Genomic DNA, 122,231 nt, shown 5'->3' with positions numbered 1-122,231 from the left:
ACAAGAATCGCAACTGCGCTCTGTTTGTTTACTAACAAAGATGTCAAATGCTTGCTTCATGCTTGGGAATTTTCATATTCCATTCAGGGATGTGGCTGCACTACGTCTTATGGTTGAGGACCTTCCTGAGGGCTTAGGGGTGCAGGTTTTCCTTTTCTCTTTTTCCTTTTTTATTTTGCCTTCAATTTTGCTGACTTTATGTCTAGAACCAGAAGTCTAGAACCCACAAAATTATTCTTGAAAACGGCAGAATAATCTTTCAAAGTAGCCCGAGAGACTTCTCCTGAGAGCTACACACAACCTTTGCATGTTTCTGATGGCAACAGGGAATCCAAGCCTGCCCAAGACAGGCAGTGGTGCTGGGGATATCATCCTTCCTCTCCACTGCAAGGAGTGAACTGGAAGTGAAGGAGTTCAATATTCCTGCTGAGGCACACATTTAGGGAAAGGGTTGTAAAGCTATTGGGTGATAAGGGGAGGTGGAGAACAACAGTAGCAAGATAATCAACTCTCAGCAGTTAACCTAACTTGGAAAATCTCCATCCAAATCTTTCTTCAGATTCATGTGTCCTTTCTTATCTTTTTTTTCCATCCAGGTACCACTTACTACACAGAAACTCTGAATGGAAAAAGGAGTCCCTTTCGGAAAAAGGAGCTGCTTTGGAGTCAGTACTGCAAATATCCTGACAACTGTTTTCCTTTTATTTTCCTTAGTGCTTGCATCAGAGTAAGCTCTAAAAGGCTGCAGGGATTTCTAGAGCTTCTGCATTTACTTCCTACATCCCCATGGATGTTTGGTCTTTAATTCAAATGCTGCATGTGTTTATGCAGCATTGCTGTGTAGGCTACTTCTCTTTAGCAGTATCATTAGAATTAATATGGAATATACTTCCACATTTTCTATTCAACTGGGAATTCTCTTTTATGCAAATTACTCTTTAAAAAAAGGATATTAACTAGTGAGAGCTATGATACTAACAAGGTTTCGCTGTTTTGTTAGTAATTATAGATAGTGGAAATAAATGCAGGATGCAGGAATTAACACTACTGAAGTTGTAATAAACAAAGCATAAATGTCATAATAACTTCTGAGGCTGATTTTTGTTAATGACTATTTGACTCAGTGGTAACTCACCAGATCACTTTGATCTTATAGCACACTTAGATGGTTTCACCAGGCATCATCTTGATCACTGAGGAGGCAAAGAACATTATTTACTACCAGACCACTTATATATATGTATAAAAGTCTCCCCACTACACATCTCACAATGAAAATAAAACACGTTATGTTTTCAGGATTTAGAAGAGAAATAACAAGAGTTTCTTGATTCCTACAGGTTTACTGATCCTTTGAAGAGAAACCCAAAACAAATCAGAGAAACAAAAGTTTTCTTCCTACCAGCCCTTTTTAAAGGCCAACTTTATTTTTTTGCCAGAGATGCTTTTTGCTCCTACTTCAGACAGGTTTTGTTCTTCTAATTTTTTTTCAGTGTTTATTTTTTAAGCTTGTGTCTGAAACACCACCACTGTCCCTCACTGTTATCATGGTCACTTGTGGATCAAAACAGCAGCAAGGAGGGATCAGCCCTGACCACCAGAGCCTCAACTCCTCTTGATGCTACGATCATACATTGATGCTCTTTTGACTGATTTGTGCCATCATGTGGCCACAGGCAGCAACAAACCACTCTTGGTTCTGTTCTGCAATTTTGGACAATTTTAAAGGAGGTGAAAGTGAGACAGGAAGAGCAGTGACTGCAGGAATGCATCACTCAGCCCTCCCTCTCCAGCAGGAGCTCAGGGCTCCTCAGGTGACGCTGCCCTGCCTTTCCCTGCACGGCTGCTACCAGGCCGAATGAGGGGCTATAATCTTTGTGCCCCTGGTAAATGTGTTGCTGCCACAAAAATCAAACCCTAATGCATCTTCAGAGAGTTCTGCATCTCTAGTAGGTGCCTTTATATCCCGGCATATCAGAGATGAGCTCCATCCTGCTCGGCTGCTGCTGAGGAGGTGCTGACTGAGTACCCCGCCAAATGAATCACGCTGATGAGCTGTCTGCAGCAAACTGCCCGGGGCCCAGCACACAGGGGTCACCTTTACACACAGCAGCACAGGAAAATTACAATTTCAAAAAACATGGAGGCACTCAGACTAAAATAGCAGATCCAGTCATTTTCACAAGCAGCGCTTAACACAATTTCACGGCCTTGCGGCATGGCTGAGAGGCACTTTCGGCTCCTTCGTCTGGTCAAGGCTAAGGAGAGTGATTAAAATCTGGAAAAGCTGATGCTCCAAACACAGGGGGTTGGGCTGCATGGGACTGTGTGTTACAAAATCTGATGGGCACAAGGCAATCCCTGAGTGCTCCCAGGCCAGGCTGGCCAGACCACAAACACAGGGCACAAACACAAACCACAAAATCAAACCCTGGTTCAGGGATGCCCAAGTGCAGAGCCACCTCTCCTCAATCCATGCATACATTGGATGCTGAAAGTAAGTCTTGTACCAGAGAATAAAATGAAATACGAACAGCCTGTTGGACTACACAAAATGAAGGAGCTGGGCTTTACTTAAACATTTATTCATAGAGCTTAAATGTAGACAAGACCCTTACAATCATCTTGAATGACCTCCTGTGTGCCACACTACTACATTTCACCCAGTTACCAAAGAAAAAAGCCCAGTAACTTCTGTACAGCTAAAGGATGCCATTCATAGAGGGACTCAGTCTCGATTTCAAAAAAACCCAGCAACTCAGAGACCAAACATTTCTTTTGGGAGCTTGTGCTCTGCATAGTTAAAACTGTGTCTCATTTGAGTTTGTCTGGCATCAACTTCCAGTGACTGACCTGTTGTGTCTTCCTGTGCTCATTTGAAGGGCTCACTACTACCCATTGATTTCTCTTGTCAAAGGCACCCACATTTTGCAATCAAATCACCACATTGCCATCTTTTTGAGACCTACACAGACTGAACTGGTTTTGCACTTCTTATTGCTAAGTCCTCTCCAGTCTCTGGATAATTTTGGAGCCTGTTTTCTACACTGGCTGTAGTTTTTAACACTGGATCACAAAACAGTTTTTCAAGAACAGAGGAAAAAAGACCAGAGTCTTTGCCAATGCACTAGACAGATAAAATTCCTTTTTTTATCACCTCCTACTCCTTCATTCCTTACCAAAAGCCCACACCTCAGTAGGCCTCTGACTACTACAAGGCCTCAAGCCTTGCATTGAAGGCTTGAGATTGTCTGATGCCAAAAAATTCACCTTTTTTGATTTGGGAGTATACAATTCCCTAATCCAAGGCTATTACTGCTGTTCATTGTTTCTAAATCAGTGATGATTTGAAATCCATATTGTTTGAATGGGACTTTTATGGCAGTGGAGCCCAGCTCCTCTTAGTGACCTTGATCTGCAAGATTGTCCTTTTCCCTCACCATTCAACATTTTGATGCCCTTCGTGTCACAAGTTTTATGAACCTTAAGAGTACTTTTACTCCCAGGTGTTGAATGCCATGGACCATACTGAAATGCGCCAAAAAGCCACTCTGGTTTGGGGTAGTGGCTTCCCACTGACAACTACTTCTACATTAGGCAAGATCCCAATAAATTAAAGTCACACTGACAAATCCAAAGACCGTTCCGTCTTCAAGCAACCATGATATTACATCAAATCCTAGATCACTGCAAAAGTCTATTACATCTTTGTGGATATCAAAGCAGTCTTTAATCAAAAAGACATAAATCTGACTGACATTCTCCAAAAACTCCCCTCTACTTGCATTTACTTTTATCTAAAGCTATTGATTCTGTATAAATCAACTCTGTCATTAGCCCAACACTGGGCCTGAGAGAGACATCATGCTAACATGGATTTCACTGTCCATATCACCAAAGTCAATTTGAAATAGGAATTCTGTGATTTCCCCAGTAACCCAGAATTAACAGATACCAGAAAAATACAGTTTAATGTCACTGTTTTCATCCTTGACAAAAGGCACCTTAAATCAGCCAGCTTGGCTGTTCACCTCTCAAAGACACTATTCAACATCATAATTAGTAATTCCTATGTATTTGCCGTCTAACAGGCTAAAGTTTATTATTTCCTAACCTGCCATCCTAAAGTAGAAAAGCGAATCCCTCAGGTCCTGAGTGCAACATGTATGAGACAGAAAATAATTAAGTTCTGGCATGTCAGAAATTCTGACAAAATCTCACTCCTGGCTGCATGTCACACTCAGTAAATGTCTCTATCTCTAGAGTCAGTACATGGACCCCAATGCCTGAAGATTTTTCCACCTGAAAGGACCTTGAGTTGGATGACCACTGGAGGATGAAGTCCACATCAACACAGCAGAGAATTCATCTCCCCTAGCACACAAACTCCTCACATACAGAAATTAAAATTTACACAAACTACTGACCAACAGAGCTCTGAGTCATACAGCACTGGCCACCAGATACAGGCCTGGTCAAAAGAAACTGGGATTCAGAGAACATTCATTCCAGAACTGAAGATCTATATCTTCCTGTTGAAAATCCATGCAAACCACAGCTGAGCTTAGCTGTTGAGGCAAGGAAAACCATTTCTGCTCAGTGACAACCCAAGCTGTTTTGCAAAATATTGACTTGATCTGTTGAATTTCTTGTAAAAGCAATTTTTAATTTGATGTTGTTTTCAGAGACAAGATGGTCCTTGGGATTAGCATTAACAAGCTGCTAAAATTTGGCAGAAAGTGCACATCTTACATTATCTTCAAGAAATGTACTTCAACTACTACAAGATAATAACAATTAATTCTGCAGATCAAATTTTAAAAAATAAAAATAAGCAATAGTCACTGAGTTATCAGATACAGAATTAAAAACCAACAGCCAAATCAATTAATAAGAATTTCATGGACCAGGTCATGTTTCAAGGAGCAGCTGAAGAACAAAACACCTTTGAGTCACAAGTTCATAGACAAGATGAGTGAAATTGACTCACCTTTATCTGTGAACTATCTTATCCTTTCATTTGGCTGTCATTAACTTCAAACAAATCACTCACCTGTCCTCAAATTTAAACATTATTTAAATGAATTGATTAGAAGAGGGCAGAACTGAACTGAAGGCATTGTTGTTCCAGCCACCTTTAATGAAATAAGCTCTATCACAGCATCAGAGAGACCACTCCCAGAGCCAGATGGGATATCAGCCATAGAATTAATGCTGGATTTACATGGAGAGAACAGCATCAGTTTAAGGAAAAAAATCTGCCTAACCCACAATGAGTTTGGAAGGAGCACATAAAAATAAGAACTCACTAACCAAGGAATATGCCTTGCCTAGTATTCACTATAAATTACACTTCAACTATACAGAAAGGGTTACAAAACTCAGGGACTGTAACTCATGGGTACTACTTTTGTTTCATCCTAGTGCTCCTGAAAAATGGCAGGTTGCCACCAGATGAACGTCCTGCAAAGGAATAAAAGGTGGCTGCACAGGGGAGGACTTGTTCTCTGTTCTGTGAGGGAGCAAAATGTGTATCTTACATGGAGATAAAAAACCTGGAAGCTAACTTAATATCAGTGCCCAGCTCTGAAGGTGGAACATGTTTATAGAATATATATAGCTGGAAGGGGCCTTAAAAGTATTGACTTCCTCCTGCCCCAGTCCCAACACCAGGACCATTATATTGGTTTAAATTCAGTCCAAAAAAAGATGCTGCTGTAACCTGGGCTTAAGAGAGGCAAGCATCCAACTTCCACACCAAAAATCAAAACTGGAAATATCTCCAAAACCCTCAGGGAACGAAGCATGAATGCCAGAAGTATTATACTATGTTTATTGCAGCATTGAGTCTGATTTGCCATCACATATTTGACCAGGATGTTCCCACTGCTCTTATCTTCCATACAAAGTCACAGAAGCCAATCTTTCAATCAGAAAAGTGTAACACAATGAAGTCTCATCCAGCATTTCATTTAATCAACTACCTGGAAATTTGTTCCAGACTGAATAAAATAAATTATTTTGCATTTCTGTTAAGCTTCAGCATAGCAGGTTGCAATACTCTCACAATATATCCAATACTGAGTGTGATATTTGCCCATGAACTATACTGCATTTCTCATCTGTCACAGGTCATTTAGCTCAGACAGGATGATAATAATAGAAGAAAGATGCAGGAAAAAGAACACTCACAAGTTATCATGTTGACAGTGAAGGGCATAATACATGTGGGTTTGTTTTGTCTTTTACCATAAAATATTTGTCCAGACTTTGTGCTTTGTGAGGTTTAGGATATTTCATTGCACCTTTCTTATGGATAGGGAAGATGGCACCATAGCCATTCCCACAACATATTCCCCTCAGGTTTATTTCATATATAAATTATATATAAGTATATATATATAAAAATCATATATGCCTGACCACTGCACCTATGTTAAACTTATTAATAAATATAATGGACAGCCTTCTCCACGTTCTACTATGCTTTTAATCTTATAAAGATATACATTTCAGGTTGTTACATACAAATATTAAGTGTTTAATATGATTTATCATGAAGCATTAAAACTTAAAGCAGTGAACTATAAAGGAAAAGTGTCCAAGAACAGAACTCTGCAGCATTTGTGCTTTCTGTTTTCCTTTCCTGTAGCTAGTTTTTAATCTCTAGATCCCCTTCCTGGACAATCAATAAAAGGCTTTCACTTATGTTTTAATATCTCCCTCCAAACTTTATAGAGTGTAATATATAACAGCGGGCTGTTGTCTGCATTACTGTCATTACTTACTCTGGTTTAGTAGATGCAAATTATCCTTCAGTGCCTTCTGTGAAGCGTTGAAAGAACTGATCAACCACCAAGGAGCAGCCCTCCTGTGCCAGGGGAGGAATTCCCTGCAAGTGGGAAGGAACAAGCAGCTTATGCTGGGAGCCGACCTATTGCAGAGCAGCTTGGCAGAAAATGACCTGGGGGTCCTGGTGCACAACACATAGAACATGAGCCAGAGCATGTCCTTGCAGCAAGGAAGGCTGACAAGGTCCTGGGCTGCAGAGGGCTCAGGGGAGAGCTGATCAGTGTATATAAATACCTGAATCATAGAATCATTTGGGTTAAAAAATACCTTTAAGATCTTAGAGTCCAACCCTTAACATAACACTGCTGAGTACACCACTAAACCATATCCTTTAAATACTTCCAGAGAAGTCAGCTCAACCACTTCCCTGGGCAGCCTGTTCCAGTGCTTGATAAACCTTTTGGTGAAGAAATTTTTCCTAATATCCAGTCTAAACTCCTCTGGGGCACCTTGAGGCCATTTCTTCTCAGCCTATTACTCGTAGTTTCCACCACCCTGAAGGGAGGGTGCAGAGAAGACTGAGCCAGGCTCTTCTCAGTGGTGCCCAGTGACAGAACAAGAGGAAAAGGGCACAAGCTGAAACACAGGAGGTGCTGCCTGAACATCAGGAAGCACTTTTTCCCTGTGAGGGTGACGAAACACTGGCACAGGTTGATCAGAGAGGCTGTAGAGGCATTCACGGGCCTTGGAGACATTCAGAAGACACCTGGACACAGTCCTGGGCAGCAAATATACTCTCACAATCCTATAAACCTGTGGGAAAATCTCTTCCTAAACACAGGCTGTTGTTAATTGGCCTATGATCTAAAGCATGAGGGTTTATACCCTTCGTGGTCCCACCTCACTGCCAGCTGTTGCCCTTTCCATCAGGGATGAGGCCAGTGTAAAGTGAATTAGCAGAGTCCTTCAGTCTGGTTGTTATATTCAGCATGGAATAGTTCTGGAAAATACAAAGATTAAGATCTTCCTCGGCTTTGCACATCTGGGGAAATTCTCCTTTTCTGATACAGGTCTAAGCAAAGAGAAGTAAAGCATTAGTTTATAATGTTTTAAAACTGCCAAGAGTCTCCTTTGTTTTATGTACTACAGACACAGGACCGGGATCAACCCCCATGCATATTTCTATGCACATATTTTACTACTTTTTCTCACTCAAAGATCAATAATGTTTTAAGAACTGCTTCAGTTAAGAGTGCAGCTACTTTGCCTGTTGTAAAGCCACTGAGATACCTGGTTTGGTCATTAAAATTGGCCAGATTTACAGGCTGCCTCATACAGAGCATCTAGAGCTAAGGGTAAAAGCTACCCTCTATGAATCCCATAAGGTCTTACAGTAAGTCATATCTGACATCCCATTTGTCATCCTGAAATCCTGAGAACCGAAGACAAATAGCCCTCAAAGTTGAAGGGAATCCTTCAGACAGAACTCACTTAAAAAGTAATAGTTAATAAAGTCATCAGGCTCATGGGCTGGGGTTTTGCTCAGACTTCTTTAAATAACTTCCCAGATAACGAAGAGGATTTAATTTTCCTGATAAAATTAGACCAATTAATCAGGCTGCACAGCAAAGGATATATTTCCCTTCTACAAAGGGACAACCAGCTATGTTATGATAAAGAATTTATTAGCAGGAAGAGTTCTCCTTAGACTTCCTTGGGAGATGAAGGGCAAGCCAATAGTAAAATATTTTAAAGCTCATTGTGGGCTTTTGGAGCACTGGTGAAATGTGTACCATCTATCAAGATTATTAAGATGAAACTATTAACCCTCTGACAGTTTAATAACCATTCTTTATGTTATAATAACATAGGGCCCCTTTGGGATCAAAGTTCCAATTTTGGAGGCACTGTCCATCATTTGTCAAGGAAACTGAACCTTTGTGTTGAGCAAAACAGCAACAGGATCAGCCTACCCTACCTTTTCCTCCCCAAACTATAGAACCTTGCAGTTCAGGCCCAGGCTTCTCTCTTTTTATAGGCCTTTTAGGGGAAATAGAGCCACTGGGTCTGCACACTTCTTGGGGGATCACGAATCACTGGACTAAAGGAACAAATCTGAAAAGAGGATTAATGAAGTGTGGTCTCACAGAACTAAGCACCCCTGCAGCTCATGAGGATTTAGACCATTTCTAGAATTGACATGTTGGGTTTCCAGACTAACATCCAATCCAACTTCAGAGTAACATGCCAGTACTGCCCAAAACACTGCTACCATAACAAAGATGAGAACCATTCCTCCAGACAGGAAGTAATTAGTTCTGACAATGTGAAGATTCCACAGAAATCTCTCTTACAACCTCATTCAAGTCCTTATAGATATTCCACACTCACAGTATATTCTATATTTTTTGCATTATCCTTGTGAATATTAAGGTTTGCAATGCAACCAAGAATTCTGCTTCCCTAAGAAGTGGCAATGCATGATTGCCTAGCAAAGGAGTCTTCGGTAGCAATGTCACAGGAGCCATGTTAAAGTTTCAGCCAGATTGACTTCCAAGCTGTTTCTGTATTAAAGCAAAGTGCTCTGTTGTCAGCTTGGGTTCCTCATCCAATTCATCCTCACCTGCCAAAGCTCAGCGTTTGAAATATAACCCTTTGAGGGGACAATGTTCTGGCTTTGGATGGGAGAGAGTTAACTTTCTTCCTTGTAGCTGCTGCAGTGCTGTGTTTTGGATTTAGCATGGGAATGATGTAGATAACACTGCTTTGATTGTTGCTGCGTAGCGCGGGCTCCCCGCCCCGCTGGGGACAGTGAGCAGGGAGCTGCATGGTACTTTGCTGTCAGGGTTAAACCACACAGACAACGCTCAAGATTCTCCTTGAATTTGGATCTGAGGCTTACCTGAGCTCACAAGAAAGGCAGGATTCAGTTCTGGAGGCTGGGCCATATACTTTGCTTGCCCAAAACACACAAATGCTTGAACCTCACTTTTGGGTCAGGACCATCTCCAGTGCAGACACTTCTACAGTGAAGAATTTCAGTGCTGTAAACAACTAACTACATCATTGGGCTAAGGTTAATTAGTCTGGAGGAACAATTCAGATCATGCTGATTTAGTTTTAATCTCTATTTCAGAGACTCAGGACGAGCAGAAAGAGAGAAAAAGAAATAACAAGAACACATACAATTTGGCTCAACGATACCCCAGTATTTAGATCTTAGCCTTTTCTTCTACCTCCTCAGATTTAATTTTCTGCCTATGTTGTATCAGGAGGCAGGTTGGTTGGTTGGTTTGCCCCTTCAGTGTTTCATAAATGTCTGTTCTTGAAACACTTCCGGCCCCATTTTGCAAACCAGCTGTTCCTGGACAGGCCAGTCTTCAGCTGGTGTAAGAAAATACTGCCAGGCACTGAAGTCAGTACTGAAATGAACAAAGCGAGAATACCCCTGTGTTTTTAAAACACTAGCAACTAGCAACTTCCAAGTATTTTCCCAACATCAATCACCAGCAAGCTGTCAGCAAAGCCTGTGTTAGCAGTCAGGAAAAGAGGTGACAACAAATAGTGGGAAGTAAAAGAAATCATACCTGAATACTCCTGAACACAGAAAATGCCAGGGTGGGGAGAGAGAGGGAAGGAAATGGGGACACACACAGGGCAGGAAGAATGAAATTAGAAAGTATCCTAAAAACAGAGGCCCAAATAAGCAGAGGTGATTATATTCATGGTCTGCTAGAGACACGTAATCAACTGTCCTCAAAAGGTACCTTTTTTTCTCCTGTAATTTTTGCTGACTTGGTTTTTGTTTAAATTCAGAGATTACTCCAACTTTCATAAACATTTGTGCATACCAGCATTTTTAATGTGCACGTTTGGCCCTGTGCCTAATTTGTTGTAGTTCATATCCATAACCTTGCTACTTTTTGAGAATTCAACCCTGACCTTCATCTATTCCTTCTCCAATGCAGCTCAGTTTTCTATCCTACCCTACACTTGGCAAAATTGCACTGTGTTCCTGACTGACAGTCCTACCAGATGTCTTTGGGTGACCTCAGTGCCCTTCTGCAACTGTCAACTCTTCCCAAGTTTCTAATTTAAAACACCTCCCCCAAACCTCATCAGTGCTTTGTGTCAGCAGTCTAGGAAAAAAAAAGGATACTCATTTGCATAACCTCTCCTTTCTACAAGGATCTGAGTGCCTAATAAGACACTGAGGATCTTCCTCATGTCATCTTCTGTCCTCATGTTTAGACAAGGTCAAGCTGGGCTTTCCCACTGAACTGGAACCATTTCAGAGGAAGATGCTGATGTTTCCTCCTGTCCCTTCCACCCCTGGGAATTAAGTGCTGCTTCCCAAATCCCTCTCCCCAGCTCATCACACTAATTATAATCGGAGTTCCTTAGAATCCTTGCAAATATATGGATTTCCTTTTTGCTGTAGTTATTGAAATCACTCCCAGAAAAACCACTGTGCCCCAAACTTGATGTCACGTGGGAATTCACCTACATCATCTTACTGGTTTATCAATGTTTTCAAATTTAATGTGAATATTCATTTTGTTCATCAGGGCTCTTGAGGACTGCTCTCTTTTGATCTGAATCTTTAGGCTTCAGTCAAAAAAACACCAACAGAAAACTTACGCCATTGCATCCCATGTTGGATGATGATGCTAAAAAACTCCCTCCCTGTGCAGTCCACTCTCCCTACATCAGAAGCAAAGAAATCTGATGCAGTCACTGCCTCTTTCTCCCACTAACCTTTTCTCCTCTTCCAGTCCCTGAGAATGTCTGGAGTCTTGCCCCTAGGATTGGAGTGAGGAAGGAGAGGAAGTTTTCTGGTATTTATAGTTTTGACCCTGTTAATTGTTTTTGTAATTCTTTTCTTCAGCATGGTCTCTAAGAGTCTGTACTTTGTGCTACTCTAATTAACAAACTTCCTCTTAATTAAGCTGCATGAGAGCTTTGGCTGTGAGGAACATGGGCACTTAAGTTTCCTTTTATTCCAAGCTTTTAAGAAGGTGTTTAACTTCAGGCAGGCATTTAAGTCACATGAAGCTCAATGGCTTTTAAGAACATGTTTTTTTTTCTTGAATACAAAAGGATTTGGAGGCATCTTTAATTAGTCTGATGAAACTGGAGCTGGAAAGAACAGATTATGCTACTTTAACATGCCTTTCTCTAAGTGTGTACATTTTCCATGGGAGGCACATGAAAAGCTGCAGAACCCCTCAACATTTGCTGTCCTGGTGCCTTTTAAACTGCCATGATTTATAAAGTATCCTTGGAATAAATAACTAGACTAGATTAGAATTCCCATTAGAATGGGAATAATTGCTTTGCAAACTACGGAGCATTAGAGCACCAAGTAGCACACAGTAAAGACCCCAGGGGTCAGAGACCAAACAATTCACATTGCTGAATCAATTTCACTGGTAAAAGAAAGAAAAGAAAAACAAAACAAAGCAACTGAGAAATTTACTGTATATAGTTCATTAAAACAAAGAATAAAAGAGGCAAATTGGATAGAAGAGGCAGAGAACTGAAATTAGCAGTCTAAAAAGAGCACTATCAAAATTACCCTGGTTTTGTAAAGTGATGTTTTGCAGCAAACTCCAAAGCACTTAATTTCCTGTGAAAACTTTCAGACAGCCTGAAGGCATTGTTTGACCAGCTGTACAATATATCAGCTAAATGTGCTCTGAGTGAATAGATTCTCCTAGCAGAGGCACCTGCAGGATGTGTAACTTCTATTTCACACATTCGTTCAAGGCAGCCGTGTAGCTCCACTGGCTCATCGTTTGCATTCACAATGGACAGCTGGCATCACCCAAATGAAACATTACATTTGCTTTTGCTGGCAAATAAATAAAAAAGCCACCAAATAAACCCCCAAGAACAATAAAAACAACAACAACAACAAAAAAGGAGGGGAATGTCTTCAAAGGTTCTTCCGGATTCTGAAATGTTTAATTGGACTTTCAAATGAAAACAAATCAAAACGTGAAGGTTTTCATGGATAATGAGGACTGAGGAAATGAAAAATAAACCCCTGCAATGCCCCAGAATTCCCAATAGATGAGCTTGCCAAATCAGGAAGTTTGAAGAGGGAAGTATAATTATCTTACATGTCTGCTTCATTAACAGACCATGATGCAACCATGATGGGAAGTTAACCATATGTTGCACTTTGCTGAGGGAATGGAGACAACAAAACAGAAAGCCTGGTAAAGCCTCCTAAGCATCTGCTGAGTTCTGCAGGGTAAAAATCCTCTCCTCTCTTGTGTGAGTGGAAACATTCCTACTGATTTTTAGGTGTGGTCATGGATTTGACACAAGCCAGGTCCCAGTCTCCTCTCTAAGCTCACCTGATTATGATGGCGCAGACACCACAGATCCTTGTTCTTTTAAAATCCTGTTAACCTGCAAGGCTGAAATTTGTTAGTAATACATGCACATTGCAAATTGTTAATTTGGAGATTTATACACAAACAGGATGTGGGACGTCCCACCAGTTCCAGTGTCATCATTTCCAGGGCTCACTTTACAATAAAAAACCTTGCAGCGAGAGAGATCTCAGCTAGAAATTCTGACTTACCTCGAGTCCTTCCTGCTTTGACAAAAGCTGCCTGGCAAATTTCAACTCCAAACCTTCTGGAATCAGTTTGGTATTGCAGAAGAGTTCTCAAATTCCTTCTTTACCTTTTGGCTATAACACTTCAAATGCAAAAGTGTATCTGCAACCCTATTCCAACAAATATTTGTGAACATTTCCTGCTGTACTCCCTTGCTCTGCTCTTTATTATTTGACAGCTCCACCAGGCCACTTTGAGTGATCTCATCTTGAATCTAGAACTTGGAGTTACACACTGTTTTCCTCTCCAGTCCTGATTCCTTGAACCTCATATTTACCCCTCTGACCTCAACCACATCAAAAACAATGGAGTGGGGAGATGAGGGAAACTAGAATGAAGCTAGACTGAGTCTAGCACTCAAGAATAAATGCTGCAGGCAAGCTTAGCAATGTGATGCTCTCAGACAAAGAAAAGAAAAGAAAAGAAAAGAAAAGAAAAGAAAAGAAAAGAAAAGAAAAGAAAAGAAAAGAAAAGAAAAGAAAAGAAAAGAAAAGAGAAAAGAGAAAAGAAAAGAAACCACCTTTTTTTTTTTTTTTTTTTTTTTTTTTTGAATGTCTGACAAATTTACTTTTAAGCAGCACCTGTAAAATTAATGAGAAGCACATACTGGAGGTATTTAACAGCCTAGTGAGAATTATACTTCTTTCCTCTGGATTTTCAATGGAGCATGGAATCCAAACCCATTTTGTGCCTTGAATAAAACCCTCTTCAGTATTTTCCAAAATGCTGAGATCTGTGGAAATCTTGGTGCCTTCTTTCTCTCACTTCTGATGGCCACATTTGTCAGTGGGTAAAGAGACTTGTGGCTGCATGGATCCAGCAGTTCTCAGTTAATGCAGATGTAATTTCCTGATATTGTCAAGAACTGCTAATTGTTATTATCTCTCCCTTTGGTGCTATTAAGAAAAGGTTTAAACTGCTTCAAACTTCTGGACTGGTGAATCTCTTTTAAAAGCCACTTATTTAATCCAGGAAACATCAGAGAAATGCTACCAATGATAAAGTCCTGCTGTTAAAATAAATATTGAATTTCGGTTTGCATCTGTATTTATTTTTAATGCAAAGTGCTAAGGACTTGTTCAGCAGTGGGAGTCTATTTATCTGCATAATGCATGCTCTTGTTTACACATTATCTCTTGTTAAGTGTTATGTCTGCATATAAACAGACAAAAGAAAAAGCTGGACTGAAACCACATGAATCTCACAGGGGAACACTCTGGACAAAATAGACAAGGTCATGGGTTTTTAGTACAGCATTTTATGAATTGCCAAGTGATGACAATAGCCAGAATTTTATTAAGGCTTATGAAAGGCTCTGCTGCACTCTGCTCTTAATCAATGTGGTGCAAATGTTTGCATAAATATCACAGAATCCTACGCAGGCTGATTCTCAGAACAACTCAGTTAGGCCAGAAGAGAGGGAGAAGAAATGAAGTTTCCACCCAGTAAGATGTGAACCACTGCATTTTAGCAGGAATTGCTAAGCCCATGTCAACCCTCTCTTGCCATCACATTTTTGGGATGGGATTTTCTAGCATGTTTACTATTGACATGACACTTTTGAAATCCACGTCTGCCTTGACTCAGTCAATATTTCACCCATATTTCAAAAATATTTCTGAATTTTCCAGGAGGCAGCTTATACCTAGATGCAGCCACAACATCATGCCTTTCATCCATGTGATACTAATTCATTCAACAGGCATCTTTCACTGGCTCTGATGGCTTCCAGTAACATGTAATTCCTCATTTCATACAAATTTTACAGGTAAAATTATTAATTAGGATTAAAGATCTGCTCTTATTCTCAAAGGAAGAGATTTAATTGATGATACTACTTCTCTAACTGGAAAACAGACATTTTAATTTATATATATAATCATCACTTTTCATCATGTATTCTGCTCAATTTATTGCTGTTATTTTATTATTGTGTTATTTATAGACAAACTATAAAGCACAGCACTGAATACTCTGATAAGCTTTGCTGAGAAACCATTTTCCTGCAGAATTTTTTCCACTGCCACTACAACCCAACCCAAGTCTGAAACAAGCAGTAGTGAAATTTTCCTTTGAATTACCTAACACTATTTCAAATTTTACATCAAGTACAGGCTTCTTTTCCTTTTATGTGTAGCTCCTCTGTTTATATTGCACTAAGTCTGAGAACCAGTCTTCTGTTTACCAGGGAAAAATAAAGATAATCTTCTAATCTTGCTCCAAGGCAGAAACACATGGCCCAGTTTCGTGGAATACAGTAAATATATCTTGAAAGAAGCATCTCAATGAGTTTGTATAAATGGCTGCCTCACCATGAACTGCAGTGTGACAGGGTTATGATCTCCAAATCTTGCACTTCCCTTCCTTCAAGCGCTGCCAGCTTGAACTCCTTGTCCTGGCTGAAGCAACAGAACTGGAAAACAGGATCAGTGTAATTTCTGTATCAGCTATCCCAGTTAACATGGAAAGAGACTCTCTTAAATGCCAAGGAAAGAAATGTGCATCAAATTCATGTCCCTCAGGTACTAGTTCAGTCAATAACTTCCAGTGGACTCTTTTTGTCTGTTCAAGGAGGGCGTTTACTATTTTTAGTCTGCTAAACAGGAGATTTCTTGTTTTCTGTCTTCAAAAAACCACTACTATGCTTTGTTGAAAATCATCAACATTTCTTTTTTGGTTGGTTCCCACAGAAGCTTTATTAATAAGTGGATTTATTACTGTGTAGCAATCCTATGTTAACAATTACATCATATTAAGCACGTAAGTGCCTATTAAATACAGCTACCAGCATCCTGCAGACATGGGCACATCCATTACAGCCTTCAGCTGTGTGAATACAGAACATTAACTGCAAAGCAGAACATTTCTGTGTAAGGCAGCAGATGGGAGCTCAGTGCCGTGTGCTTTCCGTTCTCAAATGGAGTTTTTAAATCCACCACCTCTCTGGAGGAAATCCACAAATGACCTGTAGGAATGCAAAGCCTGTAGCCAACAAGCCTCTGTGCCTGGAGGGGCTGATCTACCCCCCCCTCAACTTTCCAGCTCCCTGCAAATGGGATGGATCCTTCCAGTTTTCCCACATGGATGATGGAGCCTTGGTGGGTGCTCTCCAGACTCCTGGGCCAGCACTCACCTCCTCAGGAGCTGAACCTCAGACACTGCTGCTCTTCTTTCTCCTCTGTGGGGTGCATTAGCCTTGGTTATCAGGGGAGAGAAATTATGAAGATCTTCGTGTTGCTACGTTCCCAGACTGCCTTAGGATTTTTTTACCATTTTCATTCTCTTCCCTCATAAACCAATCTAATCCTAACCTCTTTTAATGCTGAGCTCTCCACAGAACAAAGGGCAGGGACAGATGTCATAGACTCCATCTCACTTAATAACCACTTTCTCCCTAACATTAGGAAAGGGTGAAGCTGAGGTTGGAAAACCTGTCACTCTTCTGGATTCATCCCACATTCCTAGATTCTTTGCCAGTTTTATTAATTGAACAGATTTTTTGATATAGATTAATTTGAAGAGGTGTTTGCTTTACTGTTTCTTCCGGCTTCATTAGCATTTGAGAGACATTTGATGATAAAGTCTTATTATACCCATCACAGACATTTCAAAATCTGACATTTCCTGGATGATCAGATGGGAATTAACTTTGGAGTACATTGTAATAGGCAACATATTGTGATTTCTAAAGTTAACACGCTGCGGCTGCATGTACAGGAATCCTTTCTGGCACACATTTGCACACCTCTGGTGTCACCAGAGGAGTTACCTGAATTTAACCAGACCAAAATTTGGCCTTTACCTGGTACCTGGTTAAGGAGGCAAAAGGCTGCCATTTTGAGCATGGAAAGCAGAGCTCAGACCAGCCCCTCACAGCTCCCTGCTTCTTGTGTCCCATGGGGCACCTTGAGATCCCTGCCTTCCATGGTGCCCTGCAGGGAGAAGCCCCAGGCCCCAAAGAAGAGCCCAGATGTGCAGAAAGGCTCTGCCAGAGCAGAGGTCTGAGGACCTTTCATGGCCTGGGAATCCACACCATCCCCTTACCTTCTTGAAGAATGCATCTGTGGACATTTCAAACACTGATGCCATCTGCAAGATCCTTGAACAACCTCCCAGGCTAGAAGTGAAACCCATCTGCTCTGTGTTCCTTTCTCTGCCCAAAGAATTGCCAGTGGACTTCACACCTGCTTCTTCTCTATCAAAATTTTATTCCCAGGAAAGCCAAGTTGTTTGTTTTCCTTGACTATAACAGGGCTGCTCTAGCATGCTTTTGAACAAAAACACACAGTTACAAAACCTGTTTTAGATTATTACAGCAACGTAAATATGGCTGATTCAGGAAAGCTATGCAAGGAATCCTAGTGCATCACTGTGCTGGATGATCCAAGTGCTTGCAGCTTTTATAATTTTCTAAGTTTGTATCAGCTGTTTGTAGATTTTATAATTTAAAAGAAAACCATTACAGATAAGAATGAGTCAGTGCAAACACATGAAAGCAGTTACAATAGCAGAATACAATGGAAAAGCAAAAAGGCAATTACTGGGTTGCTGGTTTTGGCCCGTGTTTGAGAAATGTCTAATGCCATCACATATCAAAATTACACGTAGCAAACCCCTACACTGAATGAAAACTCCAGAAATATCTAGCATCAGTTTCAATAACTGCTGCTGCTGCTGTGCAAACATATATATACAGAAGCACACAAATTATTTAAGCAACATTACCTTAGAGTTTAATGTGTTTGCATTTCTTGCTGCAGGCACACCACAAGGCTGCTATCATAAAACATCCCACACCTACCAATTCCTTCTCACCAGCCAAGTAGTCCCTTGAATTCAAATTATGTAGGCAGCCTTCATGCTGAAGGTGCTACTCATTTTTGCCTTATGATTCCATATTTCTGCTTGTGACATGAGCAGCAAAAAAATCTCCCACCATAAACTGTAGCTACTCCAGGCTAAATCAACACAGTACTTCCCTCTACTCCAGGTCAAAATTTGCTTTGTTTTATTATTTCATCTATATGCGGGGCTTAGTTTAAGGTAGTTTCAGTCCTAAAGTCGCTCCTACAGTTGAAAATTATTACGTCAGTACTAAAAATTCATGAAACATCAGTTACAGAATTGACTACAATAAATGTGGAAGCCAGTGGCACTTTAAAATTATCTTGGTGAATTATCTAAATCTGTCACGCTACACACATTTGACGTATTTTCACATATTTATCTCATTTATTACAGATCAATCATTCTGAAGTAAAAGCAGCAGGAAAGACAGAGACCCAAACATGAATGGTCACCTTGAAAATCATCATGGGAAATCCCACAAAATTATCACGTGTGTACAAATTTCTGTTAAAAATACGTCCACGAACAAGTCAGAGCAGGCCACTCTTTGGTGGTCACTGTATTTATAGATGATGTAGGGGATTCTTCAAGCTTCTCATTTACCAGTGAGAAAAAAGTAAATTTACCACATGAAATGCCAGCATAAATGAATATCATGCTCCTTTCATCACTCTTTTTCCTGAGCCTTAATCAGAAAAGAAGCAGACCATCTCCCCTCTGTATATTGGGGGAAAAGTGGAAAAGGAATATCTGAGGAAAAGTGCTCCCAAAAGAGGGAAAGTAATGGGAGCAGATTTGCGCATTTGGGGTGTGCCTGGGGATGGTACTGTAGGCTTGGGGGAATGTTTGAACACATAGGTAGTGAAAAATATTGCAACTTTTGAGGCTCTGATCAGTGATACTTTTAAAGTACTTAAAATTCACCAGTTTATACACTCACAACCTTCACCAGCTAAACTAGAGTTGCCTAGGACCCACAATTTTCCTGTGCATTGGTTTGAGAAGTGTTTTCCAAACACTGCAGACCTTTTTGGATTCCCCTGCTTTGATCCCAAAACCAAATACCCAAAACATTCTGAAAGATCCACTTCTATATATAATTAGGAAATGGATGATAGATACAGCTCAAGGCCTTGCAGCTCAAACACAAACCTTGGCCAAATCACTTCACTCCTTTCTTCCTCGATTTGTTTAAGCAGGAAATGAGAATAAAGCCTCTCCCTTCACAACAGCTCAGCCAAAAGGTTTGCAAAGTGTTTGGAGATCCCAGGGGATAAGTCAGCACATAAAAGCATAATATTTTGATTGCAAGGGGTAGGTGTATTTTATCACCTGTTGGATAAGTCAGAGTGCAGAAGATTAAAGAAAGTGCATCAAAGGAAAAGTCTCCATGTCAGTGAGCTGCAGTCCATGCAAATGTAGCCAGCCACAGTCTCCTCACGCTTCAGCTGCTTTCTAAAAGGCACACAACCAAGCCACCACTCTCAGCTGAATGGCTTCAACTTATTAATTCCTCACGGACAAGATAAGGAGATAGGAAACCTCTGAAGCATGTAAATTCCATTGTTTGAAAGTGTAAGCTGTTTTAAAGTGCAGGGCCGCCTAACCCTGCAGAATCATGCCAGATGTTTGGAGCGCTCTGTCAGCACCTGAATGTCACACAGACATCTCCGAATTTTTTTTGTTTGGCTTCAGTTTGCCTCGAAACAAGGAAGAAGTCCTCTCCAAGACGCAGCTAAACAGCTTGGTGGTGAAAAAAGCGGAGCACAAAAACCTGGTAAGAATCCACACTTACAGCAGTGGTAGAAACTAAAAAGAACAGTGGTCAGCTTTGGAAATCAGCTGTGAACAGCAGATGAGGGATTTAGAATAGTATTTTAACATTTGCCAGAACTGAGCATGGAAAATCACACTGTTTTCAGAATTAACCAGGAATTGAGGGGATCTGTGATCCTGCTATCAGCAACCTGTTTTCTAAGGTAAACTGGAGTCCTTTCCAAAGCAGGAGAAACAGCCTCTCTCCCCTCAGTCCCTTCACACAGCATCTTCAGAGACACTGCAATAGTTTGGGGTAATCTTTACCCTTCCTCAACAAAACTTGTTCAACACAAAAGCTGTTGAATGACTTTCTTACACAAGCTGAAGCTTGATTCTGATGACTTTAGGACAGAATTCCAGAAATCACAGAAGATTTGTTGGCCTGAGCAATTTTATCCGGGCTTTACCTAAAGCAGCATCCAACTTTCAGAATGGTTCCTTAGGCTTCCCTATTTCTCAGCAGCAGCTGCTTTAGCAGTTCAGCCACCACTGCTAAGACAAAGTGGTTATTGAGGAGAGCCTGAGGAAGAAAGAGGTGCGCTGCTTCCTGAAATGCAATCAGTTCTGGGGAATCAATACTACCAAAACAAAACAGTGACTTATTAATAGACAGTCTTGATTCAGAATGGCAGATCAAGTGATGATTGCACTTTTTAGGTTCATTCTTTGGATAAGCAGGCCATTTTAACTTGTGCCAGAGGTGAGTCTATAAAGGCACTCACCTGCTAGAATTAACTCAAACCATATTGAAATCCCCTCATTATAAACAGCTAAACACGTAAGTGCATTACAGTCCCCAAAAAGGAAGGAAAAGGGGTGGAAAGAGAAAACAATACATGTTTCTGGGTACACCATGAGCTGTTGAAAACATAATAACACTTCTCTGACACCACTGCACACTGGAAGGATTTGGGATTTCTTTCATTCAGTCAAGTAGGAATCACTCAACTCATTTTGATTGAAAACACAGTTCAGTGCTTCGATACACAAAAATTCAATGTGTAAAAAATGCAGTAAAACCACAGATGAATGAAGAGAAAGAAGCATCTCGTTCACAATGTAAGTAAAGGGTGACAAAACAGACAAAGACTCGTGGACAGAGTAACTGGGGCATACACTGAGAAAGCTCTTCAGTGGATTTATGTCAGCATAACTTTACCAGTGTTAGTCCCACCCACCCAGCTCACCAGATCATCAATTTCTTTTAATTGTGAGGGGCAGAAGTGACAGATTCACCATATCGTCAGAACAGAAACCAGAAACTGTATGAGCCTCAGCACTATTGTCCCTACCAAACAGTCACTTCCACAGGTGACAGAAGCCACAGAGCCTGCTTTTGCTGCTTAGTAAAGAAGTCCAAGAGGTCAAAGAGCACCCCAAGAGAGACTGCTGCTCCCAAAATATGCTCAGTGACCTCCCTGGATGCTCCTGCTGCTAAGGCCCAAGTGCTCAGTGAGAACACAGTGCCTTTAAATCTTTTTTTGCTGGCATAGTATAAATGTCTGAACCCTCTGCTTTGCTTGTGTCCTAAAGATGAACCTGGCCGGGATAATTGACTCTCAATCTTCCTGATATAGTTACTGAAAATAACTTCATCTAATGTAATCTCTTTATTACTACTGTAAAACACTTTACTCCTTCTGCAGGTCACAGGCAGAAGGGTGAGCTCTTTGAATGCCTAACGTGGTCTCAGGAACACAAAACTCCAGCAAGCACTAATAGAGCTTCATATATAATCAGCACTGTTCTCAGCTGCAAGGAAATCTGATTTACATCAGGCTACCACTGCAGCAAAGCCAAGAAAGGTCCTGCAGAGATGCAGAGCTCCAATAAATTCCGAAGCCATTTCAGAAATTAAACTGAGGGTCACATCCTGCTCCTGGTAAAGCTGGAGTAATGGCCCTGCATTCAGTGGAGTTATTCTTGATTTATATCATACCTGGTAGCACAATCTGGCCATCAGTCTCCTGAACCAGGCTTCATTCTCTAGAGAACTTTGAAATATTTCTAAGGTTGTTATTTTTAAGCTTGCAGTAACAAACAACAGAATATGGGCTTTTGGAAGCAAAATATCTCCTTCTCCTTAATGAGGGTGTTAAAAGCAGGTCTCCCTGGTGTGGCTCTCAGAAACATCCAAAGCCATGCTGAAAGCAGGAAACAAAAGCAAAATCTGCAGAAGTCTGATCAGCCATAAACCATCACATCTTAGATAATTAGTCAACTTCTACCACTGAAGTTAGGAAGAAGACCAAAAAACCGCCCCCCACAAACAAAACCCCATCCATTTTCTACATCCATTTACCACCAACAGAGACTCTTGGGAGTGGCTGTGAAGCGTGCAGGGTCAAAGGAGCGTGAAAATGGAAAACTTCAGTACCTGAAAGGCTGATCTAACCATGAATGTTAATCCATACACACATTTTATAGTCTGAAGTAAAAAAAGCAGCAACAGCAGCAGTTGGTTGCCTTCTGTCGACTGATTACAGTAGCTGGCACCTTATAAATGCATCAATTAGATTCAGGTGAACCACCAAGCATGGCTATTTAAAAAAAAGCCAAACACACACAAAAAGGAAAAGAAAAATCCTTTCTATGCTCTACATCCTTGTGGAATATGAAAACTAAGGAAGAAAAGCAGATTGTTGTCTGGAGAGCAGAAGTTTTTATGCCACCATCGCAGCCTGAGCCCTTGTTTTGCAGAAGTGGGAGAGGTCTGTGTCCTCTGCAGGTGCTGAGAGCTGAAACAACCTCAGAGGGTCAGCCTGCAGCAAAACAAGGTCAAAGCTGCATTAGGATCGATCCAGACCATTGTGGCTGTTAAACTGACACGGCCACTTTTCATTTCCTTGCCAGAGCCAAACTCAAAGAGCCATTACAGGTTGCTCTGGTGACATCCAACCTTTCCTTGGAAAGCCAAACCTCCTTGCCTCCAGTCACTTCCATCTGTAAAACTCTGCCCTCAGGACTCAGCCATCTTTTGACGCTTAGGGCTTGTGACTGGGAGTTCTATCCTCTAATCAGAGATGAAACAATTGGGAAGCCAAACAAACAAGCAAACGAACACCATCACCTCTTCAGGGGTCAGAGCTTATCCAACATGCAGGGGGAAGAAAGCCACAGAAAGCGTGACTCATTTCATGTTTACTTTCCTAGTGCAGTGCCTATCTACAGGTGGTGCTGGGCTGTATCTAATATTGATTTGTGCTGGATATTTTGATCTTACCCCATTACTCAGAGGAAGGAAAGCCTACGTTCATATCAGACACAGCAGAGCAAGAGAACTCCACTTGCTGTGTTACAAACCACAGTGCAATTAAAATGATTCATCATAAGTGATCACCAGGATTTCATTGTAGAAGAGTCAAAGGAAAAAATAGAAGTATTCTCACAGAGGCACTAGAAAACTGCTGTGCCAGGACACATATGCTCTATGTTTTAATTGACATTTTGTATTAATATTTTTATGGTAAATCTGAACAGAGAGATATGAAACCCACTCGATCCTACAGCAGGAGTTCAATCAGAAGGGGACAAAGCTCAAACTCAACTTTGTTCCTATCATAACACATTAATAGATGCCATAAAAAAAATTTAATGTATTCAAAATACACACTGCATGCAGACTGAAAAAGCAAAGATTTAGGTCTAATCTAAAATGGATGAAAAGAATTTTTCCTAAAGACAAAAAAGCTGTAAATCAAGATCAGTTATAACAGTGTAGCCTGAAATAACTGTCTAAGAAAGATCATCCAGAAGAATCCTGTCCTTACAATGACACTTTGGAAAGGAACAATTACACCTTAAGAGAACAGTGCAAAGGCAGGGGTGGGAGCCTAAAGGATGCCTCGTCTTTAGGGTGGAAGGAGTAGGAAAAGCATTCAACCCCAGACTAATTTTAATGAGGAAACGTATTTTTTCACATTCACAAACCAGATATGAGAACGGGGAGAGATGGATGCTTTACCTGACCTTCAGTAAAATATGTCTTCTCAGTTTTCTGAGCCCAGTTTCAAGGAAATTACCACAAAAATATGGGTAACCCTGAGCATGGCCAGGTGTGCTGGCTGGTAAAAGCAAAAATGTTGTAGAACCAGGATACCATGCTAGCAATTGTTCATTAACAAAACATAAAGATGGAAAGTGGATTGAGACTGAAAATGAAAACAATACAAAAGAAGAAGAAAGATAGATAAAAAACAGGAGAAGAGAACACCCAAAGAAAACCTCACAGGAGAACCCTGTTCAGGTACAAATCTTCCCTCATTTCAGTGACTGGGTTTCAAGAACCACCTGGCATCTACAAATGGGAACCTCTCCAGCCACAGAATTTCAAGGACAAAGTACCACCATTATGATGCCAATCCCGTCTTTTATTATCTTAATAATATCCAACATCTTAATCCATCTGAGGTGATCGGATATGAACACACAACCTTATATTGATCCGCACAAGGCTAAATTTATGTTTACTATATACCTGGCTGACAAGCAATTTTTTTCTGACCTTTTTGTTCATGGAAAAGTACAACTGTCTCTCACATTCAGTATTTCCCTCATCCTGTAAATTACAGAGAGCCTACAGATAAATTGATTTAAGATGCCTAAAAGAGCTGCTGGTGGCCCTCAAACCACTACTTGTAATCTTCTGCTTCCCCACTGAAAGAGTTAGGATTAAACGTGGGGTGTCATTGATGCTAAATAAGTTTCTTTTTACTAGGTTGGAGGTAATAAACTGCATGGAACCCTTTCAAACCAATCTGTCAGAGTGCAATAGGCACAGGTTCTATTTCCTTCCACCAAGTAAGTGCTTGCTGTACTTGCAGCCATCTGTCTTGCGTCCCTTGCAGAAGCAATTTCCCCCTTCTACCTCTGAAAATAGCACAGAGAGCTCCTGTCAGCATCGGGGTGACATTGGCCTGTGGGCCTGAGACAGGCAGCTTTCCTGCAGTTCTGCTTTAAGTAGCAGTGTGCAGGTTGTATGGAAAAGTGAGGCACCATGGAAAACCAGTGGATGTCAGTGGGAAGAGTTAAATAGAAGAGGTAGGGAACATGAGATTTGGTAAAGGGACAGTGAGTAATTTCGGAGCGACCATCCTAAGTGGTGTGAGGGATGTAACCACGAGCTCAGAGAAGTTTTCCACAGGTAGCCATAAGAGAAGGTGAGGTCCCAGGCAGGCAGGATGCAGCCAGGAGGAGGAAAAGCACTGCCTGTGTGGGGCAAAAAGCCCATGGTAAATTCTCTATTTTGACTCCTGCCCTCAGGCATCTCGCTCAGAGGACAGCTGTAGCAAGCAGGGGAAGAGAGAAGGGCAGTGCTGCTCCCTCCTCACAGGCTCTGTGAGGCAATTTCAGGTACTTGGAATTACAATTGGTATTAAAGTGAACCCAGCTCGGTGCAGGTGAGGCTCTCACCTCCCAGTCTGGATTCAGTCCAATATTTTTAAGACAGAAGGCAGATGGTTTTTAGCTTAATTCTCTGACAAAAGCAGAGCCGTTAAAAATGACGCTGTGTAAGAACCCTGGAAGACATTTGTTTATAAGCACTTTCCTAAATAGCACTGCTTCCTATTTGAAGAAAACAGCATTTGTGAACTATTCTCACCTTTCAAAGACAGGGCACGTGCTGCAGTCAAGATTCTTCTTATTGTTGTTTCATTATTTCTGCAGACAGAGGACAGAACATTGAATAGTAAACGATGAAGCATCCTAAATAAAGATGAGCTAACACTGACAAAAAAGAGCAACAGAATACATTTGCTGAAGCAGTAGCCATGCATCCTTTGTGCTAGTGCACAAAATTCATTAAGAGACAAGTTTTTCATTCATCACTGCAATTAGCAAAGACTTCTTGTTCTGATGACGGGCAAGAAAGTCATAGAGTACCAAAAGAGAAAGGTTTTTCTTTTCTGAAGTGCCAAACCCTCACATTTACACATCAAAGTTGATGCCTAAAGTCAGTGTAGTTGTTACCTTGATTCAGCCATTTCTGGATCACACATCATGTGTTTGATTTTCTGAAAGGCAAAGCACATATGTTTAATCAGAGATGGATATGAAGCATATACATATGTATATTAAGATAAACAAAGTAAAGAGCTCCAGCTCAGATGGAAATCACATCTCAAGCTGAGATCTGTGTATCTGATTCTACACATTCCAAATACAGTTAATTATACAGAATAAATAGTTATAAAGATTGGTGAAATAAGCTTCTTTACTTTGTACTGCAAATTCCTGTTTGTAGGGTGATTCCTACAGTGAGGGACTTCGGTTCCATTTACAAAGTTTCATTCAATGTTTATGCTCCTGAGTTTTAAAAGCAGGACATGCACACTTAGCTTTTGTTAGACATAAATGACTGCTTTCACTGTCTTTTGACTTCTTGACTTCAATTTACAAATTTTCTGACAAGATGTTCTAGTAATAAAATCTTATTCCAGTTTAGCAAATTAATTACCCATTATCACACTTGAGTAGAGCAGACTGAGATCAAAAATACCTAAAAGCCTGTAGGCAACCATACCTCAAAGCTGTTTATCGTCTTTCCTAATTTTATTTATCATGGTTAGTTCAGAATCCAGAAAAGAATTACATGAAAACAGATCCTGATGTGGGGAGCAGCTGTGGATATCCACGTTCTCCTAAAAAAACCCAACCAACCAACCAAAACCAGATCCAAAACAACAAACCAAACCCAAAAGATCAACAGCTGAAGGAGTAAAACAGCCTCTCAGGCTTTGTGTTTGTGTCAATTACCACACAGGTCACCTGTCCTTTATTGATAACCTGCCTAAGCATTGCTTTCCTAGAGCATGTGAAATAAGGTGCAAAACTAAAGTGTATTTGTCACACTGCTGTTCAACTTTAATTTGTCACCTATGTGAAATCAATTGTTCAAATCTTTAGGAGGTGTGTGTGGAGGCAAAAAAGGTTAATTCTCTCTATGACCTTACTTAGAAGGTTTCTCTATATTTAGAGAACAACCATTTAGCTAATTACTTTCATAATTCTAAGCTTGAAGGATCAGAGACCCATAGAAAATACTGGGGAACAGCAAACTCAGTGACAACTGTCAGACATCATACAACAGGTCTGGATTGACAGCTGGAAAAGGACAAGGGTGTTTAATCAACAGGAATGTGATCAGGAATCAGGAAAAAAACCGATCAGGAATGTGCAGAACTGGCTATGGCACAGTGGTTACACTTTAAAGATAAATATTTCTTTGGCATGGCAAATGAAACATTTTTAGCCTGTATTTTTCTAATTTTGGAATCATAATCTGAATCAGGTCATTCTCTCAAGATTAAAATTCTGCTTGGTCTCTGCTCTCTTAAATGTGAATTCTCATCTCATTGGTAATCAGCATTTGATATGCTGCATTCTTAACTACGGGCAGAAAGATTTTTTTTTCCATGAAATGTGATCATCTGGAGTCAGATCCATGAAAAAAAAAAAAAGGCAGTTTATTCCAGCAGTGCTCACCTAGTTCCACATTAACAGGAATGTGTTTGTGTGTTTCACCAGGTGTGTATTTCCCAATAAATATTCAGATGTGGAGCTGTGGATCAGAACCCAATAATGTCAGACCTTGCAGAAACACCAGAAAAGGAGGACAAGGTGGTAATTGCCCCAGAAAGCCCCACACAGTGAATGCTTTGACCTCAAAACTTTGACCTTTTTTCTGGCTCCAGATTTATTAGCAGCCCCTTTGCTGCAAAATTCCTGGATGAAGGGAAATAAAGCCATAACTCAAAATATTCTGCCCAGCAATGTGCTAGGAAAAAAAAAAAAAAAATTATGTGGATTTCTGGTAGTAAAGAGTGAATGTACCAATAATGATTTTTGTTATTCATACCCAGAATGCACAAGAATTTTAATGACTTTAGTGAACAGAAGCCAAACCCAGGACCAGATGGAAAACAGAATGAAGAAACTCAGCACCAATAGCAATTTTGTACTAAAATGAAGACTGTTATACCTTAAACACCAAAAAACCCAGTACACACATCTCAGCCTAGTCAAAAGAAATAAACACCAACAATAAACAGCATATCTCTGACCCTAGAGATGTTTCAGATTTCTCCAATTAATGCCATTTTGTACCAATCAATATATTTGTATTATAAGAAAAGCCGATCTACTACAATTACAATAAAAAAATACCAAACACCACCAAAATGAATATGTCTGAATATCCACATCTGAATGCAAATACCAGTTCAACCACTGCTTATTTTACATTGGTCTTGTTATTTCTGGGGGAATCTTTTAGAAGTCCCCTCTCAGTCACAGAGATTTGGTTTGTCCACACGAACCAGAATCACACAAAATTTCACCTGCTTGAAATAAAAAAAGCCCCAAACAATGAATAATGAAAAGAAAAATAATGAAAAGAAATTGACCTAGTAAACATACCATAACCAACAGAAGAGATTCTTCAATTAATAGGCACAAATGAGCTTTTCAAGTATTCAGCAATGCTCAGTAAACACAGACCCATCCTTGTCAAAAGTATATTTCTTTTTGCATTTTATACCATGGGTCATTCCAGGATTTCAGCACAACACACGAAGAAGATTCTGTACTTCTTTATGGAAGGTTTTGTCAACCTATAAAAAGGGGTAATTGGGACAATAAAATGCCATAGAAATGCCATGGATTTATACTGAAATTATTGTGAAAAATCTGTGGAATTTTTTAGATAGAATCTTGCTTTAAAATTGTCTTAAAGGATCCTACAGGAATGAATATCACAGATAATATTTCTGTTAAACACTACAGCATGGCCCAATTTAAGATTGGAGCTTTTCCATTAATAACAAGGACTTAAATCCAGTTGTCCTTGACCCTATGTGGGCCATATGCAATACTTCATATGTTTTTAACTTAAATATTTCACATATAAAATAGATAATGTTATTTTTTTATTATTTATATATGTACTAAAAAATATCTATATTTCTAGTCCCATATTTTGGGCTGTTTTATAACACTATGTCCAACAGCAACTACCAGTGTGCAAACAGTTCTACATCAGAAGACAAGGGGGAGTCAAAACTATTACCTACAGTAGCTGAAACTGTATTGAACAATCATAAATTTTGGCTGATTCAAAGCATGCTTTAAAAAAAGAAAAAAAGAAAAAAGAGGTCAGATGAGCATCATCAGAGAACAAACAGCAATAGTAAAGCACTCAATTTTATCTGAAGCAATGAATCAAAACCTTCTAAATAGTAATGAAAAAAAACCAGCCAGAAATACAATACCAGAACTTAAAGAAAGTAATTTATAGGAGAATATGTGTGGCATATTTCCAACCCACTGCAGTAGGAAAATTCATGAATAATATTAGGGGCATTTATGTGATCCACTTTCCTCCTGTACAGTGTTTGTCCAACGTAATGAGATCTGGATTGGCTGAATAAAATACAAATTTGAGAGTGTTATACTTGAAACTGATCATGCATGTTAGGAGGGGAAAAAAAAGGCAAATGGAGCCTTTTTAATGCATATAATCCCACGTGTTAATATTGACACTCAGCTGCACTAATACAGGTTATTGCTACTGAATTAACAATGCTCACAAATTAACAACCAGAGAAGTCTCATGGATTACACTTGCATCTTCTGTATAAACATTTTTTTTAATATTTGTTTCTATTCAGGCCAAGGCCATGACTTTTTAATTTCATTGGAAAAATTCAAATCCCATTCTCTGAGGCAGGCGATGTGGGAGAACTATGACCGACAGAAGATGGATTTGCTTTATTCTCTGAAATTGAAGTGAAAATTACATTTGTGTCATTACATTCTAATACAGTCATGAATATACATACCAAAATACATCTCTCTATATATGTGTATTTATATATCTATATTCAACTTATTACTCTTCTAGACACCAGAAGTTGAGGTTTACAGCTGCAGGAATTCAAATAGGATTAGAGAGAAAACTTTTACTTGTTTGCAAGCCTGGCATAAACTTTGAACAGCTGTTTTCACCAGGCAAAGAGCACAAAAGTCTCTTCCATTCTGAGAAGAAAGCCAGAAAATATTAGATAGGATAGGATGGGTAGATAGGACTGCAAAATTTCACCCCCATTCATGCCTAATCCTGCTTTATTCGTTATAACAATAATCTCTTAAGTAGTCTATACCAGTTGCAGGTATTCCAACACAACTGTACCTTTGCTTTTCCCACACAAATCTACACAATATTTTTATTAAAATAGCCCTGTGGCAGATCAAAGAGACTTTCCTCCACCAGCAGTTGTGTACCTGAAGAGCTGTCTCATGGAACTGAAACTTTGTCCCCTTTAAACATTAAGTTTAACGTTTTCAAAGTGCTGAAACGATTTTGGAAGCCCGAGGCTCCAAGGAAGTGATAAGGACTTTGACAGGGTCACTTAGCCACCTTGAACCCTGCAGACAGACTAAAGGGATCATGGAAAGAGGGAGAGAGAGTTCCCATTTCCCTTTTAATTCAACGGAGGAGGTGCTTTCTTGGGAAGTTTTTATATTATCCTTCTTTTACAGCCTATTTCAGAAACAGCAATTTTCCTGCTTTCTTTTCCTCAACAGAAAGAAAAAGGGAAAAGAAGTAACTTTAGGAGATTTAAGATTTTTAAGACACTTCTCCCTAGCATAGGTTTGTTTCTTTCCAAATGTTCAATTTATTCAAAGTATATGAAAAATAATCAATAATCAAACAGGTTCAATCAAACAGACTAAACAAAACATACCAAGTTCTAATGATAAGGAATGTGCTGCTCGCATGTTATCAGAAGCTCCACAGCTACAAATTTATGCAACTCAGACCACTGAAAAGGGACAAACCTGGAAGTTCAGAGTTGTTTTGTTCCCAATATTCTTAAGACTCTTTTTTCAAAGTTTTCTGCCACTCGAAAACACCTGCAAGTAACTGAGAAATTGGTGTTCCAGCCATTACTATAATTACCTTAAATTTCTTTTTACTAGATCTTCTAGACAGCTGTTGCACTCTACAGTATTTTGTTTCCAGCATGGGAAATCTGGGCTCAAAGTCCATCTTATACATCATTTTCTATTTCATGGGTCAAGCATCATTAATTTTAAAAAGCAGCTTATATCTTAGACTAAAAAGAAGCTGAGTTCAGAAGCTAAAGCATTTTGTATTCTGCGAAAAATAATTTTAAAAAAGGGAGGCAGGCTTTTGCCAGGCCAGGCATCTATGCTTTGGGGTTGGTGGGGTTTTTTTTTGTTTGTTTATTTGTTTGTGTTGGATTTTTTTTCCTAAGAAACAACATTTTATACCACTTTTGTTTAACAACATCCACATATTCTAATCTTTTTCACCTCTGGACATCACAGTGTATTGTCAACAGCCACTGTGACATCTGCTAGGGAGGCCAGAAATAATTTGCAGGTTACTGACAGCTGCTGTGGGTTGCCAAACTGTCATTTGAGAGAGTACACTGGAAAAAAAAAAGTGTGGTAAAAAGCTTTCTTCATGCCCACCCTCTGCTATTAAAGTATTGTACATTCTCAGCAAAAGCAGTGCACAAAAGAGCCTCACAACTTAGAAGATACATTCTCACATTAGTGGTCTTCTGAAAATGGTGGAGTCAAGACAGACCTTTACAAAGGTGTGAATTGCAGCAGGGGAGGCTCAGGGTGGACATCAGGAAGAATTTCTTCACTGTGAGGGTTGTCAAGCACTGGAACAGATTGTTCAGGGAAGTGGTGGAGTCACCCTCCCTGAAAGTGTCCAAGAAAAGACTGGATGTGGCACTCAGTGCTATGGTTTAGTCAATATTCAGTCAAAGTTTGGAATCCATGACCTTGGAGCTCTTTTCCACCTTCAATGATTCCACGATTCTGTGGAAGTTAGCAAATGCTACTGGGCCAAGTGTGGCTTTTGCTGCTCCAAGATCTGTATGACTCACAGGTGTGCATAATTATCAGAAGACAGATGAAGTCCTGGAGACTTTGAGGGCAAACAGCAAATGTGCTTCAGTAAGTCTGAACTCTGTTTTCAGAGTCAATGGGAATATTGGATTTTTGATAGCACTTAGGCCTACACTAAGTGCTCTTAAAAATCACAGTAGAGGCAGATTGCCAAAGAAAATCAACAGAAGAAGGAACCAGGAACTGACCTCTGACCCCCCTGAGCCCCTCCACAAAGCCCCAGTGCTGGTTTACAGGTGCTGTACCAGGAATGGTGCTGTGGTGCACAGCTGAGCACTTGGGACACGGCTCCACCTGAAACTGCTTTCAGCACTTGGATTCAAGGTCCGCATCCTCCTGAGAACCACAGAATATAAATCCCAGCCTGGCAGTTCAGGTCAGTTTTGGATCTGTAATTAAAAACAAACAAACAAGCCCTCCCAAGCAATATAAAAACAAACAAACAAACAAACAAAAAAGGCAAAACCCCTGCTACTTACATATTTAAAAAAACAACACAAACAAACCTGAAAATATCAAGATGGTGAAAACCAGCCAACTAAAACCAGTTAATTCACATGTCTCAGATCAGTGCTGTTTTCCAAGAGTGCTGTAAGGGACTGGATACAAGAGGGCTGCTTGTATATTGAGACGATGCTGCTGTCCTTCAGCACGGTGGCATTTGTCTGTTCATTTGCTGTGGCACCCCCACGCAGCACAGCCACTTAACACCTTCAGAAAGAGGGACTCTTCAATGTCATGGCACTGCCTGAGGCACGGGTGCTTCAACAAAAGCTGGATATATTCCTGTGTACACCCAGCTAAACAAAGAGTTCATAAGTCTTTGCATAACCCAATTGCAGGAGCTGTGAGTGCAGAGAGCACTGAGCGTTGTACAGCAAGGCTCAGTGATCCATCAGCCCACTGAATTATTTACTCTCCACTAGCACAGAGCTCACAACGACATCCTAGAGGTTTTAGTTACACTGCAAACTTCCCGTTTGAGTCTTCTGCAAACCCTGCTCCTGCACTAAACTGGGAATGTACTGCTCTCCAGCATACATCATGGTGAGGAAAAGCAGCTTCCTGAGTGAAAGCAGCAGCCTGGCAGGTAATTCCATTTCCACTACGCACATGTTGAAAGCTGCTGTGAATCCAGATCTTTAAATGCATAACCAACAAGGTTTACAGCCACTAAAATATGGCTCATACATAGTGCATTTTCTTTAAAGAGGGTCAAGTATGGTGGGTTCTGCAGGAAACAATCACCTTACCTCTGTTCAAATTATTTCCCAATTAGAGCATGAGTTAAAACATTCATCCAATTAATTTTTCGTTTGTTTGTACCTCACTGATTGTGTGAGTTGCTATCCAAACAGCTGCTTTTCAAAAGGGACCTTTCTGAGCCTCTGGTGCTGCAGACTGCTGTGTTATGTACTAACCCACTGATCCATACTGCCTTCAATTTTCTTTGATGCTTTCTAGTTTTTAAGTGCTGTAGCATAATGTTAACCTTGCAAGTGCAGCATCTATTTCTAACACAGTTACCTCCTACAATTTATCTGGGCAAATTTTTCAAAGGCAGTACTCTACACATGGAGACGTTCTGTGTGCATCCTGTGCCCATAATAAATTAAAAAAATAGATGGATAAATGTCAACTCTTACATCCTGTTTTGAAGACAGATCACATTATCTCACCAGCTGGAGACTACATCAATGGCTGTGACTTCGCCACTTTATAAAACACTCCCTGGACCTCGGATGAGGGGCACGTTATACACGAAAAATTGTGTGTGCAGGAAATATACATTGTATATCTACAAAATGGGCCATATCCCACTGCCATTAAAATTGATGGGAGTTTTGCCATTGCCTTCAATGGGATCAGCAGCAGTATATAAAGATGGATTGGCTCCGAGCGTGCACACTGGCGCTTTATGGGCGTGACAATATAAAAGCCCTGTTGAAGTAATGGAATGAATTATAACAGTACTGGGGATGTCAATTTGCCTTCTTCTACCTTCACTCGCTGTACAAGGAACATTAAACATTTCCCTGGTTAGCCACAGAATCATAAAAATTACAGATAAAAAAAGTACTATTAAGTCTACTTCCTGCCAACGCAAAATTACTCCTCCTTGTACCTTTCCTAATCCTCTCTGCAGCCTGGTTTTACACCTCTCAAATGTCCTGGCATGTTTTCCTCCCTGTAAAGAATTATTCCATCAGCTACTTAATCACACATGCAGACAAGATAGATTTTTCCTAGAGTAAATCAACAAAGCAAAACACCCTACTAAATATATTTACATATATCTATCTATCTATCTATCTATATATATATATATCTATATCTCTGAATTTCCTCTTAGCACTTTATTCCACTTTGGGACAATTAGAAAATACTTTTTGAGAACTTCAGAACTTTATCAGTTACATTCTCCCCTGCTTTTCATGGCCCACCACATCGAAATGCAGGCAGGAGGAGATGCTCATTTGTTAGTGGTGAGATGGTTCTCAATGAGGCTGAAATTATTAAAAAAGGAAGCCACCATTCTGTTGTTACTTTCATTTGCACCTTGCCCACCCTCTCCCTACTGCCTTACCATACTTCTGGGCTTTACCCTCTTTTGGTTAGGGCAGAGAGTGCCAGTCCCCTCTATTTTTTAGGGCAGGGTGTTTAATAAGGACCCAGTACATTAAAGAGGAAAAAATAGATCTAAAAGATGTGCTATGTTTTGAGGCACCTTCACCTCAAGGGACGTCAAGCAGGTTAAGGTGCTACAAGAACACCTATTCTGAGAGAGAAGTTTTGCCAAATTACATCAAAAGGTGGTTTGAAAGTTATTCATGGATTCTCACTGAAGATATGTGACTCTAAGGCTCTTCCCAGCAGCAAAAGAAGTGACTGGAGACAGGGAGAATCAGCAGGAATCGTGTCAGGGCCCTTCCCCAACACAGATGCTGCTGAACAAGAATTATCCCAGAGCAGCACAGGGGACTGAGACACAGCAACTTAAACCTAAACCCCTTGTGGACAGCTGTAAGATCTTCTCTGACACTGTGTGTAAATAGCCTTTTCTCTATTTTGACTGCTTTATTTGATTGGCCTTGCCAGAAGTGAGGTCAGGTCAAATGCTTGCGGTTATTAAAGATGAAAGCCTTACGTCAGGGAAGCTTCATTTTGGAAAGAACAAGGTGAGAATGTCACTGACCAGCTGAAGTGCTGGTTCCATTCAAATCTGGATTCCTGAGCTGCCTTGTAGTGCTTCTGTCTTCTTTAATGGAAGGGTTCTGCAGCATTTGCAGCACTTCTCACTATAGGATTATTACCAAAGGCTTTAGGGCAGCAGATCCATTTCTATTTCCTCTGAGGCCACCAAGGGTCACATCACCATGACACAGTGGTGACCGTGCAAAGGGCCATCTCAGAGTGAAGCAGCACAAAACACTGATGTGAAGAACCACCTTGGACACAGCTGTAGGGAGCAGAAATTCCTCAGTGGAGCACAAAGGCTGACACGAAACCCAGCTTTATGTTCCATCTCTTTCTCTCGAGAGCAGCTGTGACTTTTTGATCCAGGCATTTTCTTCTGGTACCACAGAGAACATTTTTGAAACGGAGGCGTGGAAGCTGTATGGTGCTTGCCTCTGTTGAAAACTACGTACAACTACTGGAAAATCAAAACTTCCAAGGCCATTAGACCTTGACCTCAAGTCATAGGATGCAGGCAGGAAGATCAGAAAAGGAAAAAATCATTTTCTGACAAGCGTTTCATGCTTGCTGTGATCTGTCTCATAAAAACCTATCTTTAGTCAGGAATCATGTGGTGGGGCTAAATCTAAAAGCTGTGACCAGGGACTGACTGTGCCCCGTGTGCTCTGATCCAAGTTCGGCAAACTGAGAACTCCAAGTTTCACTTTTCCCTGGAAGTTAAGAGACTACCAGGATGTGCTGTTCCCATTTCCCCTGCAACATTTATAGCCAATACTGCATGAAGTTATGCCAGCTTAGAAGTAAGCCATATTCTACTCCAGCCAGGTCTGATTCTCCAATTTTCCTCCCACCAAACCAGTTTTTCTGACAGGAGCACCTACCAATACAGCCATTTGTTTGGCAAGAAACAGGAAGACACATTTGATTCAAATGCTTATAGCTAATTTAAAGACCCTGCAAATTTAAAGCAATCCCACTACAGTTTTCATGACTGCTGTCCTCAATTGTCCTTCTAAGACAGTCAAATGAAGTAAGGGGATCCTCCCAGCCCAGCACAGGTACCTGTGGCTCTCCCACCATTCTCTCCTCTCTCCACTCACAGAGCATTTCCTGAACAGGCTGCAGCACTGCTGCTCTACCATGCTAAAAGCCACAGAGTCTCTTCTCCAGTATTTCACATGTTTCACCCACCAGTCCTGATCTTTTCATTTTACCCCTTACAATGTGTTTCACCTTCTCTTACTAAGAAAGCCAAGAGTTCATTAGTCCCCTGGTCAGGTGCATCAGTCCACAGACATTGTGTAATCTGTTTTTCCACTCTACCCCACAGTGGAGAATGCTTTTGACAAGCCATAATTGAACTGTGTCAGATGCCACTGAATAAAGGATAAAATTTGGTAAATACTGAAATTGCCTTTAGATAAGGCTTTCTTTCCAGTTTCTTATTGCACTGACCCCCCTGAAACAGGGAAGTGACTTTTTATATACTGGAAAAGGGAATGGCAGAAAAGCATGAGAGCAGCTGAACTCCAGAGCTCTCTGTGGCCTCTGAGGTGCTGGCACTGGTGTGTGCTATGCATACAGCTGTGGACAGTTTCATTAGAGATCGTGAAGATTTCTCTGGGACTCTCCAATGCAAGAGAAATGGTCATTTCCCTGCCCTCATCTTGCTTGGGGCTGCAATTTCCTCTATGATAGAAAGGCTGACTTGTTTTCCTCCCCATCTCCATCAGCATTGCTCAGGAAAGAGGAGGAAGGACATGACAAGGAACTAAATTACAATTCCCTGGCAAAAAAAAAAAAAAAAAAAAAAGGTGTAAAATGGGAAAATGTTGCAGCCTTGTAATCAAGGGGAGCATAAGTCAGAAGTATCCAAGAGATCCCTGAACGGACACGAAACCTTTTCAAGAAGTGCCTTTGGGTGGACACTACTTCCCAACATGTGCAAGCTTTGCCCCTCACCTCTACAGGCCTGCCTCCGTCCTTTCTGCTTTTCCCTTCTCCTTCCACACGTGCTCAGCAAATTCCTGTCACCAGCCAGAACTGATTAGAACAAAAGAAAAAACCAAAAAACTCCACAGCACTCTGGAACAGAAGTCATCAAGTACAAACCAAAGTAAGTATCCCTTATTAATTAGTCTTGTTTTTACCTTCGTTGTTGGTGCATTTTTAGACTAGTTGGAAAGGGACTCCAGGAGATCAGCAAAGGGTTATGCAGAACTCAGTGCAGCTTTTAGACACACCAGGGGGCCTTGCTGCAGGGTTCAGGTCTAATGCAGCTCACAGAGATTTGCCCATTTGCTGAGGCTGAGAGAAGCTCAGCTCAAGGGTCCCTTTGTTCTTCCCGTGATTATCCAGTCCACGTCCTCCTCACCCATCCAATTCAAGCACATATTTCAATTCCATCCCTGAGCAAGTTACATTCTTGCCTTTCCACTTCAATTTCCACAGGGCAAATGAAACTGATGGGAAGCATTTTGACAAAGGTACAGTTATTTCATCCAGTAGCCTGACATGACTCCAAATGTGGGTATTACATTTCATGTTCCTGGGACAGATGCTTTTCACAGGAACACAGGATCATCTGCATACTCAAATTGCAAGAACTTTACAGCCTCTCAAGTTTTCAGAGACACTGCTGATAATTTAATACTACAGGGCCACCACAAACATTCTTCATCCCAAAGCAGGGGAAAGGATAACTTTGTGAAAGCTCACACAGCAAAGAGTGAGGTTTCAGAACCTCTGATGCATTTGTTTGCCTCACCAGAAGGTACAGCAGTGTTCTGAGGGCAAACTGTGTAACATACACATAAAATATACTAAATGTTTTCAAAGTGAAGGAAGGCAGATTTGGATTTGATATTAAAAAGAAATTCTTTTTTACAGTGAGGGCAATGAGACACTGGAACAGGTTGCCCAGAGAAGGTGTGGATACTCCAACCCCAGTGTTTAAGGTTGGATGGGACTTTGCAACCTGGTCTAGTGGAAGGTGTCCCTGTCCACAGCAAGAAAGCTGGAACTGGATGCTTTTCAAGGTCCCTTCCAAGGCAAACCATCCTGATTCTATGAAATTAATAAATGTGCAGTGTCACACACCCCCATGTCCACAAGTGCAACTCACCTACATCTGTTCTTCAAAACAACATTTTTAAAAACAGTGATTATAACCTTCCACCTGGGAAAGAACCCTTGGGGATGAAAGGGTTCCACTTTGCTTCAAGACAAGCATAGGCTGTAATATACACACCATTATTCTTTCAACTCATTTTTGCAAGCTCAAAAATAGAAGACTATCAATAAATAATAAAAAAAAACTGGTGTTGATCTACCTGCTGACCTTTGCATCTGTAAACAAAAGACAGCTTTTAACCAGTAAACAACTTAGCAAATATGAAACCTGTTCTGCCAGTGCTTGCAGCACCTAAGATGACACTACGTCCAAATCAGCTCCTACAGAAACACAGATTTCTAGATGTGTTTAGAGAGAAAGCAGGATTTCCATGACTTCAGACCACTGAAAACCATTTTATTTAAAAACATACTGTATTAACCAAGTTAGTAAATAAAAATACCAAAACCAGTGCAAAATTCTACCACATTAGGCCTCTTATTCTAGGATCCAAATCCCTTTGAAAGCACCACCCTGAAAACAATACAAAGCTCCCTTGACTTCCTAAGGACTTCTCAGAGGCCCACAAGCCCACACTGGAAGGCACATTCAGGACTTTAAGTTAAAATAAGTTAAATTTCTTCCTTCCTTTTTATCAGGAATTGTTATTAACACTTAAAATTCAGTTGCCTTGGACATGTTCATATGCACATACTGTATTTAAATCAATATAAATTTATCACATACTGCTTATGAACAACCAACGGGCATCAGGTGGAGGACCTTTTCTTTAATTTAGCTACGTACATGGGACCCCACGCTCTCCCTTTCTCTGGGAGAACCAGCAGTTCGTGCTGCTGCGTTCCACTGAGGAAAGTGAATTCCTGGGAAACACCTCTGGCCAGCTCACTTATATCCACAGGCATCACATCCCTGCAGGAGTTCAGGATGAGATTGATCACATCGCTGTTTTCTGCCTTGGACAGGGTGCACGTGGAATAGACCAAGGACCCACCGGGACGCAGGGCTTTGATAGCAGACCTGCAGAGAACAACAGAGAGGGAAAAGGGGGAAAAAATCAACATCAGAAGGGACATACTGGTAGAGGGAGAATGTGTAGACTTATAAATCCAGACTATAAATAAATATGACAAAAATAGCATTATGAAAATGTCTTCACTGTACATAACTGACAGTTCAGGAAACCACCCACAACACGACTTCGCTTTCTCATTTATTATTGTATTCTCAGTTAGCTGAAGGTACTTTTTACACCCCAGTGACAAGTACAAAGCAGCATCCATTCAGCATATACATCAAGCACTGCTGTGCTCAGCTCTGCTGTGAAAGTGCTGCAACTGTGCATACAAAATGGGTTACCTCACATCAGAAGGGCCAGCTAGACGTGGCAAGATGCTTGTGTGAACAAGTATCAGAATGGACACTTGCAGTAATGGCCTGAATTCATGACTGGGCTGTAATCTTAGAAACATTCCTGCTAATTCTGCAACTTATTTAGCAAGGTAAGAGGATTTGGGGGTGTCACTGAGCCACTGCTTTTCAACCTGTTTTCCTAAGGATCATATATTGTTTGTTTATGTACCCTTCACTTATTAACATGTTGACAAATTTTGACTAAAGGCAAAATAGTGGCTTAAAGCCTGAAAGCTTCACAACTACTGGCAGGTGGAGGGAACAGAGGTTCTTCTTTATCACTTTACCACTGAAACTGAGTTTAAATAAACTGCTTATTTCCCAGTACAGCAGATATGCCAAGTCCTTATTCAGACACATAAATATAACCTATGAGTGGATAGAAATAAGATATGCAAACCATATTCAACTGCTGCAAATTAAGGGAGTAAGAAGATAAATCAAAAATCTTGCACCACCACCATTTCTAAAAGAGGAAGCTACACAAAAGGCTCATTTGCTATTAAAACACTGTCTGAAGATAAATCCCATTAAATCATACATTTCTGAGCCATTTTTGGCTCAGACTGAATTGTAAGCTGGTATTCAAACAGATACTACAGGCAAGTATCACGTTAAATATAATTGTTCCCTCAGTAAGATTCCCTTTGTTTAATAACAAGAAAATCAGAACAGGTGAATGGTGTAAATGACACTGAATAATCAGAGATTTGTAGATATTACTGACAATACTGTGCTCACACCCCCCAGGAAAAAAATATCCTGGGACAAATAAAAAGAAGAAAAGCAAAGAAAAAGAAACAACCATCTCCTCAAACCAGATGAGGTGAGCAGTCCCCAAAGGCAGAAATTCTGATTCCAGGTCTAGATAAACAAAGACAATGCCATGGAAATAGCAATTCCTCCAGAAAGCTGAGGACTTCCCATGAGTGGTATCTGACCAAAAACAGTTAAGAAAGGAAAGAAGAAAATACAAGGAGGGGGGGGGGGGGGGGGGAAGATAAACCCTTTTAACAGAATTGGGACTTTTTGGCAAAAGAATCAATAAAGAAAAGCTTCAGCACAAACAGGAGCAAAGCTGATCACAGATCAAAGCTGCTCTGAAAATCCTGCCCAAAATAGTATGGGAACACCAGGACAAATGACTGCTTCAGACAGTGATAAGACCAGGTGAAAACTCCTGTATTATACCAAATCTACTTCTCTTGGCAGTCCACACATTACCTTGCCCAATTCTTCTATGAGCCTTGGTTAAGGTAATCAGCAAGCAAAGTACGTATTTCACTGAAGTCTACGATTTTCCAATTTTACTCAGCATAAAAGGACAGAGCTCTCTCAAGTGATGGTGCTCTAAGAAAAAAATATGTGTTAAATGCCTCTGTTGCATCAATCTTCAGGAAAAACACGGAGAGCGAGCATATATAACCTTAGTGAGGGAGCAATTCCAAATTCAGCCTGTCATAGCCAAAACCAGGCTACAGTGCACTTAGGTAGCCTAAATATTTTCAGTTTAACTGGGCCTAGTGCACTCATTCGAGGATACTCTGAAAATAAGTTAAACCTATTAATTAATTAAACCTACAAGGTTATCTCACACCCCAAGTAGCTTTTCAAAGCCTGCAGAAATGTTTGAGAATGTTCCTGCCACAGCTTGGTAGAGCAACAACATTCACACTGCCACCTTGAGACAGTCAAAGAGAGCAGAGGGAACCCTGACATCCCTCCCAGCTCTCATCTTCTAAAATTCTGCACTTACCAGCAGGCATTTAAATGCCTGGCTCCAGATATTCATGCTGGCATCCCAACACATATTTACTCCATAGAGGGTTCCAAAAGCAGCGTTTCTGTCCCCAAAAGCTGTCCTGCCTTCTCTCCAGCTCCTTTCCTTGTCAGCAGCTGCCCATTTAAAAGGGTGGGGCTCATGCTGCTGCTCTTGGCCTGAGGAACCACAGTCCACCCAGAAATATGGAATTAACTGCTAAATTAAAGCAAAGCAGGCTTGTGCAACCCTCCCTTCTCATGAACAACAAACCAGCAAGAGACCCTGATGTCTCTTTGACCCCACTGTCTCTTGGCCTCACACCCATTTGGGGAAATTCAAAAGCACCTTTTTCCTCCCATGTATTAGATCTTGCTTTTATCTTTCACATTAGAACTCAAAGAGAACAGAGCTGAATCTAAACGGGCTCTCAAAAAGTCGAGCTGATCTTCACATTTTTATCAGAATCCAGCTATATAACTCATTTTTGACAGACCTACCCCTGCCAGCTACACCTTTTCCATGCATGCACGAGTGCCAAGCCCTGAGGGCAGCCAGCGAGCTTGGAAATGCTTTAATGTAACAATTGAGATGTACTTTTAGCAGACCTGAGAATTTTACTCCTAGAAGCAGATAATGGCAACCACTTTCCTACTTCTAAGATAGGTACTAAGTAAGCATTTAGAGAAGAGAGAAAATTCTTTTACCATGTAAGAGTGGGAAAGGTAAAAGATAAAGCTATATACCAAAAAGTAGCTGTAGCTACACTTTACAGGGTTAAAAGCCTGGACACTTGCTAAATGTCTTTTTCTTCCCATACAGAAGGCAACAACTCCTTCAGACAACATTTTCAAGGGCACCATACTCCTCCAACTGAGTCCATCAGAGGAAAGAGCAGCACAGGCCTCTGAAGGAAAACCTGGAAAATCTCACCTCAAAACCCCCATGTCTAAACCTCAGCCTGTGAATCTTCACTGGCCCATGACCCAGAAAGGTCAGCCTGCTCAGGGCAGTTCTCTTTATTTTGAACTTAAACCCTGAATTAAAATATCTGAGGAGAATGACTTCAGGCAGCAAGGTTAATCAATGTATCTATCCATCTTGTCAAGTGCAGCAACAGTTGTTTCAGTCCCTGGGCTCAAAGTCAATGCCCGCCAGCCCTGATTAAGCCGTGCTTGGCTTCTGATAAACCTGCAGGGAGCTGCAAAACTCCAAGTGTGGAAGTGCTGGGCTCAAAGTCACACAGGGTGACACTGAGCTGGGCAAGCAGAGCCAGGGAGTTTGGTCCTCTCGTCATCAGCATCACAGAGAATTCATTAATGAGAGGATTTGCTCATCAGTGAATTGTTCAAATACATTTAAGAAACTTCCTCTGTAAATCACTGGAGGGAAACAAGCTCATCCAAGGGGCAGGTTGGAGATGAAGCAAAACTTAATCCTACTGTAACTCCACCATCTAGGAATTAAGATTTCTCTTTCATTGGGAATCTTAATTATCGATGCTCAGCTGAAGGAATTCAGTGCTTGTTCCTTTGTGACTCTCAAAAATGGGCTTCAATTCTAGAATGCTTTGACAGGATGCTAAAACATTTTTTTCACCTTGCTCTCATTACAATGCCCTGTTTAAAAAACCCCCACATTATTTAGAGGCAGTTAACCTGCAGTTATTTTTCTCTTAGCGGTACATATGACATTTGTGTTTACTAAAGAGCTAAAACTTCCAGCTGAAATAAAGATCTACTTATCCTTAGTATCATAATTTTATTTCAGGTATATATGTTTCCTGTAATGAATTTTACATGTTTAGAGCCACTAATACTGCAAGGTTTCATGCTTCACATGAAGATACATCAGAACACACATCAGAAGTCCTGGAAACTTTTTCTGGAGCCTCTTTCTGTCCATCTCATTCAACAAGTTCTGTAAAACAAATTAACACATGCAGATTGCTCCCCTCCTCATTCTAAATAAGGTTTTACAGCACTAACAAAAAAAATTTTAAAGTACTTTATATTTTTGCAGGGTGTGTCTCTGGGTACAAGTCCATATTGTACTGTGGAGGTCAGAGGTACAACAGATACATTAATCTATCCTAACTCCCTCTATTACAGAAGTACTGGAACAGACTTTTTAAAGAAATATATTATTTTAAAGCTCCTTCTTTAAAAAATTCTCAATATTTACTAAATTAGGGAAAACAAAACAGCATTACTGTTTAATATCTCAGGGAACAAAAGGTTATGCTAGAGCCACACGATAATTCCAAACCCAAAAAACTGTTACATGCAACTAAAATGTAGTTAGCCAGGAACTAAACAGGATTTTTCCCATTTACAGAAAATGAGACATAATAGGATGACTTTTTTCATTCTAAAAGTCTTGGCGTCTCAAAGATCCTTTTAAAAACAGGCAGACACAAAAATATATATTTCATACTATAGGTAGCACCTGCATTTCCAGCCTATCCTCCTGTGCTTGGGTTTATGTTGCACACCATGGGAAGGGGCAGAATTAACTATGTTAATTGTTCAACCATTTTCAGTATTAAAGTGCAAAGATGACACATTTTAAAACAACACTTCAACAGTGCCATCTTTTGGCAACTACAACATATTTCTGCTCAATAGGCAAGATAATGTCTCATCAGAATAAAAAATGCCAATTCTATTCTTTTTATTGACTTAAAATATCCACATTACCTTTTGCCTCTCACAGAAGTCCAGATACTTTGTGGTAATATGACCTGCATGTTACAGGTTTTACTTTTATTTCTTCAAACCTGGTCAAAATGATAAAGAAACTCCTGCAGTGTGAAAATACCAATTTTTTTTAATACTTTATGATGGGCAGTGACAGTAGTTCAAGCACTCCCTCTGCTCCTCTCTAAGTAAACTTTGCTCCTATGGAGAAACATTGCAGCTCAGAATAACAGGAGAATCATGAAAGTCAACTGCTTTTTTCAGCACTAAACTGAATCATAAATAAAAGGAGAGACAGGTATCAAAAACCTCTCAACTAAACAACCAAAACCCACAAATCCAAAAAAAACCCCTCTGTTCTACCCTAGCCAAAATTTGTCCTGAAAATCCTGATAAGCAACAAATCTATAGCAAATAATTCTAAATTATTCTAAAGCAAAGAGCAAACGTTCAGCTAGAATTATTGATCTTTGTCCTCCAATGCATGGTGACTTCTGAAATACTTATCCTGTTAAAACAGGGATATGAGACATCCCAGAAGGGAGAATGAAAGACCTTTGAAACCCACTACAAACCCTGCCACACAACTTCAGGGTTAGTGGTTATCCTCACAGCTTGTGAAACACACAGAGAAAGGACTGAAGGTGGAATTAAAGCAAAATTTGTGTCTGAATTAAAATATGTGATCCCAAAAAACTGCTGAGCAGCTTATTCGTTTATTCATAGTTATTTATACATTCAGTAAGCTCGGCTTTGCAACACATCCTAAGGGGCTTGATCCATAAGTTATTTACAGGGTGCTGCTACACTTAAAAACAGAAACACTTTAACACCTCTGATGGAACACCTGGAGCCACAGCAGTGGCCACAGCTGTCACTCTTTGTGAAGAAATTCCAACCAACCATTTAAAATCTCCAACAGAACCAAAAGTGTTTTGGGGAATGGCACAGCACAAACACACAAAATATTCAGCTTTTGTAAGACAGAAAGCTGCTAAACAATCCTATCATCCACAAAACCCACAGCAGATCTGTTGGTCCAACAGTTGGAATTCTCAAAAATTCCCAGTGGAGCTAATTGATGAGATGGTTTTGGACAATAAGAGGATTAACTGGACATCTACAGAGGAGCAAAGGGAAAGATGCCAGGGGAAGAGCTGAAAAACAGTGTGATGAAGCAATTCTCCGCACAATTTACTCCTCACAGCAGAAATGGAACATTGGTGACATATGCTAAATATGTGATTTTATATTTGTAAGCACAATTTTGCCTTCACTCTACAACCACAAAAAAGCCCAACTAAGAGCATGCAATTCCTCTCCTGCAGAAAATTCCACAATTCAGTGAAAATACAGAGCTGCTTAATTACTCAGAGATGTTGTGCATAGAAGAGTTCCAGCAGTCTGAATGCCTTTGCTGAGTTTTCTAAATTGTATTTTGTTGGATTTCTTTTCTGCTGAGCCCTAACACAAGCTCCTTTCAGCTGCAGAAACCAGTCTAAGAATAATTACAACATCCATAACAGTTTAACCACTACGTAATTGGGCATTCAAGCTTAGCCCAAAATCTAATTTCTCTCTGAGAACTGGTAACATTGGTAAATTTGCTTTTGGGAACCACTGTATTTTGTGTTAGCATTTAGCATCAGGAAATGAATATTCCTTTTTTTTACTTTGCAATTTGTTTTCTGCATGAACACTCCAAATAATAACAAGATTTGCAGTGTGTTCTTGGATTAGAGCACTCAGCAGGGATGCTTTGGTTTGGGTACGAGCAATCATTACAATCTCAACTTCCATCAAATCAGTGGTGCCCTCATTGCTCAGAACATTTGCTGTTCAGCATTTATATCACTTATTTACATTTCAGATTTTATGCAGGCTGCAGGAGAAAGACTGCTGCATCAGTTTCTTCCAGATCTTCATTCTTTGAAGCCTCTATGTGCTTAATTAATTACATTGTATTGCAAACCCTACTTTTCCTTCCTTAACTTCCCTCTTTGATGTTCCCACTTCCCCCTAAGCAGATCCATAAAAACAGATTACAAGTGAAGCATTTCCTTAATTAAGAAGGAGAGAATCTCAAATTCTAGGCCGAGTGTTGCTTGAAAGAAATAAAAATGAAATGCAAAGCAGAGTTCTATTCTTCTCATTTTTACGTTACCCTTACACTTAATCCTCCTGCTAAATTGAAATAATGTTTGGACCTTCAAGCTTCACCTTCAAATCACAGAGTGCTTCACAGAATCCCAGGATGGTTTGGGTTAGAAGGGACCTTAAAGCTCATCCAGTCCCACCCCCTGCCATGGGCAGGGACACCTTCCACTATCCCAGCTTGCTCCAAGCTCTGTCCAACCTGGCCTTGGACACTTCCAGGGATCCAGAGGCAGCCACAGCTTCCCTGGGCATCCTGTGCCAGGGCCTCACCTCCCTCACAGTCAAGAATTTTTATCCTAATATCCCATCTAAACCCACTCCCTCTCAGTCTGAAGCCATTCCCCCTGGTGTCACTCCATGCTCTTTCAATGTATTTCTCACAATACTCTCCACAAACCTGCCGGATTCAGCCTGACAATTGTTTTTGTTTACAGACACAGGAACCAAGGTCAGGAACACATGGGAGCATAAAGCACCAGGAGATCTGGACCAATGAACCAGAGAGAGCTCTGCATAAGCTGGCTCATTTAAAAAGCAGTACAGCTGGATTCATGGAGGCTCAGCCCTCCTGAATATTACTGGAAGTACTGGAGAAGGGATTCAAACCCAATTTTTAAAATTATTTATAATTATGCACTCTAGTCATAAAGCAGAGGCTTGAATAGGGGAGCATCCCACAATTTTAGTTCTAATGCGCTTGTCATGAAACATTCAGCCTTTTCTGATCTTGCTTTATCATTTCCTTTTTCCCCTTTCACATGGGATCTGAGATGCCTTTAGAAATGGGAATTCATCTTAAAGTGATCAGGTAAAAAGAACAATAACCAGCCAGTGGGCAGCTATACTTCAAGTATTTTAACCAATAACCCTTATAATATCTAACTCTTGAAAGTAGCTACTTATTTCATAGGCTCCAAAATATTTTAAAAGGCAAACAAAAATCCAGTGCACATCACAACAGACTGGTCAATCTACACAAGTACTCAGACCTATGCTGAGCAATAAAATGGAAATCACCATTCTTTTACTACAATTTATATAGCAAAGGTATTTTGTCTTTACAAATTCTTATTACTGTTGCTGAAGTAAAGAATATTTTCAACAGAAAGTTCTCTGTCTATTTAGGAATAATTCAATTAAATCTGATTTGGGCTGACAGGAATGTATATTTTTTTAAAAAACAAGGTTTCTGCTGTCATGAATTCTCCAGGATTACAATGTGGAATGATTTATGCAAATTCTCAAAATTTCTCTGCATGATGTATGCTTCCTTTTGCTACGGGTTCACAAATTGGATTTTCTATGTCAGATATTGAAAAGGGAAAACTGAAACAGGTCAGTGTTTTAAATGTGATTGATTTCTTCACAGGAAATGGATGACATGATGCATTACAGCAATAAGATCCTCATATTTCTGTTATAAATCACAGGCTTCTGCCAGGCCTTTTTCAACTGGAAGTCATGCAAAACTGTCTTGAACTGCAGTGGGAACTTTCCATAAAAAGTTTCTTTTTCTTTTCTATAATATGTTATTTTCCCCTCAATTTGCTTTGACAGATGGACTTCAGGCATGACAGTCACTGCACAAATACCACTCAAGTTTAGAAGGTTTTATTGAGAAGTCACTCTTTTTTTTCCCCCATGAGAAAAACTGTGCAGTTATACATCACAGCCTTGCTTTGGATTACTGGGGGGATGTTCTCAAAAATAAACAATCTTCTCTTTCACCCCCAAACTTCACATTCCTTTACTTTTTCTACCCTGTCAGGACTGGGAGCCTTTCTGTGCTACAAACAGTCAATAAGGAATGTATCTAAACCCATTTTAGCTGTGTCCACCTAAAATATTTTGATTTCATACCAGACTGTTGTGAGTCACCTGCAAATGGACATTTCTGTGAATTAAGTGAGTTAAGAGGACCAAAGCCCTGCTGCTGCAATCACCCACACAGATTTCCACATCATCTCAGACCCACTGATTGTTCTAAACAGCATCACAACCACATATTCCTGACATTATTATTATTTTCAGAGGAGAAACCCTGGGTTTGTTTATTAAACCATGACAAATCTTGCCCCCATGTAATTCTTATTAATTATAGGAAGTTCCTTTAACTTTTTGCACTTCTCACCTTAGGAGCTGGAATTGCAGAGAGGACAACTCCTTCCTTTGCATGAGCCTGAGCACAGCTTGCTGAGGGTCAGCAGAGAAGAGCCAACTTCTGTCATTTGAACAAGGAGCATCAACCAATACCTAATCAATTAATAAAATCAGTAAGACAATTCACAACAAAGATGGTCACTTTTTGAACACCATGTGCCAAAATCTATTCAATTTTCTTTTGCCAATATTAAGAAACACCCTTTTCACTTTCCATTTTTAGGGGTGAAATAATCCCATTACTATTTTGAGATGATTTTATGGTGTTAGCAGGAGGTAAGAAATCAGTGCTACCAAAGTAAGCTCTACCTGAGTAGTTCCCTCCTGTTCCCCTCCCCCTCCTAATTACATATCATGCAAAAATTACAGCTACAAAGTCTTCAGAATTCACTCCTAAGGCTTAAAGGGTAACATCACCCAACACAGGAATAAATGCATGACAGGCTTCACAAAGTATTTCCTGAGACTCTACAAATCCTGTACGTGACTCTGTTCCCCTTGATAAGTCAGGTATTTTTGTGGGGGGCCAGGAAAAAAAAAAAGAGAAAATGAAAAATAGAGCAGCATAGGAAAAAAAAGACTCAGAACGTGGAAATATAATTTACCAGTAATAATGTCACCTTGTCATAAGATTCAGGCTGAAGATCTCCAATCTTTCTACCATCCAGTTTCGAGACCATTACCAAGTTAATCAAAGCATCTGGGATGAAGGATTCTATTGTCTGCTCCAACCACCTCGACCTCAAATCATCATATTCATTACAGTGAAAATGACCTTAGAAAATTAAGGAAAAAAAAAAACAAACAAAAAAAAGAAGTAAACACCCAAAGAGACGTCTTTATGATTTTTTCCTGTTTTGTTTTTACAACTATAAGGAGTTAGACCCATTTCAGAAGTTCTACTGCATTGCCATGACTACCATGGAGTTTATACCTTACGTGCCTGTGTTACTGCACTTTTTAGAATACCACTGAATTTTTGTAAACCAAATTAAATGTCAACATGCTCCTACAGAGCAAACCCCAAATATTTCCTTGCAAATCCTTCTGTAGCAATAGAATTCCACAGTAAAACAAGCTTTAACCATGACCCATCTCCAAAGAGTGAGTGCCTTCCTGGGCTCCTTGAGCCACCATCTAAATGAAGAGCATGCCTCATTTTATTAAATTGCCTTTTAAATAAACAAAGCATCAGTTTTGAGTATCTTAAGGTACACCTTAGCATTCACTGAGGTATATTAAGAATCAAATCCCTCCCATTTTACATTCTCAGCAAAGTTTGCTCTCTTCAGAAGCAGCCAGAGGACAGAAAAGTTGATTTGTTGTTTCGTTTTCCCTAAACCTTTTCAAAGGACAACTCCTAGTTAATTTACTTCATTAGCATCACCTCATTCCTCTAGAAGAGGGAGGGAAAGCCAGTTGTAATCAGCTGGTGCAGGTGGTTACAGTAATGGTCTCATCAGCAGGAGCACAAGGTGGTGTGAACAGTTCAAAACAATTATTATCCAAGCCAGCAAATAAACTTGGGAACAGCAATCCCAGCTTGCTTTACCTCCCTGGTCCAAGCTGCTGCTTGCTGCTGCCTTCTAAACACTGTGATTATCTCAGAATCCTTCTCCAACCAATTCCTTACCTTCTCCTTTTGCCCAGATCTGGCACATTTCATTTCTTATCCTCTGTTTTACATCAGCACACTTAAACTTACCTGTAATGTTTGCACAGCACTGACAAAAGAGACAGTAGAGGAAAAGAACAAAATAAAAAGTAAAAAAAGGGACAAGTATTCTAAGATTGCAGATTATTTACATCCCTGCACCAAGAAATTGACATGGCTTTAAGTAACTTCTGGAGAAGTAACAGTGCAGAAAAAGCCCACTTTTGCCTGTCACTCTGCAGTAACCTATGTTAAAGTAAGGACTGCATTTTTAATCCTCTTTTAGGCAAACAGACTTCATAAAAATCTTATTAAACAGCATGGAACTACTTGGAATACAAACTGTTGTTGGGGTTTTTTTTCCTCCACCAGCACCTGGCCCCATTACCTGGACAGGCACACTGCAGAATAGCTACAGATTTCCCCCCTGGTGCAGCACAGAGATCCAGAACATCTTCCCCATCCTTCACCTCCAAGGCCAGCACGGGCAGCAGCGAGGCAGCATTGAGCAGGTAATATTCCTTCAGTTTGCCAGGCTGGTGTTTCTGGGCAGGGAATCTCCCAGGAGCTGGCCTGATGAAACACCTGAAGGCTGCTGGGAGGTAGGGCAGAGCTGCTGGAAAGGCAGGATGATATCCCTGCTCAGCCAGGCTGCTCTCCAGGCCAGGGCACCGGCTGAACCTGTTCAGCAGCAGGGCGTGCTGCCAGCACCACGGCGAGGTCAGCACGTCTCTAGGGTGCAAAAAGGAGAAGACATTCAACTACTCATCAAATAAAATAGTGCAGGAAGCCTTTATTTACAATCTCACAATTGGCTGGTCCTGGTGTAATCAGAAATGACTAATTTTGGTTAGAAAAGTACCCAGGAAAATAATTTTAACAGGAAACCAAGACACTGGTTTTTTCTAATCATTGCATTTAAAATGCCAATTTCTTCTGAAACAGGACATTCTCAATTTTTCTTATTTTACGTAGGAGATATAAATGTTGAAGCATGATGCTCTTCCTGACTACAAAGTACTTCCCTAGAGACAAAGAGTAACTGTAGTATTAATTGTAAACAACAAAAATAATCACACACACAATGGCTTTGCAATGCTCATTCCAGCCAACACTGAAATGCCATTTTTACAAGTGTTCTTTTTTACATTTCATGTTCCGCAAACATTGGGCCAGTAAAACTTAAATCAATAGATATTCCTGGAAGACAGTCAGACAGCAGTGGCATGTGATAGAAACATGCTTGTTTGTATTTCAGTTTGCTCTTTCAGGCCTTTCTTACATGGATTTCTGTCTGAATTCCTCTTAGTAATTTTTCATTTAGTGTCAAAAAATATTCCTCAGGAGTATTCACTGCCTAAAGCAGAAAAACATTGAACCAACCTAAGAGCTTTTAAGTTGATTCAATTAAACTAATGCTATGCATCTATGCTTTTTGTTTTTTAATAATGAAGCTCTTTAGCAGCTGTGTGATCAAGACCCAAATTAAGTGACAGCCTTTGCCATATGTGTCATTACTAATTCAGTTCCTTACCTCTGCCCTTCCCTCCCCATCTCCCCAAAGCCACAGACCTGACACTGCTCCATGCATCTCCCAGTTCTGCCGTGTACTGCTTCTCAAAGTGATCCAGAACCACCTGACAAATCTGCTTCTGGAGTTTCCCTTTTGTTTTGTTTTCCAGCTTCAGAGAAAGGAAGAAAAAAGAAAAGTAGTAAAGCCAAATTAAACCCGCCCTAGTTCTCACTAGAATTAATAAGAGACATTTTACTAATTACATCAACTTGGTATCAGTGATATCAGGATGCTTAAATATTAAGACTGCATCTGTATGCGACCAAAATGTAATAAAAATTTCAGAGAGCAAAGGAGTTAAGCGAGAGTACACTCTTCCTGCCTGCTCGGCTTGTCAATGAATACCTCTCCATATCCACTGTGCTGATAATCCAGCGGTTCCTGGGGCTCTGATGGAGTTTAACCTACGAAAGGTAGGGAAAAAGCTTTTGGTTTCTAAGCAACCCCCAAAGGTAAACAGTGAATTTCCCTCCCTAAGGGCACGCAGCAGCCGACCCGTCCCAACGCGGCTCAGAGACGGCGGCGGGCGGGCGGCAGAACCGCAGGGACGGGGCTCCGGGCACCAGGGGCGGCTGTGGGGCCGGGAATTCTCTCCGCGGCGGAGCAGCTTCGCGCAGGAGGTACAGAAATCCACGGGACGCTCGGGGGTGGGGAGCAGGGACGCGGGGAGAGCGAACGGGGCCGGCCGCGCTCTTTCCGCTCGCACGGCCCGCGCAGGAAGCGGCCGGGGCACTCCCGCCGCGCTTCCGGCCCCGGCCCCGGCTCACCCGGCCCCGGCCCACCCGGCCCCGGCTCACCCGGCCCCGGCCCACCCGGCTCACCCGGCCCCGGCCCACCCGGCCCCGGCTCACCTGTGCCGGAGTGTCCCAGGCTGCCCGGCCCGGCCCCAGCGCGGCCCCGGCGCGGCGGGCGAGCGGCAGCGCCGGCCCCCGCATGGCCCGAACTCCCCGGGGCGGGGCGGCAGCGCCACGGCCCGGCCCCGCCCGCTCTCGTTCCCGGCGCTGCCGACGTGCACGGCTGGGAATGGGAGGTCTTCACAACACCATAGAACGTTAAGGGCTTGGAGCGGACCTTAAAGATGAGCTTGTCCCAACACCCTCGGCCAGCAGTGGGGACACAAGGCCCTAGAGGATGCTCAAGTCCCCATCCAGCCTGGCTTTGAACACTGCCACGGTTGGGGCATCGCACAACTTTCCTGGGGACCCTGGGCCCGTGTCTCACTACCCTCACAGTAAAAAAAAGTCTTCCTAATTTTTAACCTTGGTTGGTGTTTTTCGTTTGTTTGTTTGGGTTTTGTTGTTGTTGTTTTTTAGGTTTTTTTAACCGTGGGGGGCCGACTTGCCATCCTGACTCCTCTGGTTCACCAGTAGACAAACCAGGATTAGGCAGCACCTGGGCTCTCAATTAATCTATATCTAGTTTATCTCACTCAATTTACAAAACTAATCCTCATCCCAGCGCCTGGGGGAGGGACTGATGGCATCTACAGCCCCCTCACCATCAGGTCTCTGCTTGTGCCTTGGCACCAGCCCTTTATTCCTATCTGGCCCAGGCTTCGGAGCTGCTACTCAGCTCATCTGAACCACACCAGAGATCAGCTCCGGCTTAACCTGCTGCTACTGCCATGAAAATTACTGGAGGCTTGAGAATTCTCACAGAAATCTCTCAACACACAGTTTCAGACAAACCATTCTCTGGGAATGGAAAGTAGGAGGACCACTGTAGTCCAGTTCAGCTGTCACTGGTTTAGCAGCACTAAAAGCTGAGGGTGTTGATGTGCCCGGACCATCTCATCTGATCCCTTCATCTGGACAGAACCTGAGACCTGCAAACTGCTCCTCCAAGGAAGGGCATCCTGCTCTGTTGGCTGTCTCCTGCTGCAATCACTGTGTCCTAGCAAAGCAAACCAAATCCCCACATACCCTCCCTTTGGAGCCCATCAGCATTTGCCAACTCTTCACTAAGAGCAAGCCTGTGGAAGCAGCAACCTTGTTTAAGAGTAGTTTTAATTGAAGCTTCTGCAAGCTGAACCTGGCCTCTGGAATCCAGACTGGAAAGGGGTGCAAAGGTAAAGGCAGGAGTGCTATCGTATAGATAAATATTTGAGTTTCAGGCACCAGCTAATGAAGACTAAGAGCATTTCTGCTCACCTCATGCAGATTAGTAACACGCTTGAAAGCGTGTTTCAATCAGGGTTGTGATAAAGGGCCTGGAGGCAAAATGGAGACCTCGTGCATCTCAAATGTGAAAGAAACCTGAAAGTCTTTTTGATAAATGAGTTTTACCAACCAATACAGGACAAAACTGCTATAAAAAGTAGTTCTCTCTGGTTATAATTGTGCCAAAGCCAGTACCATACAAGAAAATATATACAAGAACTGAATTTTACTGTACCAATAAAACAAAAAGGTCTGCTGAATGAGTCACCTTCCCCTAAATCTGTGGTTATATTCCACTATATGTTACTGTGTCTGAAACCAGATTTTCACCAGAAGCAGAGAGAAGACTCCAGTTAATCAGCTCATCAGCAACACCATCACAGCCAAACTGCAAACAGCAAAAATGCAACTGCAACTTTATCTCTCTCATGTGCTGCTGCAGATCAACTTGTCTCTAATTACACTCACAATAGGCTCAATTATTTATTCCATTTACAAATGCATCTACTGAAATACTGGTGGATGTGTTCTATTCAAAATAGTGAAGTATTTCAAACTGAATGAATCCCAGGAGCCAGGAAGCCAACATGAAGGCAAAGTCATTGGGTAGCATCCTGCAGTTACAGCACTCAACTTTCCACTAAAATACTACAATATATTACTGAAAAAAATATTGCTTGAATATTTAAAGGGGAAAAAAAAAAATCTGTGCTGCTTACTTTGTTACTGTCCATCAATCCTTTCCAATTTCACACTAGAGACCTAATGGATACCATATATGTCTATTTTTAATAATTTTGATTTTTAAAACCTTTAAATCTATGAATAAGGTATTTCTGTGGATTCTAGGATGTAACTAAAAGGGAAGACAACCTGAACAACTTATTTTGAAGCACTGATTCTCTTTGACATTAATTCAGTTCATGAACATTACTATTCCTTCTTAGAAGATACTTTTAACTTACCTTTAAAATATTTTGCCTAAAATATATTTAAAATGTTACACATAGATAATACAAAATGCTCTGCTTAACCAGTGAATTTCTGTGTTCTTACCACTCCTGTATTTAAGTAGAAATACTCTTGCCTGAATGCAGAGAGACATTTTGAAAGTGGTTATTGATGACAAAAGTCTGCAAAATAGAATTTGTGCTCTCTATTTACAGATGCACAACTTATCATCTCTCAAATATTAAGTACACTATCTAAGCATTTTATATGCATACATCTACACCTGACTTATCTATCAGTATATTCTAAATTTGATCATCTTGTTCCTGCAAAAATATGCAAAGATTCTAGGTGTCTATATTATACATTTTAGCAAAGTGAGACTTGCAGTCCTTAAATATTTATGTCTCTATTTACTTCCAAAAAATCGTAAATGTATGGTAATACAGGAAACATGTTGATGCTTTGCATTAGTTTTATTCTATACATAAATGTCATCTTGAGCAAATAAAAAGTCATGGCAGTATAAATTACTGAAAAAACCCCACCATAGTAAATAATTCCAAAGCATATTAATAAAACAAAAACTTATAAAATGTTTTTGAGTACTTTGGTCACATACTGGTAACATTTATTTTAAAAGCAAAAATCAAAAATGGTACATGTATCCACACACACAGCACACAGAACACACAGTTCATATATAAGCATCAACATTTTAGTTTCTCAAATTTCGTTAGCACAGCAGTATTTAGCTTTGCTTTTAATAAACACTTCCATTAATTTATTTTAGGGAAGAGAGAAAACAAAAGGGTAATACATTCCTAGAAATTGAAGCTGTAAAAAATTAAGTCTGCAAAAGTAGAGCCTTAAAGCCAAAAACTTAAGTGGTAACAGAGCTAATGAGAGCAAGGTTGAGATTGTATATATAAATTTTTGTGCAACCTCCCCTCCACTTAGAATTGTGTTGTCTGAAGGGAGAATGACCAAATCCTGAGGATAATTCAACTGAATCATGTTCCAGTATTAGAATACAACAAAAGTATTCTCATGCTGGTAGTCACACAGAAATTGTTTCATCCTTTCTCTAAACTAACAAACTTAAGAGGAATAAACTTCTCCACCTATTCCAAACTTAGTACCCATAAGAGAGATTCCACCCTACTCTTTAAAAATCTTAATTATTTCATTTTAGTATGCCAGATGTTTGTGCAACTCCATGCTGCAAGGGGCATATGGCAAAGACTTCCAATACCAAAATGCTGAACACGTAATACACCACATTGTTTCAACATGTAAACTCCTTTGGTAAAACCACATTACTGAAGACAGAGCATCATATAAAATTATCAACTACTGCTTCTCCAAAAAGCCCCTGGGAATGGGGGCTTCATCCCATCTGTCATTAAGTGGCAGAACAACGAACCTTTACAAGTACACCACTGCTTGTGTGCAAGGTAACAGTAAAACATTTAAATAGGAATATAACAAATTGTAACTCTTGTTTAGGTATCACTTGTACGTGGTTTTCAACTCATTCTATGGAAGTGTTATATAAATCCTTAAAAACCCAGCATTTCTTTAGTTTGCAAGATGGTATTTTAGTATTATTGAGATTAAAAACTGTGGGAGGTCATCTGCATACTGGCTGATTCAGTTTCCCATCAAAATCGGGATTTAATTAGTGCAAACTTCCCACTATGTGCAATTTTCTCATTTGTTGTAGTAGACAATACAGTATTCAACTCTATTTTCCACAGAATTTATTACCTATGTCAAACTCAGTTAACAAAACCAAGAAAACAACAGATAAGAAAAACTTCCAGACAGTTCAAATAGTATTATTTTGTATAAAATGTATTTATTTTAAATTTTTCTATCTTACCCCCTGCTTCAGATTGCCAGAAATATGAAATATGTCATGTAATACCTAAGCAAAGGTATTGGTACTGTAAGAGAAATGTAAGAGTAAAACACACTTTATTTTTATGCACTTGACTAATGCTCCCTTGGTATCATTTTATTGGTAGTAGGTACACAGCTCCACTCAAACTTTCAACTCATTTTATAAAAAGGTAGAAAAATATATTCAATATTTGTTTAACCTTTCTATTTTCACCCTATCATACAGGAATCTTACAAAATGCTTTAGAATCATTTACTCCCTGAAAAAATACCAACACCTGCACAGCACCTGGAGAAAGGTCTTGGTGGGAATGTACAATCCAGTATTACGGGATCTTGAAGGTGTTTTTCTTCAGGTTTTCAGCCATGTCTTTTCACAAGTAAACCAAATAAATCCTGAAGAAGAGCTGGTGATGTCAAAAGTAAATGATAAAGTCTGACCACCTAAGGACAACAGGATGAACTCCATGTTTAGTTGTCACACGCTGAGAAAGCGTCATTTTAAAAATTTTCCTTCAAGGGTAAAAAAATGATAGGATTTTAAAATTATTGTTTTTAAAAGTCTCTTTGTGCTCCAGTTAAGCAATGACATCATGGGTATCACTGTTGGGTCTTTGGCGTAGAGTCAGCGGGGGCAGAGGCTTTCCATAGAAATCTGTGGAAGAAATTCCAGAGCAGAAAAACACATCAATCTGTCACCTACCACCTTCCTGGCTTAAATAATGTTTACTAAATTCTTGCTTCCTTAATGAAAGCCAGGTATTCTATGATTTTAGAGCTAATTCCTCCAAGCAAACTTTCAAACCTAGTGCTAATTAATGTCTAGAGATGGATTGGCCAAACGAGGGTTTAATTAGATTTTGGTATACATGCATCAGCATTTGCAAGATGAAGCCCAAAGGGGATCTGTAAACATCCCTAAAAACAGGAAAGGAGAAATCTAATACAAATAACAACTGAAGAAATGAAGCATTGAAATTTGTATGTTGCTGTAACCAAGGTTGCACTGCAATATAGTTTTGGAGGACAGTAATACTGTGCAGAATCCAAAATTTTGGAACATTTATGCATGGCATTTATCTTGCAAGCAGAAATAACTTTCTAAAAGAATTATTTCAGATTTTTTAGATAAAATTGCAACATTTCCTTTCATCAATAAAGGAATTTAAAGTGGTAAAACTGTACAAGACAAAGTTAGTAAGTACATCAGAAGAGCATAACAAGTGTTCTCAAACATTTGTAATTGATGTAAAATAAAAAACCCATGCAGACTGGGACATGCAAAGCACTTCACAAGCAAAATAGTATGGAAGATGGTAAGAGGAAACAGGTGGAAATCAAGAAAAAAATAAAAGCAGCTTTTTGAAGCATTCAAATCTCAATTTTTTTTATACAGACCACCTCTTCCCCAACAAAGCCTTGATGGCCTGCCAACATAAAATTCAGCTTTAATAAATCATCATTTCCCAAGAATATATCCCACTTGTTCTACAGATGCAGTAACTTCGGTTAGAAGTGCATGGGCTCACAAACAAACTGCATTACACTACTCTATGTGGACCTGGCTGTAGGGTCAAAGTTTTAGTTATCCTTACATTTAATCAGCAAAATGAGAACACTTTTATATTATTGTTGTAAATATTTTGATATTTTGATTTCAATAGCACTAATTGCAGCAGCAAGAAAACTGCAACAATTGTAAGGTCAATGAAAATCTGTCCAAAGGATAGTTTTAGTCTCCAGTTTCTTGAGGTCTGGCAGAGCACTTTAGAGCTGGCAGAGAATTTTACCTCCTATCCTGAAAGAGGTTTGTCATTCTTGCAGATGGATCCTCCACTGACAATAAACAGACATTCATCACCTTGTTTTGTGCCAAAATTATTACTATGACTGGAAAATTTGCAGTCTTCAGTGAATATAAGTACATAAATACAAAGTTCGAATGTCTGAGAAACCTTTTAAACCCACCTTTGAATTTTGGGCAAAGCTGGGGGAAGAAAAAAGAAATCAACACTAATTTATTTCTCTGCTGAAGGGACAACCAAAAAGAAGTTGATTTTCAGAAAGATGCAATTCAGGAATTATTGTAAAAAAAGGAATCAAAGGTAGGCTCCACTGGTCTTAGGGAAACGCTAATGAGTTTCCAGTCAGGAGCAGATTCTCAGTGTGCAAAATACGTAAGAATTCATTGAAAAATGCTGTTGTGTGATGGGAAGTTCCCGTCAGTGCAAGATGGACTTGGCAGTGCTGGGTCAACAGTGGCACTCAGGGATCTTAAGGGTCCTTTCCAATCTCAATAATTCTCAGATTCTATGGATCACAAATTGACAGAGTTAAAAACCCCACAGCTGCTTTAAGCAAAAAATTTGTATGTTGCTGTAGCCAAGGCTGCACTGCAATAGTTTTGGATGACAGTAATACTGTGCAGAAACCAAAATTTTGGGACTATTTATGCATGGCACTTACTTTGCAAGCTATAACTTTCTAAAGTTATAACTACAGCTCTTGGAAATCAGGACCTAGCTAAAGGTTTGACAGTGCTGGGCTATGTATGTGAAGAGCTTTTTTTCATTTATAAATAGTGGTTTCCTAATAGGTGTTTTCTTGCTAGGATTTTCAAGTGTGAATCTTGTGAGTGGTTCAAAATTCCTGAAAAAAAGGATAAATTTCACACAGAGCAGGGAATGCCTTGAATTCGGCTGCAACTTCAAGTTTACTCTTACACCTCTGGTCAAGAGATAACTGCTATTGTTAGCTTCCAAAATTATTTAATAATTGTACTTCTGTTACAAATTAACACCTAGCTTAAGCAGGGTTTTTTCCTCTTTGTCCCACCCATGCTCTTCCTATAGAATGCAACACCTCCCTGAGGCACAGATAAAAACTGAGTTCCTTTTCTTCCCCTCCCTACCTCTTCATCTGGCTTTCCTTTCTTGCCGCCTTCTCTCTATTTGCCTTTAAAAAAAAAGAGCAAGAGGGGTTTATGATTAAGATTACAAATCACATTTTAAGCACATGAATTTAATTCCTGTGAGAAATAAATATTTTGGGTTTAGAAATTTTATTTTGCCTTCAGGCATCTTTTGATTCTTTGGCAGAAAAGCTCCTTGTTCTTGTGTTTCAGATATCTCCAAATCACTTTTCAAAATGTGAAAAAGAAAAAAAAAGTAAGAAAAATTAAGAAGCTATCATCTCAAACTCAGGAAAAAATGAAATATCAGCATATGAAAAACAGTCTTCCATGATCTTCCAAAAATAGAATATAGTCATTATTGAAGCAAGAAATCAAGACTCTGCCTACTACACCTTGGTATTAAATTAAAAATATTAATTTTAAATGCAGTACATTTGGACTCTTAAAGTACCTGGTCCCATTATTCTTTGTTATGTAGCCCTAAATGATTTTTAGGTGCAAATAACTTCAGATCATTCACAACTTCTGATATCCCATGCCACTTTAAACTATGTAAGGGAATTTAAGAGAACTCATTTTTTTTCCCTAATAAAAAAATCAGACTTGAAAAATCAAAAAGATGCTTTCTACTAAGCAAAAGGGAAAGCTTTTTGGTCAATGAAAATTGGAATTTAGAAATGAAAAACAGATGAAGAATGAAATGAATGTAGAAGTGAATGGACAATGGAGCATGGTTTAAAAAGGTACAAAATCCCAAATACTTCAAATTACCAGGATGATGTGTTTCACCAAGAGGCTCAAGTTTTCGAAGTCTATTAAGTTTGGGAGTTCCCCATCCAACTAAAGGAAAACAAAGACTGTCAGAGCATTCCATGACTTCACTGGATTATTCTGAGCTGTGCAGAAGCCACATTTCTCTGGGAGAAATCAAAGCAATTAGAAATGCCCAAGCTATGCACTACATTGCATCCACAGTGAAGAATGATGAAATACTTCAAAAATAAACTGATTTACCTTAAAAAGTATTGATATTTTTCATCACTTCAGTGAGTAATCAAGGTTCTGGCTCTTTTTTTTTGGGAGAATAATGTCTTCCCCCATGGAATAGGCCAAATCAATACTGCTGGAAGTTCATATCATGAAGTGGGGAACTGCATCAAAGATCTTCTATAGAGGAAGGTTTAGTAGCTCCTCTCTGTATGAGGACCAGCCCAGTTTCATCATTCACAAGTGAGACTTTTAAAGGATTACCAACCACAAATTGAGACATAAATTATTGTTTTTACACTTACCTGGTGGAAGAGCTGGTGGTGGTGTAGGGTTCTTGGGAAGAGAGTCCTCTGCATTAACAGGTTCTACTCTGTGTCCCCTTTTTAATTTTGGTTTTTTACTTTTTTTCTTACTGTTATCTATATTCAACAGAAATAAAACATCACAGATCACACAGTTATATTTAGGTAATACCCTAGATCAGATTCTAATACAATTGTTGGGGAGATACATCAGAGTTTTCAGTCCAAACTTAGACACAAAATTATGGGAAATGTAAGTCACACAACATTTTGCTACAGAAAATAAACTGTGGGCATAAAATATATGCAAACTCTACATTTCCATGAAGAAATTCAGCTTATATAACCTATTCCTGCATTTTTGTGTTTTCAATACACGACATTGATGTGTGGTATAATGACATATAATACAAACAGAAGGAAGAAGCATGTGAAAAATCCCACTGAATGACATTAAAAGGCAGCAGTTTTACCTGAGTCAAGGCATTCTGAGGCTTGTTGGTCACTCTCTTCTGCATGCTGCAAAAGCTGGGCAGTTGTAGAGTTGCACCTTTCCAGCCTGCTGTCATTCGTGTTTTGGCTACTGCTACTTGATAAGTGGTCCTGCTCCGGCTGGGATTTCAAGCCAATTGTAGCCTTTTCAGTCTCCAACTTTTGCCTCTTCTTTTCCTTTTCCAGATGTTTTTCATTCTAACAAAATGGACAAGATTTTTTTAAAATTACTTCTAATGCTGTAAACTGACTAATAAGACAGGAAGATTCTTAAAAAATGAAAACATTCCGAAAATATTTTTATGTCCTATATATTGCGTAGCATTATTTTCAAATAGATGAAGAAATTAGATTTCCAATATCCTATCCAGAGGAAGGGAGGGGAAATTAACAACAAAAAGATATTAGGAATTAATGCCAGTTTTCTTGTTTTATTTTTGGTCCTATTAAAATAAACAAAACAACCTTCTACTTTCTTCCTCCTCAATTACTTTTTTTTTAGCCTCCAGAAAATGCCACCCCAGTTTGGATAAATACCTATTGTGTCACAGAACCTCAGTGACAGGCTGCTTCACAATTCTGTATCACTAAATTACCATCTCTGCAATATTCACAGCTGTACCTTTATTTTCTTGCTTTTGATGTTATTACTAAAATGGATTACTGTGCACATAGCTGCCTTGACACGTTCTGTGGATATGGGTGCTTTTGTCTTGGGGAAAAGCAAATGTTTGAATTACTTGCTGGAAAAGTTTACGTGGTTCTTTAGATTGTGTTATCTCCAGGCAACTGAATAAAAAAATATGAACTCAGAAACGCAGGTTAAGGAAGCTTTAATAAATGAATGTGATTTTCATATTTCAAAATTAATATAAATTCTCAAGAGTCTGTTTTCAACTGAAAAGAGGTTATGCTCACAAATCTGAATAGCTGAAGAAGTCAGGGAGATTTGGTATGACTCACCACATCACAAACACTTTAGAAGAAACGAATAGACCTTGAATATTTTCCACTTCTGAATCCCCAAGAGTTTAATTAGGAAATGTTTTCAGTCATGTGTTTACATTTATTTCACTGTGTCTACAAAACTTTTGTTCCCCAATCAATAATAGGGGTTTTCTTATCATGAAAACATTGATTCAATGCACACAAAACAAGGCTGCTAAGATTAAAATAAAAATTTAAAAAGTGCTGTGCAGACAGACTTAGAACAACTCTTAAATGATCGTTTTTCTCATCACTTCTCAGACACTTGTTAGTGCTGGTTCTAAACAGATCCAGATTTCCACACACTCTCCTACCTCAGAGATTACAGCAGATATAGGCTGGAAGGGGTTTCCACATTTCCCAGGCTCAGGGTCTTCTTCCTCAGGTACATTTCCTTCTTCTTTTTCCCTTTGGCATTGTTGTTGGGTTTATGTTGTTTCAGTGGTTTTGGTGTTTGGTTTTGTGGGGTTTTTTGGGAACGGGAGTGAGGGAAAAGAGGCAGAATGAATAAAGAATTATGAAGAAGCCATAAATTTTATAGAGAACAATGTCAGTCCTCCCCACTATACCTCTCAGTGTGGCATAAACACAACACAATCCAACGTGGTCAGGAGGTTTTGTGTGTGCAGAGACATGAGGCAGATTAGGAAGCAAACCAATTTTTTTATAAATTCGTGAACTATATCTGAAGACCATGTCAAGTTCCAACTGTTTAAAATGTACTTCAGTAATTTATGTGCTTATTTAAACCAAAACAGAGTGTAGTCCAAGACACTTCCCAGCTACTTCTCACAGTAACTGAGACTCAAAATTCTCTGCCTATATAAGGCAGAGCAGAGGACAGGGGTGCTCAGCAAATATTTTAAGAATGCCCCAGTAAAATTATTCACATCAGTCTTTCACAGGAACCACAGCAGGCTCCTCAAGACCAGAAAGGGCTTTGAAGGGGGGTAATAAATCACTTGCCCTGCTTCCCCTCACTGCATCATCTTTAGCTCCTTCATGCCTCAGCTGTTGGATATCCTGAAGTTTATTAAGCATAGTGTTGAATAAATTTTCATATCTAGTCTTTGATATTCCCATATGGGTTACAGAGTCTAACTTAACACTTTATTTTAGAAGGTAACTTCAGATTAAATCACAGGAATTATTTTTTAGGTCAATCTTCTGTGAAGTTATATTAGTAAGGCCAACTTTATTCCTCAACTACCTTGCAATTCTCATTCACAGTACATTTCCAGCATGCAGCAAATCAAATGAAGGGGATGAAGAGGCAAAAACTTCAAGGAAGACTCTTAGCTTTTAAGCTTTAAACCCTGGACAGCTTGGTTCCCATAAGATCTATGTACAGGAATGGACCAAATATCTTAGAGAAGGAAGCAAGGGATGAAGTAAGAATCACACACAAAATACCTCTCTTCCCGTATCCTCCTGACTCGCTCAGCTCGTTCCAGTTTCTTCTGTTCCTCAAGTGCTTTTTGCTCCGTAGTGTCCCTCTGGATGCGCTCATTTAAGGCATCAAAATCTTTCGCTATGATATGGAGAAGCCAAAATAACCCCTTTTTTATTGATTTATCAATTTTTTTCCCACAGCCCATGATCGCTGAGCAAGGTTCCTGTAAATATACAGAGAAGGAGAGAAAAAATATTTGCAGTTCAGACCACATCCCTTGACTGGAAACAAGAAATCAGTTGAACAATTACTGTTTACTGTGAAGCTTGTAAAACACTGAGAAATGTGGGTTATAAATAGTCCATATTTACAATCAAAATGGAAAAATCTGATACGAAAGAGAATCAGCTTTGCTTCAGTTCATGAAAAAAAATTCACCATGTTCATAAGCACCTCGGGGATAAATAAAATCTCCTGTGAATTTGTCAGAAAAGTCGTCAAACCAATTCAATTTTTTACATCAGAACAGGCATTGTACCTCGACTGGCGTAAAAATTTTTGTCATTATACTCTCAGCAGCACAAGAGAGAAACATGACCTAAGCAAATCTGTTGGAAGAGAAGTGCAAAGCTCATTGAGAAAATAGTTATGACAATAGTTATGAAATAGTTAGGAAAATACATCTCGTAAGAAAACATTAAAGGACCAAGAGTGGTTCTCCTGAGATGAAAACACTTCAGGGAGACAGGATAATAGCCTTCAAAAACATTAGGTGAAACTGCAAATAGGAAAATAATGATTTTCTCATTTTTCATGTCAGGAAGACAAAAACAATGGGCTTTAATTGGGACGAAAGATACAGGGCTTGATTCAAGCTTGGAACATGGAAAAGATGTTCTCTGAAGATCTCTTGAAAACTGTTTTCCAGAATGTTTTGGAGCTCTGTATGTTTTAAAACATTCCCTGAATAATAATTGAATAGATCCAGCTATGTATTTGACATGTAGAGATAATATTTCACACTGATCATGTTCAGGATTTGTGTTTATGAATAAAGATTAAAAAAGACCAACTATCCAACACTAACATCTGAAAAACTCAGTGCTCTCTCTTCATCTGACAAGCATTTAAATGGCACCACAGTCAGATATGGAATGTACAATTTACAACAGAAAAAAAAATTCTGACCAGTTATGTTTAAATTAAGGTTCAACTATGAGTGCTTTTCACTAGGGAACACTGCAATACCCTCCAGCAGAACCTACCAAGGAAGGAGATGTATAGAAGATGTATGTAACTTGTTTCTCTCAGAAAACTAAGATAAAACACTGGCCAGCACTGGGGAAATGTTCTTCTCAGTTTGCACCAAGATTACTGTTGCTGCAGTTTGGTTATAAAACATAAAAATTCAGAAATATGGAATATACAGACATATTAAATAAGAAAAAGAGGAAGGTCATTCTCACTGACACTGTCCAACAGCAAGACAAACTACTCCTTCTATTTACTTTAATACTTTGTGGGGAAGTTTAAAGATCCAGTGGAAAATGAACTAAAAGAATAAGAAGAAACAAAAAGTTTTTTGGTCCTTGCCTAACTTTCTATCTTGTTTCACAATGGCTCTGTTTAAACAGACCCCAGGAGTCATCCTACTGAAGCAGTTTGGGACCATGTTTATCTTTAAAGAGCCTGGTGAAGAAGGTGCCCATTTGAGTATGAAATAGTCTGAAGACTCTGTGATCTGGCTCCTTTCCTAATTACACACAAGATATAAGTAACGAACAAGAACAGCATTTTACTGGCATATGTCAGCAATGAAGCAATTCAGAAGCATTGGAATACACTAATATCTTTCAGGTCTTTTTTTACTGATAATATTTTTCAAGAAAATATTTTTGGCACAGAAGTTCCTTGGAAAAAAACAAGGATGAACTTGCAATTTTGATTTTTATGATTACTACATGTGCATAGTGCAAAGTGCACTAACTGAAGAAAAGCACTCAGAGAATCATGACATAATAAACAGAGCTATGCCCTTTTATAACTCAGCTTCCTAAAGAAAATAATAGCAACAGGTAGTATTGCAAATCTCCCTAATGAATTAAAATTATTATTTAAATTTCAAAACCCAAATACCAAATACTGAAATGGTTTGCAAAACTGCCTCCTTCTTTTGGTTAATAACAGCATAACTCTCATTACCTTTCAAAATGTTTCTTATTGCCATCAGAAAAAGATTGTGGAAGTAAAGCCCTACCTAAGACACTGGTAGATTAAAACAAAGGGTTAAAGAAAAATTTCAGGGACTACTGATTTGGATAAATTATCTGAAATATTGACCAATATTAAGTAGCTTTCATGAAGATTTCTGGGTTGGCTCCCCCCACAATGATTTCCTGCTGCATTTTTTCTTAACAGGACAGTGACTACTCCATCTAAATTTCAGTTTTATACAATGTAGCACAATTTCCTACCTTAATGGAAGCTTTACACAGACATGAGAAAATACAGCATCTTGAAATCTACTTACAATTTGACAGAGACACTTGTGTTCATTAACCAGCTTTTCCAGAGATAAGGACTCTATTACATCTGCTTCTGACAGAGCTCCTTCTCTGTCCTGCTTATTTGCCAGCCTAGAGGAAAGATCAAAAGAAACACTCAGCATCCTGACACAAGAGAGACTCTCACATCTCCAAAAGCTGAGTTTGTGACAAAAGTAGGGAGAAGAGAAAGAAAAGATAAAATGCCTTGTTTCAGCTTTAATTATTTTTTCTACTTAATAAGCATGTTAGTCTGTGCACCATTTTCATCAGATACTAACATTAGATAATCACTAAGATGCTTAGTAATAATTTAATAATTAGAAATAATTTATTTTAGACAAAGAAATCATATTTACAGTTAAGAAAATGGACATAAAAGACCATCCTGTTTTACATCTAAAGCAACACATCACAATCTGCTGGAGTCTCTGGATGAACGTTCACAGTTTTGCAACTTTCCAAACCGTGAGCTTTTCCCTGTGTAAAAGTGCTTCAGGATCATCTCAGCTCTGCCTACTGCCCAGTACTTCTCTCTGATGCCAGTGTTTTGAGCTTGCTCCTCCTAAGTAAAACTTGAAGTGTGGAGAGAGGAACTTGCATGAATGGCTCTAATAAACATACTTTATTAAATAGAGGAAAGCAAAAACACCCCCACAAAGCTTACAGAAGAAGTACTCTGTAAGATGAAGATCATTGTCTTGTCACTTATTTATGGTAGGAAAGAGGACTCTAGAAGACAGACATTCATTTAGGAGTGTAAAAATACAATCCAACTTTATTTTGCACTTTCTACAACAGTAATAATCCAAGCTAAGTGCTGCATAGCATTAGAAAGTATGAAATCTGTACTTGCTTCTCTCTAATAAAGAAATTGCACTCTCAAATAACATTGCTCCGAAATTTAGCAATATTTCAATGACATGTGAACTCTGATTCAATTTTCTGGATAAGAAGACAAATATGTGGTTTCCATGAGCTCAGTGGCAGAAGGTTTTGGAACCAGATTCCATAGTCTTCCTCCTGAAATCTCAAGTAATTATCATTAACTCAAATGGCTTTTAGGGAATGTTAGACCAAAGCTTGTACTTCGTATTTATGTTAACTCCTTGGTGGGAAAGAACAGCGGTAAGAATTCACCCCATAGTTAGCAGAACTCGTCAGCACTTTAATTTGATCTAAGACCTTATTCTTCCTGTTCTCTAGAATTCCAGTATGGGAGCTTCAATTCTTAAGTATTTTACTCCCAAGAGATTTTTTTAGCTTCAAAAACATTAGAAAAAAAGCTGTGTTGCATCTACAGCTCAAAACCCCACATTCCTCGTCACCATTACCCTCATGAGCTACATTTCATTATCTAATCTTTCATCTTTCTTCTCAAGAAGAATTTGTTTATGAAGGAGACCATAGAAAAGCAGCTTCTCAAATGTCCAGTCTCTCTAAATCGTCATCATTCTTAACCACTTGTGGTCCAAACCATTCACTTATTTATCAACACCCTGGGGATAAAAAACCCTATGTCCTACTGATAATCAATTTACTGAATTGGCCTGCAGAGCTATAAAGAGCATAAAGCTCTTCTCTCTGCCCTTCCTTGATAATCAGTTCCCACTACCTTGAAGAGAGAACTTTCACAGTGCTTTGAATGATTTAGTGCAGGGATTCCCAAACTGCTGCTCAATGCATTTACAGAACCTATCTTATTTTAAATATGTTTATGATACTCTGGCACTGTTTCTTCTCACCAAACAGCTAGAACAAGACTTGTCCTCTCAGTATTTAGCTATGAAACCAAAGCTAGACCAGTGAAAAACTGAGATGAAATTCAAAAACTAATTAAAAGACCGGAAACGATTACCTCCACGTTTTTTCTCCCCCACATTACCTATTTTGTTACAGTCTGAAAATCCTACTGTGCTGCCCCTTAGTCTCAAAAGGCATTCCTCAGCCGTGCTGTCAATTCATCTAGATCTAATTGAAGGAAATATTTCTGGGCAGTGTTTGTTGCCACAGCCTATTCCTCTCTCACCTGAAGATTAAATAACTGCACTGTTTCCGACGTTCTCGCTCTGCACAGCCTACAAAGCACAGCTGAAGCAGAATGAAATGCTGGTAAGCTGCATAGCTCAGCGGCAGTTTGACATTAACATCCCACAGCTCACAGTAGCAGCCGATTTTTAACCTCTAACACCTTCAAAGGTGTCATATTTGTCTTTCTGGTCAATTAGTTTCCACCTTCTCTGCAGCAATACTGACTGCATTCCAAAAATATGGCTGAGGTGCTGTATCTGGAGAAGCAGCATATCCAAACAGCTGTCTCTGCCTAATGCTCCCCAGGAACTGAAGTGGTTTTGCTGAGGTCCATCTCCTGCCCAATTCAGACTTTAGGTCAAACTTCTAAACGGAGTCCAAATATTTTTAAGACACTGTAGTAAAAGGCATTATTCTGCAGGGGCTTTTTTTCCCCCATGAACAGATCCATCTACCCTCAATTCCTTTTCCCTCATTCTTTGGTGCAGAAGACAGCAAAGCCTCCACTTACACTTGTGCTTCCAAGGCAGGCTCTGCTCCACTTGCATCTTTTAAGGGGAGCTGCTCCAAGGCACTTCCTGCTCCCGGGCACTCCAGAGGGATCCGCCTCCCAGCAGGGCTGGCTTTCAAACAGGCACAACCAGATTCCCCAAGCAGTAAGTAATCAATTTGCTTGTCTCCTGCACTTGCAGAAGGCAGTTTCTCTCTCACTCTGCCACTCCTGAGGATGATCACACTTGGACAACTACATAAGAATTAGAAGCAGGAGGAATGAAGGAAATACTTCATGGAACGTCACTCAAGACACGTTACTTAGGGAAATATTCTGGAAAAATGTTTTTGGGATTATACTGAAGCTTAACCTCAGGAGTTCCTCTGTAAAAGGTAAAACAAAGGCCACCAGCACAGGATTCAGAGGTAAATACCCTTCTCTTACTTAATATTTCTAAATATGCAAATATCAGAAAAAGGCTTTGTAGTGGGGTTTAGGATGGAAATGTGCCTAAGTGTCAAGACATAAAAATAATGTATGTCTATCTTGCAAAGAATTAGGTATTGCTGTGGGTGAATATGGACTCACAGCTCTGCTGCTCATGCACAGGAACACCAGGGTTTGAGGTAAGTTTTTTGCAAAAAAACCCCTTCTTTAGGGAATACATCAGTTATGTTAAAAGATAGACCTTGATTTTAATTTTCCAAGTCAGGTGAACTTCACATATAGCAATTTTTCATGTTTAAAAACCTGTAGGAGGTATATATCAAAACATACTTGAAAGCACAGCGGAGTGGCTGTTAGTTTATCATATTAAGTTTGCTGAGTAAGAAGCTTTCATCTATAAAATCATGCTTGGCTTACTTCAATTTCACATAAAGTATATTTGAATTGTCTTAGTGTAACAAACTTGCCTCATGCAAGAAATAAAGTGAAAGTAGGCACCTACTGCTTTTATATCAAGCAGGATTTTTCTAAGCAACTGGAGAGCTTTTGAACTTTAAAAGTCACGGGAAACAATGTGGAAAGGGAGCGTATGTGTGCATTGGCACAAGTGACACCTACAGCTCAGTGAAAATATTTCTCTTAGAAGCCACTTCTGCCAGAGAAAAACAAGGTCTCAATGCTATGGAAGTTCCTCGATCTGTTTATAAAATGTCAATTTCTGAGCAAAGAGGGGAAAAAAAAAAAAACCAACAAAACCCAAACCAGTATTAAGAGTTTACTTTACAATACAAAATCTGTAAAAACGTCTCAGATGTGCTACTTTTAGGGTGACATTTAATCAGAATCAGTGATCATAACCCCAAAATTTTGGGTCAGACCTACATAGTGTCCATCAAAATTAATTAAGAGCAAAGCATCCCTGAGGTCAAAATATTACAGCATCAGAACTACCACCATGATTAAAAGCAACTGTAGGACAATGAATCTTTATGAGTATGGTTTACCCAAGATCAAGAATTAGTCTTTAAGGCTACTTCAAGAATCCATAGCTTTGAGGGATGGAATTGGCTGGGAAAATGACGACAGAACCTTTGAATTTAACAGCAGTCTAAACAAGAGGGAAAACCAATGACATTCTTCAGCCTACAGTGAATCTTCTATTTGAAAATGCTGCTCTACCTTTTTTCCCTTTGGAATTTTTATCCCTCTATTAACCTTTTTCTTGGGCAATCCTGTGGACAGCCATCAGAAGGATGTTTTATTCCACAGAAGTGAGGCGTCAGCAGATCCAGCATGAAAAACTTTGTTCATCTCTTTATGCTTTGCTTATGTTAACATCCATGAAAGGCAAACTCCTGACCCACAAACAGGGAAAAATAAGTCACTTGTCAGCTTGTTTTGCTTGTTCCTTCTTCAGTTATTGGCACTTCACGAGGTTTTTGAGGAAGTCATGGAAAACAGAATTCTTTATACTTTTAACAAACAACAGTTTCAAGTGTCCCGTTGACAGCACTCTTGATGAAGTTCTGATGAATCACCTGCTCTATCAGGTGATTTTTTGCAGATTGCCTTACAAAAAGGTGTTAACAGACCTTCAACCAAGTTCTTCATTAGCATTTTAAGCCCCTGCCCCTTCTGGATTGCTGACAACAATTACAAACCATCAGTAACTTCTGATGGTTGACACGTGGCTCCTTCTCAAATAAAGGGACTCATTTCAATTCATGCCTTCAATTCTCATGCAAAACCATCCTTTGAATATTATGGTAAACTATAATGAAAAAATGGGGAATAAAGTGCTACAAGATTATCAGCCTGCTTTCACGCAACTTCAGGGAGCTATAGGAGACATTTCTCTAATTGAACATTTTCCCTGCACAGTTCCTCCAGGTGACATATAAATAAGAGAACCGTTAAAACTAAGATTCTAAACTCCTCCTGTTTACAGTATCTCTAGGCAACTTCATTCTCATATTACCTTTTGAACTGCTCACAAGAACACCAGCAATTATAATTTGATTCATTTTGTTAAGTGGCCTCATTCTCGCCCATAGGTCTGAATCATGTTGCTATTTACTGAAAACGTTTCTTGACACACTCTGCTCTGCTATCAGTTCAATCACACCTCTTGGTCAAACAGGCTGCAGCCAAAGATGTCTGAGCTCACACAAAGAAAGTTATGTCCAGCTTCCAGATGTGTATTTCCAAAACAAACAACAAGAAATGATATAGCAATATATTTTTGGACAAGATTAAAAAAAAAGTTAATTGCTTTCTTATACTCTATTTCACTTTGATTTATCAAACCCTAGGCAAACTAAGTATAGTCAAACTGCCTGTATATTTTTTTAAAAAGCCTGCCTGAAAATCCTTACATTTATCACAGGTGAGTTCCAAGGCTGTGATAGGCAGCTCTGTGGTCTGACAGAGATGAAATGGGAATGTAAAGCAGGTGGGATGTTGCACAGGACAAATTTACAGTCTGCAGTTCTACTGTCAGGAAGAACAGTAGAACTGCAGACCACCCACTTAGAGCAATACAAAGCTGTTAAGTATGAGTTCAAACTATATACCCTATTAAATGGAAACAATTCCACCTGTACTCTATCCTGTTGCAGCCCTTTCTCTTGCTCCTATTTTATTTTCAAATACTTCTTTAAAATATATCAATATTTGGACCTTAATGATGTGATCTTTGGGCAGAGGAGATTATGACTTTCTTTCTAGGTTTCTGTGATCTTTAGGTTTGTGAGGACTCTTGAAGAGCACTACTGACAGTAAATCTCTGGTTAAATAGGTGAAAAAATCACCATCAAAACATGAAGTTCTTACCAATTACAGAGAATTAGCTGCAGATTAAGTGACTGGCAGAGTGAGATCATTGTTTTGTCAGTGAGGTGCAGTGTCCATCAACCTCACTGGGATATATGTCAGTGCAAAAGCATCCTCACCTCCCATTATCCAAAGTATCAGCAGGAATGTGAGAACTGCTGTCTGTAGACATGGAAATGCTGGTGATACTTTTCCTCAAGTCCTCATTTGCTGCCATACAACCATAACAAAGATTTCAAAGCTCCAAGGAACAAGCTCAGATTTGCAGCTGATTCACCGTGTCTATCTCTGAACCAAATACTTCATAAAATAGCAATACACCAACACAAGACAGCTACATCTCCTACAACATGACTGTGTTACAGATTTGTGGTCAAAGGCCCAAGAACACCTGAATTATTTTAAGTCTGTTTCCCCCCTCTCCATGTCTGTTGGAAACCTCCAGAGCAGGATGATTTGGTTCCACTTTTCCAGCAACTTTGGCCTAATTCTTCCCCACCTTATGAATTGTTTGAATACTCAGGTTTGCTTTATTACATTTGAATTTCTTGATTTTTTACTCAATATCCACATTTCTCCACCTCCTGTGATCCATTTCACACTAATCAGAGAATTACCAAGCTACCTTACTTCAAATGCAGCATTTCTGTTCTTCTACACACCGGTAATTTTGGTTTCCCTGGGAAGTCTTGTGGCAGTTTTTACACAGGTAGACAGTGACAGGACAAGGGCGAAGTGTTTCAAATGGAAGAGGGAAGATTTACATCACATGTTAGGAAGAAATTCTTTACTGTGAGAGTGCTGAGGATCTGGAAGAGGTTGCCCAGAGAGATGTTGTGATCACCCCCTTTGCTGAAACCATTACTGATTTTGCACTATCATCTCATCTGTGGCATATTTTTAGGCAAGGCAAGCTCTCTGCCTTTGGTATTTTCTCGTTGAACCACTCCCATACCTGAACTTAGAACTATTTTTAAGTATGTTTTTCCAAGGACTTCTCTTACAACAGACACGCTTAAGAGGATATTTTCATCCAACCACCTTGCATCTCATAATCCTTGGTTTAAGCACGTTTGTTTACAAGGCATTCAAGATAAAGGAAACGTCTTAAACAAAGGAGAAAACGAATGTAACTTGTAACAAGATATCCTACTTTTGTTACTTCAGATACATCTTTGAGTAACAGGGCAAAATTCCATAACACTGCCAAACAAGTTTCTTCTTCTCGTGTGAGAACATGAGAAAGCACAAACTGAATTTCCACTCAAGACACCAGCTTTCCCCAAAGACTACTATTAGGATTTTAAACTACATGCATTTCAACAGTATATGTCTCTCACTAATTTTTTGTTGCTAACTTAGGACACTTAAGCAGTAATCAAACTCCAGAAGGTTTACTCATTACCATTGTGCTTGGAAATAAGTTAGATGGGTTTCTTGGCACCACAGGATAGAGCTATAATGTAACTTCACTGCAGCTTGGAAATCAATTTTAAAAACTAATAAAAAGAAATGTTTAGGATTACATGTAACATGAAATTCCTTTGGGACATGTTGCCTGAAAGCATCGTCTACCCAGTGCCCTTAACTGACTCACAGCTACAGGTCAGGAAAACAAACCCACATTTATTTTTGGTGCAGTCATTCAAAAAAAAAAAAAAAAACAAAAAAAAAAACCAAACCAAAAAAAAAACCAAAAAAAAAACCAAAAAAAAAAAAAAAAAACAAAACACCAAAAAAACCCACAAACCAAACCCCCCCCCCCCCCCAACTACAAAAAAAACAGTAACAAAAAAAATAGCTATTTCAGCACAGGTATAGGAAGCAGCATGAGCCAAAACACAGATCATACATCTCAAACAGCTCTTAAACAGAGGATTCTGTACCTTGATTGCCTGCAAGTCCTCTTCTCTGGAAGAATGTGCAGGATGTTAAAACCAAGGTAAGGAGGCAAATTGTAGCAAAGATCAGATACAAACAGAGCCCTTGCTGTCAGGCATTTTAATCAAAGTGCTGAATAAGTAAGAAATAGTGAACAAAACTATGGAAATGAAAATAAACAGGAGGTTCTGGGGAGTTGGGGAAGAAATAAAACAAAAAATCAAAGCCAAGTAAGAAGCCATTAAGCCTAATTACAACCAGAAACAGAGCAGTTCCTTATCAACTTACCTACTTCACATATCCAGTTATGTCTTTCAATGTAGCCCAAGTCTTACTTTTGGATGTAGGCTCCATGTTTCCTGGCTCTACTGATAAATTTATCAGACAGGTGGAAGAATATCTATGTGGCTGCTTTGCAATTAAGCAAGTGGACCTTTCAACTTGCCTTTTTTTTTTTTCAAATGGAGAAGATAATATAAAAGATATCATTTCCATCAAACTCATTATTAATCTTTGAATTCTGGCCATACTTTATCATCATGACAGATTCTAATGGTGGTCCAGCTACCAGGATCTATTATTCACCCAGTCAGTGTGCCGAGATACTTGTCTTTATAAAAACTGTCCCAGTCACATACGGCATCAGTTGGACTGGAGAGATTCATATAACCCTGAGGAGCAACACAGCCAAGTTATCAGAAGTCAAAGACTCTTGCAATACCCTTAAAATATATTTGACAAGGATGTGAAAATTGCATTTCTGAACCTGTCAACTATATATATCGCTATATATAAAGATGCTTCAATAAGAACAAACAATCACCAATGGGTTTGCATGATAATAACACGGCAAGGGGCACTGAATGTAAGAGCCACACTAAGTCACTGGAGTGCTTTCAGTCCACGTATTCCATTTGCTCAACTCTGAAGAATAGGTGTATTCTCCCTTTATTGACAAAAACTTCAAGGAAAGTGAAGTGCTTTCATTTTAATCAAAAGAAAAAACAGGATGTGCCCCTATATACAAACAAGTAGGACAAAAACAAGGACTCAGTAAATGAACAGAGCTTGTTGTGGAATACTCAAGAAGCCAAGCCAACAATTTCCAAGGTTATCTCTGTCATGAAGACATCCTCATTTCTTTGAAACCAGCATGTGTTCCAATTGCCAGTATAATCAAGCACAATTACTGGCAAGCCTGTTCAGTGGCAGGCTTTGAAGGCAAGCCCAACAGTAGAGAAGATATGAAGCTAAGATTCAATTGCTTACATTCCAGTCTTTTGTGAGACTGATCTTTAAAGACACAAAAAAATCTCCCGTGTTTTCTGCTCACTCCTTTGATATCTAGCAGTATTCTCAGATTTGTTTTGCAGTTCTGTTAGGCTCCTCCCTCCAGCCCCAAGGAACGCAGCTATTTCAAGGGCAATGCACCAGTTTTCTTGGACACAAGAAATTCTTTTCACCTCATACCAATAAGCATTAATGGTGCCCTTAGAACTTGCTTTTAATCCCAGGTTTGCCCAGCCCTGCTAAATTAACATGGGTCAGCAGACGTGTGAGGCTAGACTAGAACAGATTTTCAGGTCACTTCTCTGAATCCCTGTTTAGCAGCCCTGGGCCTTTCACATGCCCCAGGCTGAACTTTCCCTGCTGGTGGTGCCAAGCAGCTCTGGAACATTCCTGAAGAAGGTTATCTGGGAGAAACTGCCTGACTTCTGCCATGAGGACATCAATAGAAAACTTCAGCAATGGAGAGTCATTACTGTAACAAAATGAATATATTTTGCATTTCCCTCCCCCAGAATAACATTCTCCAATAAATAACTTGCAAGCTTGTCTGATCACAAGTTTCAGCACATTACTGTCACTTCTAATGATTGCCAGGCTTTTGGGATTCTCTTGATGTGAGTCAACAAACACTAAATTCAAATATTAAGGCATTAAGGGGGGGAAAAAAAAAACAGTAAGGAAAATCCACACCAGGGTAGAATATCAGCATTCTTTCTCATGACTGACCTCTGAAGCATTTCAAATTTTGCTTTTCAGCTAATCCTCCTGCAGAAAGCCAGATTTAAGTCTGTGAAGATGTGTCCACACTGTTGAACTCCATGACTTATTCTATGCAAAAATATATTTAGAGACTTTAAATATGCATAGGGGAGCAGAGATCCCACAGCAGTATCACTTGAAACTGTTCAAATACAACAAAATCATTTGCATATTGGCAGGTTACTGGATTGATCCTTTGCAGCTACTGAAATGCATCATTTTGGATACTATAAATACTACATTTGCTTGCTAAAAAACCCATAAAATCTGTAGAACCAGGGTTTAGTAAGAGTTGCACCTATAAAATGCTACTATCTTAGAGAACTGCCCTAAAAGCTGTGAAACAGCCGAAAGATGCCACTGTGCTGTTTAACCTTTATGCTTGAACAGCCCTTTGAAAGACACACATTTGATTGAACCAGAAGACCCTAAGTAAAAAAAATCCCATAATCTTCTAGTCCTGAACATGTTACTTCTTACTGAAATTTTCCATTCTTGATCACAGTCCAAGGAAATAATTCATGTAGAGTTTGAGAAAAATACCTTCTTCCCTATGATTAAAAATAGTTGAACTTAGTTTCCACTGGGTGTGTTTTAGGAAATATCTTTCTCTGAATTATCTCTCCAGTAAAGCTTGCACAACAGCTAGGGAATAAAACAAAACTCTATCTGCTTTCTATTAAATAAGAAACAGCACTGAATTGTAGCCCACTGGGGTGCACAATGCACATTTGCATCAATTTTATGAAGAAGGTAAATGACAGTGTAGGAATAGATAACAGTAATTCAAAGAAGGCTTAGAAAATCTTCACGTGGCAACATTAGTGATATGGATTCCACTTCACAAAAACTCAAACATTAAAAAATTAATCTATTTTCATGCTAAATTATTAGAGTTCTTAAATGATGAGAGTGTTGTTGTTCTGTTTTGTTGTAGAGTTAACTGCTTCAGTTACTATCTAACTCCCCAGGCAAGGGAAGGCAAGGAAAATGGAGAAGGGCTTTTGAGTGTGGCTGTTTAATAATCTAAATTCATGCTAGAACGCTGATTTGTTACAAAGTCTGTCTCATAATCTCAAAAACTGAAATATTTCCTAATGAGAATCCAAAAATAGCACAGCACACTCACTTCTATTTCCAAAAAAATTTATAGGTTGAGTAGCTTTCATCAAGTAAAGAATAATGATAAAATAATTGGAGTTACTCCTCTCTTTGTCCCCAAAAATAAAAGTCCAATCCACACTTCTCTGGTTTAAATTCCATGCTCTGCGTCACAAATTTACCACAAAAATGGGCTTGGGCTACAAATCACAATTTGTCCACGCTTTCAACTCATTGCTACTTTTACTTTGGTGCGAAGGGAAGTAGCTCTAATCTCCAAAACTACTTTTCACTTATACATATAACCACTAACATTGATTGTTGTTACATTTTGATTACAGTGCAACAAAACAAACCAAACAAAAAAGATACTGGAATTAACTTCTGGTGTTGCAAGAGGGGAAAAAAAAAATAAAACCAGGAAAGAATCCTGACCACAAAAACCATGAGAGACCGTCTGCAAGAGCTTAAACTGAGGGCTAAGGAACTACAGATAGCTGGGGAAAACAATGGTGCAACTGTACAAGAAGAGGAGCAGGAGGAGTTTGAACAGCAGGCCATTATTTACGAAAAAGAGCCCATAACTGAAAGGCACTTGCACGAAATCCAGAAGCTGCAGAACGAAATTAATAATCTGGTGGAAGAAGTCAATAAATTCAGTCAACAACAAAAAAGCCTCGTCTCCTCAATGAGAAGATTCAGTGTTCTTAAAAAGGAATCTAACATAGCAAGGGAAATCAAAATTCAAGCGGAACATGTACGAATATGTTTGAACGAACTGGCAAAAACAGTGAGGAAAGCTGAAAACGAGCATGGGCCAGCGCGAGCCACGGTGAGGATCCTGGCTGCCCAGCACGCCTTCCTGTCCCACCGCTACCTCCAGGCCATGCTCTCCTACAACGAGGCCATCACTGCCAAGCAGGACAAGTGCAGGACGTTCATCGTCCGCCAGCTCGAGGTCGCCGGTAAAGAGGTATCTGAGGAGGAAGTCAATGACATGCTCCAGCAAGGAAAATGGGAGATTTTCAATGAAAATCTACTCACTGAAGTCAAGATTACTAAAGCTCAGCTGTCAGAGATTGAGCAGAGACACAAAGAACTGGTCAATCTGGAGAACCAGATCAAAGATGTGAAAGAACTCTTCATCCAAATCTCAGTTCTGGTGGAGGAGCAAGGGGAGATGATCAACAACATAGAAATCTGCATGAACAACACTCAAGAATATACTCAAGTATCTAAAGAAAAGTTTGGGCTTGCAGTCAGGTATAAAAAGAGAAACCCTTGCAAAGCAATTTGCTGTTGGTGTTGTCCATGCTGCAGGTAACACAAGAAATGAACTGCTTCAAATATCAGATGTTTCCTACACACCAAACTGATCTTGGAAAACACTCCTGAGACCCCTCAACTGCTTCACTTTTCTTCCTATTTTCCTTTCAGCAGAGTTCTCAGGAAAAACTGCATCTGTTTTTCTACACAGAGTAAAGAAGTTTATGGCTTTCACAGAAAGACATGAACTACAGGAAAGGATCAAAGGATAAAAGTGACACTTTTTGGTTCTTCTGACTCAAACTGAAACAATGTGGCAATGAACTTCCTGTGCTGTTGGGAAGCATTGAAAATACTGTTAACCTCAAAGACAGGATTCATAAAAATGGTTTATTTACTTTTCACAAAATAATAATAAGTATTTTTAATTGCCTTGTGGTTTTTTGGCACTTATATTTACTTGCTCAAATTCTAAATAGTTTTTTTTCCCCAGGAATCTGAGATTCTACAAAACAAATCTACACACAAAGCAGACACCTTTAGTAACAATCCAGAATGGGACGCCTAAACCAAACAAGACGTCAAAAAAGTTATCAGGAATATTTCAGTACTACCTCTATAAGAAAAGTTCAAAACTTTTCATAAACTGACACATAAAACTGACATAAAAGAGGTATTTATATTATTCAGCTCCACAGGCAGAGCCGTACCAGGTAAGGATAGGGGAGTATGATCCTTAATTACACACTCATAAGGCATGTTCTTAATGCTGCCTATCCTACCTAAATATGCATTCACATCTGCAGTCTCACTTTTGCTAGCACAAAAATTGAAGAAAGAATAGAATAAAATAACAGAACTCCATTGTTATATCCTCTCCCCCATAATCTAGAATCAGGGAATGATTTAGGTTGGAAGGAGCCTCCTGTAGCCAGCTCCTTTTGGATCTGAGTGAGAAACAGCTCTCCATGCAATTTAACAGAAAATAGCAATCTAACTGAGACAAAAGTGATTCCCAAAAAGAAATTAAAAAAAAAAAAAAAAATCCCACGCTGAAACCAAATAGCAAATCAGAAACGTGTTCCTGAACTGCTTTGTGTTGTGCAAAGACACAATCAATACCACTTTATGCAGGTACGGTCAGAGAAGGCAGAACAAACTGCACGGCAGTTCAGCAAGATACTAAGTGAACAGGATGTCTTTAGTTGCACGTAGTGGGGGAAAAAATAAAAATCAATCTACTATCAAAGTTATTTTCCCATTGTGATATTTAGAAATCACTGGATTACTTCCATACCAAATTAAAATTGCAACTGAAATTAACTGCTATCAAAATATAATCAAAGGTCTAAACCTTAAAGTGAAAAATATTATTTACACAGTAGCAACAAAAAATAAACAATAAACTTAGATTATGACACCACTGAAACTGTCATTAAATAATCTCCCCTTAACTGCATATATAAAAACTACCTTTATGTTCCAAGGGCAGAGTAAAAATCAGTCAATAAACAAGAGCTGCATTTCAACAGTGGAATAAAATTCAAGTCACTAATACTTAGGAAAACAGCTGCCTGAATAAGTCAAGTCATTTCCAGATATACATTGGTTAGAAACAGGCAAAACAGAAAGATATAAAACACACTGAAGGACAACTGGGAAGTGAGAAAGACTTGTGGAAACCTTTTCCTTAATAGAGAGTACTATTAACCGAAAATAAATAGTATGAAATATGAACTACAACTTACACTGAATTTGATATTGAGCCTTCAAAATTATTAGCAGCAGAAATTCTGCCATAATCACTAAAGTAACTTTCCAGTGTGTTCAGCAGTTACATCAATATGCAGAAAACCAGCAAATTAAAGCCCAGCTGCAAGTGTTCTATGAAGAAAAGTGAAACATTAGTAGCTCTAATCCCTTATCACCAAAGTAACAGGTAGGAAGCAGCTTTCTCCTAACAAAATACCTGCCCAGAAATCTCCCTGCTATAAAATATCAGTCACAGCACATGGACTTGCATTTCCTCTTGCACATGCTCCATGTCAACTTAAAAAATCCCCAAAAACCAAAACAAAGACCCCAAACAAACACAATTAATCCCAAACAAAACCAGCATCTGCCTGCATATTATGATGTCTGTGTGTTCCTTTCTGATAAAATAAAGGACAAAAATAATCCTAAATGAAGAAAATTTAAACTTGTATACCTGTGTAAGTCTTGAGAATGCTGCTAGAAGAACTTACCCATAAAAATAAATTAGGTGATAACACTGAACAATAAAAAAAGCTAAACGACAAGTAATTTACACCACGAGACAGTAACAGACAATACCATCAGCACTTTAGGAAAATTGTCTTAAAATGATTCTGTGACACCTCCATGGGCTGCATTAAATAACAACATGGCAGAGTAGCAATTAAATTAGTAGCAAATATCACACTGAACATCAGATTTCTCATATTCCCATATTTCTGTAAGATAGAGTATCTAGCACCAATTTTATGTCCACATAGTACAATTCAGCCTATTCTGCACAGATTAAAATGCACTAATAAAAAAAAAAAATGTAGCAAGGTATTAGGGAACTTATTGCTACATGGATAGCAAGTAAGTCATTACTATAAAAACCCACAAACAAAATCTGAACATTAATATTTTAAAAGGGTAACATTCAGCATAAATTTGGAAGTCTGACAATACAGGAGAGAATTCTTAACTCAAGAGGCAGGCTTACACAGGGAGCATAAACCAAAAAACTACTGAATCCCTCCACAGAACTGGGACACTGCAAAAGCAAATTCTGACCAAAGGCCTGAGGTTTAATCTAATAAAAAGTATTAACATCAGTAAACTTTATTTAGTCACCATTAGATCATTTAATAAATACACTCTGCATTCTGATTAGCTACTTCTGATAGGGATCAAAAATCAGTATCAAGATCCACGGAAGTGAGTGGGTTCTCTGCAGGTACAGTCAGCCACCCAAACAAACCCCATTACAGGGTTAGGGCATAGAGATTTCTACAAAAAAAAAAAAGAAAAAAACAAAACCAAACCAAACAAAAACGGCCCCCCCAAAACCCTAAAATGCAACCCAAAAAACCCCATAAAGTTGTGTTTAATTAAAAGACACTGCACAGTTTTCAACTGTCACAGCTGCATTTTCAAAACACATTTGAGTTAAACTAAGTTGGCCTTATTGCCTTCCCTGCGCCCGTAACATTCAGAGCAATGAAAGGTAAAATCTAATCTATTTTCAACATATACACCATTACCTTGCTAACTACCCTCCACCAACACAATTAGCCAGGTTCAGCTTCAAACCAGCAGAGTATCACTAGTTCTTAAAAATAACAGGCCTCTCCTCTTACCTGTACAGATTCTTTATGATAGCACAGAAATGTTGTGCAATTAATGCATTACAGAGGTCTTATGCTCACCAGACATGAAGATGTTGACTTGATAAACCATTTTAAACTTTCACAGTTTATTTTTTAACTTCAAAAGAGTATTTGTTATCAAATATTTTTGGTGTGGAATTTAATAAAATATGTTCTTTCCAATATTTTACAAAGCCTGTTAAACAGAGAAAAAGCATGTGCCCAATACAATTAAAGCAAGCTTCCTTTAATGAGATTTTGCTGATCATGTATCAGCAGCACCACCATGTGTTAAGTGGTTTATTATCATTTATTACTGAGAGATCACACTACTGCTGAATATAATCAACCATTTACCATTTAATTAATTGACGTAGGCATAAGTAGCAAAAATATTTTTACATCATGTTGCCAAGCCAAATCTGTAAAGCCTTTTAACCTAGCATTTCAAGTAATAGAATTTTAAAGCGTTAAAAAATCCCACCTTATTATTTTTTCATGGTTAATGAAAGAGAAGAGAAATAAATATCCTTGAGAAAGATGAAATAAAACATAAAACCATAAAACTAATTGCAATATTGGTTAGTGCTAAAAGTTACAGCACTATTAGTTACAACAGAAATAGTTCTTTAGGTCTAAATTCACCCAGTTTCAGATTATTAGGAGAACATTTATTACATTACTTACACTAACACAGGTTTTCCTGATATCTTAGGGCTTTTTAAAACTTCTGTCATGGCTTGCTTTGTTTCTTCCATTCTTTCAATGTCACTGGAATCCACCACAAATATGACACCGTAGGACTCAGCATAATAATTCCTCCAGATATTCCGAATTCGTTTTCCACCTCCTAAATCAAAGATGGTCACTTCAAAGCGTCCCTGTTTAAGATCAATTTTGGAAAACCCAACTGTTGGAGCCACATCTTCAGGAGACTCTGTCAAAGAAGAAAGTCTTCAGTTTAAAGAGGATTTTATAATGGGATTTGTGTAGCAAAATCTGCATTTTAAAAACACAGAGTGACACCTCCCAGTTAAATATTGTTGACCACATTTTTGTTTACATGAAGACTTTCCCTCTCCTCAAGAAATTTTGAATTAACTAGTCTCTCAACTAGTTACTTTACATTAATTTAGATAGGAGCACTGGAGAAGTGGGAAGGAAGGAAAAAAGGAAGGAGCCCAAAAAGCAGTTTTTAGTATTTTACACCACAGTTCCACTGCAGTGGTGGTCACTGTACTGCATTTTCCCTTCCACTCTCACCACCAACGCTCCCATTTTAACAGTTATACAGCATTTCCATGGTAGTAATCCAAGTCTGAGAAGGAAAACAACCAAAACAGTAAATGCACTATGACCTAGGAACCCTCGTACTCTGCCAAATTTTTTTTTTTATAACCTTCATGGTAGCCAAAACAGCTTCAGAAGTTCAAACCAAGGGCTGAGATGAAATGACTGAAACCATGTTCTTCTGAGATGTAAATTATTTTATTCCCTTTATTCAAGGCCAGGTTTTAGCCTCTGTTTGTTTGCTTATTTTTAGTTGCTTGTTTTTTCTAAACATACTTTGTTTGCCATGCAATATGCTAAAAAATTATAAATTTATCTTTAATACTTCACCTTGCTCTCTCCTTGTCCTGAGGGCAAAGAAAGCCTGGACTTGCCTCACAGCACTAAGCTGTGTCTGCAGGGCTGACATAATTGGATCTGTGTTTTCTGCAGCTTGGTAGCATAAGGCAAGGGAAACAGATGTAAAATTCAGCTTGTTGAGAGGAAAAAAATGAAGGCCTGGCCAAAAGCACTGAGCTCTGAAGAGCAGTGCAGAAGCTAAATCCCCATTAACCTTCTGCTCCTACCCTTAAGACAGCCAAGATGGGCATTCAGGACATTTAAGCCACAGGGAACAGTCACAGAAATCAGAACTCTATCTTCTTTGAGTTCCCCTTTTGAAATGCACATCTTTGTGTCATTTTTTTCCCCTGTAAAACAGGACTTCTAGAAATAGCTGTTACATTTAGATGGTAAAGGTAGTAAAGGTAATTTTCAAATAGAATGGAAGGTTAAATAATGAAACGCTCCTGTTTTCAGGGCAAAGACTGAGGAATATGAAAGAATATTCATGATTTTACTTGTGCTTTACCAAGTCTGTGAACTTACATACCACAAGTAAACAAACTTGAGGTGGAGCCACCAAGTCTGCCAAAACACAACTAAGTGAACTCTTGTTCTTCCACAAGATGAAAGTTATTTAGAAAGACAATCCCACAAGTGGAGAAAAAGAAAAACATAGAGAATTTTTGTTTTCATAAGCACAAGTTTTATCTCAAATTATATCCTGCTTGCATGTTATATGGCAAACTACCCTTCAAAATCGAGTGGTCTCTCAGTGGTAATTTTATTTATAATCATTTTATAATTATAATTAATCATAAAAAAATATGTAATGCTGGAATCATCCCTAATGTTGTTATACACATACACGCAATTTCCTTCTTTTGAACCTTTTCCTCCTTATATATACTTATGACACTGATTTTTATATAAAGTTTACTGGTGTACGCACATTACTGCACGGTCACCTGAAAGCAACTTCAGCACATACACACAAGGAAAAAACAGAAAAAAAATCAACTCCACTGATTGTACCATTCTAATGTTTATATCAAGATGTGATGTGATATTTAGATAGTATAACCACCACCATTTCCTTTCAACAATATGGGAGGGAGAGACAGATGAAGACATGGAGCAATATTTTCAGATTTAAATGATTGAGAATTAGGAATGATACTCTCAGTGCTCCATTTGGATAATAAATTAACCACTTACCTCCCTGAATTCCTCGGACTGTAGCAGTTTTCCCAGCATTATCGAGACCCACCATTATTAGTGTCACCTTCCTCCATAAGGAGAAAAAAAATAAAAGAGAAAGGTATTTTTTTCCTCTAGCTACACATCATTTATTATATTTTTTAACACATGCACAGCAAATTTACCACCAAATAGTAGAAAGAAGAGGTATCAAAACACCAAGGCACTGTTACTATTGTGTGTCTGGTGTTTAGTATGTCCAACCATCTGATTAGACAGAACAACAGAACAAGGTATGAAATGAGAAGTCTAATATCACGGTCTAAGTTTCACATGAGACAATGATGTGGCTTTCAACTTGTACTTGCCTGATGCAATTTAATTTCATGGTACTGTAAATTTTATTTGGTGTGGTCATGGTCCCTTTAACAATTTCTGTAATTGCAGTTCCATTCCCCTGTATTTTTACCATCTCTCTGCCTCAAAGTTTTCCCTGTATTAGGAATTCACTTCTGTCTCCATCAGTGTGTCTGAACAACACCATAAAGTGTACAACACTTGTGTAGTCAACACCAGATGCTGTAAATATGTGGGACTTACCATGCCTTTGTTTCAACCTGGAGCAATCTAGACTGCAAATGTGCAAACCAGTGGTGCTAGGAATGCACAATTTATTAGCAAACTGGTATACAGGTTAGAATTTTAACCAGCACAGGATTTTAAAAGCCATAGGAAAAATATATTTATGTGTGTACACCTCAGTTCTTCCTCCTATTTGCAAAGACTCAGAGTGGTCAAAACAATTTGCTCAATTTTATGCCCCTTTAAGCGAAGTAATACTAAAAAACATTGTTATTTGCAGACTTAAAACTGCAACAGTATCAAACACAAAGTATAATTTATATAAATTCTTTCAGAAGAGCCAAAAATCTCTGAGAAAATAACCTAAAAATTAAACAAATTATACTTTACAATCTCAAAATGCAGAAACTGAAACAGTAAGGAAAAAACCAAACTTTACCGTGCTCAACCTAGAGGCTTTCTTTGATCGAGTGACCAGATCAGTGAACAAGGGAAGGATTACAGATATAACTTATCTGGACTTCTGCCTATATTGGAGGGATGGGTTCAATAGATGGACTGGTGGATAGCAAAGGAATTGCTTGGACAGTCACAGCCAGAGGATAGTGGTGACAGCTCAGAGTCCCAATGGACATCAGTGACCAGTGGTGCCCCTCAGAGGCCCATACTGGGACCAGTGTGCACAGTGTTATTTAATATCTTCATAAATAAGATAGAAAAGGTGCTGAGGGCATCCTCAGCAAGTTTGCAGGTGAGTGGTGGGGCTGACACACCTGAAGGATGGGAAGCCATCCAGAGGGAACTGGACAAACGTGAGAAGTGGAAACCTCATGAAGTATAATAAGACCAAGTACAAGGTGCTGCACCTGGGTCAGGGCAATCCCTGGTATCAGCACAGGCTGGGGGATGAGCAGATGGAGAAGAGCCCTGGGGAGAAGGACGTGGGGGTGCTGGTGGGTGAGAGGCTGGACATGAGCAAATATGAAACAATGAACAAAACACAGGTGAAACAGTTGGGGAAGGTGAGAAACGTAAAATATTTTCCCGTGTTTACCTGACAGGTTCCCTCCACCGTTTTAACCAGTTGCAGCAATTGGCCATTAGACTGAACATCCCTCTTCATCAGCCATTCAGAGCCACCAAAGCTACAGGAATAATGTGGGCAGGCCAGGACAACCCAAGGAGACTGGCAGACAGACCCCAGAGGCCCAGATCTTGTCTTGTCACTGCTAGAAAGGAAAAAAAAAAAAGGGAAAAAACCCAAAAAACCAGTTAGGCATTCTGTACAAGCAAGGCAAGCCTTTTCCCTGGCAGCAGTCTGGCTGTTCAGTCTTATTATGTCTTTCCTCTTTCCATCCTCTCACACTTCATCCACCCCCCTTTTACAGATCAGGGCAGCCACCACACAGTACTTATCCCAAATAATAATGCAAGGCCACAGCACAGAAGGAAACCTGCAAGTTACAGGAGCAAGATGCATCCAGCTACAAAATTTCAGTGCTTGTCTCACCAACACGTCCCACTGTTCTTCCGATTGACAGAAAATAAGGACCAATTTCAAGCATGAGTAAGGCTTACAAGAACATAACAGGATAAGGCATTAAAAGCAAACAAAGAACATCCCTACCTGCTAAGCATGTTCATTTAACTGTCAATTTCTTTTACACAAAAAGATTCCACAGCAAGGAAACTGGGCTCTCTTGTGAGCATTTTAAGAACTGGCAATGATATCTAGTAATTGTCACTAAATTAAGTAGAAGTACCAAGTACTTCCATCATTTCACAATCCCACTTTACACTTTTCAAGCAGGAGACAGAATATTCCCCTCTTGAGAATTACTGAGTCTCCTAAAGCTCCTATCTCAAAATTCCTTTCATATTTTAAATTATAACTAACCTCAAACTAAAGTAATTTTAAATTATGCCAAAACCTGAATAATTAAAGATTATAAGAACCCTAATAAACTGTGGTGGTTTAGATAATTTATACAGGTAGGAAATGAACCGCTCCTGATCTTATGAAGCTCATTTTTAAGGATGCCTTTGCATGGATCTGCTGTCATTCAGTCTCAGAAATAGGTCAGGTTTCATCCAAAGCAGAGGCAACAGATACTCCTTAAACATTTATATTCCATTATCCATGAGAACCTGAGAATAGCTTCTCTACAGGAGAGCTGACTCTATGAAAAGTAGAGAAGTTCCTAAAAAGAGCAAGGTGATTACAACTGTTACAAGTATTAAAATCAGGCTCTGAAGAACACAAAAATCATTTAAAAAAAAGCCAAAAGCCCACATGCAGTGGGCTGTGGTGCCTCAACCCACAAGCAAGTCTGAACAAAGCTCACTTTTGAGAACATAGCTACAGAAATTTTCAGCTAGAAAGCAAAATGTAACAGCTCAGTGAACAAAATGTGCCATTGTCATTTCGTCAAATGACAAAAATGTAACATTTTCAAGGCCTGAGCATCCCCACAGAACAATTCCCATCCCATGTTTTATACAGACTATCTTTGCAAACTGCCACAAAATTGCTCTTGAGCATATAAATGGCCCAGAGCACTCAAATGGGATTCACGAGACGAAGAGAACTTATTAAAGAGTGAAGAGTAGAGGACAACTATGCCCTAGCACAGGAATCTTGCTTAAATATGACACCATAAGAGAGGATGGACAGGAATTAACAAATCAGATAAACATTTTCAGAAACAAGCCACTCTAGGAAGAAAGGACATTCAACACTGCTGAAAAAATTGTGGTAGGGAAGCAAATCACATTTGGTTATGCCAGTTTGGAGAGCCTGGATCCCTGAAATATGTATGGAACACATGACATGTATTTCAGAGGTTGCATTAACAACATCCCAAACCTGTTTCAGATACTACATCTGTCAGCTTGCTGAGGTCAAACAAAACCAACAAGCCGAAAAACCTGTAAAACTCAGCAGTGAAGCCAGCACATCATTTAGTAGAGTACATTTAGCACACCACCTTCAGGAGAGGCTTTGACAGCACAGAATTTATTTCAATCACATCGAGCTTTCACGTTCTTGGAAACACAGCTAAACAATTTAGAGCGGACCCTCCTCGTACAATTCAATTATTTAACTTCCTGCTGTAATGTTCCTTGTCTGAATGACAATTTTAAGGGCATCTTACTGTGTTATATTTTGAACAACAAACCGAGTGACTGAGCAGCAAAGTAGGCATAATCAGAAAATATTTGTGAACACCATCCTCTCTGCCAAAATTGCAAGTAAGAGCTAAATGAGGTGCAAGCAACAACTGCGACGTCCTGAAAGCCTGAAACACTCAAATATATGTGCGGAACAGGCTTAGGACCATCAGAGTTTCTGTAAAGAGCTGTTACTACAAGTCCAGCACTTCAAGGCAGCTTCTGCACTTTCCAGCCATGTTCCCAACCTTCCTTTCTCGTTTCCAAAAAAGCAGCAACTCTAAAATCCCGACTTCGATTCACGCATGTGTCACTTGCTCATCTCTCTCACTGTGGAAGCGCTTTTTTAGTTTATAAGCCCTACGCTTTCTATAAAATCCACTCTCTGACGCAGACAGAGCGAGTCAGCCGTCAGACTGCCAAGGCCCCGCCGCCTCCCTCGGGCCCTTCCCCGCCCCGCTCACCGCTGGCTCCGCCGAGGCCCCGCAGCTCAACGGCTGCGCGCGGCCCGCGCCCCGCGGCGCTCCGCCACGCGCGGCCCGGCCCGGCCCCGCCACGGCGGCGGCGGCCGGCGAGGACCGGCGTCAGCCCCGGGCTGCGGCGGCCGCACTCCGGCTCCGCTCGGCCCCTCCCGGTGGCGCGCTCAGGCGGGGCCGCGCATTGGCCTCACCGGGAGCTCCGCGGCCGCGGGGACGCGACACCGGGCCCGTCACCCCGGGATACGGCCGACGGCGGCCGGGAGGGGACACACTTATTGGCGCGCACGGAGACAAGAGGGGGCGGGCCCGCGACCGACCAATAGGAGGGGGCAGCTCGCTAGGCGCCCGCGGAGGATCAGCCAATCAGCGGCGAGGATCCGCGCCCCGGCCCCCCCCCCCCCCCCCCCCCCCCCCGCGCCGCCCGGGAGTAAACACCGGGGCGCGCGCCCGCGGCCGCCGGGGCCCCGCCGCGATCGGGAGTGACCCCACGGCTCTGGGGGCCGCGGGCGCTGCCCGCCCGCCCCGCCCCGCCCCGCCCCGGTCCCGCCGGCGCGGGGCCCTGCCCAGCGTGCGATCTCCCCTCCCGCCGGGGATGTCCGCGGAGCCCCTAGTGTGCGGCCGCCGCCTCCTCGGGGCGGGCCAGGCGCGACCCGCCCGCGCCCCCGCGGCGCTGTCCCCGGCGCCCTGGTGACGCTCCCGCAGGGCAGCGCTGCCCGGACACGGCCCAACCTCCCTCTCCCTCGCGCCGCTGCCCCTCCCTCCCGCCCCCAGAGCCTCGCCCGGCCCCGCAGAGCAGCAGCCGCGCAGTCCCGGCGCCCGGTCCCGGCCGCCCCCCGGTAGCGATGAGGCCGCGGGGCCCGCGGTGCCTCCCGCTGCTGGCGCTGGCCATCGCCCTGGCCGAGGCGGCGACCTGTGAGTGAGGCGAGGCGAGCTGGGGCGGGGGGGGGGGGCGCGGGGCCGTGTCCCGGAGGGGCGAGGGGCGGCCCGGAGCGGTGCCGCGGGGCGGGCAGCCCTTCCCGGCCGTCCGGGGCATCGCGTCCGCCCCGCTCGCTGCGTGCAGCCCCTCGATCCCGCGGCGTCCGGCGGCGGCTCCTGCCGCGCAGCCGAGCTGTGCCTTGGGTCGTGTGCGGCTCTGGAGCTGTTGGCGGCCGCAGCGCAGCTCAGCCGCCCACGGGAACGTGTCTGCACAGGGAGCTTGGTTCCCTTGCGAGAACAGCCCTCGGTGGATCACGGTCTACTCAGAATCTGAGTGGCTTTGTTGCAGTCCGGGCAAGCGGCCCTGAGCCTTTTTATAACTTCACACCTCTCACCCTAGGTAAGAGCTAATTGCTCTCACCGATAAAAAAAAATAAAGTCTTCTGCCTTTGAGACAAAAGTCTGAGGTTAATAGTGAAAGAAGACAGTGTATCTGAAACAAGCAGAATTGCAGCTCAACGTAAGCCTGTTTCTGACCTGTTTTACTAATGATTAAACAGGCAGAAGAGAAACCTAATGTTTACTATTCTGTGAAGTGCTGGGGTTTCTGGCTTAGGAAGGGAGCAGTATCAGAAGCTGAAAGTTCATTTCATAACATTTTTAACAGGTCCTAAAAATAAATCTTCTAATAAGTATTTCATAATGATCTTTTCTCCTGTTTTCATCACGTTTTTGGATCCAGTTATCTTCTCCATTGCATACCTTGTCATTTTTCTTAACAGCAGGAAGTAGGCTGTCCTGCTCATCCAAAACTTCTGCAGTCCATATTGTCCAGTTTCCTATCCCTGGCTCTGAACAGTGCCAGGGATTTATGGAATGGCGGTGGGGGAGAAGGGGAAGAAGAGAAAACAGCTTAATAATGCAGCTCATACCATTCAATAATCATAAAGTTGCTTCTGCAAGCCTTAGTGTAGTTGGAGTTGGTCAGACATCGGGTGAGGGACACATTCTGGAGAAGGTGCAGATAAATATTGGTGGCTGATTTAATTTTGCTGGCTGCATAATGTCACTGATGAGCATTTCAGGATACTCTTGTCACTGGAGTTACAGACCTGTACAAACAAGATTGTGCCACTTCCTACAGTGGCATTGCTTCTTACTCAGTTTTATTCAACAGCCTTCCTTGGCTGGGGCATTAGGTAAGCAGCTCTAAATTATGTTTAAGTGGCCCACTTAAAGCAGGTTTATGGTTGCATCTGCACAACAGAACAGCTGTAAGAAACCAGTGAATCTCATCCTCTCCCACAGTTTTTGTTTTTCTTTTTTAGTACCATCACTTCTAGATGCTTGATAAGCATTCACTACACAGTGTCTGTACACCACCTCTGGAAGTTGTAAGGCTCTGGAGCTGCACAAGGCTTCAGTGATCCCTAAATGAAGCACCCCGAGTGCATTAAGGGTTAACTTGGTTTGGCAGGGTCAGAAATAGGCTGGAGTTTCCTGTAATCAGACTGGCAGCAGCAGCAGCAGTCAGGATTTTTTGTTTCTAATAAAGGTCCTATCAAAGTCTTTGTAATTGAAACACAGATGAATAAATACACTGCTAATTCTGTGCATGGGGATTGAAATACTTACACTAAAAAAACATGGAATTCGCTTCGAGTTACATATTTTATTTAAACTCGGAACTCATAGGAAGTCAACTTAGGAGAAGGATAAACTCCTCTGATGTAGGGGAAAAGACCTGTTCCTATTACCCGGCTGTAAAGACGATATGAAGTAAAAAGTGTTGCATCTGTTTGTACACAATTGAAAATTTCTTGTCTTTTATTTGCTGTAAACCTGTGTGAAAATGACAATGATAAAGGTCAAAACAAGATGGTTTAAAGTGAGCTGTGAATCAGGCCTCATCTACACCACAGAGCCTCTGCCCCAAAGCTGTGTCAGCATGCTTGCGGGGGTAGAAGTCTCCCATGGACATAAACCCAGCAGGTATAGTACACAATATTCCTGGTTTTGTTGTCACTGCTTTTGCCTCAGAACAGATGATCTTTCTGTGTCTTTCTTATTAGTGAGAAATGAAGCATTTCTTCTAATTAATTGACACTTCTTTCACTTCTAAGCAACTCGCTGGTTGCTCTCTGAGATAGAGGAGTGCTGCAAAACCTTGGAGGTGAGCTGTGGTACATCCACCTTATGCTCAGGAAATCTTATTTATTGCCTTACCAGAACAGTTAATCTGACCACAATGAAAGCAAATAGATTAGTTTGTTTTTACAAGCTCCGGCCACATCAAATTCAGTTAGGATCCTGCAACACAAAGGTTTCTTCAGGTCATTATCCAGTGTTGCAGCACTTCAGAATGCTTCAGTTGTGTTCCCTGTCACTTGATGGAGACCTTTAACGTGTTTAGGACAGTTTGGTTTTAGTCAAATCTGTCACCTGAAAGCCATTCTCCATTCAGGCTCATTAGCTGCTCTTTCTAGTCAGCTTCCTAAATTTTTTTCTTTCCTGTTAGTGCAGAGAAACTGGGAGCTCTTCTCTGGCACCTGGCTGCTGGTGTGGCTCATGAAGGTCTCAGGCAGTACTGGATTGACTTTGTCTGCTTGAATGGCTCTTTTCTGTGGAGCTGGGATGAATATGTATGGCCACCACACCGGACTGGCACTGCAGGTGTCACGACCCTCACACAGTTGGACTGCTCTGAAAGGTTAAGTTGTGCAGAGGCTGATGAAGGGAGGGCAGGTGTAGAAGTGTGGTGCTCCCTAGTTAACATCTGTCATCTACACTTTTTAACCCAGTCAGCTGGACTTCTTCCAGTCGTGCTCATCCATTTATCTCTTGATCACAAGCTATATCCAAAAATTAAACCAGGCAGTCTAATCTAGTGGCTGTTCCTGGAGAGTTGTGGGCTCTGCAAAAAACATTGAAGCAGACATTTTTTATTTTTAGTGTCATTTCTCAGTGTTCACCATTTGTTGGCTGTCACTAAAATGACAATAACCAGACGTGTGAAAATTTAGTAACAACTGGTGCTGGATCTGAAATATAAAAGCGGGCTAGGATTCTGTTCTACCTTGTTAAATGTGAATGTATTTATAGGTTGTCTGCCTTGATATTCCCAGGATTTCATTCTCACCTTTGTCTTGTTCTTTATCATTCTGAAAAATAAAATGACTTTTATTTTAATTACATATAACATGTAACCTGACTTTTAAGACGTAATTTTGGTCTCATATAAATAGGATCAAAATATTTGCTTGCAGATCACTGAAACAGGTGATATAATCAGCTTTTTAAAATCTACTTGTTAGTTACAAATCTCGCTTTGTAATAACCATAATCTAAAAAAATAATAATCTTGTCCTGAGTATGACACTTAAATTGTGCTTCAGGCATGGATGCTATTAAGGATTAATAGCACAGATGAAGGATTAAGGATTTTTTGATCAGAAACAGCTCCCACACACAGAATCCTAGAATTTCTTGCTTGCATTTTACAAAACGATAGCAAACATCAACTCCTGACTAAGCATTTAGTTCACAATTTTGTGTTAGATTCTCACATTTGCTCAGTGTTTACTGCATTTTTAAGCTGCTGCAAAAAGAGATAAATAATGACAGAGATGCTTTGTTTCTCCCAAGTTTTATCCCAGCAGTATGCCTCTCAGTTCCTGCTGAGGAAACGGCGAGCAAACTCTTTCATGGAAGAAAGTAAGAAGGGAAATCTAGAAAGAGAATGCATTGAAGAATTATGCAATAGGGAAGAAGCCAGGGAAATCTTCGAAAATAATCCTGAAACTGTAAGTATTTCATGAGTGTCTATGACATGGTGAGTAGTTCTTTGCGGAGGGAAAGACAAGAAACACGTAGAATTCACAGCTCCCAATAACATCGGGCAGGGTCCTCCCATTTAAAGAGAAAATCTTCAAAGTACTTTCGACACCCAATTCTATTTCATTGCCTTCATTTTGCAAGTGTCCAATTCAGTGCCGTATTTTAATCTCTCCACTGAGTCTTGTGTGTATTAAATAATCTTCTGCTTTAGCCCAAATAACAGTGATACAGAAAACCAGGCCTATATTCTGTGACTCAAAGTAACTCTTTTTTCTTTTGCAGCTATAATACCAATATACTTTAGAATATATTCAGTGATGTGTTTTGCTGTAATTTTATCTACCTGAAATTTTTCTTAGCCTTTGTTTTTCTTTTCTTTCTGCAGGAGTATTTTTATCCCAAATATTTAAGTAAGTACAAAAAAACCCCTAATAGTGTATGATTCAGTGATGCTCTCATTTGGATAATACTGGTTTAGTTGTTCTGCCCCTAGCACTGGGACGATTTCCACACTGATTATAATGGTGCTGAGATCCTCACAGAGGCACTCTGAAGGCTGTGCTGTAATCAGCTGTCCTTAACATGCCCAGACCAGTTTTGTAACTCAAGCTGTGAGAACAGGCTCTTTGAAGATGCCATGCAGCAAGTGGTGTAACTTCAGTGAGTGTTTGGACCCTGAGCTGATTGTGGGGCTTTGCATTTGCAGGCTGCCTTGCCTCCCATCGAGCAGGGGTGTTCAGGGTGGCCGCAGTCACTCCAGACTCTCCAGCTGACCTGAGGGCTTGTGTCAAAGGTAAGTGCTGATGTTGGAGCACACAGCGGCTAGAAAGCAGTTCACAGAGACACAACAAGAGACAAATAACCATTTAATTCAGGCAGACTCAATAATCTAAACCAGAAATTGACCAAAAAATGTGAGGTGAGACAGAGCATTTCCAGAGAAAGCAGTTTAAGTGACTGCTTTTAACTTTTAGAAAGGAACATAATTAACTGCAAAACAGAAGGCAGAGTTTTTGTGCAAACAGATGTGTCCTACGCCAACCCACCAATGTTCCCCAGTGTGTCCTCTGTACTCTACCACATCTCTAACAGTTATGCCAAACTCTTTGCCTCTAGGAAGTCACGTTCTGCCAGGTAGGGTAAGAAGTTCTCTTGTTAATTGTCTTTTCTACCACTCTTTGGCCCATAGTTACATTAACAGCTGAAAACTTCAAAATTAAAAAAAAAAAAAATCAAAATATTGTCTGGAACACAGTCATTGCTTCCAAACAAAAGGCCACAAAGCATGAAACTTGGGGTGTTTCTCAAATGTTTGATTTTTATGCCTATGCATTCACAGGTCCAGAATTGTGTTCTTTCTAATAAATTCACAGGAAGCCATTTTTACCATACTCCCTACTCCTATCTCTCTAAACCTCCTAAACTCTTACAGCCTGGTTATATGAAAGAAACTTTCAGTTAGTTTGAATAGGAATATTTATCTCTGATGTTTTTTGTCATTAAAAGCAATGGAAGGCAAAGAAAATCCTTAATAATGACACTGAACATGGTCATGGCTGAACATGTTTTCCAGATCAGTTTATAATAGTGCAATAAATTGCCAGTTTCTCTATGTGACCACTCTTGAACACAAACTCAACTCTCTAATACTGAATTTTTGAAACTTTGATCTTTCTAGTGAAATTTGTGGTAATATGATGGGAGCAGAGCGCTGTTCTTTAGAAATTGAAATGCATCCTTAAAATGTAATGAAAATAGTATCAAGTCTGGTCACTAATGCAGGGATTAGCATGATTTAGCAAGTAATTTGTCTTCTAGTTGTTTTCTGCCTGACAGAGTCCTGGTGGCTGTGTATGTTCCCAGTCACTTAAAAATTCTTGCTGAGAAAACAAGTAGCAAGATTGTTGTGGGTGTGCTTGACATTATTCAATCAAGAGCTTTCCTGTTTCATGACAGGTACCTGTAGGAAGAGAAGGCAAAGACTAAAGTGATTCTTGAGGAGAAATAACCCCAAATAACAAGGATGTTCCATGTTTTCCATCCCACAGAAATTTCAAACCAGTGCAGCCCTCTGCCATGCCATAAAGATGGATACAAGGATTGCATAGATGGACAAGCCAAGTACACCTGTGTCTGTAAAGCAGGATGGAGAGGAGAGAACTGTGAGGAAGGTACAGTCTTCAATCTCAAGTGATGTTGGTTCTCAGAAGCACAATTACATTTCTACTATTGAATAGTCTTTGCAGCTGGTCAATGGATGCCTTCCTCTCAGCAGAGTTTTATTGCCTTTTCTTTGTAGATATAAATGAATGTGAAGACTTCAATGGAGGCTGCAGCCAACGCTGTTCCAATTTCCCTGGGAGCTTCCGTTGTTTATGTGAAGATGGCTACTTCATGCATTCCAACAAACGGGATTGTGGAGGTAGGGAGACTTCAGGGGAACATCTTTCCATGCCACCACGTTTCCTGTTGGCTAGAGAGAGGGAAGGGTTTGATCCAATAGTTCCATAAATGCTCTTGCATTGCCTCTGAAAGATGCAATCCTTCTTTAACTTGGCCACTCCTTCCTTACACACTGCAGGCATACGGGCAACCAAATAATGAACCAGATCAAGAAGCAAGGAAAGAAAGAGAAAAAGGCCACAGATGAGATTCTGCTTCATTACTGGAGCTCCATATAGCTTGTTTTAATCTCTTGCCAGATTCACATATCCTTTAAGCATGCTGAAACATGAATCTCAAGTGATGTGAATAGCCGATACTGTTACCTTGGAAATCCTCTCTGATAAACACTGGTTTAGGCTGAATCACTCCTAATTAGCTGTGCTGCTGTTTCTGCAGTTCATTGGAGAAGAAACTATTAATGAATCCAAAAATTCTCTTAATGGGGAGAATGATTTTTCTTTGATTCACCCAGCATAATTTTTTCTGTACATGCTTGTGTCTGGTATTGGTCATGACCTGAATGCTTCATTCCATTCCAGATGAAGACTGTGTATTGACATAATTAGCAATTCTTACTGCATAGTTAGAAAAAATTGCAACTTTATTCCATTTTAGTGTCATATTTTATTACCAAATTATGACAACATGTTGTTTTGGATAATGTCAGATAATTTAAGAGGCTAAACTTGATGACCGTCTTCCACTGTGACTTTCTTTAGTCTATATATTTTTCTGAATTAATGACTTCCAAAGAAATGCCAGAATAATAGAAGATTGTGGGTTTATGAAAAAAGGCAAGCAGATAAACTGGTTAGAACCTCTGTAATTCTTGGAAAGATACTGGGAAATCTGGTAAAAAAGTAATCAGAGATAAAAATAGACCAATATATCTTAGTGCCTGAGTGTTAATCATTTGATAAACTGCATTCAAGTATTTTATTACATCCAACTACAAAGTTAAACAACCAATAATTTGGAATACACTTACTAACTGTAGAAAAGTAGTCCAAATTCAGGGCAGCTTTGACTTAGTAATGTTGCTGGAGTCCAAGCAAGCCAGTGACAGAGTCTGTTCTCCCTGGGCAGCACCTTTTCTGCAACTGCTACAAAACCACAGAGAAAATCAGAATGATCCCTGTATTCACAAGTGGGAGTGAAGTACACCAGGGATCTGGTATTTTTCCGTCTCTAGGACACTTAATAAGATTGATACTGTACCCTGAATCCAGTTGTCACATCTGCATTGGGAAAATGACACTGAAAAATTGGGAACAAGACAGAAGATAGACACTAAAATGGTTTGAGGGATAGAGAGACAGTGAGGGGCTTGAACACCTATCAGCACATGCAGTTAAAAGAAAACTGACATGAATTGATTGTAGCATGGAAGAACCTCTGGTCGGATTGTTTCTTGTCTTTCTGGATGTATAAGATAGGATTTTATTATGCCATCTGGTTTAGTTTATGGAAAATCTGTAGCCTGTTTCTCTCTCTGCCTTTCTGGACATGCATCCCTTTCCCTGGTACCTGCAGAAGGCAGGAAGGGATGGGAAAGATAGGCAGGCAGAGAATTTTTTCACTGGGGACATGCAGAAGTGTCTTCTACAGCCCTCTGGAAATCTTTCTGGCTGTAGCTCTAGTCTACTCTGACAGCACGGTAGGCCTGCCAAGAAAAAGCCAGTTTGCCAGCCTCACTCAGTTTGCACAGTGTTGAATAAGGTTGGAAAGGAAAATGGTGTGCAAGAGTGGGACTTGTTTTTTAATAACTTGATTGTGTTTCTAGATATAAATGAATGTGTGCTACACCCCAACATCTGTGGGACAGCCATCTGTAAAAACACCCAGGGGAGATACGAGTGCGAATGTCCAGAAGGCTACACGTACAATTCAACGTCCAAGAACTGTGAAGGTGCATCTTCACCCCCAGCTCCCCCTTTTCATCTCTTTCATCTTCCCCTTTTCTTTTTTCGATCCACTGCTATACCAAACTTAGCATCTCATCTGCTGCTGTATTTATTAATCATTGTATTCTTTATAAATTAATTGTTCATTAGGTTGTCAGGCTATATTACATGAAAGTATGGCAGTTCTCTAAAGATTTTTTAAAGATTTTTTATAAAGACCTCAAATGTCAAATGAAACTATTCCTAACTATCCAGAGAAAGAGCTATGAAAAAAGGAGCTGCTCCAAAAGAATCTTTCCTGAAATGAAAATCTGTTATTAAAAATTTCTGAAGTTCTGTAACAATTATAGCAAAGTTGAAAAGTATTGATAGCTAGCAGTGAAGTAGCAGGAAGCCACTCATACAAAGATCATAGTAACTTCTCAGGTGTTGAAAGTATTTGCATACTTGTCTTAGAATGTGTTTTATTTGTCTTTGCTTGTTAAAGCATCAGAAATTAAATTTCAGTTGTAAACAGATATGAAAGCTCTTGAGAGTTTTACAGTGAAGAATCTTCTACACTGTCACTTTAGGAATAAACTGTCAGTGACTGGTTTTTATTTTAAAAGCTGCCTTATACTACTGCTCAAAAGGACACAAAAGCAGCTTCTTGCTGGCCGTGAATCTTTTGCTCCATGGCTTTTCCTGCAGGTCTCTTGTGACAAAGCTTTGCACAGTGGCACTGATTACATATCCAGGTGCCAGCTCTTTGTCCAGTTATTATGGGATTAAAACACTACTGACCATTTCCTGTTCCTGTATGCACCGGAGTGAGAAAAACTTCACAGTAATTAGTTCTTACTCCTTTTAGGATTTCCTTCAGGTAAATTCAGTTTGATGCAACCCATGTAAGTGTTGTGTTTCTGCTGGGGCTTGGATTGCAGGAGGTTGCAAGACGAGGGCATTCCAACAGGGAAAGTCTTACCTCCCTAGCAGGGAGATTACGCTGCTAATCTTTTAGACCTTGTTTTAACCACATTAAAGGAGTCACCAAATCCTGTCTAAGGACAGGATTGTGCAGCCTGACAGGAATGTAGCCTTACAGAAATACTAAATGACATGAGCTTTTCATTGTCACATTGCTTGTAGGTGGCTAAATTCAATTATGCTTGTTAGAAAAATGGAATTTACAGACATTTATGCACAGCTGTCTCTGTGATGACGGATACTGTTAGACTGGAACAGAAGAGGGTTTGGTTTCTTTTTCCTTACCTTTCTTCCTCCAAGTAACAGGAAAATAATTTAAAAAAAAAAAGGTATTTTAGTCTTAAAAAACCCCCAAATTTAAATGCATGCATTGGTACAAAAATTTTTATTCCCACTAGAATGGCTATTTGTTTCAGAAGAAATGGTGCATTTTCTTTAATCTGAGGCCTAAATCACCCCCATTGGACTCTCTTGTCAAGGACGGATTTTGTTTGTGTCTGTATTAGAAATGTAAAATTTACATTGGCCTTTTATTTCTAATTTTTTTATTTTGTACAACCTACTAAATAGAAAATGAAGTTCTTTTAGTTAATTTAACTTATTTTAAACTCAAACCAGACTGTTGTTCTCTGCAAACAGATGCTGTCTGAAATGTAGGTATTCATGAGATTATGTTATTTTAAAAGATATTTTGCCCTGAGATTATTTGGGGTTTATATTAATAAAGCACATCCTTTCTTCTCATACTTGCCATAGATACTTTTAATAATCCAAGCTCTCATTGCATCTTATAAGGGAAGGAAGAGATCTGACCCAGAACGGGATTTGTGCCATCTGTGGCAGCAACTTATGAGGTCTCTCACTAATTCAGCTACCTTATGCCTCAAAAATCAGACCAAATAGTCTCCAGCTCTGCCCTCCAGGCCTCTATCAGATTACTAAATCACCTTTTGGATTCATGTTATTCCAGAGAATCTCTCTTGTCCATTTTTCCGTTAATTTGTGTTAGTTTTCAGTCTGTGCCATGAATAAATCTTTCGGTGTGCTTCCATTTCCCCTAGATATTGATGAATGTGCTGAAAATATTTGTGCTCAACTCTGTGTGAACTCACCAGGAAGTTATAGCTGCTATTGTGATGGCAAGAAAGGGTTCAAGCTCTCTAAGGACATGAAGAATTGTGAGGTAAAACTGCTATGTAAAATTCCATGTGGAAAATCACAAAGTTGGGTATTTCTTGATGAGAGGGGAGCTTAGATTAAGGAAAATAGGAAGCTATTTGAGAACTGACTAAAAATTCCTGAGAAAATACTGGAGATTCTGATCTATGGTTTGGCTCCCAAAGAAGCAGGGATTTGGATGCCACTCAGTTCATGCATGCTCATTTACAGGAGTCCTGTCAGAAGCAGCTTGCTTTAGCCAGGCATCTTTATTCCCTGCTGCTTCCAAAATAAGCCTTGGCTTTCTGCTATCAAACAAATAATTCCTGTTCAGCCTACTCAGAGACAGAATGTTCCTTCTGTCCATATGTTCCCAAGTTTTCCTCAGGCTGTGCAAAAGTTTTCACTCACTATTTCAGAATTACTCTGTTTGGATTGAAAAAAACCCTGGATTGTTTTCCACAGTTCTCATCTGCCATAGCTTAAGGAAAAGCACTCAGTAATACTTGCCAGTTGGAGAACATCTTGCAGCCAAAAAACGGCTGCTCTTGATCCATTTGAAAATTTACACTTCTTAGGAGCAGAAAGTTTGAAGCTCCAGAGAATCAGGATTCAAGGATTGAAGTCCAAAGGTTTTTTTGTAAGTGGTTCTCTGTGTATACTTTGAAAACTTCAGGCTGTCTGAGATGTTATGTGAAGTGAGCTCAGATAACTGCCAACAATAAAACACTTCTAACAAAGTGTAACAAAATTTGGCTTAAACTGCAGGAACAAGATCGGACACAAGTTCCAGCATCCGTGTATTGGGTCTGGTTTGTACTCTCTGAAATTTAATGCCTGAACAACAATTGGCAGTCATTCTATTTCATTTTGCTCATCCTTGAAATGGTGACATGTAGTGAGGCTGGAAGATGCTCTTATTTTCAGTACTGTTCAAAAGTGATTAATTCTCTATCTGGAAGTTAGTTTCATGCCTTCTAATTGCAAAAAAAAAAAAAGAGTTTAAAATATATTCAATCTAAAGCTAAAAAGATATTCAATCTAAAGACTAGTGACATTAGAAGCCATAAAATGAAGTAGCCATAAAATTAAAGATGAGCACCTGTACGTTTAATGGAACTGCTGCGTCAGGAATAGCAAAGTCAGAGCAGAAAACACTCGCAGAATATTTTGAGGGATTCACATTGGATCAAAGAGACTTTGAGACTCCTACTTGTCCATGAGACAAGTGCTCTAAACCCATTCTGGAGGAGTCTTCCCACCTGTCTCCACACACGGTGCATACAATAGATGTTATTGCTGGATAGAAACATGTTTGAAATTTCAAGTAGGTGAATACTGGAAAGAATAAGCACTGTGATTTTTTAGTTTAACACAGTCTTCCCAAGATACAGCTCTGGTGCCTTCCCTTCTAACACCTGAGCAGGTTTAGATTCTGCAGAACTTTAATAATGGAGCTTGGTAGTTCCCTAGAAGGTGGGTGTCATACCCCTGGTGAAAGAAAAGATCCTGAGGGAAGATTGGAATTCTTAATTCAAAAACTAAATATTTAAACATTAGTTTCAATCCACCAGAACTTTCTGTCAACCTGAATTGTCTTCCAACACTTTAAATAGTGGACATATCAAGCAAAAGCAAAACCACACAGCTTCATTTGTACATAGGTATTCGAGTTTAAAAAAAACCCAGAGGTAAGCCATTACTTTAAAAAAATAAAAATGACAGACTAGCAGTCAGCAACAGGAGTTGCTTCATAAGCTGTCACAGTGCATTTACAGCTTTTTTTCTCTACCATTTTCAGTCTGTTACTGAGTGTATCCCACTGAACCTTGAAAAGAATTACCAACTGCTTTACCTGGCAGAGCAATTTATAGGAATTCCTGTTCTCTACTTAAAGTTCAAACTGCCAAATGTCACAAGGTAAGCATTTGCTATTGATAAAAATATGCATTGGAATGACAGACATTTGTTTCCATTAATTTTCTGAGGGTTTAGGAGGAGTGCAATGCATGCATAAATTATATCACCATCTCCTCCTTGGTTAAGATACCTTTATATGATGAATGAATGAATAGGAAGGCATTTAGAATTACCAACATAAAATTCAGAGGTGGTGTGAAAATAGTTACAGAGTAGCTTCCAGTTGCACACGGGAATGGCTTTAGTTTGGATGTTGCTGCTGCTTCACCCCTGCTCTGCGTAGAAGCTGTGCATGCTCTGCCCGTCCTGCTGAGCAATAAAATCAGGTCGTTGCCCCCCTGCCCTTCCCTGGGCTTGCTTTCAAGCCCAGAGTGTTCCAAGGACACCCACAGAGCACAGTACCTTGTCTAGAGCACCAGCTGTATGATTTTCTTTACAGCTGTCACAGCAATTGCCAGTGGCACTGACCCCTTTATTGCCCTTGGACTTCCTTGCTGCAGCAGCCGAAACTGCCGTGTTCCCTGACTTACTGACCAAACAATGTGAAGGTAACAGCAGCAGCAGCTGTTGAGCTGGTGATCCCCAGAGCCTCAGGACCATACAGAAGGACATAAATACTGAGAACTCTTTCCTCTGCCACTGTTCAAAGTTGACCAGGCACTAATGCTGTCCTGGAAGACCTTTCTGAGATGATAAATGTTTGAAGTCTGGTGTAAATACAGAGTAGTTTTCAGTGCATCTGGCGAGGGACAGCCCCATCTAGGGGACACAGAACAGCACTGTGAGGGACAGCAACCCCAGTTCTGAATTACAGCTGTTTTAGCCAACCCCATCTTCCAAATGTTCTGCTTTCTCCTTCCACCCTTAATCTATTTGGTCTAGTCCCAAAGTGTTTTTTACTCTACTTTCTTCTCTTCCACTGCACAGTAAATCCTAATTTTGCTATATACACACATTCAACCTAGATCCAGACAACAAATCCTCAAATGAGAAAATGGCATATAAAAGGCGGAGTCAATTTCTAGCTTATAATTCTTTCATGACAACATTTGGCAGCCCAGTTGTACTGAAGCACGTCCTATTTTGTCTGCATTGCATCCCTACAAAATGCAGCAGGAATATTACATGTATCTCTTTACTCAGGGGAGTAGGATATTCTTCACAAGGAAAGCTCAGAGTGGATTTGGGAACAAGGTTCTTTCAAGTCCCAGGTCAGGGTGTTAAGCTGAAAACTTCTCACTGGATTTGGGTGAACAAGGCTTATGTTCTGTTCTGCTTTTGACTAACTATGCAAAAATCACAACTGCTCAGATATAGAGACACCAGAAGTTACTATCTGTGAACCTTTCTCTAACCCTACTAATGAGTTACCCTAGGCTATTCAGTATTTCACCTTTCCTGTCTTCTTATTAAGATTCCTTCTTCACAACTCAGATTTACAGCAGAGTTTGATTTCCGGACATACGATGCAGAGGGGGTTATCCTGTATGCAGAATCCCTGGACAAGTCAGCATGGATCCTGCTTGCTCTTCGAGATGGAAAGATTGAGATTCAATTCAAGAATGAGTTTGGAACAAAAGTCACCAGTGGAGGCAAAGCCATTAATGATGGGCTGTGGCATATAGTAAGTTGGATTTTCTTCTCCCCTTCCCTTCCTTTTACTCGCTATGGGAACATGCTGATAAATAAAGTAAGGAGAAACTGAGCAATTATTGAAAGACTTAAAATGATGCACTCAAACCCCAGATTTAAAAACCAACCGAGAAATGCACAGAAATGCCTTGCATCAGGAAATTCTGCTACCTTTTAACAACCAAGGAAGAGATAATTACCTCCAGCTATCGACACAACAATGATTAATTTAAAACATGAAAAGGAAAATGGCAGAATATTCAAAACTGATTGCATGGTCAAGTGCACAGTTATTGGATACTGTGTGTTTAGAGCAAGTTCTACATCTGCTAGACCAAAAGTGCATCTCGTTCTTCAAGCCTTCATACCTGAGATGAAAACCCTTTCTGACTTACGCCATCCACATAGCACACCAAATTATTCACGTCAGTTAGATTTTGTTTGTTATGCTCCTGTGAATGTCCCTGGATATGGACAGTTGTTCTGCATCAAGTTTAAATACAATGTACATAGTGACTGCATTAAGACTATTTTCCAAGGTAGATATTTAAAGAAACATTAGTCATACTTCATAGGGCTTATATAATTATTATTTAATATAGTCTACATTTTTGTGCATGTATATATGTAATTATTTGTATTTTATTCCAGATATCAGTTGAAGAACTAGAACACAGCATCAGTGTAAAAATAGCTAAAGAGGCTGTGATGAGTATTAACAGCCCAGGAACTCTGTTTAAACAATCCCAGGGTTTCTTGGAAACCAAGGTGTACATCGCAGGATTACCTCGCAGAGTGGGCAGTGCTCTTGTTAAACAGGTAATTAAATAATAATAAGACTAATATTGATTGATACTGCTCTGTTTGTTCAGTTTTGTGCTCTTGGGAGTCGCAGAAAAAGCAAGCCTGGCATGGAAGCCATTTAGAAAATGAAAGTCTGGTTATTAAACCACTGTTTTGAAAATAAACACGCGTGAAGCTTTGCAGCCTGCCTTCAGGAAGGTTTCATGTTTAAAAACACAGCACTTCTGGTCTAACCTTTGAGGATTCTGTAGCCTGTTTCCTAATATAGCTTTAAGATGCCCTAAATCACCACCACTGCTGCTGAGAGTGCATTTCAGGGTGATTCATGTCCTGGTCCTGGCTTTTTCTAAGCTCAGAATAGGTGATGCATTCACTGTGCAGGCAGCACAGTGAGCTTTTGTTTTTACAAGGTTTTATAACAGCCCAGGCTGGACAAGGCCCATGATTCTTTCAGTCTCCCAAACTCAAGGAGTGGGTACAGTCAAGTTGTTGCAACTGTCTGCTTTATAGTGCAGGAGCCTTCAAACTAATTGGCAATCTAAACAGAGTTTAGATTAAAAAAAAAACCCTAAAAAATCAATTTTTGTTCAAAAGTGAAGCAGAGAAAAAATTACAAAACGATAACATCCCATTATCCAATAGAAAACAATTCCATAAATTTCTTTGTACTTTGGTATAAAGATAAAGCTTTGAACAAGGAGCATTGCTAGTGATGATTATCTTTCAGCTACAGAAACCTTGCTGTCATTTTGTCTAGGTCACAACATGAGCTTCAAAAGTGGAAGCAATCTCTTTTTGTCCAGATCCCTGGCAGCAAAGTGGGAAATGTTAAACCAGAAACGCCTTTTGAAGGCCATGATACCAAATGCCTGCCACTTTTTTTTCTCCCAGCATCACTGCTGTAACCTGTGGCGTTGATAAGACTGTTATTAACTACCCAGAAATAACTTGATATGTAAAATAATGCCTCATTATTAACACTTTAAAAACAACTTGGAACTCAAACCCCCAATGCTGTCATTGTGGTACAGATTAACCCTCGGCTGGATGGTTGTATCCGGGCCTGGAACCTGATGAACCAGGGACATTCAGGAGTAAATGAAGTTATTCAAGAAAAACAGAGCAAACACTGTTTAGTAGCAGTGGGGAGAGGATCCTTCTACCCTGGCACTGGAATAGCAGCATTCCAGATAAACTATAGTAAGTATTTTTCTGTCCCTATGGTTTTTTTGCTGGACTGGTGATGGAACAGATGAATTGTTAAAAGGAAGAAAATAAAAAAAAAAACCCACACAAACTCAGCTATACACCACTGCATCCACCAGTGATTCCCTTAACTTCTGTTAGGAATTTGCTTGAATGAGAATTTGAGAATTCTGATCCCAGTAGTGTGATCTATTCAGTTTCTGGAGTGCTTTACATTCAGAAGTTTATTTGCAAAGGTTGGGCACTATTGAAGATCCAGGATTAAAAGTTAGCTAGGGTTTTTCTGTTTTATTTGCTTGGGTTTCTTTAGAATTATAGTTCTTTCTGTAAGTTCCAAAATAAGCACTAATTTTTCCACAGTGGGGAGGAGATTAAAATACTAATTTTTAACTCCATATTAATTTTTCATTAGCAGATGGATTTACTAATTTCAATTATTCTCTTTAAAACAGATAATCTTGACAGTGCTGAAGATTGGCTAATAAATGTGACTCTGACTATTCGCCCATCCACAGACACTGGTGTTATGTTTGCCTTGGTTTCTAATGAAACAGTGCCTCTTGCATTGTCCATAGTGGACTCTAACTCCTCTGACTCACAGGTGATCTTACAATTCTCCTAACAGCTGCCAAGTCCTCCAGCTGGGTGAAAAACCAAACTAAAAAAAGCTACTCACACTTGCAGTGGAGCTGGTAGCCTTAATATTTTGAAAATTAGTTCATATAATAATGTTCAGAAAATATCTTTCTATTAATAATTGCTGCAGCAGTGACTAAGCACTAATCACTCATGCCAGGGAGATTACATTATGTAATCTTAGCTCAGATCCATTACATCATGTTTTCTTTAACCTTTCTTTCCAAATGCACTGAGCAGAAAGGGAGCAGAGTATACAGTATATGGCATCATGTTAGTTCCAAATTATAAACACGTTTTGTTGTCCTTGGGTTTTTACCAACATCCCTTTACATCAGCCATCCCAAGCTGGAGGATAATTATACACCATGGCTAATAGTGTCTTTTTCCCAAAGTAAGAAGCTGTAGTGAGCACTTGGGTACCTTTAAAACTGTAGGTGAAACAGGATTTTACCTCAGAACTGTAACCAAAGTTGTTCCCTGTAAAATGTTCTCACTTATAAATGTAAGAGTGGCATTCATCATCAGAAGAGATGGTTACACATCAACTTTTCCAGCTGAAGGTACCAGTATTTAATATTCTCTTCTACTTGCAAGTATAACATGCACCAAAACCAAGTAAAATGATGTGTTAAAGTGACATGTGACATCTTTGGTGATCTGCCATTCTTCCATCTAGAAAATCACTGTGACCATTGGGAGCATCACTGTTGCGCAGCTGGAATCAAAGAAGTTATGTACCCCCAGAAAAGTGCAGGTTGGACTTCTAGTGACCAAACAGGAGCTTGAATTGGCTGTTGATTCACAGACAGACAGAAGCAATTCTGAGCAACTCTCAACTCTGCATCAAGCAATGATGGCAAATGTTGTCACCTACCTGGGTGGCCTGCCAGGTGAGGCCTGTTTCTTGTCATTAATTTGGTTATTTCTGCAAGCCTGATTGTATTCAGCCTTACCCAAGCTAGGAAAAGCCTACAATTATAAAAAAAAGAAAGTTTTTTCCCTCAAGTGCCTCTTGTTTCTTCCAATCTTTTCAGCTTTGGAGGAAGCCAGCTTTTCAACAGTAGCATTATTTGGCCATAACCTCTCTCCAGAGGTTTGAATTTGGAAAATGTCTTGATTTTTGGGTTGGGTGAGCATTACATGTTTCTGAAATGCCACCATCTGGCACAATTGAGGAACTGCATCAAAAACGTAAGAAAAGCAGGCATTTTTAAGTAATCCAAATGTCAGAAGTGCTGAAGGGGAAGTCAGGAATACGGTTTCAACAATTAAACTCTGGGCAAGAGATGACTGGCAATCTTTATGAGACAGAGAACGTGTTGAAGCAACAAATATTTTGTTCAAAGCAAGCTTCAAGTTAACAGTCTTAAGACATGCACAAGGATTATTTTGTCCAGGAAGTGTGGACATACTTATGTATAAATAGGCTGAATCAAGAGGGAAAAAAAGCGTTGCCCCAAGGGAGAAATATTCAAAACCTGAATTTAAACTTGAAAATTGCTAAAGGAAAGGTGCCTTGGTTACAATGTTACTACTGGTAGAGCTTTTCTGTCTCCTCTATTATTTTATGGAGAATGAATCACAATTCCTAAGAAAATGCTACGAATTTGACTGACATGTCTTGAATTGACAAGGAATGAGAATGAGTCAATGTTTACTTAGTACAGGCAGGTCAGCAGGTTAACAGAGCCACAGTAACTAAGATTCCAGTAATTTCTTGGGCCTCTTCATCTTTGTGATGATTAAATGATTCTACATTGCCAGCCACAGAGCAATTAACATCTTAAGAATGAAGAGCTTTCCATTATTCAGGCATCCCAAAGAGGTAAGTAGCAAGTATTAGTTACTTGCTGCTCCTTAAGTGTCTTCTCTCAATTTTAAAAGGTTTGAAAGATATCTTAAAGATGCAAATTAACAAAATAAAACAAACAAACACCAACAAAAAACCCCTCTGTATTCAAAAACCCCGCGCATTTCATGAAGATCGTAAGTGCCCATTTTTGATATCCCTTTCTACAAACTAGTAACAGTATTGGGAGTGTTCCCCTGTTAATTTAGCACAATCAGTGCAGGTTAAATGAAGCTTCCATGGTTCTGTCACAGCAGTGTTTTCATCACTGGAGGAAAAAAGCAGAAGGGAACAATTCTGCAGTGCTGTTTGTGCAGTAGCTCAGCTTACAGCAAACTAAAAATCACGAGAAAACAACATTTCTTGTTCTTAAGGTAACCAAGTTATTTCCTAAGGAGGGGTAGGGTGATTATACCTGAAAAAGAGAGGATGCTTTTGAGCTCAGCTCCTCATCACTCTCATTCCAATTGCTGAAGGTGCTTGCATCACCTTAGGTCTACCTTGTCAAAAACCGGTTGTACCCTAAGACTTGAGAGCAATACCTGCTTGATTTTGTGCTTAACATATTGTTTCCTGGAAGCATATCCATGATCTAATGCTGCCCTAAGCCAGACAATGCCTAAATGAGCAGCAGATAAAGTGAGTCTTTCACAGAGAATTTACTTGGAAGCAGCAGTGAGGAAGCAGTAAAATGTGTGAAGCTCCCAGGGGTGTCCCAAGTGAGAAGCTGCAGATTTGAATCTGGAGTAGCTTCCTGGCAAAAGCAAGACAGTTCTTTGTGCGACCTCTAAACCCAGAAACATCTGTTTGTACCTCAGGACAACAACAGTGGGCTCCAGGAAACAAACTCTTGGTTCACTGTTGTTAAAACAGGAAAAGCTACTATGGAAAACATTCCTGGAGTTCGGTTTCTGGATGGGAACAGCTTTCTAATGCATATTTAACATTTTACTGGCCTTTCTCGGCTCTGCTGACTTGATCTTGATCTTAAAGAAAAAGGAGAAGAACTCAAGTGTTTCCTGCCAAGTCATTCCTTTTCTCCCATGACTAAATAATGGATGGGGAGTGGAGTATTCCCCATGTTTTGACTGATCTGAACAATCCATAGGAATTTGCATGCCTTGGCCTAACACACTGAACGTGTTTCTGTGCAGATGTTCCTCTGGGTGCTACACCAGTGACTGCTTTCTATAATGGCTGCATGGAGGTGAAGGTCAACAACAGGCAGCTGGATCTGGATGAAGCCATTTCCAAACACAACGACATCAGATCTCACTCATGCCCACTGATCATGCAGTAACCGTTCAGATCTTAATTTAACTTCTTTCCTTTCAGATATAATTTGTGTAATTAGTCTCATGCCATAATGGAGCTTGCATTATTTCATGCAAGATGTGCCAGGGAAGTAAGCAGCAGCGTGTTTTTCTCCATTTTTATATAGAATGGAGGAAAAAAAAACCCTCTTTGTTCAGGTGGGAAGAGACAATCAAGATCAAAATTCTGTAAAACATTCTTTTATATACATCAGTGGGAAATCTTAAAGCTAGATTTATCTTCCATGTTCATGCTATGTCCTTGACATTTTTTGCTTGGAGAGAAAGTTTAGGAATTTCTGTTTAGAAAGAATTTTACATCTTACTTTTCATATATCAGCACAAAGTTACAAGCTGCAAATAATTTTAATGTATTAGAATCTAAACCAAACCAGACTTATTACACTTTTTCAAGCATAACATGCAAAGAAAAGTCTCTACAGGTTTTGTAATATGTGCTTTTGGTAAAGGACAAAGTACCCTGGAATCTATAGCCCAAACTCTCTGTGAATATGTTTACAGGTTGTATCTATGTTGGTAAAGCAACTTCAAAATGGAAGTGTTTCTTTAAGTAGCTCAGTTTTTGAAAACAGCTTTGGTTATACTGGACCGGCTTTAATTTGTCTGTCTTTAGAACCCGGCTTTGGAGTTTGAAACGAGTTCTGGATCAGCTCAGGTCATGTACTTTCAAAGTGGGTTAAAATACACCCCAGGCAATTTTGAAAAACAGAGGAAATGGCTTGAATGAAGGAGCTCTGCATCACAGGACATCAAACTGGAATTTGCTGAGTAAAACTAAGGAATTGCAGCAGATACTTCTTCCATCACATCACTGCTCAACATAAGCACAGTCTGATGATCCATCATATTCCCTTTATTTAGGGCAGCCTTGCCTTCAGAGAGCTCCAGAACAGATTTGTGAGCCCTGCTGCCCTTGAAAGCCTAAATTTTGCAAGTAACATCAGAATGTAAAGCCATATTCTGCTCAGCCAATTTCAATAAACCAACAGGTAATTAGAGAAGTACTGCTTTCCTCAGGTGGGCTGATTTCAAGCACTTCCAGTATTTCTTTAACATCCTGTGAGTGTTCTTTCCACTTCCAAGCTCATTTTCACACCAACAGAAACCTCCCTGCACAGCTCACCTGGTGGTTCTGTTGACCCCAAACCAAATAAATAGCAAGAGAATTGCTGTGAGGTATAAATATATCTTCTTATCCATCAAGCACAGAGACATTTATCTGCCAGTGTTCCTGACCACAGCTCTGCTGTCTTCACTTGAGACACTGAAAAGGAAATGGATGTCCAGAAGGATGGATTGTGACAGTATTCATTTGGAGGACTGCCTTTCTCCAGGAATATTCTGAGTGACATCAGTGGGGTTTCTTCCAGTGTTTAATGCAAGGGTTAGTGCAGCAGAGCTGCAGAACCTGAGCCCATCTTTCAGTCTTACTGCTCTGGCTGAACTTTTTGGTAACTTCACTTCCCACTTGGGTAATGGAATACAGGATTTGCTCCCAACTTTGACCCAGTACAGCCTCCCAGTCTGCCCAGCAAGAAGCTGACACCCAGGGGCTAATTGCCATTAATACTTGTTCACTTTTCTAGGATGGCATGTACAACAAGTTTGGAATTCTGACTCCATGAAGGGGAAATCCTTTCCTGCAGTCATCCTTCCCTGCTTTTCCACCATCCCAGCACACACACACTGCATGCAGGTCTTAGCTGAAGAATAACTTGACTGAAACAAGCAGGTTTTGCATGCAAGGCAGAGCTGAATTGAGACTTTTGACATCAAATAAACACATGATCACTTTATTTATAATACCTCTGTGGCACCCATTAATCCTGGAAAGCCCCTGGGTCAGACTCTGCCTTGCACAGTAAGCAGAGAAAGTATGAGATGAAGAACACAAAGCCAAGTGGCATCAATGTTCTAAATGCTTATGGCCTGCAGGAACAAAAGAAAAGGTCTTTTACTGTTGTTTTTTAGGGATTTTTTTAGGTTTTGTTTGTTTAAATGTAATAAATTGTATAGAAGTGAAATTAAAGGAGGAGCCAATCACTTTCACACAGACACTGTTTCTCTTTGTTTTCATGGAATAATATTCTAGGGTTTTATAGTTAATAATGAAACCTCTGCACTTCTTTTTTAATGTAAAAGTGCCTCCCTATTGTAAGAATTAAATAAAGCAGCATTTGCAAGTTTCTTTTCATTTTAAGTTGTGTTTGCATGTCTTTGTTCATTTTTGCTGTACAAGGCTTGTTCTAGTAGTCAAATATCTTACTCAAGATATTCCCCAGCATCGAAGAGAAGAATTGGCTCCAATTAAGATGGCATCCGAATAGGCATCCATACTCTCTAGGTAATTAAGTTTATTAATTGTTCAATATTACCTGAGGAAATAAGACTTTGCTTAAAACTACATGTGGAAAAAAAGAAGATCAGGGCAAGTTACCAGTTCTGTATTTTCTCCTTCATCAGATGTATTTCATTGTATTTTTAGGTATAATCATTTCAGCAAGGGCCATTCAGGGTTTATACAGAACAGCTGGACCTGCTCTGCATTTTCAACTCCTGTGCACTTGTGCTACAAATCCACATGTCCCAATTTCCTTGAAAGTGAAATCCAGTCCTGAAATTGGTTCTCAATTATACTACAGCAGTTTAGTTTACATGCTTTAATGCCTGCATGTCTTCTGGTAAATTGAGGGCTCTTGATGCTCAAGATTGGCTCTAGAGCTGTCATCTTCAAAGAAAGAGAGGCCATGCTCATTTTTGTCATTCTAGTCCTGCCTGTCACTGACTGGGGCACTGATGTTGGTCCTTTAATGTCATTCATCATACGTATACACACTTAGTATTTTATTGCCTCATAAATCTTTTTATATCAAAATAACCACCCTGATTTGGGCACAGTCTCATGTTTCATCTGCCAGAAATAACAAAAAATACCCCAAAGAAATGAGATGCAAGGAGATGCCCAATGAATATGTAAGGCACCACTTTCTGAGTAAGAAGAACCAAGGTACTGAGATGTTCATGCTTTTAAAAAATGCTTTCAATCCACAAAATAGCTGTACCACCCTCCTTGTTACACTGGGCACATCCTTCTGCTCAAGGAGCAGCTAAATTTCAGTAGGAATATGTGAATAAACAGCTAAATTATAAGGGAGCTGGTGTATTGCTTACAGGCACTTGGATCAGCTACAGGGGTGCAAATTGATGCAGCTTTATATAATTCAGGACTTAATTACATGGCTTTTTCAAAAAAAAAAAAGTTTGAGTTTTTGTTTGTTTGTTTTTCCTAGGAATTTGTAGTATCTCAGCAAATAAGGATAAAGGTCAGAAACCCACCACAGCCACCTCAGTGCACTGGCTTCTGCCCACTCTAGCTGAGCACTTGAGGAAGGGACACACAAAAGGAACCAAAACCACCCATCAGAAACAACACTAGACTTGAAACAACCTCCAAATCGACACACAAACACACCAATAAAAAAGCACCAGCAACACTGCCCCCCAGCATGAGGAAACTGAGCAGGTGTGAGGGCTGCAGAACTGAGGAGCAATACTTCTAGAAGTTATCAGTGGCCTTATTGGTTATGCTGTAAATAAAATACTAAAAAACTTCATTAGTAGGACAGAAGACACACGCTAAGCTACACGTGAATTGTTAGAAGTTTTGAGTAGCAGAGACAATACCAAGTAAAAATGGCTTTGCTTAAAACATGCCTCAAGAAAGAGCAGCTCATCTATAAAACGATATTTCTGACTACCACTCAGCAATATCTTACCTTTCTAGCAGTGGGTTTTCCCTTCTTCAAGTTCTGGTATGATTTCCATCAACCAGAACTCAGCTTAAAAAAAAAAAAAAACAAAAAAACAACACCAAAACACAGCTGTCATTAAAGCAAGGCTTACTCTTTCCTAGCCTATCACAGAGTGATTGATCATTGCCACCAGCTGGTCACAGACTCCTGCTAACTCAGCCCATGGAAAAGCAATCTGCTCTTCTAAACCTGGGTAAAATCCAGCCTTTTGTGTAAAGGGTGTTTTTCTGGGACAGAAGGTCATGTAGAGTTAACAAACCCATTTGCCTGGAACAGGCAAACCCCATCACCTTCTAATTCCTGACTTTATACAACCACCAAGGGCAATAGAGGCATTACCTGAGCTGCACAGGTGAGCTGGAGTTTGTGTCTTGCTGGAGGTTTATACTCTCACAGTCCTGCAGAGGTTTCCTAAGTAGTTCATTGGCAGCTTCACAAAATGCTCACAGTGAAGTCATTCTGCTGCATTTGCTGTTTCCCACAGATGGGAACCAAGCTGACACCAGGGTCTGCCCCAAACTGCCCCTGCATCTGCTGGGGTGGGTTCAACCCCCAGTGCTTGGGGTGCCCTGCCCTGTAGGGGAGATGAAATCAGGCTGGGTCAAAAAGTCAAGAGAGGGACTGGTATCCTGTCTCCAGGCTGCTCTTGCAGGCACTCAGCATTTTAGACAAAGATAAATGAACAGCATTTCCAAGCACGCTCCATATAAAAAAAGTCTTTCTCTTTAAAAACACAATGTACAAACAACTTCACATAAGATGAGCACACTGCAAGTCTTTTTAAAGCCTTGCACTACTGTTTTCTGAACTTTATTTACACACAAAAGGCTTTCAACAAAGAGCCTGACAAGAATTGGAAATATAGGCTGAGTTTGGTTTTTTTTCAAACAAATGAACAGAATCTAATCACAATAAGTTGGGGTAAGATGGATTGATAAATTCTTTACATATCAGTGAAGAGCCTAACCTATGATGTGAATGATGACAGTCACCTTTCCATATTCTGCTCCCACAGAAAATAAAATGGTTTTTAGAGCTACTGGGAAGCAGGTAACTTCAAAGGTTATTTTCTCAACTTTTTGCACTGTGTAACAACCTTTTTTTCTGAATTGTCTTTGGGCTTACACCAGAAGGTGAAGATCCCAGGAGTCCCAGGTTCCCCAGTGCTAACAGTATCAGCACTGGATGCATTTAGTTGTCCCTTGCTCTATTTTGGGTGTCAGTGACATCCTTAGCTGAAGCTGGCGAAGCAGAGCTGTGATCTGTGGTCTCAAGGGGTGAAAATGTAATTTAGCTCATCTACAAGACAGTAAAACTTTGCCAATATTTGAAATGTCCAGCTACTACCAGACGCCTGGAGAGATCATTGCTAATGAAGGATGAAATTGATTTTATCAGTTTTACCCTACGCTCTGTTGTAGGTCTTGATACATAAACAATCTTCCATCCCTCCACCCCACCCAAAACACAAACAAAAAGCAACCAGTGAAACTTAAAAAGCTGACATTCATTTCTCAGAAATTTGCATGGTGAATATTAAACAGAGCCCCAAAGTACTTTGTGCCTCTGCCCAGAACCAAATGGGTTTTCTTCCTTATGTGCACTGATTTTTCTGCTGCTAATGCTGGGTTTAACTCCTAAATTGCAGAAACTGTTTCTCTAGGTAAGTGGCAGAACAACACTCAAAGGAATGATCTCCAAGGGCACAGAAGGAATTCAGGCATCCCCTTGCTGTTGAAAATTGACCAACCCACCGCCCTTCATGCCTCTGGAAATCTGTCTTGTTACACAGAAGATCTCAAAGCCAGAACTGAGGTTATGTGCTGTTCTTCACCAGAACTAAGATCTGACTGGGTGCAATTACAGAGGTTTATGTTTGCAGTCAGAGGAGAAAGGCAGTAAGTCCAAAGATTCTCTGACTTCAAACAAAAATAAAACGTGTTTGTGGCAGTCCTACATGGGACACCAGCTTTAAGCTGTGCCTGCTGCATGATGTATACAGAGAGTGAGAAAGCAACTTTCCAGACAAGCCAGAAATCTGATGACTTCCCGTGTCTGCTGTACATTTTACTATGTATAAATATAGTATAAAACCTTTTAAAGTGTTGCACATAAGCCATGCTGGGTTTATGCAGCGATACCAAGTTTAAACTCCCATTAGGAACTTTGTATGCAGACTTTCCTAAGGATGAAGGAAGTTGCAATGACACCAATGCTTTTTGCAAACTGCAGCTGGGTTTATTTGCCACTGCAAGCCCATTTGTCCTGCTTTGTTACCGGGGGAGAGGGCCCAGGTGGCTCTGGAGCTCTTCTGTCCCTGTCCTTGTCTCCACAGACACTTCAATGTTCATGTGATGATCTGCAAATGTACTTAGGGAAATTCTGCTTCTCCACAAAGGCTTGTCTGCTCCAAGACTTTGTGCTGCTGGGCACAAGGTTCACTTTGTCACTGCAGTGCAATGCCAGTTTTGTTACCTCACCTCATAGGAAAAAGCCAATCCTGCCTCCTGACCCTCTTCCTTTATAAGGAAAGGTTTGTCCAAACACTGTCCTGAGGCAGATTCTCTCTCTTAGTCCCCTCCTTTTGTGGATGAGGTGACCCATTCATCATCTACACCAGAGAAAGCAGATTCCTGGATGTGCTGCTGCTCACTGAGTGCTCACTCAGAAATTCACCTGAGTGCAAACAGAGCATTTTGAGATCCCAGGGAAGCAGATCCCAATCTGTGGCCGACGTGCTTAGCTCAGCAATAAAATAACTTTTGCAGTGTAAAAGGCATGCTTGGTTCTGCCAGGCTCAGGCACATCTGCAAAGCCCACCACTGGTATTTAGTTATCAATTCCCTTGCTGTTTTAGAAACCAGGAAAGAAACTGGCTTGGTAATATAGGACTCTACCTCTTCCTCAGCTTTTGTAAAACCTCATCTATTTCACTCAGTTTTTCTCAACTCCAAGATCTCCAAGTCTCCTCATTCTTCTGGATGAGGAAGTACCTACCTGAGCCTCCTTCTCTGATTTGCATCATACTTATTTTTCTGCTTCTCTTGTTGGGATTCAAAGTATCTGGTGACATCCAACAACATTTTGGTATCAATACTTAGGTTTAATAGCTCTTCAAGGTGTACTTCTGGGAGAACAGAGTCCCCAGCTGTTCCCCTGACCCAGTCTGTGATCTATCCACAGGGAATATCCGCTTCTAGGGTTGCTCTGTGTTGTATCCTTCTGGGATGTAGTTTTGAAGGGAAAGGTGTTAGCTATCATGGAGAACCTGAATTGTTAGCACTGTCAGGGTAGAGACAGGGCAGCAAAGCTCCTCTCTAGCCCTCTAAGCCCAACCAGCTGCTGTTGATTTCAGGTCTGCTCTGTACCTGGACTCACCTCAGTAGCTGGACTTCCATCTATCCCAGTGCAGGAAGTTGATGGTGCTGGGGCTTCCTGGGGACCAGGGTCTGCTTTCATGTTCTCCATGACTGTTTTTGAGAATTCTGTTTCTTTGTGGAGGAGTTGGGCTCTTGTTCCAGAAAATACAGGTCTTGACCCTTCCAATGCTCCACTGCCCTGGCAAAGAGACCCAAAATTGACATTAGACAGATCCTGCTTAACTCTGCAGGGGAGAAGTGTTTTCCTGCTGCTGCTCCTTTGGAGCCTGACTCTTTACATGCTGTTAAGTGCTGGTCTTCAACAAATACCTGGAGAAAGTCAGTGGTTTGGATCTATTACTGGAAAAAAATCTGTAGATGGTTAGCTGGTCATGCAAATTGTATTGTTGCTACACTTATTAAATATCTAATTACCTCCTTTGGAACATAAGCACCAGACCTGACCTCTGTTTCTCCTACCTGCTGAGGGCAGAGGAAGAGAGTTAAACAAAATATCTGATCCTTCCAGGAAATACACATCTGGAGTCGATGGTCTTGCAGAGATGCTGAGCAGCTGCTTGTTTATTAATTCTCTGGAAATCTTTGTCTTGTTTCCAATAAAACACTTTCTGTCACAGTTTCACTACATTTCCCTTAGACTGGGGCACTGTTTTTCATTTGTATTCTCTGTTTCCTGGCCAAATATTGCATTACAACCAAAGAGAGCTTGCAGGAATCTAGCAGCATATTGGGGTGGAAAACAAACAATCCAGGGATATTGCAAGTGTTTCCAAAACAAGCAATGGACCCTCAGCAGGGTCAGAACCAAAGTTCATCCGAAAAGGAACACAAACACACGGTGTTTGGGACAGCACAAGTAAGGAATCCCATACAAAGCACTCTGAATTGTGGGGCAGGGGAGCTCCTGCTCACAGGACAGAAGGGGATGGCCCCTATTAAAATGTATTTGCCGTGTGTCACTGCTGACATCAGCCACGGTGAGGTGACCACTCAGACACTCTGCTGCCTTGGGCAAATGTGTTTAATCAAGATACCAAAACCAGTGAGAAAGGGATGTTTCTCACATGGCTAACTACTGAAGTGGAGCCTGTATTTGTGGAGAATCCCATATTTTAGGGACAAAACACATCATTCCCCCATGGAGAATTTCTACCTTAGCTGGCAAAAATCCTTCAATGTCAAACTGCATTATTTTGGATGAGCTGTTGCCAGTTTCTCACTCAGTGCTTTGATATAATGAGATACACCAGATCTTGTTATGTTTATGTGAGCTGTTAAACCCAGCACAGTTAGCAGGAAACACACAAACTAGGCTCATGTGAAATACTTTCTAATAATGTTATCAGTCCAGTAACATCAACTTGGAGTTTGGTGATCTTTCCACATGCTTCCCAGTGATGATTTACATGGGTTTTTTCCCCCTGGGGATCATCTATCCATCCGTTTGCTGTTCCATAAATCAGTTTTTCAGGAATAAAGTCATCTTTTAAAGGTTATGCAAGATCTGCTGTAGGGTAAATACCTGTGCATGTATCGCTATCTGGGAAAAACCCCGCTGAGGTTCCTTTTGTTTGTTCGGGTTTTGGGGGTTTTATTTCAGGTGAAATACGAAAATGTGAAGGAATTACAGAGATGTGGGAATTTCATGTGGCACTCAGCTTCGGAGGAAACGCTGAGCTGTGTTTAGGGATGATCCTGGCAGGGGCTGAGCCGGGCACGGCATTTCCTGGGCGGGCAGTGCAGGAATGCCCGAGGTGCTGGGACGGCCCGCGGGCACTGGCACTGCCAGTTTCCTATTAAATCCCAGCACACGGAGCTCGTTCCTCACCCCGGGCATCCCCGGCCAGCTCCAGGAGGGACGGGACCAGCCCGTCAGCGGGGCGGGCAGCGGGAGAGACGGCACCGAGAGCTGGTCAAACCCAGCTCCAACACCCTCCAAGGCTCGTTTCCTGTTCTAAAAGTATTTGTGTCCCCGCTTCCCGCGGGCTGGCAATGCCGAGGCTCGCCGAGATGCTGCCGGAGATGCACCCGGGGCGCGGGGACGGGAGGGGGACGCGCGGTGGCGCTGCGGCACCGGGAGAGCACCGCACCCTCCTCCCCATCCTTCTCTTCATCTGCATCCTCAGCCTCATCCTCGCCCTCATCCTCTTCCTCATCTTCATCCACATCCTCATCCTCGCCCTCCCCCTCCTCCTCATTCGCATCCTCCTCCTCATCCCCATCTTCATTCTCCTCCTCTTCCTCACCCTCATCTTCCTCTCCCACAGCCCGCAGGGCAGCTACAACCCCTGCAGTATTAGAGGCAAGAAAAAGACCACAGCAAAAATGGTCATTTCTGCTTTTTTAGTAAATCTTTTTTTTGGCAGAAACACTGCCAGGAGAAACTGAGCGCAAAGTGAGCCTCGAGAGTAGCTGTGGTACAAATTAACCAAGTCCTGCCATTTGCAGACTTGTGAGGTTCTGTAAACACAGACATAACTTTTTTGATTTCCTAATTTATGGGCAAAGAGGATTTCACCCCACCACGACAAAAGGTAGACATTTCGTTTAGATGAACATCTGAAATGGCATTTGAAGATCTCATGAAGTAAATGTAGCACATCTGAAGTAAATCTCAGTAAATTCATCCTTCCTTCCACAAGTCAAATATCTGTGAATTAAAGGGAATTAAAGTGGTTCTGTCTCAGATTTAAAAAGTTATGTAATTTGTAATTATGCAAGTTTCATAAAATTGGACAACACCTCACCCTATGAATTGCAAACAGATAAAAGCAAAAAGTTCATTCGTGCAGACAGCTGTGATCATCATAAATAAAAAAAATATATTTGAAGTATATTAGGCAGAAACTACTTACTTTTCTGTTTTACCCAACCCAAAATATTTCACAAAAAAAAGTACCAGTAATACACTCTGAAGGCATTCTCAAGTAAGCAGCTGATCCTTCCCAGTTATGTTTTCAAGTGTCTCTAAAAGGCCTGCTCATTCCCGAAGGTTTTGCAGGAAATGTCAGCACCACAGCACCCAAAAAGTTTTGTGTCTGGCAGTGAAGAGGACCAAAAACAGTAGCTTAAAGTGTAACAACCACCTGGAGATGCTCATTTACTGTCTCCATCTGCCATTCATGATGAGAAGAAAACCAAAACAAAACCTCAAATAAACAGAACCACAAACAAACAAACGAGGCGTGTTTAGGGAGCAGAAGTCAGTGTTTAAGAGTCTGTTATGTACAGCTGGATCCCAATTCCCCTTTTTTGGTAAAGCTCATCTTTATATTCAGATAAGTTGGTCAAAGTTCTCCAGCTAGAAACGACCACCCTGTTTCTCAAAAGTAAACTGGAAAGTAAAATTAAACCTTGACCTAAAATGAAAGTAGCAAGCCCACATATTATCACCACCACCATTCTCTGTATTTAACATGCACTGGGATGAGATGAGCAGGTCTGCCTTATATCAACAGGCATTTGGGGTTCATCTCCACTCACTGAATGTCCCAGCCCTGTACCACACAGGCAGGAAGGGTTTTACTGCACAAGAGTGGGAGCTTTGTGTTGTTATTGAACACAGCCCTACCTGCTCACAACTCATGGGGATGTTTATGTATAGGCTGTTTATGGCACTGACTGTAAAAACAGAGGGCAAAAAAGGGCCAGATGAAGTAATTTTCTGTGCAGAAGCTTGGCAGGTACAAGATGGACAAAATGGATTTTTATCCTCAGATGTACTTCAGTCCTCCATGCAGATGGCAGGGTTTGTACCAAGGAATGGGAGTGCTGAAGAAAAGAGATGAAGTGCAGAGCTCTAGGCTTTTTCCTTGCTTTCCAGAGCACCAGAGGGGCCAGAGGAAATGGGATATGAACTGTCTGTTCTGACTTCTGCTGGTGATCAGGCAGGGACCAGGTGGCTCTTGTATGTCTTAACCAAAAATATCACTTAATCCTTATTTTCCCCCTGAGCACTGGGGACAGGGAGCAGAGCTGAGGCCAGGCCTTTAAACCAGCCACACTGATACACATGGAAGTGGGAACACCAGCTTTTCTCCCAGCAGTATGAGCCACAAAATGTCCCTCAGTCCCTGTTTGATTTTTAGGTGGAATTGCATCTTCCTCTCTGCTCCAGCTGGGCAGTGCATGAACCTGAATCAGACTGAAAGAACTGCTAAGACTTCAAGCCAGAACAGGAGGTGGTCTCCTGTCAAAAATCAAGCAAAGACAGGAACCCAATATTACCTTTCAACAGGATTTGGAGCAATTATTCATGCAAAAGAACTGTGGCTGGAAATTCGAGCTGTTTTGCTCTGCAATAAGCATGGGCTTGGGTTGGGGTTTTTTGTTTTGACTGTAAGAAAAAGAATATTATACCAGTTTGGAAATATGAAATTCATACACATTTGTTGTTGCCTGGTTGTCCTGAAGCCTTTTGGAGAAGCAGAGTCAGACAGAGAGTATGATAAACCTCTCAACCAAAGGTGACTGGAGGGGTAAGGTGCAGCAAGTGGTGACTGATCTTTGAGTTTCTGCAGAGTTTTTGCACAAGTTGCACTTGTGCAACGTGGCCCTTACCCCTTCTGCTGTGTTGATTTATTCTACTCCACTTTACTATCAAACTGCCCCAGTATCAGCAGTTCCTCAGGACAGCCCCCAGCAATTGGCTCCAAGAGGGAATCCCTCCTTAATGAGCCTTCACCCACCTGATACTTCCTGGCTTTTCTCTTATGGACTTGTCCTTCTAGAATGGTCTTTCTACATTTCAGTAATATATTGTCCCCATCAGCTTGCTGGCAAACTTCCTGCTTTTGATGTATCCCAAAAAAAAAAAGGTTTTATTGTTAGAATTTGAACCCTTCCTCCTTAGAATCATTTTTGGCCAGCTTCGTTATGGCTTCACATTTAGCTTGCCAGATGGTTTATTATCTTTTCTGCAATCTCCATTTGGACTCCACTTATTGAAGGGTGTCTTTTATACTTCTAATAACCTCTTTAATTTACTTTTAGCCATGCTGGCTTCCCTTCTCGTCCCTGGTTCTCTTAGACTTCAGGAGTGTAGGACTAGACTCCAAACACTCTCTCTGAAAAAAAAAGGTATGCAACTCCTTGAAAGAGGCTAGAATTATTAGTTATTTTTTACAGTGATTTTTCAGTGAAACTGAAAAGTGTGCCCACATTGTAGCAGAAAATAAGGTTCAAAGTAACTTGCTGCCTCTTAAACTCCCCCTTAGAGTCATCACAGTTTTCCATGATGAAAATGGAAGCATCTACAAAGCTGAGGGAGAACACCTTTCATGTGGGGAGCTCCGTGAGCTAGCAAGATTTAAGGATGAGATGAAGTCCTTCAGTATGCACAGGTCTAAAAGGTCTAATCAGATCTTATGGAGCGATGCAAGTTGAAAGGATTTAACATGCTTGGGAAAAAATACTGTGCTGCTGATAGTGCAGGAAGCTCTGAAGTGAGTAATTCTCAAAGCACATGCAGGGAGCTGGCAAAG

The 122,231-nt window shown here is 40.2% G+C and overlaps 4 protein-coding genes and 2 long non-coding RNA genes across 21 annotated transcripts; 3 read left to right on the top strand and 3 right to left on the bottom strand.

Moving 5' to 3' along the window:
- Window positions 1–1,142: 1,142 nt before the first annotated feature.
- LOC120411633 lies at window positions 1,143–13,846 on the bottom strand. Its single transcript, XR_005604097.1, has 3 exons — window positions 7,693–13,846; window positions 6,789–6,892; window positions 1,143–1,193 (listed from the first exon to the last, which is right to left on the bottom strand). It is a non-coding gene; the product is annotated as an uncharacterized LOC120411633 (long non-coding RNA).
- A 1,198-nt stretch (window positions 13,847–15,044) lies between these two features.
- Window positions 15,045–52,740, bottom strand: NSUN3 (NOP2/Sun RNA methyltransferase 3). 5 transcript variants are annotated; one of them, XR_005602351.1, is made up of 9 exons: window positions 52,637–52,740; window positions 51,785–51,894; window positions 50,601–50,944; window positions 49,164–49,333; window positions 48,530–48,651; window positions 39,157–39,390; window positions 26,061–26,104; window positions 25,693–25,751; window positions 15,045–15,837 (listed from the first exon to the last, which is right to left on the bottom strand). XR_005602351.1 is itself a non-coding variant. In XM_039555154.1 (6 exons), exons 1-6 carry the CDS (start codon window positions 52,718–52,720, stop codon window positions 39,120–39,122), a joined length of 1,101 nt encoding a protein of 366 aa, XP_039411088.1. In that variant the 5' UTR covers window positions 52,721–52,740; the 3' UTR covers window positions 35,289–39,119. The 5 variants fall into 5 exon arrangements, 2 of the variants coding, with proteins under 2 accessions (XP_039411088.1, XP_039411091.1); XR_005602349.1 differs by lacking the exon at window positions 15,045–15,837 and adding an exon at window positions 18,410–22,852; XR_005602350.1 differs by lacking the exon at window positions 15,045–15,837 and adding an exon at window positions 18,410–20,015.
- On the top strand, window positions 52,251–56,799 carry LOC120410291. Its single transcript, XR_005602353.1, has 2 exons — window positions 52,251–52,405; window positions 53,099–56,799. It is a non-coding gene; the product is annotated as an uncharacterized LOC120410291 (long non-coding RNA).
- On the bottom strand, window positions 55,502–89,888 carry ARL13B (ADP ribosylation factor like GTPase 13B). 10 transcript variants are annotated; one of them, XM_039555117.1, is made up of 13 exons: window positions 88,933–89,006; window positions 86,352–86,526; window positions 84,734–84,800; window positions 82,592–82,841; window positions 68,964–69,197; window positions 66,409–66,514; window positions 63,899–64,101; window positions 62,800–62,893; window positions 61,480–61,696; window positions 61,007–61,123; window positions 60,486–60,554; window positions 59,712–59,755; window positions 57,369–57,455 (listed from the first exon to the last, which is right to left on the bottom strand). In XM_039555117.1, exons 2-12 carry the CDS (start codon window positions 86,418–86,420, stop codon window positions 59,748–59,750), a joined length of 1,434 nt encoding a protein of 477 aa, XP_039411051.1. In that variant the 5' UTR covers window positions 86,421–86,526; window positions 88,933–89,006; the 3' UTR covers window positions 57,369–57,455; window positions 59,712–59,747. The 10 variants fall into 10 exon arrangements, with proteins under 10 accessions (XP_039411040.1, XP_039411036.1, XP_039411044.1 ...); XM_039555106.1 differs by lacking the exons at window positions 59,712–59,755; window positions 88,933–89,006 and adding an exon at window positions 89,858–89,888 and having other exon boundaries at window positions 55,502–57,455; XM_039555102.1 differs by lacking the exons at window positions 59,712–59,755; window positions 88,933–89,006 and adding an exon at window positions 89,139–89,315 and having other exon boundaries at window positions 55,502–57,455.
- On the top strand, window positions 69,117–79,584 carry STX19 (syntaxin 19). The gene is made up of 2 exons (XM_010399444.4): window positions 69,117–69,370; window positions 77,597–79,584. The coding sequence occupies exon 2, from the start codon at window positions 77,701–77,703 to the stop codon at window positions 78,577–78,579; it is 879 nt and encodes a 292-aa protein (XP_010397746.1). The 5' UTR covers window positions 69,117–69,370; window positions 77,597–77,700; the 3' UTR covers window positions 78,580–79,584.
- Window positions 89,712–111,756, top strand: PROS1 (protein S). Of its 3 annotated transcripts, none has more exons than XM_039555082.1 (15): window positions 89,712–89,859; window positions 93,508–93,665; window positions 94,085–94,109; window positions 94,406–94,492; window positions 95,748–95,870; window positions 95,999–96,121; window positions 97,928–98,053; window positions 100,076–100,197; window positions 101,974–102,092; window positions 103,527–103,716; window positions 104,376–104,543; window positions 105,560–105,728; window positions 106,187–106,335; window positions 107,050–107,263; window positions 109,377–111,756. In XM_039555082.1, exons 1-15 carry the CDS (start codon window positions 89,790–89,792, stop codon window positions 109,520–109,522), a joined length of 1,989 nt encoding a protein of 662 aa, XP_039411016.1. In that variant the 5' UTR covers window positions 89,712–89,789; the 3' UTR covers window positions 109,523–111,756. The 3 variants fall into 3 exon arrangements, with proteins under 3 accessions (XP_039411016.1, XP_019141490.2, XP_019141489.2); XM_019285945.3 differs by lacking the exon at window positions 89,712–89,859 and adding an exon at window positions 90,285–91,854; XM_019285944.3 differs by lacking the exon at window positions 89,712–89,859 and adding an exon at window positions 92,381–92,572.
- The last annotated feature ends 10,475 nt before the right edge of the window (window positions 111,757–122,231 follow it).

The sequence above is a fragment of the Corvus cornix genome, chromosome 1 (genome assembly GCF_000738735.6).
Source record: "Corvus cornix cornix isolate S_Up_H32 chromosome 1, ASM73873v5, whole genome shotgun sequence".
In the NCBI taxonomy this organism is placed as follows: Eukaryota; Metazoa; Chordata; class Aves; order Passeriformes; family Corvidae; genus Corvus; species Corvus cornix.
The sequence above is the reverse complement of the archived record's forward strand: the minus strand, read 5'-3'. Positions and strand labels throughout refer to the sequence as shown.

Coding starts and splice junctions, on each gene's coding strand:
- NSUN3 (XM_039555154.1), bottom strand. CDS start 52,720: ATGCGGGGGCCGGCGCTGCCGCTCGCCCGCCGCGCCGGGGCCGCGCTG. Junction 51,895..52,636: donor CCTGGGACACTCCGGCACAG/GTGAGCCGGGGC, acceptor CTTTCTCTGAAG/CTGGAAAACAAAACAAAAGG. Junction 39,391..48,529: donor CTGCAATTCCAGCTCCTAAG/GTGAGAAGTGCA, acceptor TGTTCTCTGCAG/GTCTGCTATCAAAGCCCTGC.
- PROS1 (XM_019285944.3), top strand. CDS start 92,473: ATGGCTCTTTTCTGTGGAGCTGGGATGAATATGTATGGCCACCACACC. Junction 94,493..95,747: donor CCTGAGGGCTTGTGTCAAAG/GTAAGTGCTGAT, acceptor TCCATCCCACAG/AAATTTCAAACCAGTGCAGC. Junction 102,093..103,526: donor AAACTGCCAAATGTCACAAG/GTAAGCATTTGC, acceptor TTCACAACTCAG/ATTTACAGCAGAGTTTGATT.
- STX19 (XM_010399444.4), top strand. CDS start 77,701: ATGAGAGACCGTCTGCAAGAGCTTAAACTGAGGGCTAAGGAACTACAG.
- ARL13B (XM_039555106.1), bottom strand. CDS start 86,420: ATGAAGAGGGATGTTCAGTCTAATGGCCAATTGCTGCAACTGGTTAAA. Junction 69,198..82,591: donor TCAGGAAAACCTGTGTTAGT/GTAAGTAATGTA, acceptor ATTCTTATGTAG/TTGTCCAAGTGTGATCATCC. Junction 61,697..62,799: donor TATCTGCTGTAATCTCTGAG/GTAGGAGAGTGT, acceptor CCATTTTGTTAG/AATGAAAAACATCTGGAAAA.